Here is a 116,636-nt window from a genome sequence, read left to right as displayed (position 1 = left end):
CTATTATGCCATTCCCGTATGATTTTCCGATTTTGGCCCTCTCCGCATTGAAAATTTATGTTTTTCCCTTGCCACGTGATTTTCCTGTTTTGTCGTTGCTGCATAAATTGTACTGTTTTGCCCTTGTAGGCAATTATATGAATGTTTTATCCGTAAAATTAAATGTCTAGTGATTCGTATACAATTTTACTTGATTAGAGATCAACCACAACAACTCTTATTATCTTATATTATATACATTAAGAAGTTTTGGATCACATATAGTAAATGGACATTAATTGTATTTCGTTCAATTGAAATAATTATTGTTATGATTATTTAATTTGATATCTATATTATGTGTAATTCGTTAGTCACCAAAGTGACCGAATTAGAAAGTTTCTCATAGACGTCAAATTAAATAAAATTCAATTACCCATGTTATGTGATGCTACTAATGAGATGACATGATGTTATATATATTGTTTATCATGAGTAATTTGAAGTTCATCGATTATAAAATATTGAAGGATCACCCAAAGGTTGATAAGTTAATTTTATAATCATGAACATAATAGTGGTTAATTAGTATACTTGGTTAGATATGTTTAGCATATCCAAAGGTAGCAAACGTGTCTAATTGGAGTATATATAATTACCAATTATGTGAACTTAAATTTAAGCATCAATTATGTTTTATGGTTGTACACTATTGTATCACCCAAAGGAGAACTTCGATGTACATTTAATGTTATGTATTTAAGTTATGACTCAAAGCATTAATGTTTGAGCATTCGATGTATTTTGCAGCATTTGTTTCTGTTTCTCTTCATTCGCAAGCTTCGTCTATTATGAAGTTCAATGGGCTTAACTTTTCTGAATAGAGTGAACAAGTCAAGTTTCACCTAGGTGTTCTTGATCTTGATTTAGCACTCATGAATGACAAGCCCGCTGTTCTTACTGCTTCTAGCAGCACTAAAGAAAGGTCCTTCCATAAGGCTTGGGAAAGATTAAACAAGCTGAGCTTAATGTTCATGCAGATGACAGTAGTAAACAACATCAAGTCAACCATTCCTGAAACTGACGATGCTAGGGAATTTATGAAGTTAGTGGAAAGTCGTTCTCAGTCTCATTCTGCTCATCAGTCAGTTGTTGGGACATTAATGGGTACATTAACCATCATGAAGTTCGATGGTTCTCGTACCATGCATGGGCATGTCACTGAAATGGCAAATATAGCAGCAAGATTGAGTTTCATAGAAATGAAAGTGGATGAAAGTTTTCTTGTGCAGTTTATCATAAATTCCTTGCCTCCTGAGTATGGTCCATTCCAAATAAATTATAATACTATAAAGGATAAGTGAAATGTGACTGAACTGCAAAGTATGCTCATTCAAGAGGAAGCAAGGCTTAAGAAGCAAGGAATCCACTCTGTCAATCTCATAGGTCATCCAAGAGCTAAAAGAAAACCAGGAAGGAAGAATGGAAAGGGCAATAAAGGACCACAAAAGATTAATGAGTCATCTGCCCAAATCCATAAGAAGGAACAAAAGAATGATAAGTTTCATTTCTGCAAAAAACCTGGACACTATCAGAAAGATTGCCTAAAATGTAAGGCATGGTTCGAAAAGAAGGGTAAGCCTAGTACTTTTGTATGTTTCGAATCATACTTGGCAGAAATTCCTTATAATATTTGGTGGATTGATTCTAGTTGTACCACTCATGTTTCGAATATAATGTAGGGATTCCTTACCACCTAAACCATAAATCCAAATGAAAAGTTTATTTTCATAGGGAATAGAGTCAAAGCTCCAGTTGAAGCCATTGGAACGTACCGTTTGATTTTGGATACTAGACATCATTTAGATCTTTTCCAAACCTTTTATGTTCCTTCTATTTCTCGAAATTTAGTTTCATTATCGAAACTTGATACAGCTAGATATTCTTTTAAGTTTGGAAACGAATGTTTCAGTTTATTTAAACATAATCATTTTATTGGTTCTAGTGCGCTTTGTGATGGTTTGTACAAATTAAAGCTTGATAATTTATTTGCTGAGACTCTATTGACCTTACATCATAATGTTGGTTCGAAACGTGGCTTATTAGATGAAAGTTCGGCTTACTTGTGGTATAAACGTTCAGGTCATATATCCAAAGAAAGAATACAAAGATTAGTAAAGAATGAAATCCTTCATGATTTCGATTTTACTGATCTTGGTATTTGTGTCAATTGCATTAAAAGAAAACACACAAAACACACAATCAGCCACAAGAAGCACACAACTCCTTGAAGTAATACACACTGATATATATAGACATTTTGATGTTTCATCGTTTGATGGAGAAAAGTACTTTATCATATTTATTGATGATTTTTCACGTTATGGTTATATATATCTGTTGCATGAAAAATCTCAATCAGTAGACACATTAGAGGTGTTTATCAATGAGGTTGAAAGACAGCTAGACAGAAAGGTGAAAATTATTAGATCTGACAGAGGTGATGAGTATTATGGAAGGTATGAAGAAACTGGACAATGCCCTGGTCTATTTGCTAAATTCCTTAAAAGGCGCGGCATTTGTGCTCAATACACAATGCCAGGTACACCGCAACAAAATGGTGTTGCAAAAAGGCGTAACCGTACATTAATGGATATGGTTAGGAGTATGTTAAGTAATTCTTCCGTTGTTGACACCTGATTTTTAGCTCATTTTTTTTCATATTTTCAAAAATCTCAAAATTAGGACTAGGAATCTTGGCCAAGCTTAGAAACCTACTTCTAAACCAAAAATAAATTTTTTAGCATTTTCCTGCATTTTTCCTTAATTTCTTTTAGTCAAAATAAGTGAGAAAATAAAAAAAAAAATAGCAAATGGAATCATAAAATTCCATAAAAATATTCATTACTCTTCTTTTAAATCCAATTTCATTAATACAACATCAATTTTGAAAAATCTCAATCGGCTATGTGTTTTTCCCAAAATTGGGTAAAATCAAACCCGAATTGAACCAAAAATACAATTAAATCTTTTCTAGTCATTTTTAAGTCATAGTGTCTTCACAACAAATGATTCTGGGACTTTGAATTACATAATGGTCGGTCCAATTGCACAATTTGTCAAAGAAATCAGAAAAACCCAAAATTCAATTAAAAATTAGAAATTTTGAGTCCAAATTGGGAATCATGCCCAATATGAAATTGTCGAACCATAAGACCATCATTTCTAGGGTTAATCATATGTGGGTAATTCAATTTTGGCACCAATTTTGCCTAATCAGGTCATTAAGACATCGAATTGAATAAAACCTTGATAACATGAGTACAAAAATTTAAAAATCTTGGACATGATTTTAACAAAAATTGGGGAAAATCACATATTTGTGTTCAAAATGTGATGGGGAATTCAATTTTGGGATTTAATTTGAAAAAATCGGTCGAAATTGAGCTCAATTTGAGTTTTTAATCAAAACCGGGCTTTCCAGGTCGACCAGGTCAACCCGACCCCGACCCGACGACCCGTCTTCTTCACCCGGTTTGCCCAGAACTCAATAAAACCCAGGAAAAAACAGTTCGACCCCACCACTTTACCGACTCAAACCGATCAAATAAATACGTGTTTAACCCGACTGACAGCTGTAGAATCTACGGCTGTCGTTGGAGATCGGTTACAACTGATTGGAAGGCGGTGGCAACTGATTTTGGGCAGGAATTTTAATCAACAAAAACAAAAAAAAAACCGAAGAAAACGAGAGGAAGGTGTTCGATGATTTGCCGAAGCGAGAGAAGAGAGAGAAACAGAGGAGGAAGAGAGTTTTCTAGAGGGAGAGTGAGTTGAGGCTTCTCGGACCGAGCGATCGGTGCTTTTCCGGCCAGAAAAGCGCCGGCGAATCGGCCCAGGTGGTGAGCCTCCTCACCTGGAACAGGCGGCGAGCCTCCTCACCTGGAACAGGCGGCCCAAAGCTGGTCAACTAAGCCTGAAAATTGGGCTTGGTCAACGTGTCTCGAGTCATTCCGGCGAATCCAAAGTCATCATCTTGAAGACGAAGTGTCCAGGAAGAGCTTCGTGATTGGGGATTGTCCTAGAAACACCTTTTGATCATCAAACGAAACAGGTAAAGTCCTCTCCCAGTCACGGTTTTTCCAGATTTGAGAAATGGTGAACTTGAGTTCAATCTTGCTGATCGTGCACTTTCTTTCACGAATCTGAGTTTGTCAATGCTCAAAACATGTTCTGACCTCATTTTCATTGTTTGTTTGCACTTTGAATGATTGAAAATGCATTCAAACCGAGTCGGCAATTTCTGGAATTTTCGCCGGAGCTCCCACGCCTCGCCGGAGAGTCGTCAAGGCCCTAGGCCATTCAAATAGGCTTTTCATTACCTTGTATGATGATTTGATTTTTGTTTTGAACGATCTAGACGGCTAGGGCGGTTAGAATTAGGATTTGCATTCTGGAAAAACTTGCCAAAAACAGTTGCGAATTAGGTTTTTTGACCGGTTTTTTCACCGGCCGACGGACATCCGCCGGTGTTCTGAGCAGGCTAGATTTAAAATAGAACACATGGACATCACTATGGTGCAATCGGAATGGCTAGATAGTCGCCGGAAGGTCGCCGGATTCCAATCCAAAGTCACGGCCTTGAGAATGTTAAAGAAAGATGCATGCCCACCACCTGTTCGGCATAATACCTCAATGAACCGGGGGGTGAAACGGCGTCGTTTTGGTGTCGTATTTGCCAGAGAAGATGACCGGCGCTGGCGCCGGCGACGCCCGTTTCGGCCAAGCCGAACCGGGTTGAACCGGGCCGGTCCGGTTCATTAATCCGGCGGGAAAAATAAAAAATAAAAAATAATTATTTAAAAAAATTGAAAAAATCACTAAACAAATTTTCAAAAAAATTCAAAAATAAAAATAAAAATTCAGAAAAATTTGGAAAACATAAAAAATTTCAGAAAAATAGGGAATTCACACAGAAAAAAAAATCAGAAAATTCTAAAAATTTTCAGAAAATTCATAAAAATTCAGAAAATTCAGAAAATACAAATAAAAAATGTGAAACAATCTAAAATAATTACAAAATTCGAAAATTCGAAAATTCATAAAAATTTTCGGAAAATCATAAAAAATCAATTCTCGGTTAATGAAATTCTCAGAAATTCAATTTCCGAAAAAAAAAATAAATAAAAATTTCAAAAATTCACAGAATTGTTCAAAAACACTGTGGCCAACCTTAGAAAGTGAAATTTGAATTTTTGGAAGTGCCCAAGTGGCATTTTTAGAAAATCTCAAATTCATGGATTATAACCCATAAAAAACTCTAAAACCCTGAAAAATACAAATCGTGAAATGAATAAGCTTCTAGGGCTTCATTAGGGTTTGGATGTCTTGATTGATTTTCATTTTTAGAGACCATTTAGGATTGATTGATTTGATTGACATTGATTGCGCATTTAATTCTTGATTGATTTTCCCATGATTAGAATGGATAAAATTAGTGGGTAAACCTCGGAAACTTGCATGACGTGTTAGACATCGTATCATTCTTAGGTACCGAAAGGGCGTTAGGGATTTCGATTTGAGATCATTAGCGTAACCAAGTCCCCGTACTCAGAATCTCCGGTTCGTAGAATCGTAGTATTTCTCCCATACCCCGATTAGGTTTCTAGTCTACCTACCAATAATGACTAATTGCGACTCCAAAATCAAAAACTTAGACCAAATAGGAAATTACCATCCACTGTCACGTGAGGTATGGTCTGGGAGAGACCCTTACACGGAAATACCTCCTTAGCGCGCAAATCCCGAAAGTCCAAAAAAGCGCGGCTAGCACAAATTGTTACACTTCCCTGGGACGATTGATGGCCGCAACACTCCCTTTGAGGCCGATCCAGGTCCCGTTCATGAGATGGGAGTTCTCACTAAATCCAAGACCTTTCAATTTGAAAGAACATGTCCTGATCACCATCTTTGCCAACCTTGGGTCGCGCGGAGCCTATGCAGTGCAAATTTTAACAATTACCAAGGTTCTCTATCACGGAAGTATCCACATTATTACAGCCTTCATGCTGTTACAAACGACTCATGCACTTCAATCTCTTCATGTTATGTAGTTACTATCCTTCCTTACTTGCTCATTCCCCTATATATAATTGTCTTCTTACCGAATGAATTTCATATGCATGTGACACGGCCCAAGGGAACGAAGGGCTCCGAGCCCATCCGTGAACGATATAGGGCGTCTTACGTGCATGGGACGTGTGTTAACACCTGATTTTTAGCTCATTTTTTTTTCATATTTTCAAAAATCTCAAAATTAGGATTAGGAATATTGGCCAAACCTAGAAACCTATTTCTAGACCAAAAATAATTTTTTTAGCATTTTCCTGAGTTTTTCTTTAATTTCTTTTAGTCAAAATGAGTGAGAAAATCACGAAAAATAGCAAATGGAATCATAAAATTCCATAAAAATAGTCATTAGTCTTATTTTAAATCCAATTTCATTAATGCATCATCAATTCTGAAAATTTTCAATCGGGTATGTGTTTTTCCCAAAATTGGGCAAAATCAAACCCGAATTAAACCAAAAATGCAATTAAATCTTTTCTAGTCATTTTTAAGTCATAGTGTCTTCACAAAAAATGATTCTGGGATCTTTAATTACATGATAGTCGATCCAATTGCACAATTTGTTAAAGAAATCAGAAAACCGCAAAATTCAATTGAAAATTAGGAATTTTGAGCCCAAATTGGGAATCGTGCCCAATTCGAAATTGTCGAACCATGAGACCATCGTTTCTAGGGTTAATTAGATGTGTGTAATTCAATTTTGGCACCAATTTTTCCTAATCATGTCATTAAGATATTGAATTGAACAAAACCCTATTAACCCGAGTACAAAAATTTAAAAATCTTAGACATGATTATGACAAAAATTGGGGAAAATCCCATATTTGGGTTCAAAATGTGATGAGAAATTAAATTTTGGGGTTTAATTTTGAAAATTGGATCAAAATCGAGCTTAATTTGCGAATTTAGTCAAAACCGGGCTTCCCAGGTCGACCGGGTCAACCCGACCCGACCCGGGAACCCATCTTCTCCGCCCGACGTCCACGTCAGCACCGGCCGACCAAAAGTGGCCGGATGGACTGAATTGGCACAATTGCAAAAGGTTTAGGACTGAATTGGCAAAAAAAAAAAGGTTTAGGACCGAATTGGCACAATTGCAATAGGTTTATGACTTTTTTGGTAATTTCCCTATCTCACCCACTTAAAGGGCGAGTCACATCCTAGAGACCATTCTTAGAGGTTGTTTCTACTTAATCCTGCATTATGGATTTCAAGCGTTCTATGAACGTTCATACTATAAAAGCAAATATGTCTCAAAATGCACGATAGCAACAACCAACTTTGTGTTATGGACTAAATTGATTCATTAAAAGTGATAAAGTGATTCATTACGCATCTTCCCCACGCCACTTAGTCGAAAGCTCATCCATCTAAATTAAATGCTAGCAGATCAATACTCTCCTCGCTTGTGGATATTAGTATTAGTTGGTGGTTTTACCCAGAGGCAACATTCTTGAGAAGAGCAAGTATACAGTAATTATTCGGACGGAGGGGCTTCAAGCTGATCTTAGGGAGGATGGCAGGAATCGTGGTTGAAGGTGCAGAGTCTGCCGAAAAATTGTCCGGTAAGCTCGTCGCCCATCACCACCGAAATCATTTACATTTGCTGTTCTAGTTTTGTGACCGAATGCTACTAACTTACCACGCAGGAGGAGACGGAATAACAGATGATTGCCCCATCGAAGAGGTGCGCCTCACGGTTCCACTGACGGATGACCCATCGCTGCCCGTCTTGACATTCAGGACATGGGTTCTCGGCGTGGCCTCGTGCGTGATCTTGTGCTTCACCAACGAATTCTTCAGCTATCGGACTAACCAATACCGCATTTCGGCAATTTTAGCACAAATTGTTACACTTCCCCTGGTACGATTGATGGCCGCAACACTCCCTTCGAAGCCGATCCGGGTCCCGTTCATGAGATAGGCGTTCTCACTAAATCCAGGACCTTTCAATTTGAAAGAACATGTCCTGATCACCATCTTTACCAACCTCGGGTCGCGCGGAGCTTATGCAGTGCAAATTTTAACAATTACCAAGGTTCTCTATCACGGAAGCATCCACATTATTACAGCCTTCATGCTGTTACAGACGACTCATGCACTTCAATTTCTTCATGTTATGTAGTTACTATCCTTCCTTACTTGCTCCTTCCCCTATATATAATTGTCTTCTTACCGAATGAATTTCATATGCATGTGACACGGCCCAAGGGAACGAAGGGCTCCGAGCCCATCCGTGAACGATATAGGGCGTCTTACGTGCATGGGACGTGGCCCATTCGTGCATGGGACGTGTGTTAACACCTGATTTTTAGCTCATTTTTTTTTCATATTTTCAAAAATCTCAAAATGAGGATTAGGAATCTTGGCCAAACCTAGAAACCTATTTCTAGACCAAAAATAATTTTTTTAGCATTTTCCTGAGTTTTTCTTTAATTTCTTTTAGTCAAAATGAGTGAGAAAATCAAGAAAAATAGCAAATGGAATCATAAAATTCCATAAAAATAGTCATTAGTCTTATTTTAAATCCAATTTCATTAATGCATCATCAATTCTGAAAATTTTCAATCGGGTATGTGTTTTTCCCAAAATTGGGCAAAATCAAACCCGAATTAAACCAAAAATGCAATTAAATCTTTTCTAGTCATTTTTAAGTCATAGTGTCTTCACAAAAAATGATTCTGGGATCTTCAATTACATGATAGTCAATCCAATTGCACAATTTGTTAAAGAAATCAGAAAACCCCAAAATTCAATTGAAAATTAGGAATTTTGAGCCCAAATTGGGAATCGTGCGCAATTCGAAATTGTTGATCCATGAGGCCATCGTTTCTAGGGTTAATCAGATGTGTGTAATTCAATTTTGGCACCAATTTTGCCTATTTAGGTCATTAAGATATTGAATTGAACAAAACCCTATTAACCCAAGTACAAAAATTTAAAAATCTTAGGCATGATTATGACAAAAATTAGGGAAAATCGCATATTTGGGTTCAAAATGTGATGAGAAATTAAATTTTGGGGTTTAATTTTGAAAATTGGATCAAAATCGAGCTTAATTTGCGAATTTAGTCAAAACCGGGCTTCCCTGGTCGACCAGGTCAACCCGACCCGACCCAGGAACCCATCTTCTTCGCCCGACGTGCACGTCAGCGCCGGCCGACGAAAAGTGGCCGGATGGACTGAATTAGCACAATTACAAAAGGTTTAGGACTGAATTGGCAAAAAGAAAAAAAAAAGGTTAAGGACCGAATTGGCACAATTGCAATAGGTTTATGACTTTTTTGGTAATTTTCCCTATCTCACCCACTTAAAGGGCGAGTCACATCCTAGAGACCATTCTTAGAGGTTGTTTCTACTTAATCGTGCATTATGGATTTTAAGCGTTCTATGAACGTTCACACTGTAAAAGCAAATATGTCTCAAAATACACGATCGCAACAACCGACTTTCTGTTGTGGACGAAATTGATTCATTAAAAGTGATAAAGTGATTCATTACGCATCTTCCCCACGCCACTTAGTCGAAAGCTCATCCATCTAAATTAAATACTAGCAGACCAATACCCTCCTCGCTTGTGCATATTAGTATTGGTAGGTGGTTTTACCCAGAGGCAACATTCTTGATAAGAGCAAGTATACAGTGATTATTCGGACGAAGAGGCTTCGAGCTGATCTTAGAAAGGATGGCGGTAATCGTGGTTGAAGGTACAGAGTCTGCCGAAAAATTGTCCGGTAAGCTCCTCGCCCATCACCACCGAAAGCATTTACATTTGCTGTTCTAGTTTTGTGACCGAATGCTACTAACTTACCACGCAGGCGGAGATGGAATAACAGATGATTGCCCCATCGAAGAGGTGCGCCTCACGGTTCCACTAACGGATGACCAATTGCTGCCCGTCCTGACATTCAGGACATGGGTTCTCGGCGTGGCCTCGTGCGTGATCTTGTGCTTCACCAACCAATTCTTCAGCTATCGGACTAACCAAAACCGCATTTCGGCAATTTTAGCACAAATTGTTACACTTCCCCTGGGACGATTGATGGCCGCAACACTCCCTTCGAGGCCAATCCAGGTCCCGTTCATGAGATGGGCGTTCTCACTAAATTCAGGACCTTTCAATTTGAAAGAACATGTCCTGATCACCATCTTTGCAAACATTGGGTCGCGCGGAGCCTATGCAATGCAAATTTTAACAATTACCAAGGTTCTCTATCACGGAAGCATCCATATTATTACAGCCTTCATGTTGTTACAGACGACTCATGCACTTCAATTTCTTCATGTTATATAGTTACTATCCTTCCTTACTTGCTCATTCCCCTATATATAATTGTCTTCTTACCGAATGAATTTCATATGCATGTGACACGGCCTAAGGGAACGAAGGGCTCCGAGCCCATCCATGAACGATATAGGGCGTCTTACATGCATGGGATGTGACCCATTCGTGCATGGGACGTGGCCCATTCGTGCATGGGACGTGTGTTAACACCTGATTTTTAGCTCATATTTTTTTCATTTTTTCAAAAATCTCAACATTAGGATTAGGAATCTTGGCCAAACCTAGAAACCCATTTCTAGACCAAAAATAAATTTTTTAGCATTTTCCTGAGTTTTTCTTTAATTTCTTTTTGTCAAATTGAGTGAAAAAATCAAGAAAAATAGCAAATGGAATCAGAAAATTCCATAAAAATAGTCATTACTCTTATTTTGAATCCAATTTCATTAATGCATCATCAATTTTGAGAATTTTCAATCAGGTATGTGTTTTTCCCAAAATTGGGCAATATCAAAACCGAATTAAACCAAAAATGCAATTAAATTTGTTCTAGTCATTTTTAAGTCATAGTGTCTTCACAAAAAATAATTCTGGGATCTTGAATTACATGATTGTCGATCCAATTGCACAATTTGTTAAAGAAATCATAAACCAATATTCAATTTAAAATTAGGAATTTTGAGCCTATATTGGGAATCATGCGCAATTCGAAATTGTCGATCCATGAGAACATAGTTTCTAGGGTTAATCAAATGTGTGTAATTCAATTTTGGCACCAATTTTGCCTAATCACGTCATTAAGATATTGAATTGAACAAAACCCTATTAACCCGAGTACAAAAATTTAAAAATCTTGGACATGATTATGACAAAAATTGGGGAAAATCACATATTTGGGTTCAAAATGTGATGAGAAATTCAATTTTGTGGTTTAATTTTGAAAATTGGATCAAAATCGAGCTTAATTTGCGAATTTAGTCAAAACCGGGCTTCTCTGGTCGACCGGGTCAACCTGACCCAACCCGGGAACCCATCTTCTTCGCCCGACGTGCACGTGAGCGCCAGCCGACCAAAAGTTGCCGGATGGACTGAATTGGCACAATTGCAAAAGGTTTAGGACTGAATTGGCAAAAAGAAAAAAAAGTTTACGACCGAATTGGCACAATTGCAATAGGTTTATGACTTTTTTTGTAATTTTCCCTTTCTCACCCACTTAAAGGGCGAGTCACATCCTAGAGACCATTCTTAGAGGTTGTTTCTACTTAATCCTTTATTATGGATTTCAAGCGTACGATGAACGTTCATACTGTAAAAGCAAATATGTCTCAAAATGCACGATAGCAACAACCGACTTTGTGTTATGGACTAAATTGATTCATTAAAAGTGATAAAGTGATTCATTACGCATCTTCCCCACGCCACTTAGTCGAAAGCTTATCCATCTAAATTAAATGCTAGCAGACCAATACTCTCCTCGCTTGTGCATATTAGTATTGGTAGGTGGTTTTACCTAGAGGCAACATTCTTGAGAAGAGCAAGTATACAGTGATTATTCGGACGGAGGGGCTTCAAGCTGATCTTAGGGAGGATGGCGGGAATCGTGGTTGAAGGTGCAGAGTCTGCCGAAAATTTTTTCCGGTAAGCTCCTCGCCCATCACCACCGAAAGCATTTACATTTGCTGTTCTAGTTTTGTGACCGAATACTACTAACTTACCACGCAGGAGGAGACGGAATAACAGATGATTGCCCCAATGGAAGATGTGCGCCTCACGGTTCCACTGACGGATGACCCATCGCTGCCCGTCCTGACATTCAGGACATGGGTTCTCGGCGTGGCCTTGTGCGTGATCTTGTGCTTCTCCAACCAATTCTACCCCTATCGGACTAGCCAATACAGCATTTCGGCAATTTTAGCACAAATTGTTACACTTCCCTTAGGATGATTGATGGCCGCAACACTCCCTTCGAGGCCGATCCATGTCCCGTTCATGAGATGGGCGTTCTCACTAAATCCAGGACCTTTCAATTTGAAAGAACATGTCGAGAACACCATCTTTGCTAACCTTGGGTCGCGCGGAGCCTATGCAGTGCAAATTTTCACAATTACCAAGGTTCTCTATCACAGAAGCATCCATATTATTACATCCTTCATGCTGTTACAGACAACTCATGCACTTCAATTTCTTCATGTTATGTAGTTACTATCCTTCCTTACTTGCTCATTCCCCTATATATAATTGTATTCTTACCGAATGAATTTCATAAGCATGTGACACGGCCCAAGGGATCGAAGGGCTCCGAACCCATCCGTGAACGATATAGGGCGTCTTACGTGTATGGGATATGACCCATTCGTGCACGGGACGTGGCCCATTCGTGCACGGGACGTGTGTTAACACCTGATTTTTAGCTTATTTTTTTCTTCACATTTTCAAAAATGTCAAAATTAGGATTAGGAATCTTGTCCAAACCTAGAAACTCATTTCTAGACCAAAAATAATTTTTTTAGCATTTTCCTGAGTTTTTCTTTAATTTCTTTTAGTCAATATGTGTTAGAAAATCAAGAAAAATAGCAAATGGAATCATAAAATTTCATAAAAATAGTCATTAGTCTTATTTTAAATCCAATTTCACTAATGCATCATCAATTTTGAAAATTTTCAATCGGGTATGTATTTTTCCCAAAATTGGGCAAAATCAAACCCGAATTAAACCAAAAATGCAATTAAATCTTTTCAAGTCATTTTTAAGTCATAGTGTCTTCACAAAAAATGATTCTGGGATCTTGAATTATATGATTCTCAATCCAATTTCACAATTTGTTAAAGAAATCAGAAAACCGCAAAATTCAATTGAAAATTAGGAATTTTGAGCCCAAATTGGGAATCGTGCCCAATTCGAAATTGTCGAAGCATGAGACCATCGTTTTTAGGGTTAATCAGATGTGTGTAATTCAATTTTGGCACCAATTTTGCCGAATCAGGTCATTAAGATATTGAATTGAACAAAACCCTATTAACCCAAGTACAAAAATTTAAAAATCTTAGACATGATTATGACAAAAATTGAGGAAAATCACATATTTGGGTTCAAAATGTGATCAGAAATTCAATTTTGGGGTTTAATTTTGAAAATTGGATCAAAATCGAGCTTAATTTGCGGATTTAGTCAAAACCGGGCTTCCCAGGTCGACCAGGTCAACCAGACCCGACCCGGGAACCCATCTTCTTCGCCCGACGTCCACGTCAGCGCCGGCCGACCAAAAGTGGCCGGATGGACTGAATTGGCACAATTGCAAAAGGTTTAGGACTGCATTGGCAAAAAAAAAGGTTTAGGACCGAATTGGCACAATTGCAATAGGTTTATGACTTTTTTTGTAATTTTCCCTATCCCACCCACTTAAAGGGCGAGTCACATCCTAGAGACCATTCTTAGAGGTTATTTCTACGTAATCCTGCATTATGAATTTCAAGCGTTCTATGAACGTTCATACTGTAAAAGCAAATATGTCTCAAAATGCACGATAGCAACAACCGACTATGTGTTATGGACTAAATTGATTCATTAAAAGTGATAAAGTGATTCATTACGCATCTTCCCCACGCCACTTAATCGAAAGCTCATTCATCTAAATTAAATGCTAGCAGACCAATACTCTACTCGCTTGTGCATATTAGTATTGGTAGGTGGTTTTACCCAGAGGCAACATTCTTGAGAAGAGCAAGTATACAGTGATTATTCGGACGGAGGGGCTTCAAGCTGATCTTAGGGAGGATGGCGGGAATCGTGGTTGAAGGTGCAGAGTCTGCCGAAAAATTGTCCGGCAAGCTCCTCGCCCATCACCACCGAAAGCATTTACATTTGCTGTTCTAGTTTTGTGACCGAATGCTACTAACTTACCACGTAGGAGGAGACGGAATAACAGATGATTGCCCCATCGAAGAGGTGCGCCTCACGGTTCCACTGACGGATGACCCATCGCTGCCCGTCTTGACATTCAGGACATGGGTTCTCGGGGCGGCCTCGTACGTGATCTTGTGCTTCACCAACGAATTCTTCAGCTATCGGACTAACCAATACCGCATTTCGGCAATTTTAGCACAAATTGTTACACTTCCCCTGGGACGATTGATGGCCGCAACACTCCCTTCGAGGCCGATCCAGGTCCCGTTCATGAGATGGGAGTTCTCACTAAATCCAGGACCTTTCAATTTGAAAGAACATGTCCAGAACACCATCTTTGCCAACATTGGGTCGCGCGGAGCCTATGCAGTGCAAATTTTCACAATTACCAAGGTTCTCTATCACGGAAGCATCCATATTATTACAGCCTTCATGCTGTTACAGACGACTCATGCACTTCAATTTCTTCATGTTATATAGTTACTATCCTTCCTTACTTGCCAATTCCCCTATATATAATTGTCTTCTTACCGAATGAATTTCATATGCATGTGACACGGCCCAAGGGAACGAAGGGCTCCGAACCCATCCGTGAACGATATAGGGCGTCTTATGTGCATGGGATGTGACCCATTCATGCATGGGACGTGGCCCATTCGTGCATGGGACGTGTGTTAACACCTGATTTTTAGCTCATTTTTTTTCACATTTTCAAAAATCTCAAAAGTAGGATTAGGAATCTTGGCCAAACCTAGAAACCTATTTCTAGACCAAAAATAATTTTTTTAGCATTTTCCTGAGTTTTTCTTTAATTTCTTTTTGTCAATATGAGTGAGAAAATCAAGAAAAATAGCAAATGCAATCATAAAATTCCATAAAAATAGTCATTAGTCTTATTTTAAATCCAATTTCATTAATGCATCATTAATTTTGAAAATTTTGAATCGGGTATGTGTTTTTCCCAAAATTAGGCAAAATCAAACCCGAATTAAACCAAAAATGCAATTAAATCTTTTCTAGTCATTTTTAAGTCATAGTGTCTTCACAAAAAAATGATTCTGGGATCTTGAATTACATGATGGTCGATCCAATTGCACAATTTGTTAAAGAAATCATAAAAACCCAAAATTCAATTAAAAATTAGGAATTTTGAGCCCAAATTGGGAATCGTTCGCAATTCGAAATTGTCGAACCATGAGACCATCGTTTCTAGGGTTTATCAGATGTGTGTAATTCAATTTTGGCACCAATTTTGCCTAATCAGGTCATTAAGATATTGAATTGAACAAAACCCTATTAACCCGAGTATAAAAATGTAAAAATCTTAGACATGATTATGACAAAAATTGAGGAAAATCTCATATTTGGGTTCAAAATGTGATGAGAAATTAAATTTTGGGGTTTAATTTTGAAAATTGGATCAAAATCGAGCTTAATTTGCGAATTTTGTCAAAACCGGGCTTCCCAGGTCGACCGGGTGAATACGACCCGACCCGGGAACCCATCTTCTTCGTCCGACGTCCACGTCAGCGCCCGTCGACCAAAAGTGGCCGGATGGACTGAATTGGTACAATTGCAAAAGGTTTAGGACTGAATTGGCCAAAAAAAAAAGGTTTAGGACCGAATTTGCACAATTGCAAAAGGTTTATGACTATTTTGGTAATTTTCCCTATCTCACCCACTTAAAGGGCGAGTCACATCCTAGAGACCATTCTTAGAGGTTGTTTCTACTTAATCCAGCATTATGAATTTCAAGCGTTCTATGAACGTTCATACTGTAAAAGCAAATATGTCTCAAAATGCACGATAGCAACAACCGACTTTGTGTTATGGACTAAATTGATTCATTAAAAGTGATAAAGTGATTCACTACGCATCTTCCCCACGCCACTTAGTCGAAAGCTCATCCATCTAAATTAAATGCTAGCAGACCAATACTCTCCTCGCTTGTGCATATTAGTATTGGTAGGTGGTTTTACCCAGAGGCAACATTCTTGAGAAGAGCAAGTAAACAGTGATTATTCGGACGGAGGGGTTTCAAGCTGATCTTAGGGAGGATGCCGGGAATCGTGGTTGAAGGTGCAGAGTCTGCTGAAAAATTGTCTGGTAAGCTCCTTGCCCATCACCACCGAAAGCATTTACATTTGCCGTTCCAGTTTTGTGACCAAATGCTACTAACTTACCACGCAGGAGGAGACGGAATGACAAATGATTGCCCCATCGAAGAGGTGTACCTCACGGTTCCACTGACGGATGACCCATCGCTGTCCGTCCTGACATTCAGGACATGGGTTCTCAGCGTGGCCTCGTGCGTGATCTTGTGCTTCACCAACCAATTCTTCAGCTATCGGACTAACCAATACCGCATTTTGGCAATTTTAGCACAAATTGTTACACTTCCCTCGGGACGATTGATCGCCGCAACACTCCCTTCGAGGCCGATCCAGGTCCCATTCATGAGATGGGCGTTCTCACTAAATCCAGGACCTTTCGATTTGAAAGAACATGTCCTAATCACCATCTTTGCTAACCTTGGGTCGCGCGGAGCCTATGCAATGCAAATCTTCAGTTGCCTCTGACAAACGACCCTATAGCTTCCCTTAGCAGGCATTCCTTGAGCTTCCCCACGCCCCTAGGGCCTCTGAAACTTCTTGTGTAGCTATGTAATGATTGTATCGGTTTAAATACCACCGTTAGATCATGAGGGGATTAACGGATCATATTAGACCCACACTTGTATATACAGTGGATCCTCCTCCTTCATTTGTACATACTCATTTGTAAGGAAATACTACTACTCTGCTTTCTCTCCATTCTTGTGAATCGAGTGTGTGTGTGTGTAAGGCTGACTTGCGAGTCACATCCTAGAGACCATTCTTAGAGGTTGTTTCTACTTAATCCTGTATTATGGATTTTAAGCCTTCTATGAACGTTCGTACTGTAAAAGCCAATATGTCTCAAAATGCACGATCGCAACAACCGACTTTATGTTGTGGACTAAATTGATTCATTAAAAGTGATAAAGTGATTCATTGCGCATCTTCCCCACGCCACTTAGTCGAAAGCTCATCCATCTAAATTAAATGCTAGCAGACTAATACTCTCCTTGCTTGTGCATATTAGTATTGGTAGGTGATTTTACCCAGAGGCAACATTCTTGAGAAGAGCAAGTATGCTGTGATTATTCGGACGAAGGGACTTCAAACTAATCTTAGAGAGGATGGCGGGAATCGTGGTTGAAGGTCCCGTTCATGAGATGGGCGTTCTCACTAAATCCAGGACCTTTCAATATGAAAGAACATGTCCTGATCACCATCTTTGCCAATCTTGGGTCGCGCGGAGCCTATGCAGTGCCAATTTTCACAATTACCAAGGTTTTTTTATCACGGAAGCATCCATATTATTACAGCCTTCATGCTGTTACAGACGACTCATGCACTTCAATTTCTTCATGTTATATAGTTACTATATTTCCTTACTTGCTCTTTCCCCTATATTCAATTGTTTTCTTACCGAATGAATTTCATATGCTTGTGACACGGCTCAAGGGAACGAAGGGCTCCGAGCCCATCCGTGAAAGATATATGGGGTCTTATGTGCATGGGACGTGACCTATTCGTGCATGGGACGTGACCTATTCGTGCATGGGACGTGGCCCATTCGTGCATGGGTCGTGGCCCATCCGTGACTAGGCGCGAACACCATTTGCGAACCTTCACTTGCCTCTGACAAACGACCATGTAGCTTCCCTTGGCAGGCGTTCCTTGAGCTTCCCCACGTCCCTTGGGCCTCTGAAACTTCTTGTGTAGCTATGTAATGATTGTATCGGTTCAAATACCACCGTTAGATCATGAGGGGATCAACGGATCATATTAGACCCACACTTGTATATAGAGTGGATCCTCCTCCTTCATTTGTACATGCTCATTTGTAAGGAAATACTACTACGCTGCTTTCTCTCCGTTCTTGTGAATCGAGTGTGTGTGTGTGTGTAAGGCTGACTTGCGAGTCACATCCTAGAGACCATTCTTAGAGGTTGTTTCTACTTAATCCTGCATTATGGATTTTAAGCCTTCTATGAACGTTCGTACCGTAAAAGCGAATATGTCTCAAAATGCATGATCGCAACAACCGACTTTCTGTTGTGGACTAAATTGATTCATTAAAAGTGATAAAGTGATTCATTACGCATTTTCCCCACGCCACTTAGTCAAAAGCTCATCCATCTAAATTAAATGCTAGCAGACCAATACTCTCCTCGCTTGTGCATATTAGTATTGGTAGGTGGTTTTACCCAGAGGCAACATTCTTGAGAAGAGCAAGTATGCCGTGATTATTCGGACGAAGGGGCTTCAAACTGATCTTAGAGAGGATGGCGGGAATCGTGGTTGAAGGTCCCGTTCTTGAGATGGGCGTTCATGAGAGGGGACGTGCATGGGACATGGCCCATTTGTGCATAGGACGTGGCCCATCCGTGACTAGGCGCGAGTACTGTTCGCGACCCTTCAGTTGCCTCTGACAAATGACCCTGCAGCTTCCCTTGGCAGGCATCCCTTGAGCTTCCCCATGCCCCTAGGGCCTCTGGAACTTTTTGTGTAGCTATGTAATGATTGTATCGGTTCAAATACCACCGTTAGATCATGAGGGGATCAACTGATCAGATCTATAGGGGATCCTCTCCCTTTTTTTGTACATGCTCATTTGCAAGGAAATACTATTACGATGATTTCTCTCCATTCTTGTGAATCGAGTGTGTGTGTGTGTGTGCAAGGATGACTTGGGAGTGATCCTAAGGCCGCATGGTGTGGGATCATTGTGAATCGACCGACCTGTGATACTTGGCTATGGATGGGCTGATTTGTTCAGACAATACCTTGTGGACTCTCCCTACATGTGGTGGCCATCACACCTAACAGAGGTTTCTCTTTTCAGGTACTTGTTCCCTTTCTTTTAACTCACACGTGACAAACCTTACCTTGATTCTTTCACGTTACCAACTTTTTATCTCGTATACAGGGCTTTCCATGAACACGAAAAGAGGCCCAAGGGAGGATTTACGAGGGTCCAATTTTTCCTGATGGTATTCATATCGAGCTTCGCTTATTTTCTGGTGCCGGAATACCTTTTCCCAAAAATCGCTTACCTCTCCGTCATCTCCTTTGTCATCACTTATGGGCTGAGTTTTGCAGCTTTGATCTCTACCCTCTCGCATGTCACCCTTTACAATGGAAAGTAAGTTCATTTTTATCTGTTTTCTCCTTTGTCTTGTTCAATGTATGGTTACTTGCATATACAGTGCAGATTTACTATAAATAATTTTATATTTGTCAATTACTCAACTCAGTGAAAAGATTTGGTTTTCCAAGAATTATTTGGTCCAGAACAATCTACCAAATGTGGAAGATAACGGTGGGAGGCGATCACTGCGGAGACGTGCACACAAAGCTAATGAAGCAAAACTATGAAGCAGTACCTTAGTGGTGGTTTCACGCTATCTTGATTATAGTGTTTGGACTTCCTCAGTGGGTTTGTGAAGGTTTCGGCAAACAGCTCCAACTGCCTTGGTGGGGACTCCTTCTAGAGTGTGGGATTGCGCTGCTCTTCACATTACCAATTGGGATCATCACAGCCACGACAAACATTGTAATTCACTTAACTAGCAACACAAGAATGCGATTTAAATTAATAGGTAGATACCAAAGAAGAAACATTTCTGATACACAAAATATTTTGCCGCAGATGCCGGGGCTAAATGTGATCACGGAGTTGGTCATAGGATTTATGTATCAAAGGAAGCCTCTCGCCAACGTAGCCTTCAAGACATACGGCTACATCATCATGGCCTAAGCAATCTCATTTCTTGGAGACTTCAAATTAGGTCACTACATGAAGATCGGCAAAAGTACACCACAAGTGCCATAACTTGTGTACGGTGATCACTTTGGTGCCATAACTTTTTTTCGGATCACTTTGGTGCCAACTTTTTTGAAAATCGATCACTTTAGTGCCAATGCTAACGTGGCTCGCCGGAAATCCGATGTGGCGCTGACACGGCTCGCCGGAGAGGTCCACGGCTCGCCGGAGAGGTCCAGTCAGCATTAAAAACCAAAAACGACGCCGTTTAGCCCGCTGACGTGTATTTTTTTTAAAATATTATATTTATTAATTAATTAATTAAAAAAAAAGCTCTGCAGCAGCGGCGAGGGAGCCCTCGCCGCTGCTGCCTCCAAGCCACCACCGCCGGGAAGAGCCGGCGGTGGTGGGCGCAATGGTCGGCGAGGGTCGCCGGCCCCTGGCCGGGGCCCGACAACCCTCGCCGACCCCGACGACCTCGCCTCGCCGGCGAGGGCGGATCCGGCGAGGCGAGACCTTGCCGTCGCACAGGGTCGCGACGGCAGGTCTCGCCTCGCCCCAAAGGCGAGGCTGCGCCTCGCGATCGCGACCCGGGCGACAGCGAGGTCGGCTCGCCTCTCGCCGGGCGAGGCGGGACCTCGCCGCCGCGACCCGAGCGATGGCGAGGTCCCGCCTCACCCGGCGAAGGCGAGGCCGTGCCTCGCCATCGCGACCCGAGCGACGGCGAGGTCGGCCTTGCCTTCGGCCGGGAAGCGCGGCCTCGCCCGGTGATGGACGGCGGGGCCTCGCCGTCGCGACCCAGCGACGGCGGGCGGGGCCTCGCCGTCGTGACCCGGCGACCGCGAGGTCTCGCCTCGCCGGATCCGCCCCTCATCGGGCGAGGCGAGGGTCGCCGGGTCCCGCCAAGGGCCGGCGACCCTCGCCGACCACTACGTCCACCACCGCCGGCCCTTCCCGGCGGTGGTGGCTTGGCGGCAACAGCGGCGAGGGAGCTGCAACACCTTTTTGTTTTTATTTTTTTTTTAAATTATTTTAATTATTATTATTTTTCTAAAAATTAAAAAATTCGAAAAAAAGCCACGTAATTTCCACCGTGTACAAGTCAGACCATTTTTTTAAATATAAATGCCATGTTAGCTTTTTGGCCGGAATTTTGGCCGGAGTCACTAAAGTGATCGATTTTCCTCCGACTTGGCACCAAAGTGATCCGAAAAAAGTTATGACACCAAAGTAATCGCCGTACACAAGTTATGGCACTTGTGGTGTACTTTTGCCCATGAAGATCCCTCCAAAGTCGTTGTTCGTCGTTTAGGTTAATTGCATCACAGCGAGTTGAAACTTTTCAAACTCCTCCCTTTTCTCGCTTTGGACTTGCTCATAATATTGTGAACTTCCCAATTCCACAGTTGGTTGGGACGATCCTCGCTTCAAGCGTCTATTTCGGCACCGCGTGGTGGCTAATCACCAGCACCGACCACATATGCGACAGGTCCCAGCAGCCGCATGGAAGCCCATGGACATGCCCAGGCGACCATGTCTTCTACAACGCCTCAATCAATCATCTGGGGAATCGTCTGCCTGCTCGGGATATTTGGAAAGTTAGGGGTCTATCCCTAGATGAACTAGTTCTTCCTCATCGGACTGCTCGCCCCTGTGCCGGTCTGGTACCTGTCGCGGCGATTCCCCAACAAAAAGTGGATTCAGCACATGAACATGCCAATCATCATAGACGGCGCATCACTCATTCCACCGGCCTCAGTCCTGAACTATACGACTTGAGGTGCTGTCGGGATCTTCTTCAACTTGTATGTTTACAGGAGGTTCAAGGGTTGGTGGGCACGGTACAACTACGTCTTATCGTCCGCTCTGGATGCCGGAGTCGACGTTATGGCAGTGCTCCTCCATTTCGCCTTTCAATCAATACAAGTCCACGGTCCAGAGTGGTGGCGACTTGTGGGAGATGATCAGTGCACATTGGTTCAATGTCCTACAGCCCCAGGGTTCAAGTTTGAGGGTTGTCCAGTTATAGGTTAGAAGTTTGCGTTGGATCATTCTATGCATATGGCTAAAACTGTCCTTAAACTCGATTCACCTGAAAATTCAAAGGACGTAATATCGGCGATTACCATACTGAAAGTACATCATACTGGGAGAATGAGTTAGATTATATATCAACAAATGTTATGTACTCAAAGAAAAAGGGACAATAGTATTTGGTTGTAGTAACCATGATAGATATTACACGACCCTCTCGTGTAATAGCTATCACAATCAAATTGTAGTAACTATCATCAAAATGGCCACGTCATTTCTCTCTCTCATTCGTTGATGCTAGATAACATCAACTATATTATAATTACTCAAATAGTTAACGCTTCTTGAGAAATTATTTAACTTATTACAATTAAAATTTGAAAACATAACTACTTTGCATTGGAAATTGTTTGATGGCAGAAAGACCAACCCAACCCGGGCTCGACCCAGGCGTGGCACGCCTCGCCAGGCACAGGACATCTGCCGAGCAAGATGTGCCTATGTACACGACCTGACCATGTCATGCCCGGCCGAGCTTTCAAATCCCTGCCAAGTCAATGGCCGTTGGATCCTAAAAAGACGCCCGGCAGCAGCAACTCACAGGGTAGCGATTGGGGCCAATAGGCATGTGGCCCTGTAGGTAAAGAGATTGGACGGGTGGGGCCGGAGAGTAATGGGTTCGAGGTTCAATCCCCGTGAGCACCGCGCACATGTACGGGCTTTTACCAAATGAATAGTGATTGGGCAATTGAAAGTAGATTCTAAGGGCCTTAGGCCCAAAGAGAGATAGTGAAAAACAAAACCCTCAAAGGGCTATAAAGAAAATAGAAGCACACATACGGGCTTTTACTAAATGACCTGGCCCGGCTCTGCTCGCCACGAGTCTGGGTCGAAACTAGCACGTCGAGGCAACCGTGCCGTCCTCATGCCGACCCAACCAGTTTGCCAGCACCGCGGTAGATCGACGATAAAGCCGGTCGAGGGGGATCCAAATTTACTTCTTCGGCGCACGACGATTAGAACTAGAAAGAGATTCGGCTCTGCATCAGCATTCGGGTAGCGAGGACGACAAGTAAAAAGCAAAATAAAAGCCACCCGAACAGGCAATCAAAAGCAGTCATGATTGGGTTTTCTTCCAAGCCTATTAGTCAACGCGACCTCTTGCACTCCCAGCACTTGGATTCGCTCTGCACCTTTCACATCCTCACAGCTGTAACACCAAGGTGTCGCGACCTCCTTGAACCGGCCTCGCCACTTAAGGGGTTTGGCTAATGGATTAGTAAGTTTAACTTAGCTTGAGCTCTCCCAAGCCCATACCAATTCGCGACTTAGGTTTACGTTAACATGCAAATCAATTTCATTTAGGAGTCACCACTAATTAGTTTTTGGTGAGTCGATTAGACACCCAAGTAAAGCATGAGAGACTTACTTCACTTCTACAAACCAGAGATTCTAAGGGTTCGGAGACTTGATTACACTAATTAATCAACTAGTGTCCTTTCAGTACCTAATACTTTGAAAATCGACATGTATTTATTAAACAGGGTTCCTAGTAAGGTAGTTCCAAAGACTCCTTTTGAACTATGGATAGGAAGGAAACCCAGTTTGAGGCACCTGCATGTTTGAGGTTGCCTAACGGAAGTAAGGATTTATAATCCTCATGAAAAGAAACTAGACTCAAGAACAACCAGTGGTTTCTTCATTGGTTATCCAGAAAAATCCAAAGGGTATAGATTTTACTGTCCTAACCATAGTACAAGAATTGTTGAAATCTAGGTTCATTTAAAATGGTGAAACTAGTGGGAGTGTAGAACCACGAAAAGTGGAAATTCAAAAAGTTGTACAAGTACCTTTACCTATAACTCATTATCAGGTTGTTGTTCCCACAGCTGTCAAACGGTTTGACAACATACAAGAACAACAAATAAATGACCAAACACTCCATGATGAAGTTGCTACTAAGGAACCTGCAGTAGATGAACCACATGAAGTGGCATTAAGAAGGTCTCAAAGGCAAAGAAGATCTGCTATTTCTGATGATTATATGGTTTATTTACATGAATCTGAATTTCACTTAGGAATTGATGAAGATCCAATTTCATTTTCACAAGCCATGGAAAGTATTAATTTTGATAGATGGTTTGACGCCATGAAGGAAGAGTTAAAATCAATGGATCATAATGAAGTTTGGGACCTTGTTGATTTGCCTGAAGGTTGTAAAAGAGTCGGCTGTAAATGGGTCTTTAAGACTAAACGCGACTCAAGTAGCAATATTGAAAGATACAAGGCTAGACTCATTGCCAAAGGTTTTACTCAAAAAGATGGTGTTTATTATAAAGAGATCTTCTCTCCCGTGTCTAAGAAGGACTCTCTGACAATTATTATGGCTATGGTGGCTCATTACGACTTAGAGTTACACCAAATAGATGTGAAAATTGCCTTTTTGAATGGGAATTTAGATGAAGAAGTTTATATGGACTAACCAGAGGGGTTTTCAGTTGAAGGAAAGGACCATATGGTGTGTAAACTTAAGAAGTCAATATACAGACTTAAACAAGCTTCCCGACAATGGTATCTTAAGTTCAATGATACTATCACTTCCTTTGGATTTAAGGAAAACACTGTTGATCGGTGTATATATCTGAAGGTCAGTGGGAGCAAGTTTATATTTCTGATTTTGTATTTTGAAAATATCTTGCTTACTACTAATGATCTTGGTTTGTTACATGAGACCAAGAAATTCCTTTCTAAGAACTTTGAAATGAAAGATATGAGTGAGGCATCTTATGTGATTGGAATTGATATATTCCGTCATAGATCACAAGAATTGTTAGGGTTGTCTCAGAAAGCATATATGAACAAAGTTCTAGAGAGATTCAAGATGGAAAAGTGCTCTACAAGTGTTGTTCCAATTCAGAAAGGAGATAAATTGGGCCTTATGCAATGCCCAAAGAATGAAACAAATTCCTTATGCATCTATTGTTGGGAGCTTGATGTATGCTCAGACTTGTACCAGGCCAGACATTAGTTTTTCTTCGGAATGCTGGGCAGGTATCAAAGTAATCCAGGATTGGATCATTGGAAAGTTGCAAAGAAAGTATTGAGATACTTGCAAGGGACAAAAGATTATATGCTTACGTTTAGAAGGTCCGATCATCTTGAGGTGATAGGTTATTTAGATTCGGACTGAGCTGGGTGTGTGGATACCAGAAAGTCCACGTATGGATATTTGTTCCTTTTAGCTGGAGGAGCAATTTCATGGAAAAGTGCGAAACAGTCTGTCATTGCTGCATCCACTATGGAAGCTAAGTTTGTGGCATGCTTTGAGGCCACTGTTCATGGATTATGGCCGCGGAACTTTATTTCAGGACTTGGAATTGTCGACAGTATTGCCAAGCCGCTGAAAATTTATTGTGATAATGCAGCAGCAGTCTTCTTCTCTAAAAACGACAAGTATTCGAAGGGTGCTAAACACATGGAATTGAAATATTTTGCCGTTAAAGAAGAAGTTCATAAACGAAGAGTGTCAATTGAGCACATTAGCACCAATTTTATGGTTGTAGATCCGTTAACTAAAGGGTTGCCACCAAAGACATTTAGTGAACATGTCGAAAGAATAGGCATTATTGAAAATCATTATTGACATTATGTTAAAGTTTTATGCTCTTATGTACTTGACACTCCGATACACTTATGTATTGTTTCTGATACACTTATGCATCCTGTTTCCTTATGTTAGTATATACATGGATGAATTATGTGAATGTTGACAGGATTTGTTTATGAAAAAAACATTATTGCTGGACTATTATGTTATCTCTCATTATTGATCATGTTAAGTATAGGACTGATACTGTGATACATGAAAAGGACTGTGTCGAACTAATGACATACAACCGCCATGATCCTTATAAGTTCTTACTTAATGATGATTTATGATTTGGCCAATTTGAGAAAGGATTTAGCTTATACTTTGTGCATTATGTTTTATTGTTAAACCTTAAAGTTGAATAATATCACATGGGCCAAGTGGGAGAATGTTGGATTTTATTATGGCCCACGTGATTAATAGCCTAGCCCATATGTGGTTTAAGTTTAACAATTATTATGTGCTAAATTCCTATTGGTCAATAGAGAGGTGTATTCTAATTACTGTACACCCTGATGGATGGTATGACTATAAAAGACCCAATTAAAAACTAGTCCTCTCTCAACCCTAGAATAGAACAACGGTTTCTTTTCCATCAAGAACGTCAGAAAGCGAAAAGAGGTCAAGAGAAAGAAACCTATTTTTTTAAAGATTTCTCATTTACAATTGATTTCTTCATAAGGAATCATCATGGATCAAGGTATGTTTCTCGTCTCTTATGATGTTGCGAAAATCATCTTGTTCTAAGAGCATGGGCAATTATGTTTTGTGCAAATATTAGGATTTGATTGTATAGAACTATTTGAATTTACAATAACATCGTTCTAGGACACAGTCAATGCTCCAACAACCCAAATTCCAAAAACTAGCACTCGCAAAACAAGATCAACAAAACCCAACTGGACAACTAAATGGAAAATTGCGCACCAGAAACACAAAGAACAAGCAGAGAACGATTGGTGTCGTACAATCTCCTTTGGCTCGAAATCCGGCACAACCCACTGCAATCGAATCGGCGGGCCAATTGGAGGAGGACGACCACGAGTAGGTTGGAATCAATGGAGCCGACGAAGCAGAGAGAAAGGAACGAGAAAGATGAGATGGGTAAAGTGGTGGTGAGGAAACGGCTGTGATCGAGCCTTGAAACCGATGTGGTTTCGGGGGATTTTACGTCGAGTACAGGAAGCGATGCCAGAAGGGATGGAGATGGTGGTTGGAGCAGTGGTGCCCCGTGATGGAGGAGGATCGACCACAAGCAACGCCTGAAGAGGTGGAAATGGTGGTAGGAGGGGTGGTGCTCTGTGATGGATGAAGAAGAAGATAAAAATCAAAAAAAAATTATTCCACCTCAGCTGACACGTTACCAACTTATTATTGGATATCAGTAAAAAAAAGCCCGCTACATCACGTGGCGCTTGCAACCACTGAATATTTTCTTGTATAAATGGAATGAAAATCTAACATAAGGTAGATTTGGGAATCCATTGAAAGTTGGGGGCTTTTTATGATGTGACAAAATAAGGTTTGGGGCATATTTTGATATAAACCTAAAATTGAAGGAATTTTTTTTAGGGAATTAGGCCTATTGAAAAGCTAGAACCATTTTCTCTTTATCTTTTCTTCTTCGAAATCAAACTTTACGTGGCGATAGAAGAATTACTCAAAGATGGGATGAGCAACCATGCTTTCAGGGCATCATGTCCTGCCAATCCATAGTCATTGGTTCACCAATATACATTCTTGGGAAAATGACATAAATGATTCCTGAAGTTTGGCTCAATATACACCGTTCTCTTTGAACTTTTAATTTGTTCAATATGGTCCTTAAACTTTAGTCCAATATGCAATACCGTTCCTAAACTTTTAATTTGTTCAATGTGACTTCTGAACTTCTGATAAATGTTCAATCTAGTCCCTAGATTATATAAAAATATCTAATGTTATTCTTCTATTAATTTAAGTTCAGGGATAACATTAAATATTTTCATATAGTTCAGTGATCAAATTGAATATGTACCACAAATTCATGGATAAAATTGAACAAATTAAAAATTCAGGGACGACATTACGCATTGAACCAAAATTCATGGATCATTTATGTTATTTTCCTTGCATTCTCTTTATGCTGGGCGTTACACCTTTCTTCTTATTGTTGAAAAAGAATTGTTTTTTTATTTTTCTTTTTTTGTGGGTAAGCAATAGATGCAGTTTATTGACCCGGTTCAATCCGAAATCTCTCTATAGACCACTGAAAAGAATCCGAAGTTCCACATCGGATTCTAGCAAACCTAGGCCATAAACCTTCGAAATTGCAAAAGTCAACAATTTCAAGATTTCCCTAATCCTTTCTTCGAGGTTAAATCACAAGGAACACCTCAATTTTTGGTCCTATCATCACTTATGCATCTTTTTGCCTCAAACTCTACATCATTTTGTCTCTCCATTGGAATGTTAGATCGCATCACTGTATTTTCTTTGGCAAGGATCGTCATCTTCTAGACTCCACAAGAACCCTGATTTTTCTCAACATTCATAGCCACGCCAGCAACTCGATTTCCTTGTTTCTTCAATTGCTTGTGAAAACCGATAGATGGCGACTCTTCTAATGTTTATTAGCCTATAATGATCGCATTTGAATCAGTCAGGACCAAAGGGTTGAAATAAACCTAGTGTGTTCCTATATTTCACTTGTTTTTTCATCATCGACATAGATTGCTTGCAAACGGACCTCTCCTAGATTGTATTCCCCAACAAATAGTCCCCATCCAGGCTGCTAATTTTTTCATTTGGAAAGATGATTAACCATCATATCTTGCACTATTATATAAGCAAACCGATGGAAAATTCCGGGGTGGCCCGGTGGGCTTTCCTTGTTGATTACATCAATTTGGCCTTGGAACAGCCATCCTGTCACTATCAATTGTCTCACGATGTTCATACTCAATGCCTCTCAAGACCCCCCCGATGCCCTCATAAAACTACTCGCCTTTCTCTGCTTTGGAAGTATATAAAGTGCCGCACCAACCATCCCAGGCGGCCTCAACTCCTTCTTGTTCCGTGCTGTTTTTAAACTACTTCCATAACGAAAATCCTTCCTTCATCGGTGTCTCCTTCTCCTCGTGCTTCTTGTTCTTGTTGAGGCGCTGAGAAAAAGGGATGGTTGATTCGTTCGACGAAGAGTGCGATTACTTGTTCAAGGCCGTCTTGACTGGGGATTCCGCCGTGGGGAAATCAAATCTCCTATCGAGATTTGCGAGGAACGAGTTCCAGTTGGATTCGAAGCCCACGATTGGAGTGGAATTCGCATACAGGAACGTCAAAGTTGGTGACAAGCTCATCAAAGCCCAGATATGGGACACTGCAGGACAGGAAAGGTAGAGCACCTCTGTTTTTGTGTCTCTGTTTTTGTCTTGTTCTCATCCTGGTTTCAAGATGTTCTTGATTCGTTCGGATCATAGCGTTTCTTGGGATTGTTGATTGAAAATGGTCAATTTTCGATACCAAGTTTTTCTTGAAGAGAAGTAAGAGGCATCAGATGCCCAATTGACTTTCTTTTTCCTTATGCAGATAGAAATCATGTAGATATGTCCTTGCACGGTTCTTAAGCTGCCTTTCTTGAGGTTCTTGGATTCATCTTGATAGGTTTTAATGCCATTAGTTGTTTCTGAAAGATCGTGGTTCTGCAGATTTCAGAACTTCATCTGAAACAGAAACGAAAAAAGAAAGAAGACTTTCTTAGCTCTACTGCTCATCCGTGATTGCTGCCAATCCGTGAACCTTCTTGAGCTAATCATACCACTAGGGTTTTAATGCAAAGTAGGGAAAAAATGAAAAGATGATCCACCAAGGTGGGCCCCAGTGCGACCAAGAAGCATGCCCACTTATGACCTTACAACTTTTTAGATCGCACAGACTATGATTGGAATTTACATTAGAAAAGTAGTTCCCGAAAAAATGCCACCAAATGCATCGCTTTACAATTCAAAGTTCAAATCGATAAGATGGTTCAATACGTGTCTAATTAGAATAGTTAGGTACTTCTTTATCTGTTTTTGTGTAACTGGAACTTTTCTTTCTCACCACTTTGAGTTCCTTTTTGCCTTTGTCACTCTATCAATCGAGAGGTTTGTCCAAAAAGGAAAAATTAAACAAGTTGAGAGGTGGGTTTGAAGGATGAGATCAGAAAGAACAGAGTGAAGGGAGTTTGCTTTAGGCATGGTCGCAATGAGCTATGATGGGTGCAATACTACAGTCCTCCCATGATGCTTCCTTTGGATTGAAGCAAAAACCGGTGCGTCAGAGAATAGAATAATGTCCCCCCGCCCACCAATTCAGGGTCTTGGGTTGGCCTTTGTAGGGTGACCCAGTAAAGCAAGCACGGGGACCCAATAAAAGCAATTTGGTAGGCCAATCTCATGTTCCTAGTACTTATACTTGACAAATTCTGGCCCTAGGCGGGTCAGATTCAGCAAGGAATACCCTTCAAACCCTTGCAAAGGCCCAGCCGCCAGGCGGGTCGGACCTCGAGGAAGAAAACAGTTTGCCTAGACCGGTCCATTTGCACTCATAGCTAATCCTTCCTTTATAGCAGGTAAATGGACATTAACTGACAGCATGCAAACTTTTCAATGCAGATTTCGAGCCATCACCAGTTCATACTATCGCGGAGCGCTGGGAGCGCTGCTGGTTTACGACATCACTCGGCGGGTGACATTCGAAAACGTGAAGAAATGGCTGCGCGAGCTCAGAGACTTCGGGAATCCCGACATGGTGGTGGTCCTTGTTGGGAATAAGTCCGACCTGAGCAGCTCTAGAGAAGTGGACCTGGAAGAAGGGAAGAGCTTTGCGGAGGCGGAGGATCTGTGCTTCATGGAAACTTCTGCTCTGGAGAATCTAAATGTCGAAGAAGCATTCTTGGAGATGATCACCAAAATCCACGAGATCACAAGCCAGAAGAGCTTAGAAGCCAAGAACAATGAAATCACCAGTAGCCTTCAGGGTCCTAAGCAGATCATTCAGATTGATGAGGTCACTGCTACTAAAAAGCCATACTGTTGCTCAAGTTGATCATAACCATTGGACGGGTTTTCGACGAGTCAGTACCAGATTTATAGTTGTCTACTGACCATATTTTGATTTTTTTTCCTGAATTTGGGTCCATCCAGCTCCCTTTTTGCGACTTATTGTTCCTCTCCTTTTCTTTTCTTCCCTTCATTTTTGATGTACTGATTCAGATGAGAGATGAATGAAATTTTGTTCTGTAAATGGCTACGCAGAAGCTGTCTCCTTGATCTGATATTGCTAACAATTTAACCCATCGAAAGCTTAAGTTCTGGGTCAGGGACGAGTACGCCATCGCCCCACCTCAAATAATCGGGGAAAAGAATTCGACTTTCATCAAAACTAGAGAAAGAGAGAAACTAGTGTTCGAGAATATATATCTCAGTTAATTTACCTTCAAAACTACCGAGAAGATCATCATCTTGAAACATCATGAAACGAGTAGTGGACCCAGAAGCTTCTTAAGAGCTGATATTCCTTGGCAATGCATTCCAAAAAGAACCAGACCGAAAATGAATATATGGCAAGTGCGTTACTCCTACTGTACTTTATCCAGATGTGATATCTCAAGCAGGTGCAATCGAGACTTTATCGACCTCAACAATGTATTCTAAGGTTGAAGACGGAGGAATCTGGACCCCTGTGCCCAAATCAGTGCCCTTCTCTCCATATCCTAAACCTGGAGGGACTATCACTCTCCTCTTACCTCCCGCCTTCATCGATCTCAAAACGTACTCTATTCCTTCGCACACTCCTTTACTGTATGGCCTCGAACCCATCACTAATGCCAGCGGCTTCTTATCACCCTCGAATGTATCGACAAAGACTTTGCCACTTCCTTCTATTTTCCCCTTGAGATCAATCACGACCAAGTCCCCTGGCCTCGGCGATGCGCCGCCACCGACTCGAAGTTCATAGTACCTGATTTGTTTGCAGGTATGAAGAAGCGATCAACTCGTGGCCCTCAGGCTTGCAAAAACTACCAATTCGAGAGGTCAAAATTACAGAGCACGAGGTGTACCTTATCCCATTAGGCAAAACCACTTCTTCTTCCTTCTCAACGTTCCTGCACAATGACAGCTGCGTTAGCTGCTTCAGATCACGAAGAAACAGGACTTGCAAAGTAAGGCAGATTCCGTAACGAGCTGGGCTCTCGAAATACCGTTTAATCATGTCACGGCCAGAGGTTCACTTTCTTGAATCGACGATTCCTAAATCAAAACTCTATTAAAATGTCAGTAGCCTCAAAAATCACATGCTTCTGTCTTTCTCATTGCCTGGAGATAGAAGCTTAGCTAGGAATTTGTCTCGTGATGCAAAAACTTTAGGCCCAGCGACAGTGTCATTGTCCAAGAATCAAGAACAAGATCATACCCACTTGGCCACACTATCGTCTTCTGCCGACTGCGAAGTTAACTATACATGTGGCTCAAGAAAGGATGGTTTCACTTCAAGTAATGGTAGATTTACTAATAAAAGTCCGGCATGTATTCTAATTTTGTCAACCAATCCTAGAACACCCAGGATTGTTCTTTGATTTTAAATCCTCAGTTATCATCATTGCTGTTGCACTCTCAATTGCAAAGTACCTAATTTTGCACTAGCTATTCTCATCCCCATGGAAGAAACAAGCTGCGAATCCAAACACATTCATGGCTTCGAAGCATCAACAAGTAATATTCAAGAACGATCACTGCCACAAACCTCGTACTGGCTTCCTGCTCGGAAACTTCGAGGCGGGTTTTGATCTGCTCGGAGACGACGCCCACGGCCAAGAACGCCGCCCAAGCAAGGCCCGCGCCGAGCCCGAACCGCCGGGTCAGGGAACTGGCGATCCAGTCCGTCGACTCGACCGTCGTCCTCTGCTTCTTCTGAGGCTTGACCGAGACCGGCTGGGGCTGCTCCGACAAGGCGGCGCTCAGCTGCTGAGGCGGAGGCGGCGACTGCGGCTGCGGCTGCGGCGGCGGCGGCGGAGGATTCTGCGGGGGTGGTGAAGAGGAAGAGAAGTTCAGAGTTCTTGTGATGGGGTGGGAGAGAAACGGAGGAGAGCTAAAGAAAGTGGCCATTCTTGATTTCTTCTCTCGTTTGCTGCTGAGCGAGGCTTACAAAAATCTTGGCCCTTTGATATTTTTGATGATTGAATGTTTGTGACGAAGGACGAGGAGGTTCAATTGGAGGGAGGGGCCCATCTTATCCAAACTTCATCTGGGAAATTCAATTGGTAAGGGGAAATATGTTCTCTTTCTTCTTCGTTTTGACACCATTTTCAGGATATACCATAATTGAATTGAAATGGAAGAGATGTCAGATTATAATATTTTTGCTTTTCGATCCAACAAGAAAACCGTGAGTGACTCTCCAAAAATATACGCTCGACCTTACTCTTTTATCTGCAAAAGGTAATAAAGAAGTACCCTTTCTTTGGTGCTTTACTAAAGTTCATGCAAACTGCATGGGCTGTTGAATCTGCTTCGATGCCTCTTCCAATTCTTATGAGTGGCCTACAAATTGAAGTCTTATCATCTCCATCTTCTTCGTGAAAACGAATGCCGAAGGTATATTTGGACTCCGCGAATTTGTGAATGTGTGATCCTCGTGGGAAATGATTCCGACCCATGATCATGGCCGATACCTCTAGTAATGCAAATTTCTGTGATAGGCCCACGAAAAGGCTCAGAGACGCCATTGTTGAGCTTGCAAGCTCCAACCAGAAAAGCCCTTTGTTTTGTTGAAACACAGGATCGAGCTGATCGATTCTTGTCTTCGAATCATCTCCCCACTACTTCTCTGTACTCCTGATCATCCAACATATAGATTCCCAGTGAAATTTCTGTTCTGATGTTGGTCTGGCTTAATGCAAGGCAATTTGATTGATTCGTTCATCAGATGACCAAAATGGGATGCTTGCAGACGATACACCAAGCTATTGAAGCACTGAATGAGGAAGGGGGTTCAACAGAGCAATCCATATCTTCAGACATCAGATCACAACACCACGAACTCCCAATTCGGTCACAAGGCCTTCCTCTCTCACCATCTCAGGAAATTAACAGATCAAGGACAGCTCCTTGCCTCTCCCCAGGGCACCTACTCTCTCCCAAACCAGCACATTCCTTGGCCCTGTCGAGAAGACCAATGCGAGCAGACGCAAGACCTGGTCTTGCATCCGTCTTGCGATGGCCAAAACGATGTCAAGAAGAAGCGGCTTCAACATCAGCAGACGCGAGGGAAACCCATTTGGACCCTGAAGCCGAGGCAAGAAGATCTGAAGGGAAATGCAGGAACGTCGGTGACCACGCGCGGGTTGACCCAAGAGTGTTAGGAAAACCAGATCAACTGGCGCGACCGATCAAGATGAAAGGAGAAGGAACTGATGTTCATAGGAAATTCAACATCAACGTGGGATTTTGATCTAAGCTGTTGGTCGCAAGTTCTATTAGTACAGACTAGTGGGCACAAGTTCATACGATCCATATCTATCTCTCAGTTTGACTTTATCTTGTAGTCTCTATCCTTCAGACAATGGACATATTTTCTAGTGGGATTCTTGGGTTGTTGTTGGTGATTTGTATATGTTTATCACAGGTTTGATGGTCTCACGAGTCAGCCTCCATCACTAGTTTAGTTTTACTTTTCTCCATGAACGACCTGGTATAAGGTTGGTTGCTTCAGAGACTCTGCATCAAGTCTTGTTCAAGCAAAGTCCCAGTCACTGTCTGATTATCTCCTGAACGAGGATTATCTGCTGCTAATCATGTCATCATATCCACCTTGATCCTGGAGCAAGGAAGCTCTTTTTCCATCAGTAGCGCGAATCAAGAACCGGGGGCGATTTTGGAACATCATAAAACGACAGCACACAACCCCCCCCCCCCCCCCTCCACGTCACTCTCTCTCTCTCTCTCTCTCTCTCTGAAGCGCATATCTTCTTCAATAATGTCACGACAGCGCGGTCGACATTGGAGTCGCAGGTCAAGCGCTGGTGATCCAAACAATTCGTGTTCGATCCTTCTAAATGGGGAGCAACAATCTCGTGGACGGCGTTCGTCGCTGGTTCAATCGCCGCTCCTCCACGACCGTCCCGAACAACAGCAGCAACAACAACAGCCATAACCATCACGACCAAAATAGCGGCAACGGTTACCGCAACTCCCGTTATGGAAAGCGTCACGTGTCGTTGAGCGGATCACACGCTCGATCGCCGAACGGTGTGGGGGATGACAGCGAGGGCGGGGAACAAAAGGGGAATCTCGCGATCGTTGAGGATTTTGGCGTCTCCGGATTGTCTCTGATCAAAGTTCCTAAACGGACCCACTTCAACATGGCTGTAGATTCTCACAAAAAGGTTCCAGATTGACCATTCTTTCCTCGACCCTTTTGTGAATCTGATCTTGTGTTATCATTCGATCCATCGTTTTCCTTGCGTTCTGCTCGTTTTGAATGATCTTGTTTAGTCTTTGGTTTTCTCTTGGGGATTGAATGGCGGATTGGGGGGGGGGGGGGGGGAGATTCTGAGACAATGCTTTCTTTGAACTTGGTGCCACATACATTGCAGAGAAAGTAGAGGGAAGGATTGTGAATTGTTTGCACTTTTGCTGATTCCATGTCTGTCACTATTGTTTGGTGGATTAGTTTTATCAATTTGTATAAAGAGAATACACCCTCCATGCCTGGGCTAGATGGAGGGACTTTTACAGGTTCTCTCTTTATTCATTGTTCATTGGCTGGGCAACACGGTATCATTGTCACATCAGCAGTTCAGCATCATTTAGTCCCGATACGGCTTTGATTGTGAGCTAATGTGGAGAATTGACTAATACTCATGGTGTGGCTGCTGGTGAAACCAAATCTGATGATATGCTTTGTTTATTTCTCAAGCATTCCTCTATTCATTGTAGATTAGGTGATGACTGGTGATTTTATGCAGGGAACTCCTGAAGCAGATTTCTTTACAGAATATGGTGAAGCTAGTCAATATCAAATTCAAGAAGTTATTGGGAAAGGAAGCTATGGTGTGGTTGGTTCTGCTATTGATACCCACACTGGAGAAAGAGTTGCAATTAAGAAAATCAATGATGTTTTTGAGCATGTTTCTGATGCCACTCGCATTCTCAGAGAGATAAAGCTCCTTCGGCTGCTTCGTCATCCAGATGTTGTGGAAATCAAGCATATCATGCTTCCTCCCTCACGGCGGGAATTCAGGGACATATATGTTATATTCGAGCTGATGGAATCAGATCTTCACCAAGTTATTAAGGCGAATGATGATCTTACCCCTGAGCACTATCAGTTTTTCTTGTACCAGCTTCTTCGTGGTCTAAAATATATTCATGCCGGTTGGTAAATTTTCATAAGTTCTTTTTGCTTTAATGCCCTCACTGGGAACTTAATGTTGTCAATTGACCCTTTGCAGCTAATGTTTTCCATAGAGATTTAAAACCGAAAAATATTCTTGCTAATGCTGATTGTAAATTAAAGATCTGCGATTTTGGGCTTGCCCGTGTATCCTTCAACGATGCTCCATCAGCTATATTCTGGACCGTTAAGTATCTTCCTGCAGCTCTACCTCCATGAACTCTGATTCATTGACCATGTCATCCACAATGGTATATCCCAGCTAAACTTATGTTTTGTCACAGGATTATGTTGCAACTCGGTGGTATCGTGCTCCAGAACTCTGTGGTTCTTTCTTCTCCAAAGTAAGCTGGATTATACGTTAATTATCTCTAGTTTTTTAATGGTGGCAGAGACTACATGGTCCTCTTCCCCAATTATTGTTGAATGCTCTCACCATGGATAATTTTCTGGTTTTCATGTCCATCTTCCTGTTTGTTCAATATTATTTTTTCTGGACATTTACTGCATGATAGTTGTGACTTACCCCCACTATATTTTGAGCCATAATGCAGAGAGTAAGAATATTGGTCCTTTCTCATTTAGTGGGGGACGTTCATTGGTAAAAGCATTCGCAGTTAGTTTCTTTGTGATGTGCAAGGCTGTTTCCCTTTCAAAGATTTCTTTGTTCTGGCTAACCCTGCAAAAGCGGGTAAATTTTTTCGTTGAAGCTGTTTCTCTCTTTGTATGAGCCCGGTGCAGTTGCCTTCTGCTGAATTTTTGTTGGTACACTATCCCCAATGATGTTATGCAAACTTCAATCTGTTGCTAAAGAGATAATGACGAACTTTAAGGCTTTTCTGAGAAGCAAATTTTTTCTACTCCTGTCATGCAGTAGACAGAAAACATGTTCACACATTTTGTGTTTTACTCACCCCACACCTTTGTTTCCTCTAAGGACAATCAATTTTAGGTTTTTGTGTCTTCTTTGCTGTCTTATGCTTATTGTCATAATTCCTCTATCTTTTATGTATCTTGCTGTGTGCAGTGATGTTTGAAGAGTCTTAATTCTGACATTGACATTGAGGGGGCATTTCTCTAGCCCAGTCCATGTATGTATCGATTATAGGAATAATAAAAGAGGCTATAACAGACAGAGTGCGCCTGCCAGCGGGCACAGTTATTCCATGTTGTTCTCATTCGTGTTAGTGAGCTTTTACACTCTTGTGAAGTATGCCTGGGAATTTTTATCGATGCCAGCTGGTTTGAGTGATGTTTTCTGAAAAGATGTCATGCTAGTAGTTCCGGCTTACACACGCTGATAGAATCCACTTTACCTTCTAATTTTCAGTACACCCCTGCTATTGATATTTGGAGCATTGGATGCATATTTGCGGAAATGCTCACAGGAAAGCCACTGTTTCCTGGGAAAAATGTTGTGCATCAACTGGATCTGATGACTGATTTGCTTGGCACTCCTCCTCCTGAAGCCATTGCGAGGGTTAGTTGCTATTTATGATGAATATCTGTCATCTTTAGACAAAGTAATTTTATTGTGTATGACATTCATTTGTACAAGATGCTTGCACAGTCTTTGCATCCAAACATGCACAAATACACATACATGAGCAACTATGCAGTATGCGTACCACAATATGGCATACATCATACCGTTCTAATGTTTGTTTACTGAGGTAATCATTTTCGTTCTAGTTGTATTCTTTTCCCCTGAAATAACTTTTTCCACAATTGGCAGATTCGGAATGAAAAGGCTAGAAGGTACCTTAGTAACATGCGGAAGAAACAACCTGTTCCTTTCAAACAAAAGTTTCCTAATGCAGATCCACTGGCTCTTCACCTGCTGGAGCGCCTTCTTGCATTTGACCCTAAAAATCGTCCAACTGCTGAAGAGGTTGTGGAAATATGAAGTTACATATCGATATAATTCCCCTGAGAAGTTACAAGTCTTGGTTGTTGAGTATATATACTCACGGTATCAATAATACCTATGTTTACAGGCACTAGCTGATCCTTATTTTCATGGTTTGGCCAATTTGGAACGTGAACCATCTGCTCAACCCATCTCGAAACTTGAGTTTGAGTTCGAGAGAAGAAAACTGACGAAAGATGATGTCAGAGAGTTAATTTACCGTGAGGTATTCTCTTAAAATTAATTGTTTCTTCACATCTTATAGCATTTTTTATCATTGCTAACTATCTGTTATCTTGAGTTGTACAGATATTAGAGTATCATCCTCAGATGCTCCAGGAGTATCTTCGGGGAGGAGATCAAATAAGCTTCATGTACCCAAGGTCTGCCTGATATCTCAACTATTTGAACTTGCAAATATTCTAGGATCTTCAAGAGAGGTAGAGAGAGAGAGAAAAAAAAAACGACCACACCTTTACTCAATGACTTGATAGAAAGAGGACATAAGATGGCTCTGTTTATAGAGCATGAGACTCCCAAAACCCTAATTATCTTATTTATGACACCTGCTATCTAAGTCCTAATACCACTGAATATACTTAAACAGAACCCAAATCAGCATTTAGGGTGTGTTTGTTTAAGGGAAAGTGTTTTCCGGAAATCTGTTTTCCGAACTTTCACCCGTTTGGTTCGTCGAAAATGATTAGTCAACTAAAAACACTTTCTGGTCAAGGAAAACATTCCTGTATAAAATGAGGAAAGTGAATTCTTTAATCTAAGAAGATGAAACACTTTCCGAAATTACTTCCCTTGACTTTTTTAATTTTTTATTCTTTTCTTTCTTTTCTTTTTTTATTTTTAAAAATAAAAATATTAAAAAATTCGAAATTAGTTTTTTGCCTGATAAAATCACGGGATTGAAATCATTTTCCAAATGAGATCCAAACACTAGAAAACGTTTTCAATCACATATCACCAAACAAAAGGAAAACTTACTATTTTCCTGGAAAATGATTTTCAGGAAAATATTTTCCAAAAACGTTACGTTTTCCGTGAAATAAACGCACCCTTAGAGAAGAGCTTACATGTATTGTGTTGTACCAATTACTTGCCAACTTGTTTGCGCTTTCTGGATATTCTACCATTTTTCTCTGGTTACGCTTAGCTAACTCAAACTAATGACGACCTTGATCATCATCAACGCTTTCATTAGAAAGATACAGAAGGGAGGTAGAATGGCTTTTATACCTGTAAATCTGAGTGAAGTTTCATAGATGAATTCCTGGTTGAATTATACCTGTAAATCTGAGTGAAGTTTCATAGAAGAATTCCTGGTTGAATGTATCACATGAACTGATGAGTTTGTTCACAGGACATTGAAAAGTTTGGTGTACTTCCGCCTAGCTATCGTTAAAAATGTTTAAACTCGTTCTCCGGGTAATGGGTTAGGTGTCATCAATCTCTGCGTTTTGTCTCAGTGGTGTTGATCGATTCAAGCGACAGTTTGCCCATCTGGAGGAGCACTATGGTAAAGGTGAAAGAAGCATTCCAGTCCTAAGGCAAAATGCTTCATTGCCGAGGTATGTTCAAATTTTGCATAAGCCATGATGTTTCTAGATGTAAGAGTCAGAATGGATATCTTTGCGATGTGCTTGAAATCCATTTGTGCGCGTTATTTACTGTGACATGTTTTCCTTTAGGGAGAGAGTTTACGAACCTAACAATGATCACGAGAAGCCAGGTGCCTCGGTTGCCACCAGCCCTCCAAAGACAGCGCAGCAGTCTAATAATTTGGGGAATCCAAATTCGGATGTGCAACATGAGCACAACCAACCGAATAGTACACGTTGCTTATTGAAGAGTGCTAGCATCAGTGCTTCCAAGTGCATTGGCGTTAAGGGAAGAGAAACCAAGGTGTGTTGCTTCAAGTTGATTTATTGTAAACGTTTTGACAAGTGTTAATTTTTTTCGCTCGGACAAAATGATGGTTAGCTGTGCTGTCTTTAGTAGAAATGCAAAGATGACAAAGTTGAACAGATTTTGAGCACGACGAGCAGTGTGATGGAATTTTTCTGTTTCTTTCCTGTTTTTCAGAACCTTTTTGAACTCTCGACATTTAAGAAGCAACCTCTTTGTTTCTTAATCTGTCAAGATAATTACCGCACAACCTTAATCGATTTCTTTGACACTTTCTCGGCTCATCAGTTCGCTCTAGTAATTCAAGGACTCAAATCTTGCCCCATTTCTTGTTGGATTTGTTTGCATGTACTTACCAGATATGTCATGACTGTAATCTGACAACTGACCTACGGAAATGGTTGCTCTCAATTTCTATCTTCGACTCATATAAATCGTTCCTTTTCATTGACAGCATGAGGAGGCTGAAGTGAATGACGAGGCTATTGATGGGTTGTCTCGAAAGGTCGAGGCTCTCCATACTTGATGACTTCAATCATTCAAGAAAGGGATCACCAATGCAGTTCATGTCCGGTGGTTATCGCCAAAGAAGAATGCTCAACATCTGTCACAGTTCACGATCCCTCTTCTTGCAGGTACACCTAAAAAATATAACTTCGTATACCTATTCCATGTGAAATGCCGGTTTTGTTATTGAACTCCAAATTGTGCCGTTTTTTGTTTTGCAGCGCTCTGCATCACGGAGAAGTAGACTTTGATATTAACATAGAGAATTTTGCATAAGAATACATACATTGACGTGCTTTGGCTGTCATGTATATTAGTTTCCTAATGACAATTTGTTGGAGCCCTTCGTTGTACAGATGGATAAATCAGTTGATTTACATAGTTAATCACTTTTTTTCATCATATGTTGCAATTTATGGTTGCACCCCTTAGAGAGATTGGATTTGCGTTAACAAAGGAAATCACTGCCGTAGCTCGTCGACAGCCAGATCCGTGATTAGCGCCGCTGAGATTCAATGATTGGATCTCATCGGTGATTGGATCTGATGTGCTGATCCGGATCGCCATGAGGTAGTTGGAACTCTGAGTTCTCATGCAGATGAGCAAGTTTCCCGGGAAGGATTGGATTTGCCTGATCCAGCCGGGAATTCCGTTTCTTCTTTCCCGTTTCAAACAGGAAAGCTTTTTGAGTTCCCGACATGCACCAAGCGAATTCAATCCACCGGGGAGTGAAAATTGGCACCTACTTCAAGACTCGTGAGAAAGAATTAGGTGTGAAACACAGTTCCGAATTCGCGCGAAATTGGTGCAAAACACAATTGTGAACTCGCGTGAAAACTAGCCTATCGTGTGGCCGAAAAATTAGACATAACAGTTTGGAGATGTGTATAAAACTACACTATGCAAAGCACGTATTTATAAGTCAAGAGGCATTCAATAGGGTAATCTTTGGATTTCCCATCAAATACGCTTTAAATGCTCACCAATAAGCTTTCTGCTTTTAAGGAAAAATGTGATTCCATTGCAAATTCGGTCATTTACCATCCGATTCTAAGTCAACAGTGGACCCAAGAGGCATCGCCAGCGGGATCTTGGCTACCCGGGGCTTGATTCGATTTTAGCAAACCTGTTATCTTATATGTATGCGCTAATTCCTTGAAAAAACTACTAACTTTAAGTCTAATTTCAATTCTGCCTCAAACTTTTTATTGTCTAAAAAAAATCCCCAACTGACATTCATATCTCAAATCTATCCACGCGTCCACCAAAAATCGCCACTAGTTTCTTCAAAATTATTAATATCAAGGCCAGAGCCTCCTAATATTGATGCAGTGTGTTTTGGACGCAATGGCAAATTTTGGATTAGAGTGAAAGTTCGGATTATTTTTAGACAAAAAAGAGTTTGGGATAGAATTGGGTTCGTGATAACAAAGGAAATCGCTGCTCTAGCTCGTCAACAGCCAGATCCATGATTAGCGCTGCTGAGATTCAATGATTGGATCTTATCGGTTATTGGATCCAATGTGCTGATCCGGATGGCCACGAGGTAGTTGGAACTCCGAGTTCTCATGCAGATGAGCACGTTTCCCGAGAAGAATTGGATTTTCCTAATCAAGTTGGGAATTCCGTTTCTTCCTTCCCGTTTCAAGTAGGAAAGCTTTTTGAGTTCCCAATATGCACCAAGTGAATTCAATTCACTGGGGAGCGAAAATTGGCGCGAAACACAATTATGGACTCGTGAGGAACAATTTGGCACGAAACACAATTCCAAATTCGCGCGAAACTAGCTTATCGCGAAGCCGGAGAAGTAGACACAACAGTTATGGAGATGTGTATAAAACTACACTATACAAAGGACGTATATATATAAGTCAAGAGGCATTCAGTAGGGTAATCTCCTTGGATTTCCCCTTAAATAGACTTTAAATGCTCACCAATAAGCTTACAGCTTTTAATGGAAAATGTGATCCCATTGCAGATTCGATCAATTTACCATCCGGTTCTAAGTTAATGGTAAACCCACGCAACACCGCCGGTGGGCCCTTGGCTACCTGGCGCTTGGTTCGATTTTAGCAAACCTATTATCTTCTATGTATCCGCTAATTCCCTAAAAATATCATCAACTTTAGGTTCAATTCCAATTCCAATTCTACCTCCCCAACTGACATTCATGTCTCAAATTAATCTAACATCCAAAAAATCGCCACTAGTTTCTTCAAAATTATCAATATCATGACTAGTTAGAGATTCATTATCGAAACAACAACAACCTCTTAATATTGATTATCTTGAAGAAATTGGTTGTGATTTTTGGACGCGATAGCAGATTTTGGATTATAGTGAAAGATCGAATTATTTTTAAACAAAAAAAGAGCTTGGGATTTTTTAGGAATCTAGTCCTTACGAGTTAATAAAAATGGGTTTTTGTGAAGGTGACGGTACCTATGATATGGCTTTGGCCGTCAATAAATTAAATTCTCATTCTTTTTACATACATGAGAATGATTTTACATTAATTCAATGATATTCTAAGAATAATATCGACATTATCAATATCATAATCCAATTTACCCTTTTGAGTTGGGTTGATATCGACGTTGTTCAATTAAATTTGGGATTTAAAGATGTGAATGGAATTTGTAATCTAAGGGTGTGTTTGTTTCATGAAAAATATATCATTTCTGAAAAATACTTTTCAGGAAGTCATTTTCTAGGAAAATGAGTTCATTTTTCAATATTTGGCTAAAACCTAAAAAATATTTGAAAAGTAAAGTATTTTCAGTTGTTTGGTGAGAAAAATTTGATGGTGAAAATTATCCAAAAATTTTGTATTTTTTTATTTTTTTAAAAAATTTATTAAGAAAAGAAAATACATGAATGTTTTCCTTCTTCGAAAGAAAAGAAAAGAAAAAATATTAACAAATTCAAGATAAGCAATTCCGGAAAGTGTTTTCACTTTCTTTGATTAATAAATTCACTTTTATAATTTTATACATGAATTTTTTCCTTGACCGGAAAATGTTTTCGGTTAACTTACCATTTTCGGCGAACCAAACGGGTGAAAGTCTGGAAAATGGATTCTCAAAAAATGCTTTCCCTCGAACAAACGCACCCTAAGGGTTAAAATACTTTGTATTTGTCCATGGCACATTACAATAATGGGAAAAAGTATTAGAAAAGTCCTAAACTTATTGCATTGGTCCAATTCAGTCTTAAAACTTTTAATCGTGCCAATTTAGTCATAAACCTTTTGACATTGTGTCAATTCAGTTTTTCTGGCTAATTTTGGCCAGATATTACTGACGTAGACACTGGTTGGCATTGCCACAGGCGTTGATGTGGATAATTTTAAATAATATTTTAATATTTTATTTTTTCAATTTTTTTCTTTATTTTCTCTTTTCCTTTTGCTGGTGATTGGCCACCGGCCATTGCCAAGCGGGCTAGCCTCGCTTGGGCAAAGGTTGCCGTCGCCCACCAAAGGTGAGGCCTGGCCAGGTGAGGATGAGCCCCAGTAAGGGATCCCCTAGCCAGTTCTGGCCTTGACAAGGCCAACCCTCGTCGGGGCTTGCCCTCGCCTGACCAAGCCTCATTTGTGGCTGATGGCTAGTCACTGGCAAAAGGATAAAGAAACGAAAAAAGAAAAGAAAAAATTTTAAAAAATAATTAAAAATCGAAAAAAAAAATTAAAATATTGTTAAAAATTATCCACGTCAGCACCGGTAGTGCCATATAGGTCGATCGGCATCCACATTAGAAATATCCAGTCAAAATTAGTCGGAAGGACTGAATTAACACTAGGTCAAAATGTTTAAGACTAGATTAACACTAATACAACGAGTTTATGACTTTTCTATCACTTTTCCCTTAATGATGCTTTGAACTTGGTCTATCGGGAGACAATAGGAGCTAGGATAGAGCTTCGATTAAGAAGACTCTCATCTCCATTTAATACGAAGCATGTCAAAGGGTCTTGAACCAATTTAAGTGCATAAAAATTCTCCCTGCCGATTCATAAGCTTTTCAAATCTTCATGGCAATGGCAACACATGACTCTTATCTTCTCCGTGTATAAATACAGCCCGAGAAAATTTTTTATGACTACGTTTGGTAGTTTGGATAGGATTAAAATTTACTACTATCTTATGTTCGATTCTTGTCCAAGAAATGATAAGGTCGGATATAAAAGGAGTATAGTCCAGAGAAAAATATCCCGTGAGGGAGGAATAAGATTTCTCGTATCCATGATATAAAAGTTATTTTTCTCAAATAACAAATCTCTTATATTAATAAAATTAAAAAATAATAATTAAATAACATTTGAATTCTAATAAAAAAAGAAAACTCAAAATAACAACAAAATAACAACAATTTTTGTTTTTTTATTCTCATTTTTATCAATTTTTTGAATTTATTTCTATTCCATAACATATATGCTTTATGTGTGTATGTATTTTTTTTTGGAGCAAGGTGTGTATGTATTCAGTAGTTATATTTATTACATATTTTAGGTGTATTTGTATAGTTTATTATTTTATAATTTTTTATTAATGAATGATGGAAGGGAATAAAAAAGACAAAAATGAAAAAAAAAAAAAGAGAGGGAAAAATAATTAAAAAATCAGTAATTAAAAATGAAAAAGGCGAGAGAGTCGAAGCATTATACTTCTTTAAATTGTGAATGTGGACTATCATGTTTCTCTCTCTTACTAGATTCGGCATTCGCTGACAGATCTACCTCACCGATGTTGATGTAGCTTGTTTACATTTCTTGTCATAATTTAACTTCTTGTTGTAAAATACTGCAATGAGCTCATTCACCATTAAAGATTTATATCGCACAATAATCATGGATCAATTGATGGATGTTATCTCCATTTGTGCTTTTATGGTTTCTTTAATAGTGTACTGTGAGAGATTCTTACCATCAATTTGTACATTTTTAAGTTCACTTAAACTGATATGTTATTTATATCAAACAATGAACCTAATAGGACATGAAAATATCTAATTTTATTACTACAATTCACCATATATTGGACAGGATATAGCAAACATATCATACCATATATATTTTCCAATCATACCTTGACTCAAAATCCAAACAATCAAACGTAACCTTTATGTATAAGGAAAAGTTAAAAACCTTGCATGATCTAGCACTTCCTCTTCTTGGCCAAACATGACAAACCCTTGTTGACTTCTCTAGGAATGTTTCGCTACGAGTGCCAAGGCCCGAAACTTGCTCCAAAGCACCAACATGAATTTGAACCAAATCGATTTAGAGCCGAGTCTCGGTTTCCGGATACGTGGAGTATTGTCCGCTCCATCTGTAGTGCTAACTCCCTTCATAGGGCGACCTATCTATTCGAGACGATTTTACCAAATCCCAAACCGTTCCCCGTCCTTCCAAGCTTATAAAGGTACTCAAATACACATACCAATTCGCATGTCATGATCAGTCATTTTCGAGATATGTTCTCTCTACATATAGGAAGAAAAGATCGCGATCGATTCAAAATAGGAAATGTAACTTAAAACTTAGAGTCCATAAAGATTTAAGGAATAGAATGAGACCTATCAGACCCTTTTAGATTAACATTTGTTCATTTCTCTTTTTAATACGATTGTTATTCATTTATTTTGAAAATTTGCGATTTTTCGGGTCGGGTCCGATCCAAGATCCGACCCGGGACCCGACTGCGCCCGCCCCCCCTGGAAAGCGTCAAAAGAGGAGAAATACCCCGAAGAAGTCCACGTCACGCAGGCAGGCAGGCAGGCGGTTAGTTGCCACGCACTATCTTTTAACCTTTTTTTCTTTTTATTATTCTTTTGACCTCTTTATTTTTTCCTAAAATTTTTTATTCTTTTTAACCTGTAAATATAAAATCCCACGCCTTTCGAAATTCCCTCTCTCTCTCTAACCAGATCTAGATTCCACTTTCCCCTTTCCGATCTTCACCCGTCCGTACGTACACGCCCTAATCTCTCTCTCTCTCTCTCTCTCTAGAAGGATGACGCAGCTGGCGGAGACGTACGCGTGCATGCCCTCGACGGAGCGCGGCCGCGGGATCCTCATCGCCGGCAGCCCCAAGCCCGGGTCCAGCTCCGTCCTCTACGCCAACGGCCGGTCCGTCGTCATCCTCAGCCTCGACAACCCCCTCGACGCCTCCGTCTACGCCGACCACGCCTACCCCGCCACCGTCGCCCGCTTCTCCCCCAACGGCGAGTGGATCGCCTCCGCCGACGCCTCCGGCTCCGTCCGCGTCTGGGGCGCCCACGGCGACCACGTCCTCAAGAAGGAGTTCAAGGTCCTCTCCGGCCGGATCGACGACCTCCAGTGGTCCCCCGACGGTCTCAGGATCGTCGCTTCCGGCGATGGGAAGGGGAAATCCTTCGTCCGCGCGTTCATGTGAGTTTCGCTTTTCGCTTTTTTCTTTCTATTCTTCTTTCTTTCTATTGATTGCTTTTTCCGTGGGGAGTTTTTTTTTTTTTTTGTATTTTGTATGGTTCTTAATTGTCATAGATTCGTAGATGTTATGCGATTCCGTGTTCGTCGTAGGGAAATGTAGGAGATTGTGGGGCTATTGGACCTTAGAAACGTGTGGAAGGAGGGGAATCTCAGGGTATGGATTGGAAAACTTATTTGCCCGAATGCGTCCTTTTTTCCCTTCGGTACTTGTTGAGCTCGGTTGATTTGCTGATCCGGGTTGAGTGGACAAATTGTAATTCTAAATGAAGGTGAGACGCAGAACGATTAGATGTGGTTTGTTTAAGCTCTTGGCATAAAGAGCGGAAAACTTGGTGGATCAAGTTATGTGTACTCTAGAAGGCAGACTATGTCAATATCTGATTAAATGGCCATGCATGTCAATATGGTGCATGTACTTGGTTGTCTGGGTAATCTTTTTGCTACGTATAATCGTTTAATGGTGGAAATTTTCTTCTTTTTTGGGGTCTAGGTGGGACTCAGGCACCAATGTGGGAGAATTCGATGGCCATTCACGTCGAGTTCTGAGCTGTGCATTTAAACCAACTCGGCCCTTCCGCATTGTGACTTGTGGAGAGGATTTCTTGGTGAACTTTTACGAAGGACCGCCTTTTAAATTCAAGCTGTCTCGCAGGTTTGTTGTTCTTAGTTCACCTGGGTGATGTCTTGCTTGGTTAGATTTAAATTGATCTTAGAAATTCTATAGTGGAGCCTCATTGTGGTCATTCTTTTGTACTTGTGCAGTAAACTCTAGTCCTTTGTATTGGTTGAATTTTCTGTACTGGTTGAACTCTCAATCCGTGGATTTTTGTTTATTTTCAAATGGATTTACCGGTTCAATATAGGTAGATTTTGACTGAAACTTCTTTCCGCAAAATCATGTATAAAATTATTGTTGCTTATGCCTTTTGCTGGTATAACGCACGGTTGGATTTGACTAGGAAGAGTTACATGGGCATTCTGGAGGTTTTTTTTTTTTTTTGGGTACTGAGGGCATTCTAGAGTTGTATTAATACTCATTGATGCATGACTGTTTTCAATTTCTGTAGGGATCATTCCAACTTTGTCAACTGCGTGAGATTTTCTCCAGATGGCAACAGGTTCATTAGCGTGAGCTCTGATAAAAAAGGAATCATCTATGATGGTAAGACTGGCGAGAAGATAGGAGAGCTGTCGTCTGATGATGGTCACAAGGGTAGCATTTATGCTGTCAGTTGGAGTCCTGATAGTAAGCAGGTATCGGTAGATCTCCAAGCATAGTTTTTATTTGCATTCCTTGTTGGGGTAGATCTGTTGGAACTTGGACTCAGGACAAACTTGCAGTAGGTAGGCATTTGATTTCAGTAGAATGGGATTGCATATGTAGAGATACAACGGAATTCTAGTTGCCAGTAAGACCTATGTAATAGAAAAAGCATGTAAAATGTGATGATCCTGGATCATAGATGTTGGGACATTAAATTTTTGTTGCTTTGGAACGTCTGAAAGGCTGTTTGTGAAGCTAGTTTTCTTTCTTTTCTCAATAACAATATATCTGTGTCAACTCTTTTACAATTATGTAAAGATCAAATGGTTTTTTGGGGGGTAAGAGAAGTAGTGTAGTAGAAGACATTCAACGGATCTGCATGATACATGTGGAATAATGGACTTTAGTACTTTGATGCATATGAGTGTTTGTGATCATATAAGCAATGGTTTTTGTCTGTAATTACATGTAGTTTTCTTGTATGTTAACGATGGTTGGATGGTTTAGGTTATAACTGTGTCCGCTGACAAGTCAGCGAAGATATGGGACATTTCTGAGGATGGCAGTGGTAAGCTAACAAAAACATTGACTTCTTCTGGTTCGGGCGGGGTTGATGACATGTTAGTTGGTTGTCTTTGGCAAAACAACCACCTAGTCACTGTCTCTCTTGGTGGCACAATCAGCATATACACAGCAAGTGATCTTGATAAAGCACCAGTCTCCTTTTCTGGACACATGAAGAATGTCTCTTCCTTATCTGTGCTCAAGGGTGATCCGAAAGTGATGCTCTCCAGTAGCTACGATGGTCTTATAATAAAATGGGTTCAAGGAATTGGATTTAGTGGCAGAGTACAGAGGAAAGAGACTACACAAATCAAATGTTTGGCTGCAGTAGATGAGGAGATTGTAACCTCTGGATATGATAATAAGGTGAGGCAGTTGCCTTCAACAAGTTTTTTTATAGGGCTATGTAGTTGAGATGCGTATAGTTGATCAAATTCTTGAAAGACTGGAGAAAGTTAAGCATAAAAACTGTATCAGAATGATTTCCATGTATAAAACATCGTATTTCTAAGAAATTTATCATTTTTTTCCCTTTTCCTCTTGATCAAGCCACAAGAGTATTGGCTGCATAATGGTTACGCAAGATATGTAGAAGTGAGGTACCAAATTCTGGTGGATGGACATGCAGTGGTTGTGCCCATAACCTGTAATTTCACAGAATTTTCCAGGTGTATGTGCCTGATGTAGAAATTCTGAAGCCTAGAATTTGATGAGTAGTAATGAGATGAAGCCTTTTCACTCTTTTTCTGTTTTCTAATCATTTTAAAATTTGCTTCTTTGGAACTGGTTCCTTTGGTAGAGCAGCTGGTTTTCAAGGCGATTTTGTCCTTTTTGCTTTCTGTGCATCTTCTTGGGACAAGTCCTTTTCATTTTTCTATACCCATTTTGTTAACCCTGCTTTCTCAGGAAAATTAGTCTGTGTAAGCTTGTAAGTATAGGCTTAGTGGAGTCAGATGGTGGTGGCGGTGGCGGCGGTGGCATTGGTCTGTTAAATAGGATATGCCCACAAATGACTGAGCATAGGGAAGCATTGCTTGCTGCCTGTGACTCTCTTTAATTTTGTTTTATGTGACCAGGTATGGAGAGTTTCTGGCCATGCTAGTCAAAGTGGAGATGCAGAATTCATTGACATTGGCTGTCAACCCAAGGACTTGAGTCTTGCCCTTCAGTGTCCTGAATTTGCATTGGTTTCAACCGATACAGGAGTTGTCTTGCTCCGCGGTGCAAAAGTTGTGTCAACCATCAATCTTGGGTTTGCTGTAACAGCATCAACCGTTGCACCAGATGGAACTGAAGCAATTATTGGCGCACAGGATGGAAAATTGCACATATATTCTATTTCAGGTGATACATTAACAGAGGAAGCTGTTCTGGAGAAACACAGAGGTGCTATTAGTGTCATACGCTATTCGCCTGATTTATCCATGTTTGCTTCTGGGGATCTGAACAGAGAGGCTGTTGTTTGGGATCGTGCCTCAAGAGAGGTAATAAATTGCTGTGATGGCATTTTTGTTGCATTTTGAGAATTCAGTTAAGGTGACTACACAATTATGTTACTGAAGGCTGGATAAATCTGTTTTAAAAGTGACTTTTTTTTATTTGAAAGTTGTGCAGCTATCACAATTTGATTTTAATTCGACACGAAACACTTAAGACCTTTGAAAATATACTTATGTTGACATATGATACCCATATATTTGTAACATTTTTCCATTTTCAAATTTTTGGAGGGAACATAAAATGTAGAAAAACTTATTTTTTTAATGTGTAAAGTGTAAACAAACAAAAACCTAAATATGAAACATGGGCAGAAACTGCTTCGAAATAACCTGTGGGATGTGGTTTCGTTGCTTTACCATTTTGGTTGTGATGAGAAACTTTTAGATGCTTCATTCAATGAGACCAATCATGACACATCCAAGAAGGAAAAGTCTTACCTTTCATTTTCCTATCCTAACCAATATATGCGGTTTCCTAATATAATGAACAAGCTTTTTGCAGGTTAGAGTGAAGAATATGTTGTACCACACAGCCCGCATCAACTGTTTGGCTTGGTCACCCGATAGCAGCATAGTAGCAACTGGATCACTTGACACTTGCATCATCATCTATGAAGTTGACAAGCCAGTATCTAACCGTCTAACCATAAAAGGAGCTCACTTGGGTGGAGTTTATGGATTAGCTTTCACCGACGACTTCAGTGTGGTTAGTTCTGGTGAGGATGCGTGCATTCGTGTATGGAGGATAAACAGACAGTGATCTTGGGGAGATTATGTGAAATTTCAGAGATTGCATCTACTTGAAGGGGATTTGCTGTAAGAACTGGGAGGTATAGCTTTCTGCTTTTTTCAGAAAGGAAGCTGCAAGCTTTCAAGTCCCAATGTTGCAGCTTCGAATTCTTGTGCTACTGTGGGGTCTCAAGAATCTTGAGCAGTGGCGGAGCAGAATTTTATTCTCATCTTACGCTGGTGTGGCCTGGTGGGTTTCGTCTAAGTTAATTGTTCTTCCTTTTGAAGGCTGTTTTTGGCCGCGTCAACCGTAAGAATCTGAGCTGCAGGAGTCACTGCCTCTTATCTTTAAATAGAGGTTTTTTCATCATTGAAGCTTGTGTTTGTTAGTGTTATCAGATAAACCTTTACTGTATTTTCTCTTCTCCGAGAGATTTTCATTGTGGAAATGTGTCACAAGCTTTATTGCATGCTACTGTTTATTGCTTGGAGGTTTTATTAAGTTGAGGTGATTTTAATGCTGGTTTTCTGCGAAGCGCCTTCTGAGTGCTTGTGGCTCTATGATTACAAACAAATTTTTACCTCTCCTACACGCTATTACGGTGCCGCACTTTTGTTTTCCAGCATTTCGTTGCGTCAAAAGCACTTTAAAATAGAGTTCTTAATTGGAGATACCTATAAATACTAAATATTCAGATAGCTCCGTTGTGGAGGTTGAGCTAATTTAAAGTACAAAAGATTTTATAGATTTGCAGGCCTATATGTGGTAATTCATACTCATAGTAGAATCAACCGCAGTTGCTTAGCTCAAGAAGGGTCAAAGCCAAGACCCTACAGCTTCACCTATACCATGGCAATTACCATGTATACAGACTCGTACATGGAAATTTGAAGCTCGTCAAAAGGGGAGGAAAACATCTTAAGGCGCATGACGCAAATAGAGGGGTATGTATGAGGTCGGTGTTGGCAGCGAATCCCATACAGCGAATGCGCTCGAACATTTCATAAACTTCCTCGTCATGTCGGGGAAGTGACGATCGATGACGTCCTTCAACGTCTCCGTCTTACTTACCCATTCCAGGCCTTTCTCTGTGTATGTCCGTGCGTTGAAGTTGGTCGTAAAGAACCTGTCGGCTTCTAGCCGCCTGGAAAAAATTTGTCAAGAACGAAGATACAAGAATTTGAAAGACACAGCCAATACGTTGAGGAATTGAGGGGCAACACTTCCAGAGTATCCTAATTAGGGTGGTGTAGGTGCATTATGAGGAGTACCTGGATGCAATCAGTAGAAAGATGAAGAAAGCAGTTTCACTTATGGCAAAGCCCTTGATCTTTTTCTCTGCATGCAAACCCACCAACAGGTCAAGCTTCTCCACATCGTCCCCATAGACTTCTCGCAAGGCTTCGATAACTTGCTTATCATCATTCAAATCTTCCCAGCGGCTGATTGGGATCATCAGCACGTTTCTTCTAAACTCGTTGAACCGCGCGATGCCTCTCTCCCTGTCTCTGTAAACTGGTCCCAAGATGTGAGCATCAGTTCTAGTACAGTCGTGATGAGGATATAGGGTGCGAAAGAAATGAGTCGAGAAGTTATGTTACTTTCTAATGCTGCCATGTCGATTAGGTCCGGTCTATCTTCGCCGTCGACGTCTTGAGGAACAAGGTTTCTCATCCAAGATGGGTAATTCCACAGAGAGAGAGCCCCACATGCCTGATGACCCAGTGACACCATCATCTGCTCCATTCCAATCCTTGAGAGTCTTCTCTGCCCTTGTCGTCCCACCACTTCCTGCATCGGTATCCTAGTAATTTTGCCTAGAGCAATTAGCGACTGTAGTCCCCCTAGACGTAAAATTGAAAGCCATTTCCCGAGGAAGGTGATATATCCGTTATTTCACGAGATCGAAGTTCTTTGCTTTTTGTCAGTACTACGACCTTCAGTTTAGCAGTAACAGGCTAATAGCAAACATGAAGAAAGTGAAATTAGATGCAAATGGGATGATAAGATGATTACTCTTCTGCAATGGGCAGACACTTGTGTTCCGGGATAGTTGCGTCGATGTCCCTGAGGATGAGTTTATCCGGAAGGAGTGCATGCATCCTATAGACACTCACAAACTCCTCAGAGAGTGAGTAAGGAACTCCGTGATCTCTTGGCCTTTTAAGACCTACTAATCCACTCAGTATTGGTCCGCATATATGTCCGAAGATATCCTTAAATTTCTTCCCCAGAAATCCGTACCTGAATCAGGCACGATAGTGGTAAGAAGCAATTACAGCATAATCACAGAATCACACATAGGTTTCACAACTACTTGTAAATGCCCAGTCACTCATCATCAGATCCATTTTTCTCTCTGTATTACCAGTTTATCCTCATTCCAGCAAGAAGAGTGTCGGTCTTCAGGAGCTCCACTGTCCAGTCAATGGTGTGGATTTTGGCAATTATAGCCGAAGTCACTAATCTAGCATGGCGATAGAGCTTCTCGTCATCAAGATCTGGATAATGTTCCTGACACATACACAAGTACATAATATTAGCTGTCCTTGTAGTTCCTTTGGTATATAAGTGCCAGCAATTTTTTCAATGAAACTTTGGGTCTATACCGCTCATTCCGAAGGATAGCAAGCATGAAACCGCGGTAATTACATGAGCTATGGTTCTGAAGATGATGAAAGATGTTTGTTCTATAATCTTTCCTCAGTTAAAGGACGTGCAGTGTGTATTCAGAGCTAACTTTTCGCCGAAGCCCGAGAACAAATGACGAGAGAAGTCTCGGCCCTTATAGACTAGAAGAATTTGGAAACAACAATATCAGGACTTCATGGACATTTCACCAGATCATTGCAATTCAAAACTCGGGACAGCATTGTTATATAAGGAAGGTATTTTCGTTGGATTGGTGGAAGAGAAGGGAAACCTTACTTTAAGCATATCGCAGACGGTGTTGTGTTCTTTGACGAATAAGGCCTGGATGAGTGAAAAGCCAGCCCAGCTATTCCTGACGTCGCCTGAAATAGGAATCCCTTTCTCGTTGTGTTCAAGGAGGCCTTCTCCCGAAATCTTTAGCTTCCCATCTTTGAAGGTCCTCACTCTTCTCTCGCCGTTATCGTCATTTCCATATATCACGCTTCCATCCCTAAGCAGTTTACAATGTACAACTCAATTAAGAAATTCTCTTTATGTCAATTGTTCAAGGGAACTCTCAAAGCAGTAGCCAGTTCATTGGTGAAATTTTGACTAAGATCAGCTAATCATTTCACAGACAGACACCTTTTTTTTCACTTGACATGAAATCACACCTTAAGTCATCGGATTAGTAGCCTTTCTGGAAGTACTAGACTTCATAGTGACATCAATGTTGGATGAAACTCTGCATGTAAGCAAGTTTTAGCGTATCTCAATGAAATTTCCGTAATTTCCTCGGAACACTATTCTATCCAGGCCAAATTTCATTTTATTGAGGAACTCTGCAACATCAAAGAACAGACTGAGAACAAATATTGACATCTGCCTGCTGACAGCATAAAGCAAGTTATTAGTTCTCAGTATGTAAGGGTGCGGAGGCAAAAAGTAGGGAATTCCGACTCTTACGGCTCAGCGAGGTCGAAACAATGTCTACAACATTTCATTTTAATCTTTTTCCAAATCTTTCTTAACCGTCTTTTTCTGCATTCGACTCGTAAAAGGATCAAGAATCAGATGGCTCCAAAGATTCAGTGACAGGAGTTTTTTTAATAGCTGCCTGATGTTTAGTACTCCCTAGTTATTTCAATACTGTTCACAGGAACTTACCACCACGGGGTCCTTATATTCAGAGAGCCATTCTTCCAATGAGATGACCCAGTTGACACTTTCTTGGTCTTGTAAAATCTGAACGACTTCAATGGACACTCCTCTGCAACTTCATCAGGTGCTTTAATTTCTACCTGCTGAAGAAATTATTGATCATTGAGTCTTCAATGAGATGAGACAACTGGTGGGTCCATTCAACTACTTCTCCATTAGCCTGTCAAATTATTTGGACGTTGTTTTCCTACAAATAGCTAGTTGTGCCTCGGGTCATAGAGAGGCTTTGGGGGTTTTCTCTTTTATTTAGTACCTGTTCAGTTTCCTCCATATGATCAACCCAGTCATGAATCATGAACTGTATCCATGAGCACGCTATCATGTTGAATTGCTTCCCATTGTCGATGAACTCTTTTCTTGCCAAAAGCTTGGATGCCACCACAGATGGATGTGGATCCATTAACTGTGGAAAAAGAAGACAATTAAACTTAGAATTTTTGGTATTCCGGCTTATGCTTGTACTTGGCATTTCATCTGAAGACAAAAAATCTTTAAGATAATGACAGACAAAGACTGGACAGCTGTTCTCCAAGCGGATAAAAAATCTAAGTTCATGAAATTTGCAGGCCATTTCAGACAGAAACTGAACAAATCTGTTCACTGGACATGGACGGTGAGACAGAGCCATAGCCTGCCTACCACTCAATGAGAAGAGTAATTAATGGCGACCCAAATGAAAATAATGAGGCCCTTGGGAAGTGGGACTTTTTCCCTGACCTGTCATTGCAGTCCATATACAGATTTTGACTATGGACCATCGATAGAAACCTAAAGGAGAGACTGCTGGAATTCGTAAATGGCTCGTGGTAGGGTAACTTTCTAAAGTTGCATTTTCATCTTCTCCTACATAAAAGCAAATCTACTTTAGTTTTTTGAATTTTAAAAAAACAAAATTTTTGCCTTTTTTTAACTTGGAATTTAGAATAAATCTTCCTGCAATGGAGAGGTAACAATTGTCAACGATCTGGTGTCTTCCTATGAACAAAGCTTTGCACGTTTTATGCTCTCCCCACCGGGAGAAGCCAAAAAGACAAAAAGCACTTCTTTCATGTATATAATTCTCAAGCGAGTTTAGGGACAAGGAAAACTGCCCCTAATGCAGCTTTTAGGGACGGCTCCAATGGCAGTCGCCGGTGTCGACCGGCTTCGCACAGGCGACGACCAGTAAGCCGTCGCATATGAGCATTAAGGACGGTTTTATCGGTGGCCTGTTCTCTTTAAAAGTAATGTAAACTTCTGATCTTAAAGAGGAAAAACAAATAAACGTAAACTCAACCACTGTTATTTGATAGACCGAGTATGTCAAAAGGCATGATATCCATGCTTACCCCGTAAGTTGAAGTGGAGGGAGGCATGTTGCGTCCCAAAAATGTTCCTTGACTACCCACGGCATCGTCGCTTGGGTGGTTGCACCTTCCGTCCGCCGTCCGGTAATCGAATGCTTGAGTGTCATACTTCTTGCCATCAACACCACCAACGTGTATGAGATTATATCTCTGGTGCAAGTGCCTTCTCATCCCCAAGTAGGAAAGCCCCAGGTACACCGGCATTCTGTGCCATAACCCTAGCTTGTCCACCATATGTATCACCTACATGAAAAACCCGAAACGATAGTAAGAAATCACATGCCGTGTTACTACTTGTCGACCGATCTCTCGTCGTTTCGTGGGGAGAGGAAGTTACGCACGAGGAAGAGAAGCGCGTCGAAGAAGGTCATTTTGGAGACCATTGGGCGAAGCTGAGGGTGGATGAGAGAAGAGAATGCAGAGATCAAGGCCATGTTCTTGGCGTGGATGGGGAGGGAGCTATGCAGGTTCTTGAGAATTGCAGAGTGTCGTGATGCAGAGAAGAAGAGAGGGAAAGGGAGGGAACTTAAGGAGAGCTTGTGGGGTGGTTCAAGTCTCTTTTGTGGTGTAAATGGTGTGGGTAGTGTTAGCCCATGCGTTTGTTGCCCTGCCCATGCAAGGCAAATATTAAGTGCTCAAAGCTTGTGGGGCTGTATGAGAATTGTTGGAGGGTTTTGTGCGGCTACATTGAGAGTACTAAGTTGTGACGGCATTTTGGTGATCGTTATGAGAAATATTGTAGAGAGAGAGAGAGAGAGTAGAATAGGGTTCTTCATTTGTATTCTCGTAAAGTGGTGGTCATGGCTAATAGATGTTAGGTTTTCTTCGGTGACCGATTTAAAACGAATGTACATCGGTGACGGATTTAAAACGAATCTACTTTGTAGAGATTTGGGGAGATCACTATACACTTAGCTAAAAAGTTACGGGACTAAAGTTTGTCAAGCTAAAAGACAAAGATTTCGCCCGAGACTAAAGTTCGAAAGCCCGTCACAAAAGAAAAGGCGCATGAGGGGTCTAAAAGAGATTATATGACAGGACAATCCTGGAAAATATTTGTGAGATATGTGAAAGTGTTTTGATGCAATCTATAAGTTCTTAAGTTGCTGCTAAAGTAGATCTAGGCAAGAACTGAGGGTTTTTGAAACTGATGTTATACATCTGGTGTGGAGGGGGTTCCTGGTATATCAGCAATTCGCATGCTGAATGGCTGTAAAAGAGCTCCTTTGCAAGGATAGTCCATGTTACATGCGCAACTTGATATTTAAGGTTATGCTAGAAGGTACTAGTTGGATGATCTTAAAATCACCTAAGTTATGCCAACTCCCCTTATATTAAAATCCTATTTACGAAAAATTGTCTAGACTCATCTTTGACACTGCATCAACATAGAAAATATCGTTACGACATTTTTCTACAACTTGTCTAAGCAAAATGCCACTATATGAGAGACTTAAGTGATCACGGTATTGAAAGTTATAACGTAATGACTTTGTTCTCAACCACACAACTAAATTGCAAAGATATTTTGTCCATTCGTTAACTTGTGTCCCGACGGGCACTCTTCAAGAAACAATATATCCAAAAGAAATTTTGCAATTTTTAACATACAGATTGTCTCGTATTATTTGTAGTCACTATTCTAAGAATTGCAATTATTTCTCATTTAATATGCTTAACAAGTGTCCAGATGAACCCGTTAGTCCATTACTATGACCCTGGTACAAAAATGGAATGGAATTTTATCTTGAGAGGAAGTTTCAATGTTCTGATTAGGCGGAGATGAACCAGCAATGAGACAACTTGGCATGTAAATGAACAGATGAATGATCTTTCTCACACTGGCCTCATAATTCTTTAAACAGCAAATGCATGACCATTAATGTTGGAAAGGTGTCAAATGGATTGATCCATGAACATAAGCATAAGTATCGTTTATAAGTGATCGGGAGTTCTAGAGGAGATGCTCTGGGAGAAAATGAACCCCAAACATATTAACACGTACTTATTCAACATAGGCGCTTTTTTTGGATCTTTGGTTTTGATTAAGTGTTAACTTCACCGGAAGAATGGGAGGTTTCGCTCTTATGAGAGCCTTCGCGGCCTATCCATTTGCTTTACAGGGATGGCGGGCTCCACGGATGCGTTCCTTCTTTTAATATGTCGGTTTCCGCACGCCTCCACATCCAATTCTTCATGTATTTTTGTCTTTCCCAAAAAGAGGGAATACCCTTTTAAAATTTTTACATTCTGGTAATCCCGAGGTTCAAACGAGAACCGAGATAAAATTTTTGAAGAACCTACTCAAGTGCTCTAAAAAGAAAAAATACCTTCTAAAAGTTTTACATCCTAATAATGACAAAGGGAATGGAGAAGAATTCAGCTAAGAGGGAACACGCTTAGCCTCTCTAGTGTCATCCATATCCAAAGTAAGATCAAGGCACATGAATGTCGATGCTGATAAAATCTTGAAGTTGGCTGTGAAATTGTACGTTCCTTTGCTCGATTAGGACATGCATGTTGACTGAAATTTACGAAAGACTGCACTCATGTGGAGTAATGCGAATGAATGCTTGTGAACCCCACACCCATTTAATGGATCGGCTCCCTCCCATTCCGAAGACGATCGACAAGTGTTCCGACATGATTCGGTACTGAATCTTCGACGGATGTCATTGATCCGATCTATACAAGCTTTTTTTATTTTTAATCATATCTTTGCTATTTCAAAGTCCCGTTAAGTATCATGGTCTTCTAGTGACTTGACTAACGACACCTCGCTATCTCTTTTAGAGTACGCTTTTCCCCAGAAAATCCCCGTTTTTATTGCTTAAAAAAAAATAGATAAACGAAAAATGATTTTATTGTACACGAAAATATTTAAGCATAAATAGCTGTTGATAATGAAAATATTCTTTGTTGACTAATTATTTCAAAAGATATAATCAATCATTTTAAAGAAAATATCTTTCAAATCATTTCATTTTTCGCGAAATAAACCAGCTTAGACTTCGTAAGAGTTAGATCTTGGACTTTCTGTTTTGTACTTGTGGTACCTAGCTCATTTACCCAGCCAATAAAATAGATCAACATATAGGCGTATTCTTGAAAATCTTGGCGTTTGTCAGTGTATGGGGACAAAATATACGTAAGTCTAGCTTTCTGAATTCCCAGAGCCAGCGCTACGGTTGGCACATTAAAAATGAACTTTCATCATCATCCATAGCATTTATAGCATTTATAGCATTAGCATTAAACACATTTCATATATTTTTAATAGCATTTGTCAGATTTTCCAATATTGCAGAAGTCAAGGCCATGGAGGCAAGGCAAGATGGGGCCATTACGAAGTTGGTATAGAGGTTGCTGATTAAATTTGGGGACCTGCAGTGCAGAGTGCAGACACAGGGCAGGGCAACGAACACCTATCTCACTTGCAGTTGCCTTTATGCTTTGCCTTGCGCTATAATAAATGGCATTGAATTGGGTTGTTGCATCGATGATGATGCCAATTTGGGATATTTGGATCCCTACATCACACACGCCGGACCAGAAAGGGGTTGAACACGGGCCGGGCGATCGGTTCCGAGTGCTCGAACCATAGTCGACCTTCTCGGGAACGAGCGACGGCGGAATCGTTATCTAGGATGGGGCCGACCTGGACAGCTCCAAAAGTTAACTTCAATCGAGAACCAGGTCCCCTTTCTTGAAACTATTGTGATCCCAAATTTAAGCGATCACAACCAATCCAAAACCGTGTTAAAAAGAATAAGAAATTACGCATTAAGGGTGCGTATTATAACCATTATATTTTCCCGTTTTTCTATTTTTTTTGTTACCGAGAACAGGTTTCGAACAGAAATCCGTTTGGCAACGCAACTTCTTGTTTTTTATTTCCGGGACAAATTTTTAGCCTATAAAGAAATGACTATTTCTGGAATAAAAACAGAAATAACAATTCTCTTATCGCTCGCCACCACCGCCCGCCGAGAACAGAAATTTAAAAATAACTTATCAAATAAATTTCTATTCCGGGAATAGGAATTTTATATCATTATCAAGCACTACTTTCTACTCATAAACTCGTTCAGGGAATAGAAATAGATTTTTCTATTTCTTGTCAAAATTAGGGTCGGAGAAGAGAATGGTTTTCCTTCGCGCCCTAAACTACTACAGAAGCAAGGGGAACCCATCTTTTAGCCTCGCGGTATAGTGTTACAAGAAGTGTTTCCACAATAATGCAACTTTGCCACTGGAGGGAAATCCTGCATGAAGTACTTGGCCCATTTCTTTGGTATTCAGGCCGAGAGGCTGCAGTACCATGCCAGCGCTTTGCCACGCCAACCTATGTCGTGCCGAGGCTGACACACGGTGCAAGCACATGACGTGCGTGCCATCCTCTCGCCCTCGATGAGAAAGTGTCATGCTTAGGAGCCCCGAGCCCATTCACCATTTTCAAGAGGGAAAATGACACAAACAGCTTTGAACTTTGACCCGTGCATTTGATCCGAACTTTTAATTTATTCAATGTAGTCCTAACTTTAGCTCGATATTCAATTTGGTCCCCGAACTTTTAATTTGTTCAATGTGGTCCCGAACTTTTAGTATGTGTTCAATTTAGTCCCGAACTATTTGAAAATGTTCAATGTAGTCCTTCTATTAATTCAAGTGCAAGGACTACATTGAACATTTTCATATAGTCAGGACTAAATTGAACATATGCTAAAAGTTCGGGACCACATTAAACAGATTAAAAGTCCAAGAACCAAATTAAACATTAGGCTAAAGCTCGACTATATTGAACAAATTAAAAGTTCGGTGATCAAATGCACGGATCAAAGTTCGAGATCGCTTTTGTGTCATTATCCCTTTTCAAGACCAATGAAATAGGACAAGGGAAGTTTCGATGAATGAGATTAACTCTGTAAGAGTTGCGTGGAAAATAACAATGCCTGAGATCAAAGATAATAATGGAATTCAAAAGAGCTGCGAATTTCAAAACCTTAAAACAACTTCAAGTTTAGAAGAAGCGAGCTCATAAGCTGGCCTGCCATGCAAGCCCATACAGCTTGTTATGTGGATCGTTCTGTGGCCTGTTATGTGGATTGTGCCGTGCTAACCTACTTCTGATAGCACACCTAGTGCCCAATGCACGACCCGTGCTGCAGCATGCAAGCCTAGCCAGGCACAGCCGATAGCATGCCCGGTCGGACCACGCGCAGGCAGCTCAGTCAGTCACTGCACATATTGTCACAACTGGGCAATATCTTGAGTTCATCAAGTGCCTAAAGAGTTCGGCAACTCCATCAAATTAAAAAGAAAAGGCATTCTCGCGATTCAAGTAGTTGCTTCCTACTGAACTATATCACATCTACTCAAAGGGAAGATCAAATAATTCGAGCACCAACGAAACTATGTATGGCATGACATCGTGGATGGAACAGAATCAGCTACAAATCACTAGATTGAGAGCCAGTGTACATTAAAAATTATGATAAAAAACCAAAGATTACTTGGCCACAAAGCCAAAACAACCGCACGTCATGTGAAACAAAAATTACTTGCAACACTTTTAAGACAAAATCCTAAGTCTTCGAGACTACTCAAGAAAAGATAAAGAAAAGGCTGACTGACAGTTCCTCGAACTAGTAACGCCCAGTGCCCCAAACTCTGATCACACCATCATTGTATCCACTAAACAAGGTGCTTCCATCTGCACTCCAGCACAAGCTCGTGCAGTATATAACCTGCAATTTCCAGATGTAACGATCCAAATAATCAAAATCATGTTCATCATTCATACACAACTCCATGTCAAAATTTATGTGAGTCAATAAATCTCAGGCATGATGATTGTTCTGACAATGTCATTTATTTGACCACAAAGAACAGAACACAGAGCGCAGTAAGAATGATAAGCAGGTGAAGAAATGCCATGATACTGATTAGATCCTCGATCAATCCAATTATGTCACAGAGTTTGGCCCAAAATAAATGACATCCTCTCAAGAAATACAGCCAATGCCCAGAAGACAAAGCCATTGCACCAAATGACTGCTGAAAAATGCACAACCAGTGCAACGGAATACAGCATTATTGAGACCATTATCATTTTAAATTTATTAATATGCAAATGCACCGAGGAACGCAGAATCTGAGCAAAAATTCCTACTTCAGACATGGCCATACAGATAGATGATAGAAGCTACATATCCTCAAAATGCAATGAAAATGGACAGGAACAAGTTCAAAGTACAGAAGAAAATAGTTTAAGGTCTAGCCAACAAGCATGGAAGAAGGATTAAAAAGTGGGACCACATCAAACATCCATGGATGCAAAAAATAGGTATACTCACACTAGACAGTCGACATTGAGACAGAGGAGAACTGTGCACCAAAACGTTAGTCAGGAATTTTACCTTCTTATTTGAAGCGGCAGTTGTGGTTCCGTCAGTTTTGTCAGCTTCATTTTTCAAATCAACCCTCAAATCTTCGACAATGCTCTTGCTTTCAAGGTCCCAGATTTTGATACTATTCTCAGTAGCGGCACAGAGCCAGTATCTATTGGGGCTGAAGCAAAGAGAGTGAATTATAGCACCAGCCTCGAGACTATACAGCCTCTTGCCCTCTGCCAAGTCCCACAACAAAATCACTCCATCCTTGCCACCACTAGCGCAGAGTGACCCATCAGGAGAGACAGCTACCGTATTCACATAGCCATTATGTCCCATCAAGGTGTTCCTGAGCTTGCAATTGGTCAAGTTCCAGACCTTGACGGTTCGATCCCACGAAGCAGATACAATGGTGGGTTGCAGATTGTTGGGACTAAACCTCACGCAGCTGACCCAATCAGTATGGGCGTCACCCTCCTGAATCGTGTACTTGCACTCTCCTAAAGTATTCCACAGCTTGATGGTGCGATCGCGAGATGCCGACACAATCTGGCGATTGTCAATGGAGAATGCCACAGAAAGCACGTCCTTGGTGTGGCCCACGAACCTATAGTTGACCCACCAGCACAAAATTAACAGTTTCACATTCGGGTAGCGTCCTACATTGCCAAGCTCTAGCCAAGAAGAACTCGATTGGCCAAATTCAGTCACGATTTTCGCTACAGCATAACTTAACAAAAGGCCCATCATACGAATCTAATTCCAACAGGACGTAAAGTCACCACTCGCGACGAGACATGCATCACACAACTAAAGGGTTGCCCTTTTTCAATCTCAGCCAGCAACATCACTACGCAAAAGACCCTACTCTCATACCACTACACAAAATTCCGGTTTTCTATTCCGAATTAACATTCTGATCGACGAAAAGGGCATAAAATGCGAAAAGACAATGACAACCACAAATCTAAGTATCCTCGGACACACTTGCAGGGAAACATTCTAATTGAAAGCATTCCAGCATTTACCAGATCAGACTACACTACGCTCTATGCATCGATACAGGAGACCGATCCAGAGAAACAAAGCAGCTGTAAACATGTCGATGCGCAGAGATTCAGAAACCGGACCTGCGAGCGGACACGCCGGTGGCGAGGTCCCAGAGGCGGAGCTCGCCGTCCCAGGATCCGGAGAGGGCGAACTGGCCGTCGGAGGAGAGGACGACGTCCTGGACGAAGTGGGAGTGGCCGGTGAGCCGGCGGCGGGGGACGCCGTAGACCTTCTCCTCCTTGGTGAGGTGCCAGAGGATGATGGACTTGTCGCGGGAGGAGGTGACCACCATGTCGGCGTTGTCGATCGGGGCGGCGATGGCGGTAACCATGTCGGTGTGGGCCCGCATCGTGCCCTTGAGGATCAGTCCCTCCGCCATGGCCTTAGGGTTTCCGAGGTGAGGGATGAGCTTCTTCGGCGAGCGAGGCGAAGGGTTGGAGGGGGCAAAAGGCGCGACCAGAGACGGATGGTAGGGATGGAAGCGAGATTATATAGTCCCCCCCCCAGGAAATTAGGGTTTCGTGGCGAGAGTCGTCCGCTCATGTTGGACCAAATTAGATTAGTCAATTATCATCAATATCAAACAATGGATAAAGTCCCTTTTTGTTTTTTGCCGGAATTTGAGTATAAAATGGATAATGAAATCTCCATTAGACCCGCTCGTTGGGGCGGGCTCGGGCTAGGGTCGACCTCCTGCCCGAACCTTCAGAGGTCCTCCTCAAACCCGCCGGGGTCAAGTGTCCGACCCTCGCCCTTGAGGGAAATCCACGAACGAGGGTGTATGTGGTTCGATTTGGAGATATTTTGGACCGAATTGAACTTATCAATTTGGAAAAATCTCAATCCAAACGACGTGGATGAAATTACGACTCAAACCAAATCAATCATTTAGTTTTGTTATCAGTTTGGTTCGATTTCGAACTGGAACGAACAAGTCATATTAGGGGGAAAATTGTCCAAAAAGTCTTAGACCTATTACATTTTTGCCAATTCAGTCCTAAACATTTTCACTTCTTGCCAATTGAGTCCTTCGGGCCAATTTTGGCCGGCCTGAGCTGACGTGACAATTTAAAAAAAAATTGAATTTTTTAATCTTTTTTTTTTTTTTTTTTTTTACTTCTTCCCTTTGGTCGGTTGCCGATCGCCGATTGCCGGACCGGCTAGAGGGAAGAAGTCAGAAGAAAAAAAGATTAAAAAATTCGAAAAAAATATTAAAAAATTGCCATATCAACATTAGCCGGACAATCAGCGTCAGCTGGTAGCCACGTCAACGTTGGCTGGACAGTCGGCGCCAGCCGGCGGGCCAAAATTGGCCGGATAGACTCAATTGACAAAAAGTAAAAAGGTTTAAGACTGAATTGGGCAAACTTAAAATGTTTAGGACTCAATTGGTAAAAATGCAATAGGTTTATGACTTTTTGAACAATTTTCCTTTTATTAGGAGTTAGAAGTTTTAATGCGTATGTAGACTATATAACTTCAATGTGTAATGGAAATTACATAAAGAAACACTTGTTTCTGCACACTTATTGAAAAAAGGAACTATTCGCAATTAAATCATATTAAATTATCGAAACATCAAAATTTTTAAACTTGATGAAAAAATACAAAACATCGTATAAAACTCTTTAGTAAGTATTATTTGATGTTGAATATCGAACAACAATAGCCAACTTGAGAAATAGAAATCTCTCATTTAGCTAAGCAGAGGAATCTTAGATAGGAGCTTACTTGGTTAGGCTAGATTAAAAAAAATGATTAGTCAAAAGGAAAATAATTTTATTTCTTCAACTTATCGATTGTGTTGGGCTTTATTAATTACAGAAGTTTTAAACCCAAAATGAACCAATAAACCCAACTTATCCATTTATCAGTTTGGTTCGGCTCGGTTTTTCATTTTATAAATTTTTAGCAAACAATAAAATATATATTAAAACAAATGAAAAATACTTTTAGGGCTTTATGTTATTTTACTATTTTATCTATGATTTTTGCATTATTTTTCTATTTTACATTAGAAATTTGTGCTTATTTTACCCTTTTAGCATTCATAAATGTAAAATGTCAAAGTAAAATTATTAATAAAACATTATCTACCAATTTTTTTCAGTAAAATATGGGCAAGTCGGGTCTTGCCTCGAATTTTTTGCATAGGCTCACCTAGTGGGGACTTTTTTATGGTAATGTCTAGAAAAGTAGAAATGTGCATGCCGATATGAAACTCTCTCGATCTCAAGTACTTAAAATTAAAATATATTTTACGTGGTTTAATTTCGAGAAAAATAGTTTATGGTCATTTTCGAGTGCATAAGTCAAATCGTACATGAGAAAATGGCCAATGAATTAAGATTGACGACAAACTTCGATAAGAATAGTGACAATTTGTTTCTGTTATCTGACTAATAATCTACATGAGTAGCTTGTATCCGAGATTGATAATAGTTGAAATTTCTAATTCTCAATTAAGTCTAATGGCAATCTTGAAGATACGTACTCACAGACGTTTCTTTCAATTTGTACGCCACGTTTCTCTTTTTATATTATCAATCGGGTCATGAACATATTGTAAAGATGTAAAGATGATAATTAAATTTTAAACTTTCTAATTTCATAAATTTTATCTTAAACCTGTACACAAAATCAAATAAACTTTTTAATTTCATCAATTTTATCTTAAACGTGTGCACAAAATTGAATGTAGTCATTTGCACGTGGGGAGTAAATTTGTCTGCTTAGGATGGTCGGCGGCAACAACATGACGCCATATTATTGCTTTTCCATCGGCAATTGGTTGAAAGGATCGCAATTTCGCGAAAAAATTTAGAATTTGCATTAGCAAAATTGAAATAAAGCTTAGGACTGAAAATCAGCATCCGTTGAAGACTAACTTGGTTATTTATTCTCGTGTTTTCTCAGCCTATCATGGAATAAAAGTTTTCGCACATTACATTAATTTCAATAAATAGTTTGTACGATTAGAAGAGGCAAATTTGGGTTTTGGGTGGCGAGATGGTGCCGGAAACAGAAGATTGTTAAGAGAAATATCATTTCAGGGGACTTCACTTATATCATCACTTAGATGGGTCACGAATCTTAAATTCAATGTCTTCGTATTACATTTGTACATTGCCAAAAAAAAAATAAAACACATACGAAAGATTTCACTCTTACAAAACAATAGCACAAGCTTCAAAACTACATTTCTCTCTATCTTACAAACCGCTTAAACACAGACATTTCTTCAAAACCCTGCGACTCGAGCTTCTGCATCTTCACGATCATCCTCCATTCCTGCTCAAAACATATAAAGACTAAATCGAACCCTGGACTGATAGAGAAGAAATAGTAAAAAGTAAAATGTGAAAAAAGGCTGGTGCATGCAGTACCTACAGCCATAACATCTATTACCCTAGGTCAAAACTCATCATGCATCATTGTCACCGAATTACTGAGGAGCGCACAGACCAGTTTGACCCAACAAGAAGATTGCTCGAAAGAGTAGATGAAAAAGCATCTGCTGCCAGTATATAGTGCCAAGTCCCCCATAACGTACCAATTGCTAACACCTTACATTCACTTGATTTCTCATACCTATCCCATTTGAACAGCCACAACTTAGTTCTCCGAATTTAGGTCAAGAAAAGCGCGATTACAACAAAACACACTCGGTCCTAAAACACCAAAGTGAACTGAGCAATTTCCCAGCAAGGAACAAAGACAAAACGCAAAAAGAAACAACTAATAAATTCCATCTTAGAAGCTGGTCCACAAGAGAAACTACGGCTACATCAAGAGCTGGAAAAACCGAGGTCGAATTGACGAGCATGGTCCCATTTTGTTTTAATGAAAACAACGTGCTTCGAAGACCAAGGCTTTCGATATTTCTTGACAAAAATGGAGCAAGTCGTGTAAGTTATAAACTACAGTGTAAGATGAACCTAACCGAGAGAGAGAGATTCACCCGATCTGAGGATCCTGAAACAGGATCCAGGATCCGGAGAAACGTTAATTCAAAAAACACCCCATTTATTAGGACACAAGAACAGTCAGTTAACAGTTACACACACATCATGCGAGAGTATCTAGGAAGCAGCAGCATGCCCAGTCATCCTTAGGACACAACTCACATGAAGCAATCTTGAAAGCTCCCAAAATGCTTTTGACTCAGCCAGATCCAGAAAAGGAAAAAAAATAAAAATCGAAAACTCCAATACAGAAGAGGGCAGCTCAAAAGATTTTCCAACTAGCTCTCTATTGTTTAAAGAACCAGATCTGATAAACGTCATGAGAATCTACTGCAGAAAAATTAACACTTCAGAAAAAAAAGATCATCTCATGCAAGAGAGAGAGAGAGGGGAAGATTACAACAAAAGTGTAGAGCTCCCTTCAATCCAAAAAAGGATTCAGACCAGAAGGGGCAAGTGAAGCTCCTGGCATATGCAAGCCACAAGCCTATCCCAATTTTTCATCCTTCTTTGTTGTATTCTTCATTTCTCTTTTTTCCTTCTTTTTATGGGCTTCCATTCGAGAATGAGTAGATTTAATGGGATAGGAGTGTGGGATCCATAGACCAGCAGCTCAACTCACCCAGCCAAGAACCTCTATTGGACTTAAAGGAGCTCCAGACTCCCTCCACACTAATCCCCTCTCTCTTCCCACGCAAACCCTAGAAATCAGTCAAAACCAGGGAAATCAAGACTCACTTCAATATCACAGCATGAAACTCCCCACAGATCTTCAAACCCTAGCGAGAGAGAGAAAATGAAGTGGAAGAACCAAAAAGGGTAACTTGCAAGACCCAAGATGCAGCCCACGGGAAGAACTTGAGAAACACTTCAAAAGAGGAAGAAAAAGCAAAAGAACGTTCAGCAGAAAACACCAACTACAAGTCATAGGAACCCTATCTAGCAGCTAGGAGGGCCTCACGTCTCTCTCTCTCTCTCTCTCTCTCTCTCTCTGTGAAGCTAAAAATGACCAAAATCAACCGTATAAGAGACGGTAAGGAAGCCAGAAAAAGAGTAGCTATGGTGGAAAAAGGAGCGAGTGATGGGAGACCATTTATAGCGGTTTTGGTGAAAAAAAATAACAGAAAATGTGTGGTGGGCCGGCCAAAACAATGGCTTAAGCTTGGGAAAAAAGTCTTTTGGAACCGGCTTTCCCATAGATTCTCTCTGTCCAATAATCACACTTTCACGTGACTCTCTCTGTCAAAAAAACTACAGTAATTTAACCGATGCGTATAATATGTATATCCCTCGGGAATGATTCTTCGGTGGGAAGTTTAGCACGAGAGGTTGAGGTTATTGGTGGATAATTCGGTTCACAGGAACCAAATGCGATCGAAAAGAGTTTTTTTTTTTTCCCATATGTTATTATGCATCTTTTGGTCTAAAGGTGAGGTTTATTTCGACCCAAAAATAAACAATCGCAAGTAATTTTTTTATGTAAAAAAATCTTTGGCATCGTTTCCACTTTGTGTCATCTTTTAAGAAAATGTCCCTATTTCATACCCTTATTTGCAATTTTTCCTAAAATGAAAAATTCAATCTGAACATTCCGAACCGTTTGAAAATAAACCAAAATTCTTATGCTAACATTTAGAAGTGCAGCGGGGTCCTCTCCATCATTTATGGGGCACGATATTTTTTAAAAAAATTTTAAGAGAGGCTTCGTGAGAAATGAATGGACTCTGCAAGAATTATCATCTTTTCACTCTAGCCATCTTTAAGGAGACAACTAATCTTAGCGCGTGCATACGGAGATGAACTCTCTCAAGTCTCAAGTGCAGAAATTAAGATATATTTTGCGCGGTTTAATTTCGAAAAACTTGCTTGTTATCATTTTCTAGCGCATTAGTCAATCTGTGCATGAGAAAAATACCCGACAATTGAAGATTGAAGTCGGATTTGAAACCCGAGTTTAGGACAGGACGGCAACCAACGATGGACGATATTATGGAATTTTGAACTTTATTTTTCACGCCTTAAATGAGAGCATTTATAAAAAGCATTACGAGTTCCAATGACTTTTAATGACCATTTTTCACACATTACAATGCATTTCAATTAATCGTTTGAGATAATCTGTACAGTACAGGTCGAAAATTTTGATTTTGCACAGGACTAAACTTTGATTTGACAAATTAGTGACGAGATTAATGTGTCAAAACAGGTGAAGTAAGCTCCGATCTATTTAATCTATTATGGATCGAATGTGATAAGCAACTATCTTAGAGAAGTACAAGCCCCACTCCATCGTCGTATCGAATCTATTTTAGCACTTTACATGGCAAAATAGTCCCTGCACATTTACATAAACCCTCAATTCTCGAATTTCATTATTGAGAAAATCGAAACATTTTTCGACCATATGGGGTCTCGCTTGTATTGAGCCAAATTCAAATTTATTCATTGATTTGGTGATCTATCGTGAACTATAAGATGCAAAAAAATAAAAAATGGTTTCTGGGCAGCGAGATGGTGCCGGAAACATAAACATAAAATTGTCACAAATCTTTGTTTCAATGTCTTCATAGAACATGTCCACATTGCCAAAAAGAAAACACATGCGAAAGATTTCACGCTTAAAAAAAAAATCGCATGACCTTGAAAAAGATACTTGTCTTCATTAAAATGCATCAAAATCCTGCTACTCCAGTTTCTGCATCTTCACGATCATCCATTCCTGATTGAAGCACATAAAAGACTAAAAGTCGAAACCTTGACCACAAGAGAAGAAAAGGTAAAAGAAGAATGATTAGAGCATGCGATATCTGCAAGCCATGACATGTTTTTCTCTTCGGTCAAGACTGAACCTGCATCACTGTTATCGAATTACCGAGGAGCAGAGAGACCAGCTTAACCCCAAAGATGGTAATACTTGAAATAGTTGCTGAAAAGCATCTGCTAGTATCAATTTCTAGAGTGACTAGAAATTCCTATTCAACGCAAATGTACAGTATTCTTCGAATTTTGGTCAAGAAAAACCGAGAGTACAATAAACACATTCGGTCCAAAAACACCCCCCCTTAAAAAAAAGAACTGAGCAATTTCCCAGCAAGAAACAAAAGCAAAATGTAAGAAAATAAATAAATTACATCCGGGAAGCAGGTCCACAAGAGAGAGAACGGCTACAACAAGAGATGGGCAAAAACGGCAGCCAATCGATAATCATGATCCCATTGTCTTCCAAAGTGAGAACAACGTGCTACAGAGACCAAAACTTTCGATATTTCTTATAGACCAAATAGAGCAAGTCTTTTACGTTCGAAACTACAGAGTAAGGTTAACCTAACCCAGAAAGAGAGAGAGAGAGAGAGAGATAAATTCAGTAGATCTGATGATCCTGAAACAGGATCTAGACAAACGTTTAAAAGAATCCCCATTGGTCAGGACACAAGAACAGTTACAGTTACACACGCATCATGCGAGAGTATCTAGGAAGGAGCAGCCTACACAGTCATCATTCAGGACACACTTCACATGAAGCAATCTTGAAAGCTCCCATAAATGCTTTTGACTCAACCAGATCCAGAAAAGGCAAGCAAAAACAGAAATAGACATTTGAAAACTACAAGTACAGAATAGGGCAACCAAAAAGATTTCAAAACTAGATCTCTTCTGTTCAAAGAGAAGGCCAGATCTCATAAACGTCACGAAAATCTACTGCAAAAAATAATAATAGTAACACCCTGAAAAAAAGGACCATCAAGCCAAGAAGTCACCAACATCATCTCATGAAGGAGATTACAAAAAAAAAGGGTAGAGCTCCCTTCAATCCAAAACAGGATCAGACCAAAAGGGGCAAGTGAAGCTCCTGGCATATGCAAGCCACAAGCCTATCCCAAAAATTTCTTCTCTGTGTCTTCTTCATTTCTCTTTTTCCTTCTTTTTTGGACATTAATTCCAGAATGACTGGATTTAATGGGATAGGAGTGTGGGATCCATAGACCAGCAGCTCAACCCACCCGGCCAAGAACCTCTATTGGACTTAAAGGAGCTCCAGACTCCTCTATATTAATCTCCCCTCTCTTCACATGCAAACCCTAGAAATCACTCAAAACCAGGGAAATCAAGAATCACTTCAATATGACCACATGTAACCCTCACAGATCTTCAAACCCTAGCGAGAGAGAGAGAGAGCAGGAAGTGGAAGAAATGAAGGGTAACTGGCGAGACCCAAGATGAAGACCAGCCTGAAGAACTCAGAACGCTTAAAAAGAAGAAGAAAAGAGGAATCAACGAGGATTTCGTAACAGGGGAACAAACAAAACAAGGGAAAAAACAAAAGAGGGCTCAAGAGAAAAACACCAACTACAAGTCATGGGAAACCTATCTAACAGCTAAGAAGGGCTCACACCTCTCTCTCTCTCTCTCTCTCTCTCTCTCGGAAAGCTAAAAATGACCAAAATGTACCGCTCAGGAGATGATAAGGAGGCTAGCGAGAGAGGAGCTATGGTAGAAAAAGTAGAGAGCGATGGGAGACCAATTAAAGTGGCTTTGGTGAAAGAAAATCACAGAAAACGAGCGGCGGGCCGGTCAAAACAGTGGCTTAGCTGGGGAAGAAGTCTTTTGGGGGAACCTGGCTTCCCAAAGATTCTCTCTGTTATGCAATAATCACGCGTTCACGTGCCTTTGTACAGAAATCTACAGTAAACTTAATGGATGTATGTGGTAAACACATCGATTCTCATAAGTCGCTCGTGAATGATTCTGCAGTGGGAAGTTCAGCAGGAGAGAGGATGGGGTTGTTGGTGGATAGTTTGGTCCGCAGGAACGAATGCGTTGGAAAAGACTGTTTTCTTTTCTCGGTTCCATCTATTATTATGGATCTTTAGGTCTCAAGATGGAGTTTATTTCGAACAAAACAAACAAAAACAAATGCAAGTGTATAATAATTTTATATCTTCGTGGTCATCGCCTTCAGAAAAACACATTCTCACGAAAAGAAATACATTATTATTATTATTACATCCGCTATTAATATAGAATTCTTTTCAAAATCATGACATATGAATTAGTTCGGTTAGACATACTTAAGTATACATGTAACTTGAGCAATAATGAATATGAAACATGTTAGTTACATAGACATCGATGCCTAATAAAAACCCAAAATGTTCACTTTATATTTGGAAGAATAACTTACTCATTTTACGAATCAATCAGTTGTCGTATCTTTATAATTTGTATTGGCCTTCCAATACCTTCCATTGCCAATCGACCCCATTCTCTTGTTACCTAGTTGATTAGCCTCTAAAGTTGGACAAGAAACTCCAAGGTCGCATCCAATCCCCGTCTACCCGATGATCATGCTTGATTCATCGATGACTGACTTCAACTGGCACGCCCCTTTTCAAGGGGCATTAAGAATTTCTCTCCTACGAATGCCAAATGCTAAAGAAAAAAAATTTGAAAATTATTGTTTTGGAAAAAAAAAGCTATAGAAAATAAATAAATTGGAAAACAATTAGGTGCATTGGGTTTCATGCGTTGCTACATCTTAGCTATTAAATTTCATGGATTTTAATAAAGGGCCCACGTAATTCAAGTAAGCCGTGTTTCAAATGTGTTTTTAATTATGAGGTCCTTAAGTATGCCATAAAATTAAGAATACAATTGAAAAACATCGCGATAAGAAAATACATCATTGTATAAATATATAGTGTATAAATACATCAAGTAAAATCATTAGATAATACAGTTACACGCACACAATGAACACATAGATATACCTAAATAAATTGAAAAATTATAAGATGCATCACATTCAATTTCAATTTTAGTATCACATGATCTCGGGGATGCAGTGTACCAAGCTTAATCTCATTGTTTTGCACTAAATACGACATTGAATCAATGCAAGCTGATCATCGATGTTTTAATGTTTGCGATGAGTGAACATGAACTTGACAAGGAACCGAAACGTGCACTTCACGACATTGAAGATTTGAAAGATTGGACAGAAATTAAGTGCTATGGGATTTAAAATACACAAGATTCGTCAAGGGACTGTGTTTACTTTCCAATAACTATCTTTCACTTTGAGAAATTAAAAGTTAGTTGCCTCGTAGATCGAAACCAAAAGTAAACTACAAAGTTGCTAATGAGGATAGTCCAGTCTCTTTTTGTTTTTAATAATTCATTGATTGGTAAACTATACATACGCACACATATATACTTATACATATGAAATAAAATTTTGTGGCTCATGCAATTCAGCTTTTATTAATGTGTAAAATTCAACCTTTTTGAAATACACAAATCAAAATATGCAGATCCCTGCATAATTTTCATTAATTTTTAAAATTGAAAACATGTTTTTCTATGGCAGTTTGGAAAAAAAGAGAGTATGATTTACTATTTCAAGGAAATCCAAACAATGTCTTGCCTCGAATTAATGGTTTTTACCATCCCGCATTCACTTGTATTTGAACTTATGGGTTAGCTAATCAAAATTTTTTTTGGCGCGTCAATCTATGATATTTCGAGCCAAACTTTATGCATGAATCAAGATTATTTTTCCGATCCGATCAAGACTAATATGAATAATCGGCGATAAATTTAGAGGATATAAACTGCTTTTACATTTGTATTTCAGAAAAGGGTTAATGCCATGAAAAAACCCAAAATCGATACATCCGTGACAAATTTACCCTCAGTTTGTTTTCGCTAAATTTTACTGTTAAATTACTTTGTTAAATTATACGCGGCAGTTGACTGATGTACTAGTTTTATGCTTTATCTTCCGTTTGTCACGGGTATACCATTTTTTATTTTTTATGGTATTAAATCTTATTTAACGGAAATTAACAGAGGGTAAATTTATCACAAATGTACCAGTTTGCAGTTTTTAATGATCAAAAAATTAATTTAGGGTAAATTTGTCACAGAGATACCAGTTTGGGGTTTTTTATTATAAAAAAATTAATTTGAAGTAAAATTGTCACAGATGTATTAATTTGAAATTTTTTCTTGATATTAACCCTATTAAAAAAATCAAGGAAGGTCAAGTCGAGTTTCAAAAATGGTATCCGATAGAATTGAATTGAGTCGATCCACAAACCAAACCAAGATCAGCGGGCAAAAAACCAAAAATAAAAAAAGAAAGGCAAAACGAGTCACGGGGGATTTTACGGATGACTCGATTTTCTAACTCACGTCACGTGATGTCCCGACGGGAAAGCGACGACCGACACGTGGCGGTTGGAAATGGCGGGAAAGCGGGGCAGAGAGAGAGAGGGCCGAAAGCGACATTAATTGTGACGTGACCGCTCCACTCATTCTCTCTCTCCTTTGTCGGGGCGCGCGTGACGCACGCCCGACGCGCACGTTAGCGGATTGCACCCTTTTGTCCGGTCCAGCTGGCGGTTCAGCGGAAGGCGGGCCGGGTTGATGTGGCCAACCGGGCCCGATAGGGTGTTCTCATGGGCTTTGGCCCGGCCCAATCAAACGGTGTGCGCCATGGCCGCGATTGGCGCCTTTACCATCAGACTCCATCAATAGGCGCAGCTAAGCCAGACGTAGTAGACCAGGAAGTCCTTATTCAGGCCCGCGGCGCCCACGATTAATAAATTTAGGGTCAATTTATTTCGCGAAAAATGAATGACTATTTTTTAAAAACATTTATCAGGGTCATTTGATTAAAATACGAAAAAAAACTCAAAAAGTATTTTTTGCTATTTGGTAAGGACTCGAGCTCGAGCGCCGAGGATCCGTGTACGGCCTCTGTGGATCCGAGCCCGAGGGTCGGGACCAGAGGTCGAGTGTTGGGGACCCAAGCACGGCCTTTATGGACTAGGGCTCGGGTGCCGGAGCATGAGGTACGGGCACCGGGGGTTCGGGCCCGACCTCGATGGACCTGGGAGTGGGTGCCGGGGACCCAGGCCCCAAGACCGGACCTGGGCGCCGGAGACCTGATCCTGGATGTTGCGACTCGGGAACCAACGTTGGGATTTTTTGTGCCCAAGTATAGAGTTTCGGGTGTAAACGCGTTTTTCGATTCATTTAAAGAGGAAATCATTATCCCGAATTTAAGCTTTGGTAGGAAAATATTTTCCGTTAACTAAAAAAAAACATTCCGTTGACTCATTTTTTGAAAACGGGATTAAAATGATGAAAACAAAACAAGTCATTAAGCTAATAGGGTAAGAATCTTGATTCAATGCCCTCTCCATGCAAAATTATTCACGTCGTGTCCTAAGTACTACGTATCGAATCAGTAACACAAAAACCTTTCCAAATCATCCCAGCTGCCCAAAGCTCAATCGACATCGAAACGAAGATTCACGAAAATGACAAACCCTTTATTGTCGCGATGTAAAAATAGCGGACGCATTTGTAAGAAATTAAATATTAATCCCTCTTTTATTTAATAGCTTAAACTTTTAGAATAATTGACAGTGATCTCACAAAATTTCACAGCATTGAGTCGTGTTGGTGTTGGAATTGTGAACTCGGTGCCATCTCTTGTAACATGGTCCAATGCCTCGTTGACATGCATGAGGTTTGACTCGATGCGTGCATTAAAAGTGATATATTATCACCCCAACTTTTTGAAATTGCATCCGATGATTAGACACGAGTCGTGCTTGGAACGATTTCTTGATTCATCGCGAGCTTTTGGTCTTCGAGAAATACCAAGATAAAATATCTTCATGTTGGCCCTTCGATGCTACCATGGCAACATTTCGATAGCCCATAGGGAGAAGGGGTGTCAAAAATCGAACCGAAACCAAAGATATTTTGATAAATGACATTTTGTGCATGTTAATTGGTCAAATTGAAGGCTTGCTATGCCATCGCCCATTTAGAGATATTTGTATGTTTCATATGGTTTCGCTTGAGTATAAGTAGAATCACGAAGTCGCCGACAAAAGAAAAAGAATTATGGTGCATTTAGGGAAAATACCATAAAAAATCTCAAACTATGCCGCTTGTGACAAATTTACTTTGAATTTTTTTTGTAACACGAAAAACTCCAAACTATGGCACTTGTGACAAAGTTACCATAAACTTTTTTTTGTGACAGGAAAAATCCCAAACTATACCACTTATGACATACTTATCTCACAATACTTTGATCCATGGACATTTTCGTCTTTTTCCTTTTTCTGTTTTTTTTTTTTTTTTTTCTTTTCTTCTCTCTTCCCTCCGTCGGCCATGGTGGAGGGAAGCCGGTGAGGGCGGCCCTCGCCGGCGCTGGGGTTGGGCGAGGGCTGCCCTCGCCCGCCTAGGCAAGGGCGACCCTTGCCGGCGTTGGGTGAGAGTCACCCTCGCCAAATCTGGTGTCGGGCGAGGGCGACTCTCGCCCGACGCCGGCGAGGGTCGCCCTCTCTAGATTCGGCGAGGGCAGCCCTCGCCCAACCCCACGCCGGCGAGGATCGCCCTTGCTGGCTTCCCTCCGCCATGGCCGGCGGAGAGAAGAGAGAAGAATGGAAAAAAAAAAACAGGAAAAGGAAAAAGACGAAAATGCTCATTGACCAAAGTATTGTGGGGTAAATGTGTAATAAGTGGCATAATTTGGAGTTTTTTGTGTCACAAAAAAAAGTTTAAGGTAGATTTATCACAAGTGACATAGTTTGGGGTTCTTCGTGTCACAAAAAAAGCTCAGGATAAATTTATCACAAGTGACATAGTTTGAGGTTTTTGGTAGTATTTTCCTATGCGTTTATTGTACGGAAAACTTATAATTTGGAATATTTTTCGAAAAATAATTTGTCATATCGTTTAGAAGAATTAGTCAATGAAAACTATTTTCATTATTAACATCAATTTATACCAAAGTATCTTCATGGATAATTAATATATTTTTCATTCATTCATTTTTGTGAGCGTTATGACCAATTATTTTTTAGAAAATATTTTTAAAATTTTAAATTTTTCGTGAAATAAGCACATCATGAAATAACAGACATAGCACGAACCAAAAGGGATCGAGGTCAATATGCACATAGTGGCAAGCACGCCGGTTTCGAAATGTTACTCCAATTTCACAGCATAGGACAAGGTCCTGCAACTCCACTTGGGCATTTTAAGGTATTAAAAAATTTCCATCTAATTTTCAGTATTTGATTATTTTTCATTATACCAAGTCAAGTTCTTTTTTTTTTGGTCGAAATTATACCAAGTTAATTTCAAATGCTAGGATTATTGATATTCCAAATTTTTTTGCTTTTTCGATAGTAATTTTTCTTTTTTTCTTTTTCACTCTCGTCATGTTTGTGTGTTTCTTTTTGGCAAGTATAAACAATTGTAAGTTGACGTATTATAATACCGGTGATCACATTAAATCTTGCGTGAGTGTATTTTGAATTTTGGATCTCTCGCGTGCTAATATTTCCATTTAAATTTAGTTCCCAACAAATTGTTTTTATAAAAGAGCCTCATTTAATTTTTTTTTTAACCATATCTCTGATCGACGAGTTCCGAGCATGAACATTGCCCACGTGTAACTATTTATCAACTTTGCACGTAGCTGATGTCATAATATTCAAACAATAGAGGTATGATAAGAGGCCGCCCTTTAAAGAATATCGTTTTTCCTACACAACTTTAAACATATTTTTTCCTTTTTGCGTACATGTTTAACCTTTTAGTAGCTATCAAAGAAAAAAAAAAGGCCACTTAATTATGTTGACATAATTGCGAATTATAATGACCTTATCCACTAACGATGGAGTACTTTTTTTAATACTTTTATGACATGAATAATCTTTTTTTCAAAAAAAAAAGAGCACACCCATTGCGTACTCAAAAAATAGTGAAAAAATTTAAATCAATAAAGTACATTATCATATTTAGGGAAAATACCATCAAAAACTCAAAATTATGTCATTTGTGATAAATTTACCCTGAACTTTTTTTTTGTGACACGAAAAACCCCAGACTATACCACTTGTGACACATTTACCTCATAATACTTTGGCCTATGGGTATTTTTGTCATTTTCCTTTTTCTATTTTTTTTCTTTTTTCTATTTTTTTTCCTTTTTTTTTCTTTTCTTCTCTCTTCCCTCCGCCGGCCATGGCGGAGGAAGCCGGCGAGGGCTGCGATTTTTTCATGAAAGTTTGAAGGTGAAGACTTAAAGTTGCTATTGGATTTATTTTATCAACTAAACAGATAAATAAATCCCCTTTTTCAATTTCTCTTTCGCCCAAAGTAAATCCATTATTAATTTAAATTCACGATAAAGGAAAATATTTTTCTAGAAATCATTTTTCGGAAAAATAATTAATTTTCATTATAAGTTTAAATTTAAAGCATCGCAAAATAAAAAATAAAAACAAGAAAAAGAAAGAAAGAGAGAATAATACCAACAAACATCACTGGTCTTGTAAAAGCGACAAGAGAAACAGAAACCAGACACACAACGGCATAAGCATCGTCCGTTGCGTTACTTCTCCGTCCTTCTTTACTCGAAACGAACCACGCAACAGAGAGCGTCGCATCTTCATCTTCATTTCCATCTTCTCGCTCCTGCTTCGCTAGATTCTCCAGAAAAAACACCCCAGAACCTGATCATGGACTCGTGTTCAATGATGGGTAAGCCCTGTTCTTGAATTTGCCGCCAATGTTTACACGTCCGCCTGCTTATTTTTTGTTGAAGATGCCGGGTTGATGGTCACGCGAGTTCTGATTCGAAAGCACGTCCTGAACGAGCTGGAGCGTGTAAAAATTCCAGTCTCTGAGCTCTTCTGATTGAGTTTGTTGAATTTTCGAGTTGGAATTTTCGGATGAAGGACCGAACTTTACTTCTTGGTTGTTAATATGGTGATCGTAGCTCAAATTCTGGGTCGTTCCTGTTGGACTGGATATAGTCAAATACTACCCTTTCCGGCGAGAAAACGAACCAATGAGGCTTTTCTGATTTCATTGTTCTTTTGGTTTTTTCTTTTTAATGAAACTGTTGATATTTTTCTCAAGTAATTAGACATCACTTCGACTCAGTTGCTTCTTATTGAAATCCATGAAGAAAGGAGATGCGATGAACGTATGCGGTGAAACATGCAAGATTAAATTGATTAAATACAGTTGTCGGTGGCGGAAATGTGGTTTTTGAAATGTGTCTAAATTCGTCATTGAGAAGTTATTAGAGGTTTTCATGTCTGTGACTGGAAATGACTTGTTTGACATGTTTTGCTAAATGCTAGATATCGAGGAAGACATTCGTGGGTTGCAACTTCACTCAGCAGGTAGCAATAGGAAGGCTTGTAATCATCGATTCTTAATAGTGTTTTACCACTTCTTTTTTTCCTCCAGAATATGAATTTCAGAATGCTTTGTGCTCTAAATGTCTTGGTTGAACTATTTTGGTTTTTCTCTTTGGATGTGTCCATTCTTGGCAGAAGAGTATAATGGGGTTGGTCATCCCGAAGATCCAAAGCTTGAAGAAATGGAGATGGTTGATGAAAAAGAGGAAGGTTGGTGATAAAATTGAATTGGTCTTAATATGATGGCAATGACAATCAATGGTTATTGTATGTGTAGGTATGAATTTTGGCGAGAGAGTCTTGCAGGATTTAGCTTTCTCCTTTTCTTTGATAGTTTTCGCTTTTTTCTGGTTGCTTGTTCGAATCTGAGAGCTTGCAATCAATCATTCAATATTTCTTTATTAATAAGTGATAAATTGATTGAGAAGTTAAGTTAGGAAGTGAAGTGATGGGGAGCAATTTTGAAGATTGGCTAACTGACAGACTCTTTGCATTGAGTTTTTTTAAGGGTAGTCCATTTACATAGCTCAGGTGTATCTGAAGAAGTTTTACTTGTTTTCTTCCTTCTTCTTCTTGTATTGCCATGAAAACATTAAAATTTAGGTTCTCTTGTGGACGGTTGATGGTATGTAAGAAACCTTGGAATCGCATGAACTGTGGAGGATTTGATTCTTTCAAGACCACCTACTAGTCGCTTTCATGAGATTCCTGTTACATCTCAATATCGTATTCCTACTTTTGACATTCACATGAGCTCAGGCAACTGTACTGCTTGGAAAAGTGCTCAGTTCTATCCAGGCAGTGGACGGCATGATTGTCTTGAGACTTTCATGGGGCTCATCATTTCCAAAGGCCACACAACTTTTGCTTGGGCTTTGGAGTCAGATACTTCGTTGCAAAACAACTTTGCGCTGTCAATTACTTTGGTCGTTCATATAGCTTGATCAATTGCTAGCTCACCTGCCTTGATGAAACTGGAAGAGTGAATCATATTAATCTATATTGTAGCACACCCAGAAAGGTTCTCTCTTGAGTGAATCTGTCATTCAGCCTGTCGTTAGTCACAATACCCTCCTCTAGTTGTTCTCTGATCCTTTACTTTCTTTGCTCATGAATATAAGAATCTTGTTTCTTAGAGAGCTTCCCTTAATTTGTTGATTGAAGATCTCTGATACATTTGCTTATGAGCTGTTTATTAATACTTTTGACATATTTAAAATTTGGCAACTAGTGAACTTCGCTAAAGGAATTTACCTGTCGGTTTTTGCAGGTGCCCAAGATGAGATCCTAAAAACCTCCCAACAGATCCAGGCTGACCCAAGAGGTGCTATTTTGTTTCCTTTTTGAACCTAAAGTCAGTTATGGTTGCTACGTGCGTAACTTCTCTTAAATCATATTTGGAATTTGGGATTTGTAGGGAATGATGATGAAGCATCTGCTGTTGAGCATGTTGATGTGCAGGATGAAATGGAAGAAGATATGAAGCGGCATTTGAATGTTGTTTTCATCGGTCATGTTGGTAAGTTGCACTGCTTTTCCATTTGGTTCATCAGTATGGATGTCTGAGTCAAATTTATGCCTCTGTCAACTGTTGGATCCCAGCAGTTGAAAGTGCCATTACTTATTCCCTTATTTGCTTGTGATTTGTGAGTCTTTAGCTTAATCTCTGATGCATGAAGAGTTAAGGTTGCTATTTTTCTGCAAGCAATTGATTGCCTATATCTTGGTTCTCTTTTGTCCTTTGGAAGAGAATCACAATGCGTTAATATTTTCTTATTATAGTTCGATCAGAAAGACTGAATATCATACAAACAGTTGAAAGGGTTTAAGATTTTCACATGATTTCTGTTAGATGCTTTGTGCTATTCAGTGTTTGCAACTTGCAAGTTGCAACCCATTTGTTTAACCCTGTTTGATCTAGTTAGCTATTGATTCTGGGTTACAGATGCTGGAAAATCAACGACAGGTGGCCAGATTCTCTTTCTTAGTGGACAGGTTGATGATCGTACCATCCAAAAGTACGAGAAAGAAGCGAAGGACAGGAGTAGAGAAAGCTGGTCAGGCTTTTCCTTTGGTTTTTTGCCCTGATAATTTGTTGGTTACACTGCCATCATATGCAGGTTTTAATATGTATTAACAAGCACAGAGATCGCTGTAGATTGCTTCATTTATTACTCTTTTGATCATCTTTATGATAGGTACATGGCTTACATTATGGACACTAATGAAGAAGAGAGGGTTAAGGTACTAGGCAGCTCTTGTAATTCCTTTCGAAATTCTGTTTGATTCCTTTCCCTGAAGCATGTACGCGTGGTGCCCCAGATACTGGAGCAGGTTCCTTGACAGTAAATTGTAATTTAACAAATTAAAATCATTTTAAATTGACGCAGGGTAAAACAGTTGAGGTTGGGAGAGCACAATTTGAGACTGAAACAACTCGTTTCACCATATTAGATGCACCGGTGAGCTATTTATTTTTACCCTTTGGTTCCTTAAACTACTTGGGCTTGGTTAATTATGCATCCTCAGAGCACCACAGCAGGTTTATCCTGAACTGCTACGTGTTCTAATCTTATAGGATCAACTTGTGTCTCTTGTTCCATTATTACCTTTGTGTGAATTCTGTGCTATTTGATTTTTCTGTTTTTCTTGTTAAGATAATAGTTTCTAACCAAAATTCTTGAGTATTAATGACATGCTCCTCTCTCTCTCTCTCTATTGTTGGGGGGATTCTCCAGGGTCACAAAAGTTATGTCCCTAATATGATAAGTGGGGCATTCCAAGCAGATATAGGCGTACTGGTAAGGAACGGGAACAATGTGTTTCTTTCTCTGGTTTCTTTTAAGTTTTCACACTATAGCTCCTTGTTCCAAACCCAACTCTCCCAGGTAATATCTGCTAGAAAGGGGGAATTTGAGACCGGATACGAGAAAGGTGGACAAACCCGTGAACATGTCCAGCTAGCTAAAACCTTGGGTGTCTCTAAGCTGCTCGTTGTTGTAAATAAAATGGATGATCACACTGTAAATTGGTCTAAAGAAAGGTCTCTCTCTCTCTCTCTCTCTCTCTCTCTCTCTCTCTTCTCTATCCCTGTCTCCCCTCCAAACACCTGCTGCCTTCTCCATGAGCACACATATCTTTCTTATATCGTTGTGGTTTGCTCTTGCTGGTGTCTATGTTTTTCAGGTATGATGAAATTGAATCAAAGATGATGCCTTTTCTAAAGTCTTCAGGCTATAACGTGAAGAAAGGTACCATTTCTTTCTAGTTTGGGCAGTAATATTCCTAGGTTTTTGCTGTATCTGTCGCCAACTTGCCTTACTTTTTTTTTGTCATTGCAGATGTTCTATTTCTACCGATATCTGGTCTCGTTGGTTCAAACATAAAAACAGGAGTTGACAAAAGCTTATGTTCGTGGTGGAATGGACCGTGCCTCTTTGAAGCTCTTGATGCTGTTGAGGTTCCTCCACGTGATCCTAAGGGTCCTTTCAGGTATTGCCTAACATCAAATGATCTCCTTGATTACTTTCTTAGCTTCTTGATTATTGCTGCTCAGTCAATCGTAGGGGCACAATCAAGTTGAGTTGAGTCCACATAGTTTACCACTCAACGTCAGGTCTCAAAGTGTCAAGACTTTTATGCTTGATGCATGCTTAATTGACCTTGATTTTTGAGCTTTCATTGAGTGCGATTAAGTGAAATGCATGCTCAACCTTGCCTTGAGTAGGCTTGATTATCCAAATGATGGCCTCAAACATCAGTAGGGCTAGATGTCAAAATCAAGTCCTTTTTTTGTTTTTGGCAAGCCAACAAAGCAAGTTCATCACATTACTAAATCTTGTAAAGATCCAACTCTTATAGATAAAGTGTCATATTCTAACAAATCCTTTATTACATCAGGGAAAAATTTAAAGTAAGGCTATTGAAACCTAAGTGATTAAAAAAAGCCACTTAGACCGTGAATGTGCAACTTTATTCGCACTCCTGGGGCTCCAAAGGAACTTCCAGCCCCCATGTGAGTAAAGAAATTTTCGCAGGTCCAGTATACGCGTCAATGACTCCAGTCCAAGTGGCCTTTTAGGTCCACAACTGACTTTATAAAACTTGGCAGTTGCCTTCAAAAGACTACGTTGTTATGTCCTCAATCTCGTGCTAGACGACCAGCCCAGTAAGCTGCCTCAGTCTCTGCTTCAAGTGGCGAGGAGTAGCCATTACTAGTTACCCATGCTCCTAAAGGGTTACCTCTGTCATCCCTTGCAACCACCATCTCTGCTCAAAAAGTTAACACCCAATCTAAACAGAAAAATATAGTTATGCTACTAATAGTTGTTTCTGATAATATGATATGTATTACAGAAGCACATAAATTTAAAGGTTAATCCCACATTTATTCCTTTTACTTGTGTTATTTGTGCAATCCGGTCCTCAAAGTTTCAATTTGTGCAATCGAGTTCTCTAACTTGCATGTTTTGTGAAATGAAGTCATTTTGTCATAAAAACAATTAATTATCCTGATGTAGCAGCTTCCATGACAATTTTTAGCATTAGCAAAAAGAACTGTCTTTTGAGTTTTCAAAATTCCGTTTATTTGGAAAAACACAATCAAGCCAACACTTGTCGAACTGAGTGGCAGTCAACTGGTCAAGCTCAAGTAACTCACTAGTAGGTTGACTAGATAACACATGTGATTTATTACTTTTGTTACTATTCTTTCATACGAAGAGCACATGAACACAATCGAGCAAACACGCGTCAAACTGAGTGGCAGTCAACTGGTCAAGCTCGAGTAGCTCAACTAGTTAACACGTGGTTTATTACTTTTGTTACTATTCTTTAATATAAAGAGCATATGATGATGCTTTTTTTGGCATTGCCATATTTTTTCATTCTATGTTAGCTAACTTCAACATAGGCTGCTTGTTCTTGAGAATATCCTCTTAAATCAGACACTGATTTGATTACAATTTTATGTGCTTGGACCTCATTGATCATAAAGGTACCTTCTTATAGCATGCTAGCATGTTAAACCACATGCCTTTTCTCATCATCCTTTTTTGAAGAATATTCAAGTGAAAAAGCAGTCTGATGGTTGTAATTAGAATAACTACAGTGAAAGACGATGAATTCTGATACTGGGATGCGCGATACAAGTTCTAATATGCAGGTTGATTCTTAAAGCTTTTGATTACTCTAGCACATGCATGCATGCACTGCATACAAAACACAGGGGCACATGGGCTCAGGCTTGCAATGCACTGACTGACACAATCGAGCATGCATATGCACACGCTGTCATGCATGTATGCATGTAAACATTTATATGTCTGCTTCTGCACAATAAGTTATTCTCTTCTAATGAATCAAAGGATGAGCTTTGCCTTTACATTACAATGGATATTGCTGTTTCATATATGGTGGAAGACTTTCAATTGCCTATCTAGCTTGGATAAAGCATTTAGTCTCGTTTGTAGCGTCATGAAATGTGGTGCTTACCAATTATGGGTGCTATTGGGACTTAATTTGGTTGTGTGTTCTAGACTGTACTTCTTCTTCTTCTTCTTGTACTTGTTAAGTACTTCAGGCATTCGATGATGAATCTCTAACTTGTAGGATGCCTATCATTGACAAATTCAAGGAAATGGGAACTCTTGTTATGGGAAAAGTAGAATCAGGCAGCATACGTGAAGGTGATTATTTGGTTCTCATGCCAAATAAGGTAAATGATCTGCATAAGTTTAGCCGTAGTTTCCCAGTTTTTTGTTTATTGCAGGTTCCTTTGAGGATTCTATCATTGCTCTGCAGGCGTATGTGAAAGTGCTTGCTGTGTACCGAGATGATGATAAAGTTAGACGTGCCGGACCTGGTGAAAATGTCCGGGTTACACTGTATGGGATTGAAGAAAAGGACATATTGTCTGGATTTGTCTTGTCAAGTGTTGGTATGTATTTTTTTTTTCACTGTGCCTCTGTATCTTTCAAAGGAGAATTTATAGTGTTGTTTGTCCATTTTCTACTTGTAGTTCTTCTTCTAAGATAGGGTGCTTTATAGGAGTTGTTTTCATGATCTGGTACCTCCAATGACATTCGTTGTATTCTTCATTGCCCAGAGAAACCAATTGCTGCAGTCACTGAGTTTGTTGCCCAGCTGCAGATTCTTGAGCTGCTAGACAATGTACGCGGAACAAATTATTAGTCTTCTTCCATATTCGTATTGGCTGTACTTTGAGCATTTTTAGTTTTTTGATAAGTTAATTATGTGAATAATATCTCAAGTAGACAAATACTTCAGGCAATCTTTACAGCTGGTTATAAGGCCGTTCTACACATACATGCGGTTGTTGAGGAATGCGAGATCATTGAGCTGCTACAACAAATTGATCCAAAGACGAAAAAGCCATTAAAAAGGAATGTTCTATTTGTGAAGAATGGGGCTGTGGTCATTTGTCGCATTCAGGTTAGTTTCCACAGACCTAAGTGGTTTCTGACAGTGGAACGAACACTGAGGTTTCGAGGTTATCAGTGATCATCCTTTTGAATTGTTTGATGTCAAATGATGCTTTTTCAATTGCTGGAAGTCCCCCTTGTACTAGCACTTATCGTTGGTAATAACCCCCAGCACAGTAATGCTTTGTCAGTCTCAGTTAAGTTTTTGTCTATTGGATGTAGTCTTGTCAGCTCTTTTATGTTTATTGACGTGACCTTCATGTGGAAATGTTTCACCAGGTGGACAACTTGATATGTATTGAGAAGTTCTCTGATTTTGCACAGCTTGGGAGGTTCACTCTTCGTACTGAAGGTGAAGGATCGATGTTTATTGATATCTTTTCTGGTTTTCCAGAAGCTGTAATGACACATTGACCTATGGAATAGAAAAGAGTGTAGGCTCACCGTGTAAACCTCTTTTCTGCAGGCAAGACAGTGGCAGTCGGGAAGGTCATCGATTTACCTGTAATAGCAAGAGCTTGAACATTTTTGGGAATAGGTAAGAACTTTCCCTGCCACTGCCTTCTCTTTCATGACGGACCATTTTGCTTAGTCATCTATTGTGTTACTTTTCCATTCATTTATTATGCTGTTAAATTAGAAAGGTTAAATGAAGGTTTAAGTCTTTATTCTGTCCTTGAAGTTGCTTTTTGGTTGGAGGTTGCTAAGATTTTACTTTGATGCACGAATCTTTTAATACCAAGATCAGAACCTTCACCGTTGCTGTAAAAATTAGTTGACACTATGTTTCGTAGATTATCTCATAGATTGAGATTAATGAATTCTCTCATGCTTTTCTTCAGGCAACTGAGGGACCTGTGTAAACAATCTGAGTGGCAACTGCAAGAGTGAGTATCACTGTTGCATTGCCTGCAAGTGCATCTTGTTGGGCTGATCAGAAATGGAGAGGTATCTGTTGCCTGAGTGATGCACAGAGATTGCGTCTTTCCCAGAGTACTGATGCATCTGAGTGTTAAAGGGTATTAAGCCATATAGCTGATTCATACCATACCATATCTTAAACAAAATCAAATTGTTCTGTCCAAGTTCACCAAATATAGGTTTTCGTTTCATTTGGGTGGAATTTTGTGCTTCTGTCTCCTCTAGGAGTATTTTCCTATACAATTTTGCAGTAAATTGCGTATCCACTAATGTTGATAGACGGTGTTAATAAAATCTCTCTCTCTGGGCACATTTGCATGCACATGCACACCCATAGAATCTGAAAGAAATATCACCATGTTGTTCTACCATTGGCTAACAATGATTTATCATAACTACGGAAATTTTGCTTAAAATCTCTTACTTTGTGAGAGTGATAACTCTTTTCATGGTTGTAGAAGTTTATGGGGATCTCTGTCTTTATTTCACTTTTGGTTAAAGATTCATAGAGGAATGCATGCAAATTAATGAAATGGTAGAAAGATGCTCATGCTGCTTGAGATTACATAAGGCAAGAGTTTCACATTTATCACAATAATCAGTACAATTTTTGATCTTTGACTTATGCCTACCATATATCGAGGGAAAACAAATGCGACACGAGTGACAGTGATCACGAAAAACCTTTTCAAACATCGTCTAAGATATTGTGTGGGTATGTTGAGTAAGCACTTTACATTGCCGGAGTTCCACTCGAACGTTGTACTCGATAAACTTGAGCTTGTATTGAAGCTTAGGTCTGAGTACTTAATACGATATAAGGTTGGATTCTTTCGCGGGCGAACGGGGAGCGACAGGTTTTGGGGAAGCCTTCATAGAGATTCAGCCTCATCTCTCCTCTCCCGTAGATATTTTTATATCTCTATTTTATTGTTCTCGATTTTACATATACTTGGAGCAGCAAAATAGTTAATTAAAATAATATTCTAATCCTAATATTTAAGTATCTCACTTTTGCACTTTAACATGATCAAAACCCACGATTCAAGTGCTTTACATGCTGCAAGTTTAACAAGCATCTGGTTTTGAACTTTGAAGCTACATATTCTATTTCAACACATCGACAATCTGTAAGTCATAACTAATTTTATGACACCACACAAGAAATTCAATTTTTTTTCATTTGAGTACCAATTCAACCTTCACATCACACCTGCACTCTTGTTGAGGATACATCTGCACAAAAAGAACTTACCAATCTCAGTGACTCCAACGTTAGACTGGCAGAAGCAGGGGGAGGCAGTGAAGATGTTGGTTTTGTTTATTTAGAAGACTCATTACTAAGGGTTGTCAGACATTGGCACGTAGAGACTGCACATACATCGTATGCATTTAACTTTACAGGGCGTCCTCACAATTCTGTGAAAATGTGTGTTTCTACTTAAGTACCTTTTTTCCAGAGCCACCAAACTAAATTCTTGCTCAAAGATTGCCCGACCAAGGTAAAGCTCCTTCCTTAAATGAACTAATGACCCAGAGTTAGATGTCGTTGCCTAGAGATCTATACACCTTTTAACTAACCCATTCAACCTCTAGAAACTTACATAAGAAAGGATTATCCCAGGGATGATATCGAATTCACTAATAATCTCCCAAGAGAAAGCTGATTAAGGAAAAAAACATATTATTGCGCCATATCAGAAGGTTACGAGTATAAGAGTGGAAAACAGGGGAAAAATACGCGAGCAACACTTCGAGGGAAAACATCTCGCCTTCCCAGCTTATTGTCCAACTCCACTAATCTAAATGAAGGGTGTATTTTATGGTTTGTTCGCTGCTAAGGAACGCAAGTAGCTCAGGCTCGCAGTCATATAGTCAAGCAGCATATCTCTAGGTGGAACACATTCCTTAATCAGCGGGATTTCGCTGAAGTTTTGTGCCCATTCATGAAGGGATGGGAACCTCTCAGCATCATATATCTTCATGCCTCCAGCTTCTTCCAAGACGCCGAGGACAAACGGGATCCAACCGGCCACAAGATCCAAGTAGCCTATCTTCTCTCCCCCGAAGAACTTCTTCCCCTCGATCTGCTTCTCTAGATACGCGAAAGACTCTATTGCAGTCTCCACTGCTTTCTCCTTTTCCAGCCCATCTTCAGCACGACAGGCTCCCCAAGTGCCGAAGACACACTGTTCTCAGTGACACGAAGGGTGAAAAAAAGCAAGCTTGTCAAAAACATGCATGACATAAAGTCCTGTATCTCTCAAAGATGTGAATTATATATATCGGCGCCAGAAGAAAATATGACCTATAAAGACAATAAAATCCACGACTGTTAAGAGGATTTAATAACATCAACTCTTTTAATACATGGGCAGGAATCCCCTGGCAAAGCTGCCTCTATGGTTGATTTTTCTCCATCTGTTGAACTCGAGGGTTCGTTCTCTTTAGTGGACTTTCTCAGTTGCTAATATGATTTCATCAGAAAACCTTTTCATGGAGAAAAAAATCATGAGATTGCATTTTCCATTGTCTAAATTAGAATATCCCGATTACAAAGTGCTTCGTCCATATTACATGCAAAGTATACTTTGAACTTTCCCTAAAAAGCATCTAGTAAAACAATTGCTCTATCATAACTCATACTCATCAAAACGTGAACGAAACAACAGACACTGAATAAAGAACAAAAACTTGGGGAAAAAGTCAAAAGAGTCACCTTGTCATCAGCAAACTCAGCCCAGAAACGAGCTTGAGCTCTCTCATAAGGGTCTTTAGGCAACAGCGGATAATAATCACCTCCCTTCCACTTCTCATCGATGTACTCCAGAATCACCTTCGACTCTGCAATGGCGACCCCATCGTCCAAAAGCACCGGGATCTTCTTGTGCACTGGGTTCGACTTCAGAAGCAATTCGCTCTTCCCCTTCCGCAAGTCTTCAACAATGAGCTCGTACTCGAGGCCCTTCAGTTTTAGAGCCCACTCGACTCTTGTGCAGAACAAGCTCATCTTAGAGACGATGATCTTCAGCTTACCCATGATCGGGTTTTCCTGTTCTGAGCAGCGTGGTCGAGTTGGGATCTCTCGTATATAAACAAATACGAGATGGGTTCTTGAAAATGGCCACCATGCTTCGTCAAATGCAGCCAAGTTTGAATCCTGGGGCAGAGAATAGTGGCGGCCGTTGACGAGGACCGGGTGAAAGGCGAGGCCAAGAAGGAGAGAATGGGAATACAGTCATAAAAAGAAGGAAACGATATGCATCTCTCGTTCAACGACAGAAAAAACAGACAAACTTGTGACTTTTCGGGCAAGAAGCAGAATGGATTTGATTGGTTAATATACACAATTAGACTTCATTGCTTAGTATCTGCCCAGTTTGATTAATCTGTGGTCGCGGAGAAGTTTCTTGGAAGTTGCAGTTTGTCCTCAGCCTTGGGGGACTTGGGCCCATCTGTTGGGCTCTTAGTTGTAGGAGTCGAGATTTCTCAAACCTAGCCATTATGAACTTGAGCACAGGCACCGGGTACTTAGACCTAGGCTTCGGCGCCGATAACTAAGGCACGGGAGCCTGGTGCATGAGAACCTAGGCACATATATAAACAATACATGACATTATTTGAAACAACAATTCCTGGAAAAAAAAATTATCCATAGATCGACTTACCAGGAGATCAACCAAGAGGCGCGGATCGACTGAATCGAACAAATACACACAACCTCGCTCAATCGATTGCACTTGACACTACAAATGCAGAGCTAAAGGCGGGGGTAGGAGGAATTCTGGAGGCGGAGAGAGATGAGGAGCGAGGAGGCGGAGAAGAGAAAGGTGAAGGAGCGGGGCTTTCTTAGGAAGTGCATGAGACAAGGAGGAGAACATGTCAGGTCTCGTGCTAGGTCGGGTGAGAGAAAGGAAAGAGAAAATGATTTCCTTTTTTTTTTTTTGAGAAGAGAAAGTCATTTTCAGCTGTTTTGAATGTGCTTTTTCCATTAATTGAAAGTATTTTTCTTGACCAATCTGTCTTCCGTGCACCAAACTCCGGAAATTCGAGACAATTTTTTCCCGAAAATTGTTTTCCACAAAAAAAAACAAAGCCTAAGTCATATCACAATCGAAGATCCTTGCGTTTTGTCTTCGATTTCGATTTCAATTATATTTATCAAAAGTTGGGAAACTATTCTCAAGCCCAATTATCACAGCCTGGGCCAAAGAATCGCAAGTCATCTCATCGTTTACATGATGATGGCCATGGCCCAAACCCTGCAGGAACGGGCGCGTGCTCGTTGAAAAGACGAACATACCTCTGCGGGACCCCGTCATTTGCGACATCGACACTGATCCATAGACGTTGCGTTGCATCAAAGTTCTCTGATTTCGCACAGCTTGGGAGGTTCACTCTTCGTACTGAAGGTGAAGGATCGATGTTTATTGATATGTTTTCTGGTTTTCCAGAAGCTGTAATGGCACATTGACCTATGGAATAGAAAAGAGTGTAGGCTCACGGTGTAAACCTCTTTTCTGCAGGCAAGACAGTGGCAGTCGGGAACGTCATCGATTTACCTGTAATAGCAAGAGCTTGAACATTTTTGGGAATAGGTAAGAACTTTCCCTGCCACTGCCTTCTCTTTCATGACGGACCATTTTGCTTAGTCATCTATCGTGTTACTTTTCCATTCATTTATTATGCTGTTAAATTAGAAAGTTAAATGAAGGTTTAAGTCTTTATTCTGTCCTCGAAGTTGCTTTTTGGTTGGAGGTTGCTAAGATTTTACTTTGATGCACGAACCTTTTAATACCAAGATCAGAACCTTCACCGTTGCTGGGAAATATTGAAGACACATAAAAATTAGTTGACACTATGTTTCGTAGATTATCTCATAGATTGAGATTAATGAATTCTCTCATGCTTTTCTTCAGGCAACTGAGGGACCTGTGTAAACAATCTGAGTGGCAACTGCAAGAGTGAGTATCACTGTTGCACTGCCTGCAAGTGCATCTTGTTGGGCTGATCAGAAATGGAGAGGTATCTGTTGCCTGAGTGATGCACAGAGATTGCGTCTTTCCCAGAGTACTGATGCATCTGAGTGTTAAAGGGTATTAAGCCATATGGCTGATTCATACCATACCATATCTTAAACAAAATCAAATTGTTCTGTCAAAGTTCACCAAATATAGGTTTTCTTTTCATTTGGGTGGAATTTTGTGCTTCTGTCTCCTCTAGGAGTATTTTCCTATACAATTTTGCAGTAAATTGCGTATCCACTAATGTTGATAGACGGTGTTAATAAAATCTCTCTCTCTGGGCACATTTGCATGCACATGCACACCCATAGAATCTGAAAGAAATATCACCATGTTGTTCTACCATTGGCTAACAATGATTTATCATAACTACGGAAATTTTGCTTAAAATCTCTTACTTTGTGAGAGTGATAACTCTTTTCATGGTTGTAGAAGTTTATGGGGATCTTTGTCTTTATTTCACTTTTGGTTAAAGATTCATAGTGGAAAGCATGCAAATTAATGAAATGGTAGAAAGATGCTCCTGCTGCTTGAGATTACATAAGGCAAGAGTTTCACATTTATCACAATAATCAGTACAATTTTTGATCTTTGACTCATGCCTACCATATATCGAGGGAAAACAAATGCGACACGAGTGACAGTGATCACGAAAAACCTTTTCAAACATCGTCTAAGATATTGTGTGGGTATGTTGAGTAAGCACTTTACATTGCCGGAGTTCCACTCGAACGTTGTACTCGATAAACTTGAGCTTGTATTGAAGCTTAGGTCTGAGTACTTAATACGATATAAGGTTGGATTCTTTCGCGGGCGAACGGGGAGCGACAGGTTTTGGGGAAGCCCTGCATAGAGATTCAGCCTCATCTCTCCTCTCCCGTAGATATTTTTATATCTCTATTTTATTGTTCTCGATTTTACATATACTTGGAGCAGCAAAATAGTTAATTAAAATAATATTATAATCATAATATTTAAGTATCTCACTTGTGCACTTTAACATGATCAAAACCCTCGATTCAAGTGCTTTACATGCTGCAAGTTTAACAAGCACCTTGTTTTGAACTTTGAAGCTACATATTCTATTTCAACACATCGACAGTCTATAAGTCAAAACTAATTTTATGACACCACACAAGAAATTCAATTTTTTTTTTCATTTGAGTACCAATTCAACCTTCACATCACACCTGCACTCTTGTTGAGGATACATCTGCGCAAAAAGAACTTACCAATCTCAGTGACTCCAACGTTAGACTGGCAGAAGCAGGAGGAGGCAGTGAAGATGTTGGTTTTGTTTATTTAGAAGACTCATTACTAAGGGTTGTCAGACATTGGCACGTAGAGACTGCACATACATCGTATGCATTTAACTTTACAGGGCATCCTCACAATTCTGTGAAAATGCGTGTTTCTACTTAAGTACCTTTTTCCCAGAGCCACCAAACTAAATTCTTGCTCAAAGATTGCCCGACCAAGGTAAAGCTCCTTCCTTAATGAACTAATGATCCAGAGTTAGATGTCGTTGCCTAGAGATCTATACACCTTTTAACTAACCCATTCAACCTCTAGAAACTTACATAAGAAAGGATTATCCCAGGGATGATATCGAATTCACTAATAATCTCCCAAGAGAAAGCTGATTAAGGAAAAAAAAACATATTATTGCGCCATATCAGAAGGTTACAAGTATAAGAGTGGAAAACAGGGGAAAAATACGCGAGCAACACTTCGAGGGAAAACATCTCGCCTTCCCAGCTTATTGTCTAACTCCACTAATCTAAATGAAGGGTGTATTTTATGGTTTGTTCGCTGCTAAGGAACGCAAGTTGCTCAGCCTCGCAGTCATATTGTGAAGCAGCATATCTCTAGGTGGAACACATTCCTTAATCAGCGGGATTTCGCTGAAGTTTTGTGCCCATTCATGAAGGGATGGGAACCTCTCAGCATCATATATCTTCATGCCTCCAGCTTCTTCCAAGACGCCGAGGACAAACGGGATCCAACCGGCCACAAGATCCAAGTAGCCTATCTTCTCTCCCCCGAAGAACTTCTTCCCCTCGATCTGCTTCTCTAGATACGCGAAAGACTCTATTGTAGTCTCCACTGCTTTCTCCTTTTCCAGCCCATCGTCAGCACGACAGGCTTCCCCAGCGCCGAAGACACACTGTTCGCAGTGACACGAAGGGTGAAAAAAAGCAAGCTTGTCAAAAACATGCATGACATAGAGTCCTGTATCTCTCAAAGATGTGAATTATATGTATCGGCGCCAGAAGAAAATATGACCTATAAAGACAATAAAATCCACAACTGTCGAGGATTTAATAACATCGACTCTTTTAATGCATGGGCAGGAATCCCCTGGCAAAGCTGCCTCTATGGTTGATTTTTCTCCATCTGTTGAACTCGAGGGTTCGTTCTCTTTAGTGGACTTTCTCAGTGGCTAATATGATTTCATCAGAAAACCTTTTCGTGGAGAAAAAATCATTAGATTGCATTTTCCATTGTCTAAATTAGAATATCCCGATTACGAAGAGCTTCATCTCTATTACATGCAAAGTATACTTTGAACTTTCCCTAAAAAGCATCTAGTAAAACAATTGCTCTATCATAAGCCATACTCATCAAAACGTGAACGAAACAACAGACACTGAATAAAGAACAGAAACTTGGGGAAAAAGTCAAAAGAGCCACCTTGTCATCAGCAAACTGAGCCCAGAAACGAGCTTGAGCTCTCTCATAAGGGTCCTGAGGCAACAGCGAATAATAATCACCTCCCTTCCACTTCTCGTCAATGTACTCCAGAATCACCTTCGACTCTGCAATCGCGACCCCATCGTCCAAAAGCACCGGGATCTTCTTGTGCACTGGGTTCGACTTCAGAAGCAATTCGCTCTTCCCCTTCCGCAAGTCTTCAACAATGAGCTCGTACTCGAGGCCCTTCAGTTTTAGAGCCCACTCGACTCTTGTGCAGAACAAGCTCATCGGAGAGAAGATGATCTTCAGCTTACCCATGATCGGGTTTTCCTGTTCTGAGCAGCGTGATCGAGTTGGGATCTCTCGTATATAAACAAAAACGAGATGGGTACTTGAAAATTGCCGCAACGTTTCGTCTAATGCGGCCAAGTTTGAATCCTGGAGCAGAGAATAGTGGCGGCCGTTGACGAGGAACGGGTGAAAGGCGAGGCCAAGAAGGAGAAAATGGGAATACAGTCATAAAAAGAAGGAAACGATATGCATCTCTCATTCAACGACAGAAAAAACAGACAAACTAGTGACTTTTCGGGCAAGAAGCAGAATGGATTTGATTGTTTAATATACACAATTAGACTTCATTGCTTAGTATCTGCTCTGCCCAGTTTGATTAATCTGTGGTCGCGGAGAAGTTTCTTGGAAGTTGCAGTTGTTGACAAGTGCAAGGGAAAGGGACCGCAGAGAATGTAAGGCACAGTCAAGTGAAAATGAGATGAGGTTGTCGTGTAAATTTAGGAGACTGATGATCATGACATACCGATGCATGGAATATTCTTTCGTGCGAAAGAAAAAAGTATTTTTTTCGCCATTGGATTCGATGCAGATATATCTTTGCTTCAACGCAATTTATCTCATAGGCAAATTTTTGCTCGAAACACGTTTTCAACCCTAAAACAGATATATTTCCTTGACGTATGGATTTTATATACGTAAAAGTACTATCGAGCACCTAGCGCCTAGAGGGGCAATGGGCCCTCACCAGCCCCATTTGTTGCAATAGATATTTCATGAATACGAAAGTGTATACATGTTTTTTGCTCTCATATATATATATTTGATTTTCATTGCTAGTCCTGCAAATTGAATAATTTCAGTTACAGTAGGTAATTCTTCTATAAGACTCCGTTTGTTTCGCAGAAAATGTAACATTTTTGAAAATATTTCCCGAGAAGTCATTTGTCAGGAAAATAACAATATTTTTCTAATATTTGGCTGAGAGATTGAACTAGAAAATATCTGGCGTTGTTTAGTAAGTAATACTTATTTTTATCTTTCAAAGGAACATGCACTACTCGTGTGATATAAATGGTAGACATGCCATACCATCAAATTTTTTTCCAAATATGTCAAAGATCAAGGATTGGGCCTCAGCCTTGGGGGACTTGGGCCCATCTGTCGGGCTCTTAGTTGTAGGAGTCAAGATTTCTCAAACCTAGCCATTAGGAACTTGAGCACAGGCACCGAGTACTTCGACCTAGGCTTCGGCGCCGATAACTAAGGCACGGGAGCCTGGTGCATGAGAACCTAGGCACATATATAAACAATACATGACATTATTTGAAACAACAATTCCTGGAAAAAAAAAATTATCCATAGATCGACTTACCAAGAGAGAAACGACCAATTGTAGCTTTGGTTGATTAACCAAGAGGCGCGAATCGACTGAATCGAACAAATACACACAGCCTCGCTCAATCGATCGCACTTGACACTACAAATGCAGGGCTAAAGGCGGGGGTAGGAGGAATTCTGGGAGCGGAGAGAGATGAGGAGCGAGGAGGCGGAGAAGAGAAAGGTGAAGGAGCGGGCTTTCTCAGGAAGTGCATGAGACGAGGAGGAGAACATGTCAGGTCTCGTGCTAGGTCGGGTGAGAGAAAGGAAAGAGAGAAAATGATTTCATTTTTTTTTTTTTTGGAGAAGAGAAAGTCATTTTCACATGTTTTGAATGTGCTTTTTCCATTAATTGAAAGTATTTTTCTTGACCAATCCATCTTCCGTGCACCAAACTCCAGAAATTCGAGACAATTTTCTCCCAGAAAATTGTTTTCCGCGAAATAAATAAAGCCTCAGTGATATCACAATCGAAGATCCTTGCGTTTTGTCTTCGATTTCGATTTCAATTATTTTTATCAGAAGTTGGGAAAACTATTCTCAAGCCCGGGCCAAAGAATCGCAAGCCATCTCATCGTTTACACGATGATGGCCATGGCCCAAGCCCTGCAGGAACGGGGCGGGCGCTCGTTGAAAAGACGAACATGCCCCTGTGGGGCCCCGTCATTGGCGACATCGACACTGATCCATAGACGTTGCGTTGCATCAAAGTCGAATAAATAATTAAAAAGAAGAGAAAGAAAAGAAGAGGAGAAGCATAAAAGGACCAAAGAGGACTTCGCTTTTCACTCGCTGGCGCAGCTCCCACCCCCCCTTCCTCCCCACCGCCACGCGCACGCTCTCTCCCCCCCAAACAATGAGAGAGAGAGAGAGAGACGCTCTGCTGAAACCTGAATTCTTCCTGTAATGGCGTCTTCACGCCGTAGAAGATAAGAGATTCCTCAACCCCCCCGCCCCACACCCACCTTGTCCTGAAGAACAACCTTTTTTGCGCTCTGTTTGCTTTCTGTGTTTCTTTGATTTTCATCAGTTTTGCTCCGGTTCTCTTGAGAAATTGGAACCTTTGAGGAGATCGATCGCCGTAAAGCCCATTCATTTTCAACGGAAACAATAACAGGAAGAGGGAGGGAGAGGAATTGGGATTGACCCACTTTCGTTTTTTTCTTCTTGTTCTTTTTTGTTTGCTTATTTGCTCTCTTTTTGTTGGGGGGGTGAAGAGGGAGGAGAAGATGACTGAATTGGATCTGTCGAAGAAGGTCGCCGATAGGTACCTGAAGCGCGAAGTGCTCGGGGAGGGTACCTATGGCGTCGTGTACAAAGCCATCGACACCAAGGTATGCCGAGAGTTTTCCCCAATTTTGGGGGTTTAGGGTTTTAGCTGTAATCTGTTGGCTCTGTTTCTTCGTTCGCTTGAGGAGTTTTGCGGCGTGGAATTGGGGGGGTTAAGTATGTCGCAGTTCAGGCTGTTTGGAGGCTGAGAAAGAGCAAGAACATGCGGATGGATAAGGGGGTGACTGGTTTGGAGCTGGGGGGGGGGGTTCTTTTTTTCGCGATTTTGAGGACAAAGGGATTTTCCCAGTGTAATGGTGTTAAGCTGTGGGGTTCTGATGATGGCTGTTCGTTTGTTGGCTCTCTGTGAAGAGAGGGCACACTATATCGATCGTTTTGTTCGGGTGTTTGGGTCGGGGAAAATACAGGCTCGGTAATACAGTGGGTTTGTTGTCATCTTGACAACGTTGCAGCTAGTTGATCAGTTTCTTTAACGGCTCTCGTTTGGTGACACTTTTGATTGGCGGTAAAGTGCAATTCCCTAAGGTTGACATGATTGCGAGTCATAGCTATTTAGGCTTTAATAATCCATGCAGAACCAATTGAATAGAGATATTAGGAAGTTCTGACACTACATGTCATTTGTGTCCGACGGCCTCTGTCTCTAGGATGCAGGACTGAGGAGCATCTTTCGTTGTCTGCCATTACATTTCACGACCCCGCCAATTTCAAATAAGATTTGTCGGTGCTGGTAGTTCTCTTTGCAGAATTACGGGGTCAGTTCTGATCCAGTTTGATATGATCCTCTGTTGGTGGAGACTACGAGCCAAGGAGTGTCATGTCATTGAGATGCTGACATCAACACTCCTCGGCCTCCATCTATCTGGCATGCTGTCCTTGACTTTCATTAGGCAACAAATGAGGAGTTATGCAGAATAAATAGAGCCTTACAAATCGTATGACTTTTTTTCGCCTGTTTTTGGATATCGATTGTGGTTGGATTGGTTTCTTGTTTCTTGTTCACGCTATGGCAGTCATGCTTGAATTTCGGTTCATACTCCGTCATATGCTATTTAATTGGACGACATTGTCGATGCAATAGCATAGGTTTATGTCTATGCTGAACTTGGATATATCTGGTTTGTGCAGACTGGACAAGTTGTTGCAATCAAGAAAATTCGGATTGGGAAGCAAAAAGAAGGGGTGAACTTCACTGCCCTTAGAGAAATAAAGTTGCTTAAAGAGCTTAAAGATCCAAACATAATCGAGTTAATTGATGCCTTTCCTCACAAAGGGAACCTGCATCTTGTGTTCGAGTTCATGGAGACTGATCTTGAAGCTGTCATCCGTGATCGTAATATATTTCTTTCACCAGCTGACATAAAATCATACCTTCAGATGACCCTTAAGGGACTTGCTATTTGCCATAAAAAATGGGTGTTGCACAGGTACTTGATTTGTTCTTTTTAGAATAGAAGCTAGTTTATTAGGTCCTGTTTCCCCGCAAATCTTCTCAAGATGTATTGTACTGGCAATTGCAGGGATATGAAGCCTAATAATTTGCTGATAGGACCTAAAGGGCAGCTTAAACTTGCAGATTTTGGTTTAGCCCGCATATTTGGCAGCCCAGACCGGAGATTTACACATCAGGTTTGGTTCTATGATGATCTTCGTGTTGTATTGAACAAAACCATGGTACCTGAGGATTCCCTTTATATGGGCGATTGGTTGAATCACATTATACTTGCAGATGTAGTTTAACAACAGATATATTCTGACGCTGTGTTTCTGCACTAATTTGAGTGTGAAACCGTGAGTGGACAAAATGATAGGTTTGGTAAGGAGGAAGTACAGGTACATTTGTTCTTCCATGCGGTGTTTATTTCGTGGAGAACTCTTGCTTGTTGCCTATACGTAGTGGGCTTAGCAGTTTAGCTGGTAGAAGTAAAACAGAACTCGAGGATGCTTGGATTCATAATTTGCAATAGTTACCTGACTGCAACGAGGTAATTGCAATTGTCCAAACTCGAGGTACAGATTGCTGATTTGCAATTGGGACAGTCAAAGGATATGAGGGTGGTCAATGATTAGGATTTTTATATTACGCAGTATAACCTTGTTATTATCAACTTTGCCTGTCCATGTAATCTTAGTTGCACATCATAATGTCTTTTGTAGTGAACCTCGTCTGAGTTATGTTTTTGAGTTGGGATTTTGGCAGTCCTATATGCTCATGTTGGCTAGAGAATGGGAAAGTTCAATCCTCTCTGAGTATATGAAGTGGTTTCCTATATGTTGTTTTCGGCCAAGAACTATTATTGTCTAAAGAGTTTTTTAAAGTTATAGCCTACCTCTGTCTGTAACATGAGCATTGAGGATTATCATATAGCCTATATTTACCATATTGGCATTGAGGTTGCGCTTTCATTGATTTTTCTTGATTTTAACTTGAGCTTTCTGCTTGCACTTTGCTCTGATGTTCATTTTTCGTGGCTTGGTTCATCATCGATCGACTTGTTGACCATTTTTGGCAATGCGTAGCTTATTGTCTTATTCATGCTTAGTAGATAGTGATGATCAGTGATTTTGACATTGAAGTATCTGTTTAATAATGTTGCTCCAGTTCATTTATTTACTCACTGCTAGCTATGCTGATTCTACTAAATTATATAAAATAGGTTTTTGCTCGTTGGTATAGAGCACCTGAACTGTTGTTTGGCACCAAGCAATATGGTCCAGCTGTGGATGTTTGGGCTGCAGCTTGCATATTCGCGGAGCTTCTTCTTCGTCGGCCCTTTTTACAGGTAGATATGCGAGGTTACTTCCATCTTGGTGTGTGAATCACTCATGAATGAGTCCACGACTCAAATTCTTTTGGCTTAGCTGTGCATGTACCACTTCCTCTGTTACAATGGGGAGCATTGAAGAAAAATAGAAATCGAAGTAATCTGAACCAAACTATCTAGTTAATTGATATGATTGTTGATTTGGGAGTTAATTGATATAATTGTTGATTCGACAAACGTTGAACTAATGCGGTTTCGTTCTGGCTTAAGTTTTCCTAGACCCGATCAAGAAAAACTTTTTCACTTATATTTCCATATGTCTTGTATGTCTTTAATATACCACAGAAATAGTTTGCAAAATGTTTTCTTTCAGACTACATACATATATTTTGCATGCAAAGATGAACATTTTCTTGCTTTGGCATAGAAAAACTACTCCTTAGCTGTAAAAACAACAGAAATCCAACATATGTATTGATGAACCCAAGGAATGCAATCTTGAGTTTTGGAGGTTCATTTATACCAGTTTGGTTTGGTCTGAGTTTCGAATTCCTTTAGGCCACTATATTTGCATCAATTCATTCTTTTCCTGCTGATTAAACAAAATTGTGGGTACCTTCATAACAATCGATGGTTATGGAGATTTAAGTGGACCTTGAGAAGGCCTACAATGGACTTTAGTTGGATTTTATTCATGAGACCCTGGTGGAGGTTGGATATAATCCATGGTTATGGAGATTTAACTTATAAGCTATTTGCCCATGTTTGAAAGTTGGTCCAACTCGAATATTGGTGCGCCCAAGTGCAGTTTGTCAGATGAGTATGGAAATTCTGGCTGATCGTGGGAAATTACTATTTTCAACAAATAGCAAGTTGTAAACTGGGATTAATTCTTTTAACTTGCTATTTGTTTGTTTATGTAGGATGCATGGTAAGTGACATTGTTCTATTGCATGCCTTATTATCTTTGTTGCCCAAGCTTTGTTATCTTTGCTAACCTTTTGCTTCTGGTCTCCCTTTTTTAACAGGGGTCAAGTGACATTGATCAGCTTGGAAAGATCTTTGCAGCTTTTGGGACTCCAACAGCTTCTCAGTGGCCTGACATGGTGTACCTTCCAGATTATGTGGAATACCAGTATGTCCCAGCACCTCCTCTTCGTTCACTCTTTCCTATGGCAAGTGATGATGCTATGGACTTGTTAGCCAAAATGTTTACATATGATCCAAAGAATAGAATTTCAGTACAGCAGGCTCTAGAACACAGGTACGTGAGCTAAACCTCGTCCACCCCCCCACTGTCTTTTGTTTTCTTTCTTTTTACCCCTTTTTCCGTGCGGAGTGGTTGATGCACTCCACCTATTCACCTCGTGTCCCATTGGCACCTGCCGCTCCAGATTATCTACCAACAGCTACCCTTCATTCCTTATTCTGTCCATTATTTCCTTCTGTATAGGTACTTCTCATCAGCTCCTCTGCCAACAGTTCCTGATAAGCTACCTCGACCAGCTCCAAAGCGGGAATCACTTAATTCTAGGACTTCAGACTTTAATCCACCCGAGGGTCCCACTGTGTTATCACCTCCTAGAAAGTCCAGGAGGGTGATGCCAGAACGTGAAGGGTTTGAAGGGAATGCATATCAGAATGATAAATTTGATGATCATGTCAGTGAAGATAGACCGGGTCCTGGAGAACATACAAGCAGAAACGAGCAGGTTCCTATGTCATTGGACTTTTCCATATTTGGTGCCAGACCTCCAAATAGACCAACAATCAACAGGTAAAACAGTAATAGTGATGAAACTTTCTAATTTGCTCCGGCCAAAATGTTTCAAATGTGGACAAATACCTCTTCATATCTGAGGCTAATTACTTCATGCCTTTCGCGTATAGATTGTTTACCTGTGAAGGAAGTTTACCTGCTATTTGATCATGAACATGAACATGACACTGACCCATGAAGGAAGTTTACCTTTCTTGCTGGATCACCTGGTTCTTATGTTGACATGTTAATTTCTTGGATCTATTTAACACTTATAAAGGTTAACAATGTGGATTATATTTTAAGAATTTAACAATGTATTTTCACGTCACATCACCAAATGAGGTAAACTCCAAAATTTAGCATCTTAAATTTTCTCGCTTTCCATCTAGTGTCTTCTTGCAATTGAATCTCAAAAGTAATTATATGATGATTTCAGTACTGATGTTCTGAATAAGAACTGCAATGTTACCAAACTGCAATGTCAACACTTAGTCAACTCATCTACCTGCTGGTTTTGATGAATCAGAGTCTAAGATCCTTACACCAAGTAATCATTTGCTTATTATTATTCATCTAGTAATCCATTTAGTAAGCTTGTTAGGGAAGGTTGTGTGAATTGTTAAAATCCTAAATATTCATGATTGTACTGATGCTACCAGATAAATAGATGGCAAAATGTTAGCTTAATGTCCTAAAGTCCTGAGGTTCACACGTCAGGATTGAGCATCTTCATTTTTATGGTGATAATAGGAGACGGGAGAAAAGAAATTTGTGCTCCTTAAAAAGGAAACAGTTTTTACCTTTGAACTTTTGCTAAATCAATGAGCTCCTTCTATTTGAATTAAGATGTACATGTTACATCATGGAAGAGAATCTGAGTAATTGAAGATTCATCTTCTACTTTCTTATTTTTCTATCAACATTGGCTGATATTGGGATATTTCTTTGACAATCAATCAGCCTTCTTTCTTTGTTTGGTAATTGTTGTTCAATCCTTTTACTTTTGACTTCATATAATACCAGCAATCTCTTGCTAGACAAAGTGTCTGCTCTCCAACCTACAAGTGGTTTGTACCACATTAGATTATTTTTTGTCAAACATTAGTCTTCTGTGCTCACTTCTGAAACCAACAGTTTTTTCCCCTTATGGATCGTGTTCATGCCCATTTTCTCTTACTAGCTTTTCGATTCTGTATAGCTCTTGACGGATTATAATTAGACATAAGAAGTGATGTGTGTCAGATGTCACAAAATGTTTTTCTAAAGAAAATATAGAATGGACGGGGACGGGAAGAGAAAGAAGGAAATTTGTTTATACTTTGTGAGACCAGAATAGATAATAAAAAATGTCATTTGGTTGGAGTCTAGAAGTTACTGAGAAAGCAATCAATGAAGAAACTCAAACTGACATTAGTATTCCTGGCTTTTAGATGTTCAGAATTTCATTCCAATTAGTCTGGTGAAGATAAGGTACGAGTCTTGCAATTAAGGAAGCCAATTCATGAAAATGCTTTCCTTGGACTACTGAATTGGCTTGTTGATAATAAGTAGCTTTAGCAAATTGAGTAGTTGGTGTCAGTTCTTCTTCAAGCGTATGACGATGTGCTGACTTGGTCGTGGAATCCCAGTAGCTGAGCCATGCCTACTTCTCTAAAGTATTTGTATATGATTTGAAAGCATTTATTCTTGTCACCTAAAGATAAAGACTAAGTCAGTTACATACCTCAGAGGCTAAATACCTCAGATACAGCCTGTTAAATGAATATCATGCTATTAAAGAAGTTGACAAATTACGTGTTTAAAAACAAGTTTCTTAGATGAAATTTCATTTACTCGCTAGTTTTGTAAGAAGGCCTAATAGTCGAGCTATTATATCTTTAGGTGCATTTTATTTAGTCGGGCATCAACTAACAGATTTGTCTCTATTCAGACATGGAAGGACGTACGCATGTCCATGGTATCTAAATGTGGAAACTCCAATATCATTAAATCGAGCAATGCTGTATTGAAATTTTTCGCTTATTGATGTAGGATTCTGTGTCCTTTTTTTGGCAGTGCTGACCGGACCCATTTGAAAAGGAAGCTAGATCTTGAATTCCAGCATCCGGAATGACACTTCATTACTTTGCATGACTCTCATAAGTTAACACACTCGGAGTTCTGCACATGCATTAATGATGTTTGCGGTTACTCCCTTAAGGTAATTTGAGTATCGGAAAGTTTTCGTTGTTCGGTGCCGAAAATGTGCTTGCCTTTCGCATGTATCATGATACTGAAGAGAGAGCTACTTTGGTTGAATGTGGAAGTCAATCATTTAGCTTGGCTTGAAGCTGGGGAGATAATAATTTTATGAAAAGGAGGGAAAAGTGAAAGGTAACATCCTCCTTTCTACTTGACAGAGAACTTGTACACTAGGTCATAGAAGGCCGACATTTTTGGAGGCATTTTTCTTCTTTTACTCCAAGCTGATGCTTTTGAGTGGTTTACTTGCACCTCTAATTAGTTGTGCCCGATTCTAATTCTATGATCAGTGTTCTTTTGGTTGCTTTTGATGGAGGATTGAGGCTGGAGAATGCTGTAGGCCGATCTATCCTGTTTATTGTATGTATACTGTAGAGTAGCTATCACAAGGATACCCTTCGGATTGTTTATTCAAATGGGTTTGATTATGCAATTTTAGATCATTGATGTGGAAGTTTCATGATATATTGTTTGGCAAACAGTTTAAGTGATTTTGTTATCTTCCAATTATGTCATTTATGTCTCTGTTTTGGTTTCTGACTCTCTGCCCTGTGCATAAAGACTTCACAAATGAGCTTGGCTTTATATACACAAAACTCTGATATAGAGTGCATATCAAAGGTAATTAACTTACTCGCAGCAGAAGATCAGTCAATATAAGGGAGTGGTCATTTCGTTTGGACGGAAAATTTTCCTAAGTAACCATGGACATGCCGTCCGTGTCTCAAACGTAGTGAGTACATTGGCGCATGCTTAGCTTGTTTGATGTTAACTATTAAGATAGCTTTATAAAGAGATTAAGGCTTCTCAAATTTATACTCCATTCAAGAATTCAATGAGTAAGCACCTACATTCAAATCAGAATCAAAATTGATGATTATTCAGATGGTAAAAAGTAACTATTATAGTCGGGGGATAGCTCCTTCATAATGTCATAATACTACTACTCTCTTCACTTCTTGTCATTTCCATTCGTTAACACTTCACGCCTGCCTTAGGTCAGCTTACACAGCCTGACTCTTCCTTACTTTGGACCATAACTGGGGGAATTGAACTGCACTAATTACTGCAACTCTGCAATTTCTTCCACAATTCTTCGGGTACAGCATTTTTCTCTTTGCTTTCTCAATCTTCACATATTCTGAGTTTTTCCAAGAAAAACTACCAAAATAGATTTTTCCTTTCAGTTTTTTTCTGCTCTATGACACTGTCATGTGGGGATGGTGGAGTCATGCACTCTCTCAGCAGCCTTCTTTGCCTGCGAAAGCAGTAGATGTGGATCATGGAAAATGCTTAGCATGGATAGAGTAACTGATTTCTACCCTATTTATGTACAAGGATCTGACCTCTTGGTCCCAGTTCGTACGGAGAAAGATGCAGAAAAGACAGAACACTTGCACAACTAGCGCGCAGATAATTCCTAGCCAGAGACCCTGCAAAAGAAAGAGTTTCCAGAAGTTATTTTCTCCAATAGCTTCCTCGTTTCGACAACGTTGAACTAAGGAGTAGGAAAAGTATTAAGGCCGAAGAGTTTTACCTTTCCACCAACATGGAGAACAAAAGCTAGCACTATTGCAGATGGAATGCCAATCAAGTAATAAGACCCCAGGTTGACATAGGCACCAATCTTTTGCCAACCACATCCTCTAGCGGTTCCTGAAGAAGAGCGAGAGCAAAACACAAACAGCCATCACTAGTTTGGAGCATGAGCCATGATTTCATGGCATCTAGGAGGAACAAAACCGGATAAAAAAAACGCAAATCATGTAAAAAGACAAAGCATGGTCGCTAGGCTAGGCCAGTTTGTGGTGAAAAAGGCAACCTGAAAGGACGCATTGGAGTCCATCCAAGAAGTTAGAAACTGCTAGAATCGGCATCATGATGGCTACGTATTTGACCACGTCTGTCTCGTCACTGTAAGCATAGCCCCATACTTTTCTTATCGAGATCAAAACTATTCCGACCAGAATTCCTTCGGTTACGGCCACGGAGAGGACCACGTACACTGCTAAACGCGCAGCCTGAGGCTTCCCAGCCCCTAGTTCATTTGAAACACGAGTGCTGGATAGATTGACCATGGAACTTGTGAAAATCCATTGCCACACCAATGTGGTCTTAAGAAACTGATGGATATGTACATATGAATATGTTATGCAGAAACAAAATAAAGAGACATATCGACCATTTGGGATGCTACTTGATTAACCGAGCTGATTCTCCGCAAAATGGCGGTCTAAGTTTCATTACTATGTACTCAGTTTGGCATGCTTACCTCACAGCCCCGCTGAGTCCGAAAGGGATCATCCAAACTGTTGCGGCAGTGTTGAGACTGAGAATGTAAACATTGGGAGATCATATACATGCACCGAACTAAAGTGTGCATCGATAAAAGAAAATCTCAGCAATATGTGCCTTGTCCCAAACTATTTCGGGACAGACTAACGCCAAACTCGAGATTAACCTGATAGAAAGCACCGCAGTTTCCAATGTCGGGTCCGGGAGAAGTCCAGAGAGGAGCACCATCATCTCGAATGACCACATCTCCAAGCTACAGAAATAAAAAAGATTGCCATCAGTAATGCATGTCATCCGTTTTTCACAATCGCCAGAGAGATGAAGGGTTTGAGATGTTTTTACCAGACCATTACTGCGGAAGGAATGGCAAGTCTAAGGAATGTGAGAATATTGTGAAAGGCTTCCTTCGAAAACCCAGTCCAAGTCTTGGAGCACGAAGAAGAGAACTTCACATAAAGTGCCATTAGCAACACATTCATCCAATACGATATTGAATTCGCCAAGGCCGCTCCTCTGCTTCCAAGGCCGGTTTTCATGACCAGAACCCAACAGAGGGGGATATGCATTAGAGTAGCAGCTGCCGAGGTTAGCACCATAGGGATGATGATGTTCTGAGTCTGCAAGAACTTGACTAGGCATTGAAGAAGGCCGTAAGCAAAAAGGGACGGGATCATGTAACGGGCATACGTTCCCGCTTCCTCTGCTATGTCTGCTTGTTGACCGAATGCTTCTAGTATAATTCTCGTATATGCCCAGATGCAAGCAAGAGGTATGCTCACTAGTAGAAGGATGAACATAGCTCTCTGCATGTCAACACCAAGCCTATGAAATTGCCTCGCCCCGTATGATTGACCACAGAACGTTTCCAATGCGCTGGCCATCCCCATCTAGTTAAAGAGATTTGACAAGAAAAAAATCAGAACTTCAGAAAAGAAGACTGTCCAATATTCTTTAAAGTTCAGTAACGATTGTTTAAAGTGGCTCAATTTGTGCTAGAACTTAAATTTCAACTCTGGTATCAGTAGCATCTCCAGTGCAGCACTAACAAATATGGCTAGCCTAGCCAAATTATGGGCCATTTTTTGCACCAATTCTATTATCTTCCAGCTAAATAGAAAGCGAGACGGTAATTTCATCATCTTCATCCTTTATTGCCCCTCCAAAGTGAGTAAATCTCAAACAAACTTGGTCAATCTACTACTTACGAAAAAACTGTTGGTGAATTTGGGCAACAAATACAGGACTAAAAAGGGTAACTTTTACCAACTCTGCTAAAAGAAAACGAAGAAACGGATTGATCGTGAACGACAACATCCATTACAAACACATAACATAATCTCAGCTTAAGTTACAAACGTGGATTTATCAGAACATCAACTATGCCAAAACCCGAAATGCAATTTCTTTGTTGTAGAATTTGAATTGAAGTAAGAGCACGACTAATATGGCCATCTCTCAAGCTCACCAGTAAGCTGAAACCGGTGACGGTGGCGAAGGAGGTGGCCATGGAAGCGCCGGAGAGTGGCAGCTCGCCAAGATGACCCACAAACATGAGAGAGATCATCTGCAAGCTGTAGAACAACAAGCTCACCGATATGAGCGGACCAGCAAGCCATGCCTGCTTCTTTATCTCAACAAGAACCTCACTCCTCCACCCGACACCCTTCTCTTTCTCTCCCTCATTCGATGCTAATGATCTCACAACACCATCTTCACCATCTGACTCTATCAATGGTGAGCTCAGGCTTGTCTCCTGTCCTTCCCTCCCCATGGTTGCTTATAGAGAGAGAGGGAGAGAGAGAGAGAGAGGGCAGGAACTTGTGAGGCTGTGGCGGATATTTAAGGAGCGGTGTCTTCCTGGAAAGGAGTGCAAGAGGATGTCTGTCCTGTTGCGTGAAATGACGATGCTCTTTCTTGTACGGGTTTGAGTGTGTCAGCCATTGATGTGCAGCTTCCTCTGTACACCTATTCGACGTCGGATTAGGAGGTCAAGTGGGGAAGGAGTGTGATTCGTGAAAGGCGAGGCAAAACAAAGGAGAAAGACAAACATGGGATCATCAGTCTCGCCTGGTCACTTTCTTACCTATACCGCACATGGTCCGTGTGTCCCGATTCAATGAGTAAATGATTTGCGACAAAATATTGCGTGGTCCCGGACCGCCAAGTCAGCGTGATCCCCGACCACTCACGAGGCGCCGCGTGATCCACGTGGAGGGGGTGGCGATTTTTTACAAAACAGAGAGAGAATGTGGGGCTTCGTGAGAAGAGAGGGAGATCGCTAAGGAGATAGAGAAGGAGAGAGAAGGAGGAGGCCGCCGTTAATGAAGAGAGAGAAAGGGGAGAGACTCGACTGGAAAGGGAAATGTAGGTTCTTAGCGTAGAGGAGACTTGCAAAGCTAAAGGGGAAAAAATATTAATATTTTGTGCAAAAAACATCTCCTGGCCCACCGGCCCCATCCCGCATCACGTGGACCACATGGTGCCTCGTGAGTGGTCGGGGACCACGCTGACTTGGTGATCCGGGACCACCGAATACAGAGCACCGAAACCAGAAGCCGGCTGTAGCGGTGATTGTCCAATCACATTACTGTCCATCATGCCTCTTTTGGTCAAATATAACTATAATGTGCTTTGGGTCGATAGTACAATAGTGGCAATCTATTCAAATTTGGGTCATGGCAGGGGCAGTGAGGGAGATACAACTTTGGTCAATATTTCTATAATGTGCTTGACATTGGACAGGTGAAAAACTTTTTGAAAGAAATTTGCAATTTTTTCATTAGAGAAGCCCATCGTTTGAACTGCAATCAAACACCTTTTTTAATTTATAAGGAAAGGAAAGATTAAGTAGTAAACAAGAAATGACAATACCCTGATATTGTATACTTAAAAAAAAAAACAGTTTGGTTTTTTCGAGTTATGTTTAAGTTGGGTTAACCCGATTTAACACATTTAATTAAAAGAGTTATGTGAGTTGTGTTGAAAGTAGATACCAAGTAGGCGAGTCCGCTTGAGTCGAGCTTTCTAACATGATTACTGCACCGGTGATATAAGTCCGTAACTTGACATGTTATGAACACGGTTCATTATCACGAATCACCCTAAGTATCTAGTCCATGTGAATCGAATTTGGTTTATATGTTAGCTTGACTTCAAGACAAAATCAATGAACTTGTTGGGCAAAACAAAGAATAAAAATATTTATTTCATCCTAGAATTATAAATTGCATAATCACGTCATTAGGTGTAATCTTTGATGAATACAGGATCCGTGTATTATTTTAAGAAAAATGCAAAAAAAAAAAAAAACTATTCACATCAGTACCGGACATGCCACGTGGGACCGTCGGCGTCCATGCTAGCGATTGCCGGCCAAAGTTGGCTGGGAGGACTATATTGAAAGTCGTCATAAGGTTTAGGATTAAAGTGGCACAATTGAAAAATTCAAGATCGATCTGACCGTCGTACAATAAATTCAGGACTTATCGGACAATTTTCCCTGGATAGACAAGTTGCGCATGCTAAAAATGCATGCATATTTCATCTTTATAATATAGGATATTTGAACCTCTAGATTCAACTAACATCTAGGAATAAGTGCAAATCAATTTGTTCACGTGTGTCAGGTAAAGCATCACTCGCACAAAGCGAATGAGTGGAAGGAGTCTTGGAAAGTTACTGTTCATGTGTTATTTATGTATTATTCGGCACTATTTGGCACTGTAACAGCACTGTAATAAGAAGAAAAACCCGTAGAAACGAAGAAACACGTTATATGTAAAATTTTAGCCCTTCCTAAAATTTTCAAGAAGCAGGAAAATATGTTTTGACTGATCGTTCCAGTTGACAAAGAGGTTCCACGTTTTCACTTACTGTAAAAGCAAGGGCAGAATTGTAAATGGAGCACGGCCAATTGGCCACGTCAGTCGGCCCGTGCTTCCGGCGATCTTACTTCGGAGGACGACGACGTGTCAATACCATTGTTCCATAACTTTCCGTTTCATTGGCCTTGGTCACCAAAACATCATCACCGCTTGAATTGAATTGAATTGTCCCATGATTGATGCCGCGTCATGTTAGCTTTTTGGTCACTAAAAAAATCATTGCTTGAATTGAATCATCAATGCCTATATTCTTGTGACACGTAGATGAAATCGATTTTATCCTCTTTCGAAGTTTAATTCTTTAATTACCTTAATAGAGCGTTAACCTATAATTTTTCGGAACGGTTTTTTGTTTTTGTTTAGTTTTCGAGAAAATAAGTCGATAAGTACTTGACACTTATTTTAAGTTGTCCCAAATGAGCGTGTAAGTTGGAATTAGAAAGAGTAAATTTATGCAAATAAACGGTTTCATTAGTATAATTCAGTTTACTCTTAAAGCTATAACTACACAAGCATTTAATTTTTCACAATTTTCTTTGAATGGAAAAATTAACCAACAAACCAAGGAAAACGAAATGCTTTGACAGAATTTTTTTTATTTATGATCCATAATTACAAATGCAAAAACTCAATATGGAAGCCCGTTGAACACCTTGTGAGCCCTACGAACCAGTTAAGTCTTAACCTTAGACCTGAGTCGGTAGCCTTTACTCGGAGCAGTTCGCTCAATTGGCGAGATTTGCAATGAAGAACTCTTAACTGGAAATACTACGGAAGCACGCATGCAGGTGCGAGGGAACCGGAATGCTCGACCTATTTACTTGTCCAAACTCAAATCGTCATTTAGGTCGGTAGTACCGAGACTCGCTTGACCCGAGTCAGTGAATTACATGGTACGTCATCATCCGGTCAAATTATTTTAGGGTTTCGGAATGGAAGAACTACAACATACATTGTACCTAGTACCACATATGTTCCATGCCTCCATACCTTTCACATCGAATTACCTAATCCCCCACGGCATTCTCAATGGACCTCTCACCAGATTTATATATTTTCACCAAGGTTTTCAGTCTTTGCTTAGTCAGTCGAGGCAAGAAATATTTTAAAGAAATGAAAATCTGCCGCAGCATCTTTCCAATTTGGAGTTGCGCTGGGCCACGGCTGTTTGACAGAGACGTGCGCTATAGTTCGACCAGAAAAAAAAAACGAAAAAACAGGACAGAGACGTGGAGCTATCGGACGAAAGATCACGGGACCTGCTTTTTCAGTTTTTTGTATCCGCAATTATAAATTATATCTGTCGTGGTATTCTTGATGTCTGCATGGCGACAAAGCTCTGAATTTGTTGTCGAATCGCTTGTCTTTTTTACTCGGGGATTGTTTGATTGGCCATCGGTGTCAAAGAAGGGGGGGCCACGTGCATATTGTCAGATTAGGAATTTTCATTTTCTTGTCTCTGTTTGGCGCCGCCCCAAACGACGACCCCTCGAGTGTTGAAATTCAAATCATGACTGGAAAAGCGTAAAAAAAAATCTATAAATCTTTTTGACTAAGAACCAATTAAGCCATTTCGACTAATTTTGATCAAATAATATTAACATAGCCGCCGGCCGACGTGGCATCAATCGGCATTGACATGGATAAATTTTAATAATAATTAAATATTTTTTTAATTTTTATTTATTTTTTTTCTTCCTTTCATTATTCCTCCGGCCAGCCAAAGGCGAGGGTCGGCAAGGTCAACCTTGCCAGCCTCCCCAACCACTGGCGAAGCTTGCTATTGGTTTTTCTTTGTTTTTATACGTTTTTTTTCTTGCTACAGTGCTGCTACAAATGCCAAACAGTACATGAACAGTAACTTCCCGAAATTTGAGCTGGTTTTTTAAACCCAACAAGCTGATTTTTTCAACACACTTGACAAGGTCATGCCTCGTGCAGTCGGTAGTGAGGGCTTAAGCCTCACCAGCGGCCTTGGCGACCGGCTAGAGGAAGAACGAAGAGAAGAAAAAAAATAAAAAGAAAGAAAATAAAAAATAAAAAGGAATTTGAAAAAAACTATTTAAATATTATTAAAAGTTATTCACCTCAGCGCCAGCACGCCAGTAATATTTGGCTTAAATTAACCGAAATGACTGAATTGACTTTAGGTCAATTAAGCAGTTGATTTATGACTTTTCTAGCATTTGTTTTTCCTAATCCATCACATTTCAAGGTTGCGATTATTGACCGACTCTCTTATTGCATATGAACATGTCAATGATATAAGTCCCAGAAATTGGGTAACCGACGACGACATGGGAAACGTTTAACCAGCATGAAATTTTCTTTTTTAAACCTTTGTTTGAGAAGAATACAATTAGCTTTTGGGGATCATTCTGCTTGAAAAGAACAAATCATCTTTGTCCACCATCAAAAGCACAAGTTTGCGATGGAAACTCTGCTATAACTGGAAACCGATTTTCGCAAGATTTGATCGAAAAATATAGAAGGAAATAGAGAAGAAAACTGATTGCAAAGAATAAACTCGATGCTTCACTATTAAATCTACTTATTACAAGACACAGATTTTTTTTTTCCTGGGGGGGGTTTTAGAAATCCAATTTTTGGTCTGTACTATAGTTTTATTTCTTTTCTTTTTTTTGGGGCTTGGCCTATATAATCCAATTTTTGGTCTATTCCTGCACAAAGTCCGACGGGTTCCTTTTTTTCGGGCTAAATCCAAATAGTGCGGCCCATAACGTGGACTGACCCGACCCAACATTAAGAGATCTACCTCAACGATTCTAATTCCAATATTAACATCTAATCTGGGTGGGCCGTTGCCATATAATCTGTTTGAACATATCAATTGGGCTTCCATCACGAATCATGACCTTGGTGCTTGACGTGGGGATCTCGTCGCACCTTTCGTTTTTCGAGCTGCGGAGGTGATCACTGGGCGGGCTCGACCTTGAACCCAAGATCGGGCCCTAAAATGTTCACTCTGGACCGTTCGTCTTAAAATAATTATACATAAATCTTCAAGTAGGAGCGGACTTATACCTAGGGGTGAGCGGTTCCCGGTCCGGTCTGGTTCAACCCAAGAACCGGGAGGACTGGTTCCCAGTTTCTAGGACTGGGGGTCGAACCGGCTAGTCTTGATCCGGTCCGGTTTCAATGGAATCAGTAACTTATTGGTAAAGGCAAGAGGAAATTAGGGAAATTAGATTAGAATTTCTATTTTATTCAAAAATTGTAACAAGCAAATATATATAAATTAAAAAATATACATATTTATCTGTTCGGTCCGGTCCAATTCCCACCCTAGAACCGGGAACCGGACCGCCCGGAAACTGGTTCTACTTTTAGGAACCGGGATATTCCTGAGAACCGGACCAAACAGGTCGGTCCGGTCCGATCCCGATTTGGATGGTTCATCTTGCTCACCCCTACAGTTATACCCACCCAACATCGCCTCTTGGGCACATTTGACTCAAGCGCTCGTGTGGGCTGCTTAGTCCCTGATCAGGTCTATTGGGGCCACCTAGGAGACGGGCCTTTACAAATTCTCTCTATATCAATTTTTGTTTTTTTTTTAAACTTTGCTAAAGAGCATCGGGCTATTGCAAAATGAACTTTCCCCCGGTATATCCCTCATTCACTGATGACGAGCGCTTAAGACTCGGGACTATTTAAATTGAGCTAATGATGTGAATGTCAAACTCTTTTCCATTTGACATGGTATACGAAGCGCCGGCTAATGAGCAACCCTGTTTTCGATATATTCTTAGAAAAGAATATAATACTAGAGATATCGACACTCGTTACACAAGTCCGGCATTGCGAGTGCTACAAGTATATTTATATATACTCCTTTCCTTAGACCAAGTATATATTTTTTTTTAGTCAACCATCAATTGTTGCGTCATTAACGTGTTCTCATCGTCATTAGCACCACTTGATTACAACGCACGGTTGGTGTTCATAAAGTTGATCGATGCATTGCACAACCGCTGCGAAATTCAATGGAGAAAAAGCACATTGCATTTCAGCAATTTTAGTTGGATTGCTCTTCTGGATCTTTGACTCGAAGTGAAGCTGCTGATTTCGTCGTGGTTAGCCACCGCTTTGACTAAAAGTTACTAACTACATGACATTGACATGGAATATCGAAAAGCAGGCAAAAACCCTAGATTTCTCCTCTCCCATTTTTTGCCAACGCTTAATTAAAATGAAAAATAACCCGATCAGTCTTAAACCGATCGTACATATGCCAATTCAGTTATAAATTTTCCAATTTTGCTAATTGAATCTTTAACTTTTGTATAAAATACCAATGTAGTATTTTCAATCAATTTTCGCCGAGTTGTGGCGATGGCCGTCCTACGTGACACACCGCTATATCAGCTAGAAAATTAGCCGAAATGACTATATTGGTACTTTATATAAAGGTTCAGGATTTAATTGGCAGAATTGGGAAAGTTTGATATTAAGTTGGCGTTTGCACAACATATGGGAAAATTGTCCAAAAAATCCTAAACTTATTGCACTTTTACCAGTTCAGTCCTAAACCTTTACATCTTTTGTCAATCGAGTCCATCTAGCCAATTTTAGCTGGAAATCGATGACGTGGATATCGTGCCACCTAGGATGGCCGACGCTGACGTGTACAATTTTTAATAATATTTTTCGAATTTATTTATTTATTCTTTGCTTTTTCTTTTTTTTTCTTCCCTTCTTCATCTGCTAGCCAGTTGCCGAGCATTGGCAATAGCCGACAACCAGCCAGAGGCGAGGGCCGGCAAGGTTCGACCTCGCCCAGCCAAGGCGAGGCTAGCCAATTCCCCCTTACTTAAACTATCGAGATTTCAATTATTTCAAACGAGCCTTAACGTGACGTGCATCTCTCGAGACCGAGCCTCGGCCTTGCCCAGCTATAGCGAGGCTGGCCAATTTCCCCCTTAATCAAACTATCGAGGTTTATTTAATTTTTTCGACGAGCTTTACTACGCCGCGCTCTTGTACAATGCCAAAGAGAGAGTGACCTAAACTTCTCGTGACTAGTTGACGCTCTAAGAATGTTCAATACGCATCAATTTCACTTTTGAAATTGAAAAATGACGTTCAACATTCGGATTGCTTACGAACAATTTGCCCCGAAATTAGTTGGACGATCACAGTGCTCCAGCTGTGGGTGAAAAACGTGAGTCGATCGTTGATCATTCGAGACTGTCGGCAAGAATTTTGCCTCTACGTGAGCATGATCTCTTGATCTCTATACTAATTTAACAAAAAAATTCACGAAATTATTTTAATCCAACAACCGATCGTGACGAATGCGAAATAAATTAATATAAACCCTTCGTTCGGCCGCTTTCGATCCCCGAGGAAGGTTCTTAAATAAATGAAGACGTGCTTATTTAGGTTTTAGTTTTCTTTTTCATACTTTTACTGAATTTAATTTTTTAATTTTCTTCGAGATAAAAAGGGGCGAGTTCGATACGGCTTCACGAATGAGAACGATCGCATTGAATCCCCGAGCATGTTGGAGTTTACCATTTTGATGGAGGTGACCTCGAAACGACGGACTAACGATAGAAATTTTTCGATGTTGCATGGAAAACAATTTGGAAACCAAACTTAGTATTTCCATGACCTAGGTTTACATACATATTTCTCTTCATGTAAGACATTAGATGTGCCTAC

The 116,636-nt window shown here is 40.3% G+C and overlaps 11 protein-coding genes, 2 long non-coding RNA genes and 1 pseudogene across 22 annotated transcripts; 7 read left to right on the top strand and 7 right to left on the bottom strand.

Annotated features, from left to right (window-relative positions):
• The first annotated feature begins 9,793 nt into the window (after positions 1 to 9,793).
• Positions 9,794 to 24,663, top strand: LOC115670814 (oligopeptide transporter 1-like; annotated as a pseudogene).
• A 4,055-nt stretch (positions 24,664 to 28,718) lies between these two features.
• LOC115680431 (ras-related protein RABA6b-like) lies at positions 28,719 to 31,095 on the top strand. Its single transcript, XM_030604239.2, has 2 exons — positions 28,719 to 29,204; positions 30,465 to 31,095. Exons 1-2 carry the CDS (start codon positions 28,987 to 28,989, stop codon positions 30,895 to 30,897), a joined length of 651 nt encoding a protein of 216 aa, XP_030460099.1. The 5' UTR covers positions 28,719 to 28,986; the 3' UTR covers positions 30,898 to 31,095.
• Positions 31,096 to 31,336: 241 nt separating this feature from the next.
• On the bottom strand, positions 31,337 to 32,958 carry LOC115680429 (peptidyl-prolyl cis-trans isomerase FKBP17-2, chloroplastic). The gene is made up of 3 exons (XM_030604237.2): positions 32,596 to 32,958; positions 31,913 to 31,957; positions 31,337 to 31,812 (listed from the first exon to the last, which is right to left on the bottom strand). Exons 1-3 carry the CDS (start codon positions 32,955 to 32,957, stop codon positions 31,458 to 31,460), a joined length of 762 nt encoding a protein of 253 aa, XP_030460097.1. The 5' UTR covers position 32,958; the 3' UTR covers positions 31,337 to 31,457.
• A 57-nt stretch (positions 32,959 to 33,015) lies between these two features.
• Positions 33,016 to 40,981, top strand: LOC115680425 (mitogen-activated protein kinase 9-like). 3 transcript variants are annotated; one of them, XM_056314674.1, is made up of 13 exons: positions 33,016 to 33,112; positions 33,802 to 35,236; positions 35,819 to 36,227; positions 36,305 to 36,432; positions 36,531 to 36,590; positions 37,577 to 37,726; positions 37,982 to 38,137; positions 38,244 to 38,381; positions 38,465 to 38,538; positions 39,634 to 39,735; positions 39,856 to 40,069; positions 40,527 to 40,707; positions 40,801 to 40,981. In XM_056314674.1, exons 2-12 carry the CDS (start codon positions 34,907 to 34,909, stop codon positions 40,596 to 40,598), a joined length of 1,833 nt encoding a protein of 610 aa, XP_056170649.1. In that variant the 5' UTR covers positions 33,016 to 33,112; positions 33,802 to 34,906; the 3' UTR covers positions 40,599 to 40,707; positions 40,801 to 40,981. The 3 variants fall into 3 exon arrangements, with proteins under 3 accessions (XP_056170649.1, XP_056170650.1, XP_030460093.2); XM_030604233.2 differs by lacking the exon at positions 33,016 to 33,112 and having other exon boundaries at positions 33,201 to 35,236; XM_056314675.1 differs by lacking the exons at positions 33,016 to 33,112; positions 40,527 to 40,707; positions 40,801 to 40,981 and having other exon boundaries at positions 33,187 to 35,236; positions 39,605 to 39,735; positions 39,856 to 39,995.
• Positions 40,982 to 46,502: 5,521 nt separating this feature from the next.
• On the top strand, positions 46,503 to 51,534 carry LOC115680424 (actin-interacting protein 1-2). The gene is made up of 6 exons (XM_030604232.2): positions 46,503 to 46,991; positions 47,542 to 47,703; positions 48,119 to 48,305; positions 48,823 to 49,245; positions 49,956 to 50,363; positions 50,881 to 51,534. The coding sequence occupies exons 1-6, from the start codon at positions 46,594 to 46,596 to the stop codon at positions 51,136 to 51,138; spliced, it is 1,836 nt and encodes a 611-aa protein (XP_030460092.2). The 5' UTR covers positions 46,503 to 46,593; the 3' UTR covers positions 51,139 to 51,534.
• A 296-nt stretch (positions 51,535 to 51,830) lies between these two features.
• Positions 51,831 to 56,791, bottom strand: LOC115680423 (alpha-dioxygenase 2). Of its 2 annotated transcripts, none has more exons than XM_030604231.2 (10): positions 56,648 to 56,791; positions 56,289 to 56,549; positions 55,214 to 55,363; positions 54,907 to 55,040; positions 54,037 to 54,250; positions 53,477 to 53,622; positions 53,125 to 53,352; positions 52,710 to 52,912; positions 52,380 to 52,623; positions 51,831 to 52,252 (listed from the first exon to the last, which is right to left on the bottom strand). In XM_030604231.2, the coding sequence occupies exons 1-10, from the start codon at positions 56,738 to 56,740 to the stop codon at positions 52,027 to 52,029; spliced, it is 1,899 nt and encodes a 632-aa protein (XP_030460091.2). In that variant the 5' UTR covers positions 56,741 to 56,791; the 3' UTR covers positions 51,831 to 52,026. The 2 variants fall into 2 exon arrangements, with proteins under 2 accessions (XP_030460091.2, XP_056170648.1); XM_056314673.1 differs by having other exon boundaries at positions 54,907 to 55,043; positions 56,648 to 56,790.
• Positions 56,792 to 61,742: 4,951 nt separating this feature from the next.
• On the bottom strand, positions 61,743 to 64,227 carry LOC115680428 (guanine nucleotide-binding protein subunit beta-like protein). Its single transcript, XM_030604236.2, has 3 exons — positions 63,829 to 64,227; positions 62,726 to 63,305; positions 61,743 to 62,053 (listed from the first exon to the last, which is right to left on the bottom strand). The coding sequence occupies exons 1-3, from the start codon at positions 64,125 to 64,127 to the stop codon at positions 61,952 to 61,954; spliced, it is 981 nt and encodes a 326-aa protein (XP_030460096.1). The 5' UTR covers positions 64,128 to 64,227; the 3' UTR covers positions 61,743 to 61,951.
• Positions 64,228 to 66,811: 2,584 nt separating this feature from the next.
• On the bottom strand, positions 66,812 to 68,759 carry LOC115680433 (uncharacterized). Its single transcript, XR_008817142.1, has 2 exons — positions 67,135 to 68,759; positions 66,812 to 67,039 (listed from the first exon to the last, which is right to left on the bottom strand). It is a non-coding gene; the product is annotated as an uncharacterized LOC115680433 (long non-coding RNA).
• A 10,340-nt stretch (positions 68,760 to 79,099) lies between these two features.
• Positions 79,100 to 87,616, top strand: LOC115665764 (uncharacterized). Of its 6 annotated transcripts, none has more exons than XM_056314562.1 (19): positions 79,100 to 79,290; positions 79,899 to 79,940; positions 80,097 to 80,168; positions 81,229 to 81,282; positions 81,376 to 81,477; positions 81,904 to 82,015; positions 82,157 to 82,202; positions 82,349 to 82,420; positions 82,697 to 82,759; positions 82,847 to 83,001; positions 83,145 to 83,209; positions 83,300 to 83,450; positions 85,569 to 85,674; positions 85,761 to 85,896; positions 86,065 to 86,129; positions 86,247 to 86,411; positions 86,681 to 86,753; positions 86,868 to 86,939; positions 87,244 to 87,616. In XM_056314562.1, exons 1-18 carry the CDS (start codon positions 79,269 to 79,271, stop codon positions 86,921 to 86,923), a joined length of 1,557 nt encoding a protein of 518 aa, XP_056170537.1. In that variant the 5' UTR covers positions 79,100 to 79,268; the 3' UTR covers positions 86,924 to 86,939; positions 87,244 to 87,616. The 6 variants fall into 6 exon arrangements, with proteins under 6 accessions (XP_056170537.1, XP_056170536.1, XP_056170538.1 ...); XM_056314561.1 differs by having other exon boundaries at positions 80,094 to 80,168; XM_056314563.1 differs by lacking the exon at positions 80,097 to 80,168.
• A 1,379-nt stretch (positions 87,617 to 88,995) lies between these two features.
• On the bottom strand, positions 88,996 to 90,465 carry LOC115669255 (glutathione transferase GST 23-like). Its single transcript, XM_056314568.1, has 2 exons — positions 90,042 to 90,465; positions 88,996 to 89,511 (listed from the first exon to the last, which is right to left on the bottom strand). The coding sequence occupies exons 1-2, from the start codon at positions 90,360 to 90,362 to the stop codon at positions 89,143 to 89,145; spliced, it is 690 nt and encodes a 229-aa protein (XP_056170543.1). The 5' UTR covers positions 90,363 to 90,465; the 3' UTR covers positions 88,996 to 89,142.
• Positions 90,466 to 91,685: 1,220 nt separating this feature from the next.
• Positions 91,686 to 92,726, top strand: LOC130138940 (uncharacterized). The gene is made up of 3 exons (XR_008817197.1): positions 91,686 to 91,734; positions 91,849 to 91,920; positions 92,242 to 92,726. It is a non-coding gene; the product is annotated as an uncharacterized LOC130138940 (long non-coding RNA).
• Positions 92,727 to 93,989: 1,263 nt separating this feature from the next.
• LOC130138939 (probable glutathione S-transferase) lies at positions 93,990 to 95,645 on the bottom strand. Its single transcript, XM_056314567.1, has 2 exons — positions 95,041 to 95,645; positions 93,990 to 94,513 (listed from the first exon to the last, which is right to left on the bottom strand). Exons 1-2 carry the CDS (start codon positions 95,359 to 95,361, stop codon positions 94,145 to 94,147), a joined length of 690 nt encoding a protein of 229 aa, XP_056170542.1. The 5' UTR covers positions 95,362 to 95,645; the 3' UTR covers positions 93,990 to 94,144.
• A 2,236-nt stretch (positions 95,646 to 97,881) lies between these two features.
• Positions 97,882 to 105,260, top strand: LOC115680430 (cyclin-dependent kinase D-3). 2 transcript variants are annotated; one of them, XM_056314466.1, is made up of 7 exons: positions 97,882 to 98,045; positions 99,130 to 99,428; positions 99,522 to 99,630; positions 100,659 to 100,784; positions 101,795 to 102,030; positions 102,220 to 102,543; positions 104,410 to 104,606. In XM_056314466.1, exons 1-7 carry the CDS (start codon positions 97,941 to 97,943, stop codon positions 104,552 to 104,554), a joined length of 1,344 nt encoding a protein of 447 aa, XP_056170441.1. In that variant the 5' UTR covers positions 97,882 to 97,940; the 3' UTR covers positions 104,555 to 104,606. The 2 variants fall into 2 exon arrangements, with proteins under 2 accessions (XP_056170441.1, XP_056170442.1); XM_056314467.1 differs by having other exon boundaries at positions 97,886 to 98,045; positions 104,584 to 105,260.
• Positions 105,261 to 105,554: 294 nt separating this feature from the next.
• LOC115680426 (protein DETOXIFICATION 16-like) lies at positions 105,555 to 109,069 on the bottom strand. The gene is made up of 8 exons (XM_030604235.2): positions 108,530 to 109,069; positions 107,407 to 107,951; positions 107,231 to 107,317; positions 107,042 to 107,098; positions 106,592 to 106,830; positions 106,307 to 106,425; positions 106,116 to 106,202; positions 105,555 to 106,027 (listed from the first exon to the last, which is right to left on the bottom strand). Exons 1-8 carry the CDS (start codon positions 108,833 to 108,835, stop codon positions 105,980 to 105,982), a joined length of 1,488 nt encoding a protein of 495 aa, XP_030460095.1. The 5' UTR covers positions 108,836 to 109,069; the 3' UTR covers positions 105,555 to 105,979.
• Between the last annotated feature and the right edge of the window lie 7,567 nt (positions 109,070 to 116,636).

This window comes from Syzygium oleosum, unplaced genomic scaffold, assembly GCF_021117445.2.
Source record: "Syzygium oleosum isolate NSW1041296 unplaced genomic scaffold, Sole_v2.1 Sole_v2.09, whole genome shotgun sequence".
In the NCBI taxonomy this organism is placed as follows: domain Eukaryota; kingdom Viridiplantae; phylum Streptophyta; class Magnoliopsida; order Myrtales; family Myrtaceae; genus Syzygium; species Syzygium oleosum.
The sequence above is the reverse complement of the archived record's forward strand: the minus strand, read 5'-3'. Positions and strand labels throughout refer to the sequence as shown.

Coding starts and splice junctions, on each gene's coding strand:
- LOC115680431 (XM_030604239.2), top strand. CDS start 28,987: ATGGTTGATTCGTTCGACGAAGAGTGCGATTACTTGTTCAAGGCCGTC. Junction 29,205..30,464: donor GACACTGCAGGACAGGAAAG/GTAGAGCACCTC, acceptor TTTTCAATGCAG/ATTTCGAGCCATCACCAGTT.
- LOC115680429 (XM_030604237.2), bottom strand. CDS start 32,957: ATGGCCACTTTCTTTAGCTCTCCTCCGTTTCTCTCCCACCCCATCACA. Junction 31,958..32,595: donor GAGCAGGAAGCCAGTACGAG/GTTTGTGGCAGT, acceptor GTCATTGTGCAG/GAACGTTGAGAAGGAAGAAG. Junction 31,813..31,912: donor GTTTTGCCTAATGGGATAAG/GTACACCTCGTG, acceptor CAAACAAATCAG/GTACTATGAACTTCGAGTCG.
- LOC115680425 (XM_056314674.1), top strand. CDS start 34,907: ATGGGGAGCAACAATCTCGTGGACGGCGTTCGTCGCTGGTTCAATCGC. Junction 36,228..36,304: donor TCTAAAATATATTCATGCCG/GTTGGTAAATTT, acceptor GACCCTTTGCAG/CTAATGTTTTCCATAGAGAT. Junction 38,539..39,633: donor ATAAGCTTCATGTACCCAAG/GTCTGCCTGATA, acceptor GTTTTGTCTCAG/TGGTGTTGATCGATTCAAGC.
- LOC115680424 (XM_030604232.2), top strand. CDS start 46,594: ATGACGCAGCTGGCGGAGACGTACGCGTGCATGCCCTCGACGGAGCGC. Junction 46,992..47,541: donor TCCTTCGTCCGCGCGTTCAT/GTGAGTTTCGCT, acceptor TTTGGGGTCTAG/GTGGGACTCAGGCACCAATG. Junction 48,306..48,822: donor GGAGTCCTGATAGTAAGCAG/GTATCGGTAGAT, acceptor TGGATGGTTTAG/GTTATAACTGTGTCCGCTGA.
- LOC115680423 (XM_056314673.1), bottom strand. CDS start 56,740: ATGGCCTTGATCTCTGCATTCTCTTCTCTCATCCACCCTCAGCTTCGC. Junction 52,624..52,709: donor CGACATGGCAGCATTAGAAA/GTAACATAACTT, acceptor TCTTGGGACCAG/TTTACAGAGACAGGGAGAGA. Junction 52,253..52,379: donor TTTCTACTGATTGCATCCAG/GTACTCCTCATA, acceptor AATTTTTTCCAG/GCGGCTAGAAGCCGACAGGT.
- LOC115680428 (XM_030604236.2), bottom strand. CDS start 64,127: ATGGCGGAGGGACTGATCCTCAAGGGCACGATGCGGGCCCACACCGAC. Junction 63,306..63,828: donor ACCGGCGTGTCCGCTCGCAG/GTCCGGTTTCTG, acceptor GGTCAACTATAG/GTTCGTGGGCCACACCAAGG. Junction 62,054..62,725: donor CTGCCGCTTCAAATAAGAAG/GTAAAATTCCTG, acceptor TGGAAATTGCAG/GTTATATACTGCACGAGCTT.
- LOC115665764 (XM_056314561.1), top strand. CDS start 79,269: ATGGACTCGTGTTCAATGATGG. Junction 81,478..81,903: donor TGTTTTCATCGGTCATGTTG/GTAAGTTGCACT, acceptor TCTGGGTTACAG/ATGCTGGAAAATCAACGACA. Junction 85,897..86,064: donor ATTTGTCTTGTCAAGTGTTG/GTATGTATTTTT, acceptor TTCATTGCCCAG/AGAAACCAATTGCTGCAGTC.
- LOC115669255 (XM_056314568.1), bottom strand. CDS start 90,362: ATGGGTAAGCTGAAGATCATCGTCTCTAAGATGAGCTTGTTCTGCACA. Junction 89,512..90,041: donor CTGAGTTTGCTGATGACAAG/GTGACTCTTTTG, acceptor CACTGAGAACAG/TGTGTCTTCGGCACTTGGGG.
- LOC130138939 (XM_056314567.1), bottom strand. CDS start 95,361: ATGGGTAAGCTGAAGATCATCTTCTCTCCGATGAGCTTGTTCTGCACA. Junction 94,514..95,040: donor CTCAGTTTGCTGATGACAAG/GTGGCTCTTTTG, acceptor CACTGCGAACAG/TGTGTCTTCGGCGCTGGGGA.
- LOC115680430 (XM_056314466.1), top strand. CDS start 97,941: ATGACTGAATTGGATCTGTCGAAGAAGGTCGCCGATAGGTACCTGAAG. Junction 99,631..100,658: donor ACCGGAGATTTACACATCAG/GTTTGGTTCTAT, acceptor TATATAAAATAG/GTTTTTGCTCGTTGGTATAG. Junction 102,544..104,409: donor AATAGACCAACAATCAACAG/GTAAAACAGTAA, acceptor TTATATCTTTAG/GTGCATTTTATTTAGTCGGG.
- LOC115680426 (XM_030604235.2), bottom strand. CDS start 108,835: ATGGGGAGGGAAGGACAGGAGACAAGCCTGAGCTCACCATTGATAGAG. Junction 107,099..107,230: donor ACTGCGGTGCTTTCTATCAG/GTTAATCTCGAG, acceptor TTACATTCTCAG/TCTCAACACTGCCGCAACAG. Junction 106,426..106,591: donor ACTCCAATGCGTCCTTTCAG/GTTGCCTTTTTC, acceptor GCTCTTCTTCAG/GAACCGCTAGAGGATGTGGT.